The following is a 144179-nucleotide window of genomic DNA, read 5'->3' as shown; positions in this document are numbered from 1 at the left end:
ATGTGAGATAACCCACAGCGTCTCCTCATTCACTGTTTGGCAGAGCCTTTCCTGGGCTGTGTTGCCTGTGCTTGCCCTGCTCTGCCTCCATGAATGATATACTGCAATGCATGTAGCAGTGAGGAATTACATCAGTTTATGACTGATTGGAAAGATCACAGCACATGAGCCGAAGATATGATATAAATTTGTGTAAGGTTTTCTAATGATTTATGTTCTATGTGCACCAAAACCTGCAGCAGTATAGTTTACACAGAATTCCCATTGACATGCATAATTTTATAGTCCTGTAAAATGTATGTGTATGGCTTTTCACTCACTGTACAATACACTGTGTTTTGGTGGAACCTTGTTTCTCAGCACAAACCCGACCTTTGACCTCCTTTGCCAAGACCGACATCCAGTTTGCAAATTATCCGGATCTCATGTTGGCATTAGTACCAGTTTTCAGTTAATCCCTGGATATCCTCCCATTGTTATGTAATTGTTTATTGCTCTGGCTGCCCCACATATGCACGGCTAGAAGAAGAGCTCAACATCTGTCTCAAAGCTGCCCGTGATGCAGGGTCAGCTTCTGCTCTCGGGTCAAGTCAGAAAGAAGTTGCACTATCGGGGAAGATGTGTGACGTCTCGAGTGTAGATATCACACTGTCCTCGTGGATTCGCTTATCGTGAGGATCCTTTGAGTATCAGCAACAGAGCAGCCCTTTAATAATCAGTAGGCAACAGGACTAGCCCATGTCTGCATGACTTGGGCATGACCCTGAAAAACATTTATTATCCATTTTGCGTCAGCTGACATAGAGAAATGTAGGTTTGTCAAGTGCCTCACATCTGTTCACGCCTCGCTGCATCCAGCAGCACTCATTTATCTCAGAGTATTGGGCAATACCGTAGGTTTTGACATGTCCATACCAGACACAGTGTGTCATGATGACTTTCAACAATCACTGTACTGTACATTAGCAGTTATAAGGTTCAGGCCAGGAAGTTTGACCACAGAGTGAATGTACATTTTTATTTCAATAGGCTCTATGAAGCTCACGGGGAAAAAAACAAGTAGGCTGAGTCCATAGTGAACCAGAAAAAGCATGCAGGCTGCACTTCCTTGGATTAGCAGTCCTTGTCTGTTTTTCTGTTTGTTGTGCATGCTTTGGAGTTATGTCATCACACCGCTCTGTGGATGTGTTTTTGCCTCGTATTTCCTGCTCTTTTTCTGTAGCGGCGGTTGCTTTTATATTATGGTTCCGTCTGGACAAACTATAGACAATGCAGATTGGGGGAGTGGTGAAGAAGATTGAGTTCATGGCGACTAAAAAACATTCACGGAGGAAAAACAAGCCTGATTGCCTCGAACGGTTTCAGACATCTCCCTCTTTCAGGCCCCTGCTATTCATTAGAGAACAACTCCCTGAGAATGTGCACAAAGTGATTTGAATGCAGTCCTGAGCAGAATTTTAAGGAGGTTATGACTTCCAGGAGCCAGGCTCATCCCAGATTGTAAGAACGTTTATTTTCCTCCAACATCGTCTGACACAACTGAGACATTAAGACACCTGCGCTGCAGAGGATGAAAGTAGTCAGAGACTTTGCCTTGTCTAGAAATAAGAGCCCTTATTCGATGAGAGACAGCACGGCTACTATCAGCAACACTATTAATCTGTGAAGGTCATGTTTACAGTATATTGAGATCCTATGTTTTCAAGAGCATAACGATATGAGAGAGCGCCCTGAAAATTGAGAGCATTAGTTTTCGGTCAGGTTGAGGGTTTAGAATAATGTTCGGACCACAAATAAGACTAAATACGTGCCGGAATGATATGGAGAGGTTTTACGATAGAGAATGATTGTGGGATTTTGTATGTGTATCGTTATGCGCCCTTGAAAAAGCGTATGCATGTCTGTATCAGCCATGTAACGACCTCTATTAAACACCCAGTGACGTGATTGAATCCTTCCATGTTTTTTACTCACAAATGAAATATGGAGCATGGCCCAGCAAGCTGTCTGTGGTCTTGCATTGTCCTTAGTTGTTGTGTTTATGGGTGTGGTAATAATCAGAGCCCAGTATCAGCCCAATATATCGGTCGTACTGTACTGTGGATGCAGCCCTGCAGGCTCCACACAGTCCTCCTTTCTTCTCTTCAGCGACTCCCTAACGAGAGCATGGGTTGGAACAATGCCTCAGCTGAGCCAGCAACCCAATGGGGAGTTTTCCACTTGTCTGCCTCAGTGATCTGTCAAGGTGGGGGCTCTCGCTCCCCTCGTTTACACAAGGCTGCCCCCCTCCAGCCCCCACCCTCTAACAACAAGCTGGGATTTCTAGAAGAAAAAAAAAAAAACCCAAAAAACTCCTCATTGTTCTGAAAAAAGAGGAGCCTGTGAGAATTCTATAGCTCAGTTTGTAGGAAGCTGCGAAGGTAGCTGATGGCTCAGACGATGGGGTGAGATAGCTGGAGGTTAACTCCTCACAGTTCAACAACATCAGTTTGCTTCGCTCTTATCATGTTTCCTCAGCTGGAGCATCAGTTGCAGAGACCCTCACCGCCGCTACCACCCATTGCTTTGTGCAGCTCGATCAAAGTCCAGACTCCTGTTTGCTTGATTTCCATTTTCCCCACTCGGCCGCTTCCGCTCTACCTGTTGCTTCCTCGTCTCTTTTGGTTATTTCCCTTCTCCTCCTCTTCATGTCACGCTTCAATACAGGGAGATTGTTTTTCGAACTCATTACCACCAGTGATCACACACGGGCTATGTGGCACTGGTGGGGAGTGCTGTACAAACATGTCTGATTAGTCAATAATCACTGAGTCTATGAAATGTCAGAAAATGGTGAAAAAAGCCCATCCTGAGTACTTAGAGCCCAAATTAACCAACAGTCCAAAATCAAAAAGAATATTCAAATTGCAGATAAAAGCACTTGTGCATGTTTAATAATTCCAATAGATTATGGAATTGGGGTTCTCTCTGAAAATATCTGTAACTGTTCAAAACCGATAATCCGGCATTCACACCCAGCTGACTGGCCTGGTGTTTGGAGGGCAGAACGGAGCCGTGGGTTTCAGTTTTCTGTCACTTGAGCAGCCAAATGCAACACTATCAATGTCCTCCAACTGAGACTGTCTAACAATGCATCTTGCAACCTCCATATTCAAATGATATTACATCTCCTATGGCTGGCTTTCCACTCCACCTTCGGCTGTGACCGAACAATTATGCACATTTGGTCTCTTACAGGGTTGAACAACATGTCGTACAAACTAGTTCTGTTTGAGCATAACCAGAACTTTAAATGTTGTGTTTTCTTTGGGTTCTATTTGTCCTCCATTTGTCTGTTTTTCCCTTCATGTGTTGATGAAGAGACAAGAACAGATGGAACAGAAAGCTTTGTTCACGGGGTACATTAGGTGGGTGCCTGGACCTGCATTTTTGTCCAACATTTATTCTACTAAGTTCCACTAAATGATACATAACAATATCTTACTTTCGTTGAGCAGAGAGGAAATCGAAAAGAAAGTGATTCTGTATTTTTGCAACAAAAGATATCAAGTCCATTGATCCACTGATTGTAAGCAAAAGCAACCTAACTTAGGCTGTGGGAGCGATGAAGAGGATTTGAATATTGATTGTAAAAAAAAAATTACTGGCAAATTAATTTCCCAGCATGCTTGTCAGTATTTTCTCATGAAGTGTAGACAAGCCATCTCATCTGCGCTTCACAAACAGGAAACCAAACAAGCACAGTTGCCCTATAGATGGATTTCCCTCAGGTTGCTTGACAACACACAACCGAGGTGTTGCTGGGCCTTGGCTGCCTTGCAGGTGCAATATAAGAGCTGTCGTCCAACAACACACTACATGTGATCGTTCTCACTTGCAGGATAGATGCTTGGCAGTGGCTACCTGCAGGAAACTGCGAGCTGGGGAAGGTGAAGGGTCAACAGGAAATGGGGGGGGGGTATTATAACACAATGGGCTTGCTGAGCTTGCTAGCACAGCTGATAGTTAGTATTACAGTGTTCTCTCACTGTCTCTCCCTTTGTTTCTCAGTGGGGTGATTGTCCCATCTCATGGCAGGGATTACTTTTTGCTGAGTCAGGAGTTTGGCGGTCTCGCTCAGGCCTCTACTGTAATAGCCTCAGCTGACTGATAAGCAGAGGAAGAGGAAGGTGTATCACCACAGGGATGTTTTAAGAAAACACGAATATGTTGCGCTTCCGTTTTGGGATTTAGAGAAAACAAAGAGAGCTCATCCATGTAGAAATTACTTGTATCTTCCCTCTACCAAAATGATTTCAATGGTAATTTCAGTCTAAAGCCGCTATGTTTGAGTTTTTATCAAAGAATCAAATATTCTCTAATGCAGTTGCTCCTCTTTTATACTCATGATTCAACGAGGATAACTTTATGCTTCGTGCTATTCTTGGAAGTGCTCCAGTCACCTAACATGAAAATTAACTCGACTTGTACTTCAAGAACCCTGCACACCTGAATAAGCCCTCCCACCTTCCCAACTGTCAGGTTGTCAGGAACAGATCTTCTCCAGAGAACGAAAAGGTCACAACAGCCTCAACCTTGAAGCACTCAGGGGTTTGAGTTTAGAGAGTACTGAAAGTTTAAAAAATGCCTTAGGTCTGGACTGGCCAATGAAGATTGAACACAGGCTTGTCAAAGTTGCCATTGATGTCAAATTGAGGATGAGGCTATGGGGCAAGTCCACCTACAGGGTGACACAGTTGTTAGTTCTCTCTTCCTCCAGGTTGTCTAATGACTCAGTTCCGTCCTAGTTTCCATGTTTGTGCTGTTACACTTGCCAAAGGTATTTCTTTCTATTCAGAACAAGAAAATGTAAAACATTTCTCCAATACAGAAACTTGATTTCAAAGTATATTAGTCTCACAAGCTGATTCACCACCCAGTTCTGTCCTCAACCAGTACCAAATCCCATGGGCCTACTTCCTTCTTTCACAAAGGCAACATTTAATAGAACTGAACACTGTGTCCAGACAGAGCAACAGCCTTTCAAAGCAAATGCTTTTGGCCCCAAGCCTGATGAAGATGCAAATACCAGTGGCGAGAGAAAGGATTGTAAATTGTAATCAAGGAACTTAAAGGTTCAGTCTTGTAGAGAGCAACATGATACCAGCTTTTTTTTTTTTTTTCTCTTCTTTTCTTTGGACATTTTTAACCTCAGTGGGCTTTATCAGTGGGATAAACTGCATTGTCTTTTCAAATATTTAACCAAGGTGGCAGCAAAAGTAACTATCAAAAATGGTGGAAGACTCAAAGCCTGCAAAATGCAGATCTGGATCTGGATGGTAGTGGTGCAGCGACATTTCAGCCAGTTGTAAACTTGATATTCAGCAGTTGGTAACTGAAGCAGTGCCCCAGTTTGGTATGTTACCCACCATTTGCTATAGACAAAGGAGTGATGCTGGCATAACGCTGAGCTTGGGTTTGTGCTAATTGAGTGACAACCACACATGAAACCAGTGCAAATTCCAGAGAACCCTCTTTGCTTGGTTCCTGGTAACTGTTGAATTGACGAAAACCTGACAATTCAGATGAATAACACAATTACTTTACTCTCTTTCTCTTCCCTCTCTGTCTCTTATCATCTGCCTTTCTTTTTTTTTTTTTTTTTCAATTTCCAACCCCTTGTCTCTCTTCATCTGTGCTTCCTCTCTTGTTTCAGATGTAAGTTTTTTAGTCTGACGGAGACACCAGAGAACTACACCGTCGTCCTTGACGAGGAAGGATTCAAAGGTAAAACATCCTTGTGCACAAATACCTTTCATCACTTACCAGGCAGGGGTTTGTCCCACCACACTCTGATCACTCTACCCCCAACTGTACACTATATAATGAAACCATTAAGCATGTTCTAATCTTTCTAGTATATTGTTTGGCAGCTAGAATACGGGAAATGAATGTACCTTGACTTTTCTACAGAACTGAAAATGATGCAAGGCATGCACTAGTGGACGTCAACCAAAAGAAGATTTATTGAAGCTACTGCCAATGTCCAATTTAGAAACATAAAGGGGAAACACACTAATTTTACACTTCAAGATCAGCTTACTAGTCACAGGCAGTACTATTCAGCCTGTGAAAACAGTTGTATAATCTCTTTTGTGGCTCTGGAGGAGCTTTGTCAAGTCTACAATAGGCCCCCGGTGATGTCATCAGGGTTATCTTGGCCTGGGTGTTACAAAAGGGGGGTATGGATTTTGACAAACACATTTACTACGCAAGGAAGGCCTAGAAAAGATGCTGGATGGATTTGCATTGTGGGAACTTAAGCGGCTATTTTGGAGCTTGACCTATAATGGTGACTAAAAATGAGGAAATCTTGACTTCCTCCAACTTTATTGAAATTGTGGGGGTGCTCATTTAATAAAGAGAAAGCAAAATAATAAAGCTTCTGTACTTTATTGTTTGTTTTCATGGCGATGTCAACTATTTCGTTCAATATTTATGAGTTGTGAGTATCCTCTTCAGAGTCCAGTTTCCAAAAATCAGGCAAATTGTGTCACTTTCTGCATGAACATACCACTAAGTTTAAAACATGCTAAGGTAGTAGCTCGTGTGTTGTCTTGAACTGGGCCACAGCACTTTGTTGTTTTACCAGTCTAATGTTACTTCCTTCCTTCCTTGTTCCCTTCACAGACTTCACAAGGTCGGATGGGCGTATATGTGACCATATGATCTCGAAAATAAACTGTGCAACTCAGTTTTTATGCAAAAATAAGTCCCTTCAGTTTAAATAAAGCAGACTTCAATTTTTTTTTTTTTTAACTCCCTTTAACAATAGACTGCAGATTTGCCTAAGTTAACTTCTGGAATGAGAAAAAGTGAGTCTGAAAATCTGCACAGCACTGTTAGACCTGTTGCCTCTCTCATCCCTTATGTGGAAAGCATCACAGACGGAGGGTTGATTGACATAAGAGTGCTGTCTGCATGCAGTTTAGCCTTTTAGTCTGGTCCTTTTACACAGATGTAGTTCGAAGACATATATCGCCTGCGGGTGCTCTGTTTCTCTCCCTGTCTCTTTCGCTCTCCTTCTATCTGAGTGCCTATTTTAAGAGGTGAAAGCTGGTGTACCGAAGCCACATGGGGCCGTCTGTGACACATTATGCCAACCAGAACAGTGGCTCTTTGAAGGGGAGTAAAGAAAAAAGGAGTATTCACAGCAGGAGGTAGACACCATTTGGTAGTGTTTTTAGTTAGCTGAATAGTAATGAAACCACAGCTAAAAGGTTCCATGCCTCCTCTGAAGATTTGAAACTTTAAATGAAGATCTGAAAACTGCAAAAAAAAAAGAAAATGAATAAAGTTTTCTCTCCTACTTAGCATTCAGGAGTTCTTTGCTCCGTCGTACTAGTGGAGCAGTCTATGAATAGCTAGGAAGCTATTAATGTATTCATGATTTAGACCTGTTATTAATGTGACACTCATAAACAGTTGGGGTGCGCACCTCCCTAAGTTTTCAAGCCAGTATCTCTGTCTTTCAGCTTCTTGTTTACTTCCTGTTTCGACACCTGTTTCCCAGATGGCTGCCAGCTCCCGCTTGAGGCTTTTTTTGTGAGACATGGAGTGAAATATCCTGCTTTTATATTTTAGCTTTGGCCGTCACAGCCTCGTCTGAGGGATCACCCTGGACGAACCCCTCGTACCACCTTCGATGAGCCTCGCGTCTGAGCGCATAAATGCATTTGTATCAGGTCACACTCTGTGGCCAAGTATGCCGTGCTGGTGTAGGTGCTGCTGGCCTCTCCTCGGCCTAGGTTTTACTTGTGTCAGTGTGCAGTATAAATAGCAGGGATGTTTTAGGTCTGCTTGCTGCAGGAAGAGACAGAAGGTGGGGTAGAGGAAGTGTGTGTGTGTGTGTGTGTGTGTGTGTGCGTTAAACTGTGCAGCAAACGAGAGGAAATTGTTACTTAAAGCTGTCTCATAGTTTTCACCTTCATGAACATCAAGATGCATCACTGGTAACATAAAATTGTGATGAGGTGTGGCTATTGGACACTTCATTGAAAAGGGGCTTTTACTTTGAAGTTATGAAAGCACTATTGTAGTTGCTTTAGAAATGTTGCTAGCATGTCAGTCTCCTATAGACTGTATACAGTGCATCTGTCACAGCCCTTGTGGTTTGTTTTAGCAAGTGACTGTTCTTCCTCTTCCCTGTTGCATTTTTGCTGTGTCTGGGGTATTCTGACTTTTTTTTTTTTTTTTTTTCAAGACTGTCATGTTTTTGGGGTTGTATGGCCATCCAGTTCTTGTGAACTCGATATATGAGGAGGAAATTTCTTATAATAATGGCCATAATTTCAGAATTCATATGCTATTTATGACACAATTTCACACAAATGTTTAATGAAATAATTAAATTAGTCCAAACAAGTCCCACCGTTTGTCCTTCCTTCTGTCTGTGTGTTACCTTCTTCAAATTTGACATAAATGTCCATTTGGACTCAAGGATGAACTGATTAGATTTTGATAGTCAAAGGCCATGGTGTCACAACACCATTTTCGGCAGTGACTGGAATTCATAGACATTTGTGTGAAATGTTGTCATAATTAGTGTAATAGAATAAAATGATGGAATGAGGACATTTTCTATATAAAGGTCAGCTTCACAGTGACGTCATAATGTTTTGCAAGGACACTTTTCTGGCCGTTATTCTACCCCAAAACTCGGGAACAGAAAGAGTGACTGTGACCATATTTCACATTTGGATGGATACTGAGTTGGTGACACTAATCTTGGGTCTGGACAGACTTGGATGTAAACTGCAACCTGTGATTTGAAGGTCAGTCGACAGTTAAAGGGGTACTTAAGTATCGCAGTATTGCACTCCCATAAAGATTTGGGAATTGCAAGAGACAAAAAACTAATTCTCAAAATTGGTGGCGCAAAGGCTGAGATAATCTGTTTTTAGTCCTTACTATGGGTCAAGTTCCAAAAACACTGCATCCTACATTTCCCATAATTCAACCCAGTAGCACTATGATACATCATCATAAAGTCATGCATACTATACGTATGCCCACTGACTCACAGACCAACTTTTCTCTTCTTGACCCCGCTCAGAGCTCCAGGCCTCAGAGCATCTCAAGGTAGAAAGCTCCATCTGGCTGCCACTCAACGTGGTCTCCAATGGCAACGCCTCCAGCAGCTCGCAGGCAGTTGGCGTGACCAAGATCGCCAAGTCGGTCATCGCCCCTCTGGCCCAGCAGCATGTCTCTGTCTTCATGCTCTCCACTTATCAGACCGACTTTATCCTGGTTTGTCCCATCTACTTAATTCGTTTTACTTTTCTAGCTTTCGCTCCACTTAATTACACTCCAGTCTAATCAGCACTCACAAGTATCTTGTTAATATGAAAGATCACTGCTGTATAATTTAGAGACATCTAGAGCAATTTTCTCGATGTATGGGAAAAAAAAAAAAAAAAAATCCGGACCTCTAATCTTGCAGTAAAGCCTTTCACCTACTAAGCTCGGCCAAACAAAAGAAGCCACAGTGTCTGCATTTTGTCCACTCACCAACTTTGCAGTTAAGAAATTAATTCCCAACAGAGCTGAGGGCACTAAAAAGTTAGTTGATGTATTACATGTGAAAGTGTTAAGTGGGCAAAAATAGATAACACCTTGACAGACGTTTGTGTCAGCAAGTATATTAATGTTCGACACGCTCTTTGAGCTCGAGCGTTCCCTTAAAGTGAGCCAGTGTTATGCCCTGAACCGACATGACATATACTGACCTTGTATGGCAAATGAACTCGTTGTAGACTATCTGCACATAGATAGAATGTTGATCGAGACGTTTATACATATTTCACAGTGCTTCAAAATGTCTCACAATCGATTTTTATCTTCCACATTTGTGTTGTGTAGGTGAGAGAGAAAGACTTGGCTGTAGTCATCAGCACACTGGAGGAGGAGTTCAATATCTACAAGGAGGTGGGAGGAGAGTCTGTCCCTATGCATTGCCAGGATGTTTCCAATGGCCTCCAGAAGAATGGCAAAGAAGGTAAAGTTCACAGTGCTGTTTAGTATGCACTCATTTACCTCACAGACATTGATCGTCTCAGAGGATGGCGTTAAGACCCACTAGCGCCACCCTCAGGTTCTTTGTATTAAGTGGAGATAGTTTCATTACATAGGAAGTGATCTCAGTCACAGGTCACATATCAGATAGATCAGTTAAAACCGCTGTTTAGAAGACTAGTCTAAAAAAACCGCTGCATGAGAAACAGAGGTCACTCTGGCATTCTGCTTACTAAGATAGAATAACCTTTCTGTAACTTTACATAAGGCAGTCACATTTAACAGATACAGCAGACATACAGCACATGCAAGCGTATGGTTTAAACATGAATCTTCTATTATTGTACCACTACTTTATATATTTATATACAGTAAAAAAAAAAAAAAAAAAGGCACAACTGTCGCCTTTTCACATTTCACATTTGTTGCAGAAAATAAATGCTGTTGAATGATCACTTCAGAAACCAAAAATGTAGCACAAGCTAATTTTAAGTTATAAGCCATCAGGTAACCAGGTGTTTCCCCTCTAAAACTGTGTAAAACAGGCATCAGGATTATGTTGCTCGTGCTCTGTAATCAAACTGTGGACAAAAGCAATGATTCAACTACAACAAAACAAGTGTTGAAGTGCATCAATGCACCCAGTGTGAGTTCTGAGAGCATTTTTGTTCCTCCATGATATTATTTTGCAATCAGTGGTGCTGCCACAGTGCTCGGAAGAGAAGGAAAAAATTATTAATGCATAAGAAAATGCATCCTAAGCATGGAATATTAAGTTACAGAAGCAGGAGTTCTTGCCTGTAGTTAATTCATGCCAATGCTGGCATTTTGTGCGTCATTTTGAAGAATGAAATTAAATATATATTTATACTCCAGCAAGAGGAACCTGAAGTTCCAGGACATCTAATGTGCTTTACAAAGCCACGCTTGACTTAAACAAACAATACAGTATATGACATAATATAATGAAACAATGCAAACAGGGCAGGTCCACACTCGGTTTCAAACGTAAAGGAACATTTGAACTGCACCGAATTACTGTGTCCTTTTCATTAAGTTATTTTTACATCACCATGAAGTACAGGACGTGCTGTACAACAAGGGCAGGACAGGCTGAAAACTTGTCTCCTCTTTCACAATCTTTCTTATGTTTGCATCTGAAAGATGTCAGCTTCCTGTCAGCATCTAAGAAAAACCTTATGTTGTTGTTTAACCTAATATACACTACTCACAAAAAGTTAGGGATGAACCTAAAATGCATTCTAACCTTTCCAGGTGAACTTAATGTGACCTTCTCTAAACCTTTGAATGCACATGTCCAACTGTTCAGTGTTTCAGTACTTTTTGCACAAGTTGCTGTTCTCTAACAAGAAGCTTAACAGCAAAATTCACAACAGGTTTGATCCATGAATCGACCAATACATTTCCTGCTTCAGTTAGAATTGGTATTTAAACAGTCCTCCTCATCATGCTGTTCACATTCTGACATCATGAGACCAAGACGACACCTAACAATTGATCAGCAGCACCTCGCCATTGCGAGGCTTCAAACAGGAAGTCCTCAGACGGAGGTGTTCACTGAGCTTAGAGGGTCACAGAGTGTCATCAGGAGGTTGTAACAGTGATACAGAGACTGGAAGAGTCACAGAAAGGAGAGGAGTGGACGTCCTTTGGCCACATCCCAATTTATTGAGACACTGAACATTTTTTGTTGTGGTATACCTACCACTGTTGTTAGCTTTTCTTTCAATAAATTGTTTAAAATGAAGAAATGACCATTCCATGTTTCTACTTAAATGCCCTACTTCCATGATATAATATCACTGTCGCATGAACTTTTTCCATTTTCCATAAATTTCACCTGAAAGTCGAATATCCCTAACTTTTTGTGAGTAGTGTATATGTAAGACTGGTTTGGAAACCTTTCACCCATTTGCTGTGCGTTTGTGTTGTGCAAAATTCAACCTGCACTGACTTGACAAACTGTAGCCACAGTAGTGACGACTTTCACGACTTTCATCTGAATGAGAAGATAAAATGCAGTTGTGAAAACTTGACAGGACAGAGAGTTTCAAAGTCAGTGTGTCACACTTTGAAACCACTGATCAAGGAGAAAAACTCCTTTTCTAAGCTGTGTTTGGGCTTATAGCCAAATTCAACCACACAATGTTGTAAAACAGTTGAATGAGTTGAAATGCCACAAGATGGAGATCCACTGATTTACTCTAAAACTCAAAAAAAACAACCCCTCTGTCATTGTTTGGAGTAACCCTACTTTATTTTGAATTGAAATGGTATAGATAGACAGTGTATGCCAAGGAAATGTCTCCAAACATTATTTATTCAATAGAAAAATATAAGAAACATAACACTGAAAACTATGAACAGTACCTCTGTTGTTTAAGCTTTCATTTTGCAAACCGCCGGCTCAGCTGTTCTTACAAACTAACACTGTTCTTGCTCTTCCAGCCATCAAGCCTACAGTTCACCCGGTGCTGATCCCTCAGAACCATTTCTGTGTCATGTCTCTGGACCCGGACACACTGCCATCCATTGCCACCATACTCATCGACGTCCTCTTTTATTCCAGCAGGTGAGAGCGCTGCTTGCTCCCGTTGCTGCAGTAACTCTCTAAACCACAAGGTGGCAGCACGTGATCCAAAGTGGACAGATCACTGGCTTGTAATGTTTGCAGGTTTTATATTAAACATGGCAGATAGGCCACACGGGTAATTATTTCACATGGGTTTACAGTGCACAGATGTTATTTCTGAAAACTTGAGTGTGAGATGCGCGTAAGCCCAGATACTGAAAGCATAAGGGATTATTGTGAAGGCAAAATTCCATACAAGATTGTTTTTGTTTGTTTTTTCTTGCTTTCTTTTTTCAGTTTTCAAATTTTAACGTGTTTTTGATTAATTTTCTTTTTAATCCAAAAACTTGAATTTACAAGCCATGTGAGGGAGAAACACTTCATATAACTGGAATGTTTTTATTCCTTTTGAATAACTGTTCTCTCCTTGACTTTTTTTTTCCCCATTCTTGACAACTAAGTGTGACCTGATGTGTTTATTATTATTTATTTAAGTCAATGTCTCTAATGTCTGACTCAATGTGTCATTTCCACTACAGTCCTAAAGAGGATGCACAGTCATCTCCCAGCCAGGGCCTGGACTGCATCAAGTTCTTCTCTTTCTCCCTCATTGATGGCTACATCTCACTCGTGATGGACACTGAGGCGCAGAGACAGTAAGGATTCTTGATTGCTTACACTGACTCAGTCCACCTTTAATAATGTGCGCTTGTGCTCCATTCAAACGCTGCAATGGCACAAACTGCACTGAACAGGACAAATAAATAAACGGCATTCAGCAGTTTTAATTTAATGACTTGCAGTAAGAGCTGGTTTGGGTTAGTAAAGGAAGTCAAAGGCTAGTTTTGTGTCTTGATGCTTCTTCTCATGTACAGGTTACCCTAGTCCTGATGTTGTTTGACAACTGTGTTTGAGCCGTAACACCTCTATGATGATACTCTGTTCTGTTTAACATTTTTAATGCATTTGCTTCATTTTTGCCCTTTTTTTGTTGGGTCATTGCTTTGCAGGTGTTCTGGTGTGTGTCTGTCTTTGCAAGCAGTTATAAGAGGGTATTCTCCTGTCTGTGTCTGAAATGGTCTTGTGCATGTTTGCACTTTGTTGCTTGGTAGAAATCAGTGCTTGATCTTTGTGCTCTAGGTTTCCTGCGGATCTACTTTTCACCAGCTCGTCTGGGGAGCTGTGGAGAATGGTCCGCATCGGGGGACAACCGCTAGGGTTTGGTAAGGACACTCCCTTCTAAATAGCTCAAAACATAATAATTCAGTGTCATTCAGTATATGTAAACATCTAAATAGCATCATACAGAGCAAGTAAAGGATGTTAATCACGTGGTTTCACAATGCCTGTAAAAACTTGTCAATGATTTGCACTGGCAGCATCTTCTTGTGACACAGAGCAGACGCTATAGACTGCAGTCTATAGTACCAGCATCTTTAAATAAAACCTTATGTCTGCTGTTAATAAGAGATTGAAAATAGCACTCAGGTGATTTGAAGTCGGCGTTAAATGTGTGTTTTTTCTGTGATTTATTTATTTTGTAATACATTATTAATTATTTTATCAGCTGGGGTGGAAGCTATGTAAGGGATTTTGTTATTTTTGCATAAAACCTGTGAATGGGACCACCAGGGGTGTTAGTTCTGTTATCTTGTGTCTTTCCATTAGATTTCTTGTACTCGTAGTCAGTAGTAAGTTTAATTCACATGCATGTTCACTTTTACTATGCAATTAAAATATGTTACATTTGGCAGAATTACATCTTTTAATGACTGCGGTACTAATTTCAGTGTATCCCCCCCCTCCCTGTGTTTTTAGATGAGTGTGGTATAGTTGCCCAGATATCTCAGCCTCTGGCTGACAGCGACATCTCTGCCTATTACATAAGCACCTTCAGCTTCGACCATGCTCTAGTAAGTCCAACATCTTCACGTCATTAGTTAGCCCACCACCATCATTGTCATGGAAGTGAAAACTTGAAACTCAATACATTTGTGACTCAAATAAACTCTTAGCCCACATATGTAAAGATTTCAGGTTTGGCAAGCATTTTTAACATCTCACCTCATTTTGAGTCTTTGCATTAAAGCATGTCTGTTTGTGGTAACCAAATGAATCGAAAGAAAGGTATAAAGTTGTCCTTAATGTCCAAGTTAATTTAGAAACAGATAATGATTTGTGTCAGATACACTTAGTTGTGAACAATATCAGTACATTATTAACTTGTCAGTGCAGTTTTTATGAGGAATGTATAGAGAGGATTTATGGAACTGTTTAAATAATACTAAAGATCTGTCAAATTAAGTGTTCTCCCAGCCATCGTGATGTAACAGGTTAATGCATCGCCTAATGTTAAAATCTTTTTCAGCGAGAAGTAATTGAACTAAATCTCAGTATATCTGTAATAAACTGTGGTTTTTTTTTGCCATATGCAAATTTCTATCGTATGATTATATGTATGTGATGCTGAAACTGATCACAGTTACTACGTGGCTTCTCGATGCTAGTTTTGATTTTGTTTTCCCATTTACCAAACAATGGTTGATTTGAGTGTCTGTCAGTCAACTTAGTCAGCAACTTCTGCCATCTGTGTTATCTACCAAGAAGAGTTTATCTGGTTCATTTGCTAGTTTCTACCCAGAAACTTATCGCAGAATGCTACTTACCAAGTAGAAGCCAAATTTCCCTCCTACATCATTATGATGGATTCATTATTTATAAGCATCCTTCCGCTGTCAAGAGATGAGAAAACTGTTGTCTCTTCAAATGTCCAATCATATCTGGGTTATGTAGACTTTTTAGTGGTTTCACCTTGAGTCTGTAACTGCTGACTGATCTTAGAGCCTTAAGTAGAAGGCTCTGTCTCTTTCTCGTCACTATGCCCTAGCCATTAACATTTCTGGGTTAGGGTGAAAGGGGTTTCTCAAACCAAATTAGGTTAAATAGAATGAAATCTAAAACCTTTTTCTGTAGGGAGTGTGCACTGGTGATGAATTACTTTTGTGGAAATGAACGTGTAACTTACTTTTCATAGCTGTATCATGCAGTCTAGCAAGTCATTGAGCTTCTCTTCGTTTCTGTGGAGTTCTATGATTACCAGTACTGGGTGGGACTAGACGGGCACGATAATAGCAAACACCATTAATAAACTGGCCTCACAGTAGATTCCACTTCTTCCAAGATGCCTGGTAAATAAATGCAATCGTTAGTATAGTGAAATAGTTATGTTTAATGTCATTAGAAACTGTAGAGAAAACTGTGTTGTATAATTAGTTTTTGGTATGATTACATCTGTAATCCAAAAAGGAAAAATTTAACAGTCAAAGACTGCAAACATTTTTACTAGTTTAAGTACTACTTTCAGATTTGCAAATCTGGATTTATCAGATCCACTGCTCTATAGTTGATGATGGATGGATATTATCAGCCTGTTTTACAGCCTATCAAGTTGTTAATCCGTAGGTTTATGGGCAGCCTTCTTTTCATTAATCCATAATTTTGTTGGAAAAATCAGTGGAGCAAAATTATTGTAAAGAGGACGAATGAAAAGGATGGAGGTCATTTAGAAAGCTCTTGACAGAAGTAGTTGAGGCCATTTCCTTGCACGGAATGAAACAAAGCTACGTCACTAGAACATGTGAAACATGATGGGAGGTCACTGTCTGGCTCATGTTTCAGTGAATTAGTCAGAATCATTTTATCTTTCATAAAGTCGAGGGGAATTTCCAGTTAATGGCATGGAAAGAAAAATAGCAAAACACTAATCTGTTTTTCCAACTTTGGTTATATATTTAGTTCTGTTATGTTTTGCCACTTGACTCATTTCGGCAAAGCTAATTGGTATGTTTTGTGGCATTCAAAGAGTGAAATCCACAATTTTTCATTCTGGCTCCACTCTCACAGCTCTTATTAACCTTGTTCCAGAGAAAGCTCTAATAAACCTACTGTATACACGATGTGCCCGGTTGGCAACTACTTGGTGAACATAGTTTAGCAGCTAAAGAATCTGTTATTTTTCTCAGGAGTTGGGGTAGACCAAAAACATAGCTAAAAGGCTAAAAGGACAGTGAATATTGGACTTATTCATCTCCAAATGAATGCAAATGGTGTTCAATGTCTGCTAGATGTGTAAATAGGCAACTGCTTGCTAGCATCTTCACCATATCAACTTTATAAGGTGATGTTGTGTTTGCTGCTTGTTCTGTCAAAAAAATCTATTAATACTGCTTCAACTTTCCTCTTCCAAGGTCCCAGAGGAGGACATAGTGAGCGTGACAGACATGCTCCAGCATCAGAGGAAAGAACCAGCCTCTAGTTGATTTCTGAAGTCCTGCCTGAGCTGGATGATCCTGGCTCAATGTGCCACCCCTCACTCCAACTCCAGAGGCCAGAGGTGGCAGGCCAGCAGGAAAGGAGGCTAACCCTGTGCCTAGACTAGCACTGCATTGCCAGCAGTATTAACTTCTACAAACTTGCCATGACCACCAGAAGCACTTCTCTATGGTGTGCGCACACAGTTTGTCTGACGCCTCTGTCTTACCTGTCTAAGGGCAGGAAGCACTGAGTCAGAGGGACCCACAAGCTCACGTCAAAATGCACAGTCACTCCTAAACACACACACACACACACACACACACATTCAAATTCAGAAGCAGAAGCACAAAGTCAGACATATGAACATGTATGATGGACTCTTTCTCTCTGCTACAGGACTTGAGATCTTGTGGTTCAGTTGCTCATAATATTATTTTGCTATTTACAGCAGAAAACACTCACATAATTTCACCAGTGCTATAAACACACAACTTAGTCTTCCAGTAATGTTTATATCATAATGCCATGTGTCAAAACAACTTTGGTTTTCTGTTGGTCAAAGGCCATTCGCAGTTTTCCTTTTTATGAAACCTGAAGCTTGAAGTTTGAAATGCAAAGGCAGTTGTGAGAACGTTGATCTTATGATAATTTTCATGCAAAGGAAGATTGAGAATTTCTATTTTTTGACAACAGGTCTCACAACTTTTGGTTTGAGAAGAACATGCGGCTAGTTCTTAAACATTAAAACGACTACAAATGCTGTCAAGCAGGACAGTAGGCTTGGTCTTTTTTTTTTTTTACTTCTTTTTTTAAGAGGTCAGCATTTCTTAACTATAGTATTACCCAAGGTCAATAACACTATGTCTTATTTTTTGTTTTTTGCACAATGAACCTTTTAATTTAGCAAATATCACTTAGACATTTTCTTTGGTACAACTACATTTTGTACAATTTGAAGTAAAAGTACTCTGTAAACATTTGTAATTTTTGTGCTGCTTCATTCAATAAAGAATATTGAAAATATGCACTCTTTGTTGACTTCTTAGCATGAGCCAGTTACACTCTTGACGCATAACTGCACAGCTGTTCCAGTAAATATTGACTTCCTCATCACAGGCTCGGAGAAGGATTTAAAAAAAATAAAATTCAACAGACGCAGGAGTGACAGAAGTGTAACAGATGACCTCCTTGACCTGACCTGAAATGGTCAACAAAATGAAAAGTCCTAATTAAGATGAATTAAGTGATCAAATGTTAATGAATTTCTTTTTTAACAATAATTCAAGACTTTCCAACTTCTTTTTACGTGTGTCCACTTAAAACAAAGCAATGTCTACTGGTGGTTTAAAGCAGTATGAAACTGTGAGTCCCTTGCTGTAAACATCTCAGGACCCCTCAATTTCATCCTTCAACCCCTTTGTGGGACCCTCTTGTGTTTTATTCTACAATGCCATGAAATATACAGAGTAGACAATGAAATGGCGTATCATTTAGTGTACTGATATTTGCACTTTGTATGTGACATTTGTTGCACTATGAAACTGCATTTTATGTGTTATCACCTTTTTTCCTATTTAGGAGTGTTTGTTAAGCCTGTCGACGATGCATTATCTGGGAGGAGAACAGGAAGCTTTGAAATCACACCTCCAGAAGTCTGTGACAAGCAGGAGACTCTGTCTTAAAAAATGTCATCATGGAACTTCGTCATACCTTCTATTGCGTGAGATTGTGTATGTGTGTGTCACCGTGGGTGGGTGGGCGTAGCTGACTGAGCACTCCAGAGACAGTATATATAGTCCAGTTTATCAATGAAAAGTATCTTGTAAAGTTTTAAGCTAATCATTCAATTCTGCCACTATGGGTCATAAACTCAATGGACTTTTAAGGCGCTATGGTAAATATCTTTATAATATTTTTTCGTTGTGCATTCAAAGCTTTTCACAGCAACATTGTTATTTTTGATGTGTTTAATAATGCACTTAAGTATTCAGCAGCTTACGTTAAATGTCCTAGATGTAGTAGCTTACATAATGACAAGACACATTTAATTTTATGAATTGTGTTTCAAGCAAGGTTTTGTACAGTGCTGGGGTTTGCACTTAAAAGGACTTACAACCTTTTTTTGGTGCCGACATGTTGATGTTAAAGGATTTTTACACGGAATACAGTAGAGAAAGAGAAAGCAAACAAGCAATTGTCATCACAGCTATTAGAGGCAATGTTGAATAAATCAATATTTGCTGAATCTTGTTGAATTGTTCAAGTAATGTGGCTCTTTCCTGTTCTGTGTTTTATTGGCCTGTGACCCCTTAAAATGAGCTCAACTCTTAAGCCTAAATTCAAAAAGAAATCCACCCTAGAAGCAGAAGTAGATTTCATTTTACCTCGTACTCTGTGTTACATTCTGACTCACTTCTATCCCATGATGATCTTTTATTAGTATTTATCTCGATGCTCCTGGAAGTCCTGTGGAGGCCAGTGTTTCCTGCTCCAATTGACACCAGCTGTGATCAGGACTTAAGCAGCGCTAAGTCTCTCACAGAGCTATTGAGACACCAAGCAAAGGAGCTGCTGGATGAATATGTAAGTACCACCCAGTTTTTTGTCATTTATACCAGGTATGATATATTCCTTATGCCACTTGTTGCATTGTTTACTGTAACCATGCACAACACTCAAATCTTTGAGAACATTTTTTCACCAAGTGCAATTTGATGCAAAAATCATTTAACGTAGCCACTGGTCCATAACCACCTGGATCAAAACTCCTATTAGAGCTCACCGTCCTTGCACAGCTGTTCGTACAAGAGTTGTGACATATCTTAGTTATCTAGAACACTATTTTTGTTAGAATTCATCCTCTACGTCTGCCTTTTATAGTGTCAATGTGACCTCATGGGTGTTTGTGATACCATAGCTGATATATTTGACACGAAACATCACCAACCAATCCCACTCACTCGTGGTGCTTTGAGGATTTGGTTGCCGTGCAAAAATAGATGTACACTAAAGCCCCTACTGAGTCAGCAAAATACTGTAGAGATAAAGACGTTTCATCACATCCATCCACACAGAGAGTTTAAAGCTGCACTAAACGTTAAAGTTGTAATCCTTAAGGTTTTGTTACTGATTGTTTTGGTGATACTTGTAGTATCTGTACTTGTAGTACTGCAGGAAATATTGTTTGGGTAGCTGTTTTGTCATAAATACAACAAAAGAGCAGCTGCTGTGTCTGTTTACAGTGCAGCCAAACAAACTCACTTTGCTTTAATAAAGAATAAAGAAGTCAATCAATACTATTTTCAGTGGCAACCTGATTTCATATCACCTGTAACTGCAAATTTTGAGATATAATTGAGTACATTTTCAAATGTTTCACTCACCCTTATTACTTGTGCTGATCTGTACAAAAAAAACTAAAGAATGTTGGTGGTTGGTGGTTCATATTACCACTGACACTGTGTCTTCAGTCAGAATTAAAAAAAAATATTTTACGATGAAAACCTTCACTCCACCTTATATTTAAGGTTAATTCATTTCTTCCTTACAGACAAATGTTCATGGATCCTTCAGTACAGTTCCAGATGATGTCCCTGATTCCACAATATCTGGTGTTAACGTGTCTGAGAAGCTGCAGAATATCTACATCAAAAATGTACTTTTTTATTTGCACATTTTAAAGGTGGAAGAATATCAGAAGGACCTTCTCATCAAACCAGAATCTGTTGATCTGTCACGCGTCAAGGGTGGACTTGACCACCATTTAGCTAAAATACAGACAATTCTCAAAGACATTGACTCAGAAATGCCTTTGCCAGCAACGCCAGCCCCACCACAGTTATCCCACGATCATAGCTATGCAAAAAAAGAATATGGATGGGGAGTCATAGTCTCACTGAAGGACTGGCTGGCACAAGTGCTGCAGGTACTTGCAAAGGAAGTGTGTGACAAATAGACAGCAGGGATTCAACGCTTTTAAAAAGGAGAAGCCTGAGGAAAAGACCCTGATGATGTTACCTGGTATTCTTGTCCCCATTGTGTTTAAAAAATGTTTAAGTCCCGGTATGATCAGAGTGTAGAGCCACATAATTCAGAGATGCTGAAAATGTACTTTTTCCTTCATTCTTCACCAGAGTAACATTTTCATATAACAGCTGCCCATCAGCACCAGAATCCCACTGGATATGTGCTGTGGATATCAGCATGTTTTGGGTCAAATCTTTTCAAATGTTGTAGTTGCTGCAAAACCAGGTGGAAAATCAGTGTACTGTGCGCCATTGTGGCTCATGCAGATTAGAGCCCAACCCCTCTACCCATTGGAAGTAACTATAACCTTTAAATAAAAGACCTGCCGGGCATCTTTTAATTAATCTAATTCATATACATAAAAGTTGACATTTATGGATATCTATTTGATTCAAATGTGAATTAAATTCCAGTAGACTGTGATGTAGCATATTTAGTAGTTTAGTACTAGTATACATAGTATATTTATTTAATTATTTATTGATTGTTAGTGACAATTGTTGTTGTTGTTATTATTATTATTATTATTATTATTATTATAGTGATTGACAACAGCACTTTATTTCATATCAATAGATATTTATTATTATTTATTATTACATGTAAAAGCAGGTACAGTTAAATATGTGAAGAACAGATACATTAGGAGCTTGTGAAGAGGCCTTGCTTCCCATCATTAACAGCTTTTTTGTACATGCTTTTCCATTCATTTCAGTTCAGTGTTTGAGTTAATCTGTTACTTATTTATGAATTTAGTTTTTTGTATTTTCCTGTGACACTGGTATAGATTATCTAGTGAAAACAGGGTCTGGATATGTGCACCCATTTGGTACTTTTTGATGTCACTAAGAAATAATAAATGAATGCTTTATTTGTTATTCTGTATGATTTGATGTCATACATCTGAGAAGGCTATTCACTGGTGAGTAGTGGGGAAAGAGTATTTGGCAGCTTGCTGCGAGGCTACAAGTTTGTTGTTCCTCATCTCGTTTCTGCAGCTTAAATTGTTTTTTTTTCAATTTCTATTTATTTATTTCTGAATTCCACAGCATTAATTTGTGCCTCTGTGTCATTCATATTTTTGTTATTAAACACCACTTTATGCACTGACTCCTGACTGCTGATCTGATTATTCAACACCTCTAATGGTCATATACCATTAGTCATATACAAATGTGAAAGGCAAGGTACATTACACACAAAATAAACTCTTTCTAACATACATCTAGGTCCAAACAGCAATATTGACTATTTACACCCAGGTGCAAATACTATTGATGGGTACTGACACCCGGGTGCAAATAGCATACAATATGTGTGTGTCTGTGTATACAGTACATAACCTCAGCCTCTGTTGTAAAGTCCGTATTTTTTATGACTGTAATTAGTATTTCTGATCATTAAAATTAACAAAGCAGTTCACCAGATTACATAATATTTTGTATTGGTTTACTTTGCTTTGCTTTTTTATTTATTTAGCTAAAAAGTTTTTCATCACAACAAAAGTGGAACTTTTGGACCACTTATTATCAGTCCTACGTCACGAAGACTTTGAAGATATAGTTGGACTGAAACAGACTGACATGAAAGTATATTGTTGAGTTGAGGTTGGAGTCACACCTACGCACAGGAAGTATTGTGTCAGTGGGATCAAAGCAGGAATGAATCAATCATAACGTTCTTATATCATTACAAAAGAATTCGATAAACATTTGACGTACATTAAAAAAAGTTGTTTGTCAGAGTGAGTGTTTAACATTAGATTGACGTAAAGATAAGTTGGTTCCAGAGTAAAAATAATTGCTTATGCAAAATACAAATTATCTTATGCAAGGTATATAACAGCCAGTGATTTAAAAAAAGCAATGTCCTCTACCAGCAATCCAAAATCCCAAACCAAAGTTCTGCATTTTAGGAGCAACCAACTGGTTAGTTAGTTATTTGCACTTGAAATAAGCAAAATCTCACGACAGCTGTCAAAAAAATCTTTAATCTCAATCTTCAGCTTCATTGATTTGCATCATTTCCTTGAGTGGAAGTGACAAAGAGCTACGCGCAAGGTGTTGACCTGTCAAAGGAACCCAATCTTGAGAAGTTTGCCACTTTTTCATCAAAGGATATGGCTAAGTGAGAGATAAGGGAAGCTTATCTTCAGCACTTCTTTCACACGCGTCTTTTGAGAGTTGTGCAAATATAAAAATGATCTTGAGTGATCAGTCCTTGTCATATATGAAACTAGAGAATGAGTTTCAGAATGAAATGCAGAGCAGGTAGAGTATACCGTGTAACTTACTTTCTTCATTCATTAGAGAGCATGATTCTCTCAAATTTTCAAATTCATGGGATTAAGAAAGTTGTCATTGCGCACTTTTAGGTTTTCTGAAAGTGATGTGCATCTGGATGGTGATTCAGATGCAGAGCTTGGATGCAAGACATGGGCCAAAGAAACATGCTGCTGGTGTTTCATGCAGGCTGAAAGAGCTAACAGTCCTCACCAAAAGTCTGGTTGAAGCAAGCTTGACAAGTTTTGTAAGTAACATAATACTACGAGTTAGTGTGTGTTTGTCAAGTGTGGAATTTTTACCTCAAGGCTGGACATTTTCAGTTCTGCAGAGGGATGAGCACAGTCATCTTTTTCAAGCCGTGGCCGTTGATGCAGCTCCCAATCACTGTGCAGACATGCAGGCAGTGGTAGGAGGTTGTATTTAGATCTCAAAATAGCAATGTCGCAATGTAAAACCGAGTCCATCACAAGTATAGATTCTGCAACATTGTTCAACGTTGCATTTAAGTACAGAAATAGTAGCAGTAAAATGCATGTAAGAATCAAAAGTACAAGTTTGCGTTATGCAGAATGACCCATTTGAGTGTTAAAATAGCATTTACTGGATATGATATGATAGTGAGATACTTAAACTGACGCAGTACTTTAATGCGTTAATGTTAACAAATTCTGACAACTTTATGCGTTGTAGACTTTTGATGTCTGAGAATTGCATAACTCTGTGATGACATCAACATTTTTTCAGGAAACTGACTATATCAGTAGAGATAAATATAGTAGTATTTCTCCAATTCTCAATGTGGTGGAATGTGTAAATGCGAAAAAACATCAGAAATTCTAAAAACTGTTTTCTTGAAACTTATCACAGAGTACACGAGTACTGAGTATATGTACTTATTAACTCTCCTTGATTTTTATATTCATTTATGTTATTTTATATTATTTATAATATAGCTCTGGTCGGTGTCTGAAAGACCTATTTTACTTAACTCCATAACTCCTTGCATCAACTTCATATGACATATTAATGTCTGTGTGTTGGATGACTCAGTGTGTTTTTATTCAGTATTCTTGTCTGTGTATTTAAATCCAAAATGTGTCTTGTCTTTCTTGGTGACATTGCAAGGTGCTCTGCAGAGACAAAGTTTCAGAGATTAATAGCATATTTGTGATACAGTGAGATTACAGATTACTCGATATTCTATGTGATGAGCAAAGCAAAATCTCCCAATTAAATTCACTATTGGTCTTCTCTTCCAGGACGAAGCCAATGGGAAGCACCTTGGCACCTGGCCCTCAGGCTTCCCTGAGCTCCAGGTCCAGCAGAACTCTCCTCTCCATGGGCCAAAATGTCAGTGCAGCCTCCTCTTCATGGCCCAAGGCCTGGAGAAAGTCCTGGAGGACCAGAGGAGCAACCTGAATCCCGAAGACCTTTCACTTCACAGGACGCTCAAGGAAACCATTTCCAGGGTCAACATGCTCGCAGCATGTGTGAAGCAAATCCTCGGAGGGGAATGCCCCCAGAAGCCGTCCCCGCCCAAAATGCCCAGGCATGTGTTTGAGAGGAAGCAGTGGAGTCACACTCTGCTGAAGACAGCTAGGGACTACCTGGACTGGATGAAGCATAAGGCCACGGTCCAATTCCAGGTCAAAAGGAAAAATGAGATAAAACATACTGATGCAACACCTCTGAGGTATTTGGAGGGGAGTAGATACGTCTTGTAGTTGCTAAGTTTGTGATACAGACATGCTTACATTTTATGGCAGCTTTTCTTCAATAGTAAAGATTTGATTTCAAGGTTTGTTAATGCTTATTTGCAATGTGTACACCACGTTGACATGCATTTGGCACATTTAAAACTTTTCACTTTTCACACTCTGTAGGAATGAAAAATTAGTTTAAAGCAATTTTCAGCAAGATGTATTGAGTAGATAAAAACGCTGATTAAATCAGAATTTCAACTGTTTATTAGACTGGTATAAGTTAGATAAGAAGGTTTACACCTTATAGGCATATCAAACTTCTCATGAAACTCTTGACAAGATAACAAGTGTACTTCCCCAAATATCTTTAAGCTATATCAGAAATTACTTTGTTCAAATAAACTTGATACTTTTCAGCAACTGACATCTTTCCCATGTGACAGTCATTAATCAACTTGCCAAAGAGGCAAATGAAAAGGGGCTCTAATATATTTCTTAATTACGACAGTTTGTTTCCTCAGCCTTCACGATGATTAATTGTTTTGCTCTGGCCAAATATCCCTTGTGAGTGCGGCTGTGTTGCCTGAGGTAGAAAGAGAAGCTGATAAGAATCGCCTTCAGAGAGCCACCAGCGTGGACTCCAATCACTGTGTTCCACTGTGAAATGTGCGGACAGATGGACAGTGCACGGTAAGGCAGATAAGTCTGTCAAATTCCCATCAAAGCAATGCAAGAGAACAACAACACTGTAAGAAAGATTAATGTGGGCCTCGTCCTCTTCAAATTAAGCGCTCAATTAATATTCAATAGAGGTGGGTATTTTGTGGGCGCTTCTGATGCGTCTCCGTGATTCTGAAAGTCAGCAAAGTTCCCGAAATTTTACATAGTTTGGACAACATGAGCGTTTCTAATCATCTAATAACTGTGTACTTTCCTACACATTGAAGAATATCATGGAGATGCTAATGTTTTTTTATTTGTGAAACACATTTTTGAATGCTCTGACTCTACCTTCTGTTTGTACAATATTTCCATTAATATAATGCACTTGGGCTGAGCTTAAATTTCTAGAGATTTTCACTTGGCACAGCTTGATCATGCAGTACAGTTTCAAAAACCATAAGTTAACTTTAACAAGCTTAAAAACACACTATTTTCTTTGGGCCTTTGCTAGCTTCTAACTATTTAGCATGCCCCATCACACCCCTTGTTTCAAACTACACACTCTGGTGCTGAAGTGCCCTTAACATCTGTAACATTAAAGAAATTCTGAATGCCAACATTTTTATAAAAAGCATGAACTATAAGCCATTTCATTTCACAGTCACTTTTATTAAATAGCACTTTCATACGCATGCAATATACACAGAAGTAAGGACACATTCTTTGCTGTTTTTAAAAATATTCAACAAAACATGAAACAGCTGTTCCTTCCTGTAAAATGAAGCCTATTGGATGACGTGAAGTGAGTTGAAGAGGATTCTGATGGATGAGCTGCCTGCTATTTAGACCTGATGATCATCACGGATGAATGTATGAAGCGTTCTATGCACTTATGAAGTGTAAATAATCAAATCACATACAGCATTTGTCCATTTTGAGGTTCGTCTTGGATATCTCCATCTCTTTGCCCCTCTGCTGCAAAATTATCCAAGACGGCAGTTCATTTGCAGAGGGTCTCTTCTCCGTGCACCCTTGGGTGTCAAAACGGCCCTCTGCTGTTCCTGTACTTCCTAAACCGGAGACCGAAGTCAAACACTCATACAGGAAGGAGCTCTGGAGGACTCTCTCCGTAGCAGTACTTAGCTTGAGGGTTTCGGTAGGTGTTCTCATGCTGAACACTCTGCGTGAGAAAAGAACAAACAAGTAAATACATGTTTTTGTATAACGCAAATGTGATTTTTCATATTCAACACATTTACAAAGAAAATAAGTGAGAGGCTTCTCTAATCTAAAACAATACTGCATTTGAATCTTCATGGGTGGTTCATTTTTGACAGGTAAACCAAGATGACCACAATGTGATTCAGCTCCAGGAACCACGAAACACTTATTGAAAGCAACTGACGATATGCTCAAAGTTCAAGTTCCAAGTTTTACAAGCAGTAAAGATTTTGGAGGTCAAAGCCAGGACAGAATGAATGTTAACACTGTCTGTCTCTACAATAATATTCATAAAAAGACTAGCCACAACTAGCTGTTGCCAGTTTGCAGCAGTGACTCATTGTAATACATAACAGAAATTTGTGCACATCTTCTATCTAGTGATAACAGACACACAGATGAATGTTAAATGTGAGTGAAATACTAACTTTAATTATTAAGAGATGGGAGATGGGAGATGGTTGCGTGGTTACGCGGGACAGCCATTTTTTATTAAATTTTATTTCAAAAATCACTGCACTAACGGAACGGCTACATTTGAGACTGATTTAGAAAGTTAGGATTGTGGTCTATCAGAGTTGATTGTTTTAATTTTTGATCCATCATACTTGTGAAGAAGTCCTGCACTTGGCCAGGCACAGCTCAAAATGATCCTCCACAGCGGTGAAGAGATTCTGGAAGCCTTCGGCAGCGCGATTCAGAAAGCGCTCAAGGAGAGGTTGCTGAAGAAGAGTACACAGAGAAGAGGGTGAGTATGCGTGAACACATACAAGTGCGAGATTTCAATCTGTTCAACCTGTTTTTTTATTCTGTCCTTCATGGTCACTGCTATGTATAAAATGCAAAATCACAACCAATCAATCAAAATACTTTATTAATCCCCGAGGGGAAAACAAACTAGTATCTGAATTGTTGCATTTCAGGATCCACTGATAAAATGTATGCATGCAGCAGTTCAGCAAGAGGAGCATTTTCTGATAGCAGTTATAACCCAAGCCCCTGAACATCCTTGATGTGACAGATTACCTTATCAGGCTGGAGGCAGCAAGACACGCAATACTCATAGATGCTACAGCAGCCGTTGGCCAGGCAGCTTTTACAGATGTACTGCCTGGAGCTGGGAGCATTGACGTTACAGCAGCCGTTAACCAGCAAGTCTTTCCTTTCGCAGACATAACCTGTAAAACATTAACACAGATAAGCACAGATGCTGATTAAAGGCAACCAAACAGTTTGATGGAGCTGTCGTGTTATCATCACTGTATGGTGGTGAGTAACGGCTGCATTACTCACCAAGTTCGTCAGTGAGAAGTGTCTTGCCCTGGATGGAGTTTCTGCACTGAGTGATCTGCCGGCTGCTGTTGCCCAGGTTGAAACGGACTTTCCAGGGGATGCGATGGTCCGAGTCTTTAACCTCTAAGAGTGTGCGATCCCGTATGGTCCGTTCCTCCTGCAAAATTCAAACAGGACGAGGTCATGAAATGCCATTGAAGAACAACTTCACAAAGTTCAGACCAGGGTCAGGCAATATGATGATATAGAAAGTGAGGAAATAAAGTAGGACTGGAAATTGACAGATTTTTTTTCCCCAATAATATTGCTGATGCAACACCTGAATGTTGGTAGTAACACTAAAATTTATTGTTTATTTCTTAACTTCATAACTACTTTTTTGAACTCCTCTTTGAACAACAGACAAAGTTCTCACATGTTAAATGTTGTCTTACCAAAGCAGCTGTACAAGACCTTTGCCTAAATGAGTACTGATCAGCTTAAAATGTCTGACTTTAATCAAATAGAGCTGAGCTCATTTGAGGAAATCAGAAAAAAAAAAAAAGGTCAGCGATGATTCTGATAATATGGGCCACTGTGGCTCAGAGGTAGAGCGGGTCGTCCACCAATCAGGCTACTGGAGGCTCGATTCCCGTGTCAGTTTAAGGTTTGGTTCACATGTCACAGTGTCTCACAGTGTTCACAGTGTCTTTGGCCACAGAACCCCAAATTGTTCCTGAAACACAGCTTCAATGTGTGAGTGCATGTGAATGATTAGCTCTCTCCTGATGACAGCCATAGTGCGTGAATGGGTGAACGTAAATGGACAGTACAGGCCATTTACATGGGGTAACAATTTACAATGAGTAAATGACAGGCACTATATCAATACAGCCACTTACCATTTTGTTACTTGTAACTAACAATTATTGTTAATATTGTTCCTTCATTACTGGATTTCTTGTTTTGACTATAAAATGTAAAAAACTTTCCAACCACTGCTTCCCACAGCCCAATAATGAAATGAACATTAACTGCAATCTTGAAATCATGATCTGATTTTAAAAAATAACTAAACGAGACAAGAAGTCTGGCCCTACGATAGAGCTTTTTACTGTACCATTTCTGTACAACCATTGAGGATAGTATTGGTGCAGGGCTGCTTTAGAGTAATACTGGGTTTACAGGATTTGTGCATCAGTGTGAAGGAGCACCTTGATGAGACAGGTGATTTCTTGGATGATTTTATAACACAAAATCAGATCAGTGATCCTTTCCAGCTAACCTACTCCCTGGTGCTAAAGATGCCACCATTTACAAACATCTACCTTAGTGCAGTGTGAGTTTCTGTACCTGCTTGAGCGTGCTGGTGAGAAAGTAGATGAGAGACAGTCCGAAGACTACTCCCAGCACCCAGCGCTTTCTCAGTAACCTCCGTAGCACCATCATAGCATGGCTTTCTTGGGGAGATGCCAGTGACAGTGACAGTCCAAAACATCAAACCTCCGCGGGTGTGAATTCCTTGACTGGCGTATTTGTCCGGAAATATATAATGGTGTCTGACTGACTCAAAAAAAACGGTAAAACCGAGCAAAACTGGCTTAATAAACTGAGGTTAGCTAGCTTTACCAGACACCAAATGTGATGAACGAATGTTAAGTACCAGCAAGTTCAGGCGTTATATTTTTTATGTCAAGACTAACCCATGATGCAGATTTTAAGTTACTCACAATGGCTGCAAATATGAATTGTGTCCGTAAACAGCTCAAAACAGTTAGGTTGAAGGCACGCAAGCTAGCGGTGTTTCATCATAAAAGCCTGCTTTGTTAGCCCCCTAGCTAGCTGTCGTTAGCATTAGCTTTCTGTCTTCAGATAAGCTAGACACCAGTGATTAAAAAAAAAAAAAAATCTAAATATACTATGACCCAGTTTCGTCTCCTTTTAAGACAACGGCTCAGTAATGTCCAGCATTACGTCTAACAAGCTACAAGTGTGTGACATTTATCCCACGAAGCACCATAACAAATTTCCAACGCGGATGTGGTGTGGTGGGAAGGAGGACGCTGATTGGTAGATAGGCGCCCTGTCCGTGACGTCATACCGGAAGTGTTTTTGTGGAGCCGGACCGTCTTTGAGCATCTCTGACAGCAACATCAACCCTGCAAACCTGACACCAAATATGACGGGAGCCGTGGGGCGATTCGCTGAAATGATTCAGGTAAACTCGTCTACATTTGTATGCAGCTTTACGTGTTTGTCTAACGCCTGAAACACACACAAAGTGAAATTGCTGATGATATAAACTGTAAGCGGGCCTCTGTGTTGATGCTGATTTGCATTTGCAGGGTTTGACCATGTGGTGATGAGCGGTGTGCCATGCAGAGGAGACACAGCAGCAACACGGATGGCATGCCCTCTGAAAGGTGGGAAGAATGGCACTCGGGAGCCCTTTGTTTGTGCATTGTTTTTCTACATTATGTAGCCAAACGTGCCTGCACCTCCCTGTCCACATATATTCCTGGTTTTGGCAAAGCCTCTCGGTTTCAGGAAAGCAAATCATAACTCTACAGGTCACAGTCACATTTCACCTAATAATAGCGAGCTTCCATCTTTGTGGCGAGCCCCGTTGCTGAGCCCACCACTCTTTAACTCTGTGGGAAAAATCCAAACCTTGTTATGTAGGATAAAATAAGATAAGATAGTGCTTTATTCAATCCAAGGGAAATTATTGTGCAGCACATACAGTTAGTAGTAGGGAAGTGCAATATATCGAGTGCAATATCAACAAAATATAGGAATAAAGAATAAGGTGGAAACCGTGAATCAGTGAACAGTAATGGCGCTGATCCAAATGTAAATATCTATATATATTATGTTCAAACATAATCTGCTACACTACAGCAGGTTGTATCTTAAATTGTGATCCCAGAGATTTCCAATACCTGCAGCCAGGTTCCACACACTTCTCAGAAGAGTGCAGCCTTCCCAGCACAGGAGGCTGTTTTAGCAGCAGCGTGATGCCCACGGTTTTGAAATGAGATGTCCAACAATCATTTATGGGTTTAATGTTTGGGTGTCTACATACTTTTGGCCATGTAGTGTATGTTGTTGACACATTGTAAGCCAGTGCTGTCATTTAAATTGTGTAGAAGTAAAAGGAAAAAGTCACATAATCCTGTAAAATGTACAGATCCCTGTCAACAAAATATTACTCATGAAAGGGATATACTATATAGGATATGACCAATAAAGCACAGCCGTCTTCCAGGTTAAAGTTTTTCCTTTGAATCGCCCCTTTTTTGCCCACTCAGGAGCCGAAGCCAAACTCTTGGATCAGAGAGCAGCCTTGATGAGGGTGGTGTGTTTGACTGCCTGAAGCCCGACTCTCCCGCTTCACCCCAGCAGATCTTCTCCGGCCTGGTGGGTGTCCCCTCGGGCTCTGTCTCCTCTGCTCAATTCCAGGCAGCCGGCTTAGTCCTGGGCTCTCCTCCTGAAGTTTTTATCCAGATGACTGCATCGTCCAGAGAAGAAGGGGGCCCCCACCGCACTGAAGGTGGACCTTTTCTCCCTCGGCCGCCCCAACACCACCATCACCACCACCACCACTTCCACCACCAGCCCCTGCAGCACAGGACCTCCTCTCTTCTCCAGCAGGCCACCACGGCAGCCACCTCTGAGAGGCACAGCTCCCGGGAGGAGGCCCAGGAAGACCCGTCTACCCCGGCTCCAGCTCTGTCTGAGCTGAAGGCAGTGGTCACATGGCTGCAGAGGGGCTTCCCCTTCATCCTCATTCTTCTGGCTAAAGTCTGCTTCCAGCATAAACTAGGTACACCAGCTTGTGGAGAAATAGTGGTAATAGTACTCTACTTACAACAAAGAAGCATTAACAGCATATGGTCTGTTTTAGTGATGATGTTGCACTTCTGTCCTGCAGGTATTGCTGTGTGTGTGGGCATGGCCAGCACATTTGCCTATGCCAATTCCACGTTTAGGCACCAAGTGTCGTTACGGGTAAAGTACTGCATGTATAATAGCTGCTGTTTTGATACAGGATTTTAAGAACATTGACAACATCTGATATTTTGCACTGTAAGCTTAAACCAATGCTGATACTGATACACACTCAGTCTTAGATTCAAGTCAGGCTAAGCTTTTCACACATGCTCATATTAAAGGTTAAGGCTGGTGTTGTTTTAAGTTTTTCTTATTATCAGTAAATACCATGAAAATATCAAATCTAACACTGTGTTTGTCCATCTGTCAGTATTTTCCAACCTCCCTATCCTAAGGGTCTTTTCCTAAAACAGCTGGCACTGTCATTTTTACCAAATGTTACTCAAGCAGGAGTGAATATGGATTAACATGTTTGGTGCACTAGTGAGTATTAGCAGCGGCGGAATGGTGGATGCTGGACTGACTCAAAATAAACTACAGTTTCCATGTTTATGGGATTTAAGGGCATGTTACAGAGGAATAGAATATATCAGGCTTTGGATGCAAAGACAATACTTGTTGGTAGGATGAATTCATCACTTGTTCCAATTCCAATTCTACAATCACCATTAATAGACTGTTAGTTCACTGTTTTATGTGTTAGAGTGACAATATTCACCCATGACACAGAAAGTCTCTCTTCATGGGTTAGTCATTCTCTTGCAAAAGCAACTAATGTATACCGTAAATGTGTGTATGTCTTGCTTTTCTTCCCCTTATTTGGTGCCTCACACGTGTGTCGCTCATCCTCTGGAGCTGCCTGTATTAAAAGAGAACTTGTTGTGTGTGAGTGGGCAGAAAGCAAGCAGTCAATCAGCAAAGAAAGTGCAAGAAAAATCTGACGTTCTGTGTTAGTGAAAATATGAAATGTCCTTGAGCATGTACACAGTATACAGTACAGTCAGACACTGCAAATAATTCCAATTTTAGACTTAAATAAATATATTGTATTGCTGCTAAAACATCTGTGTGTCTCTTTTGCGTTACCAGGAGGAACGTTCTTTATTTGTTGCCCTCTGGATCATCATGTTCCTTGCAGGGAATATCGTGTATATCTACTACACATTTAGCCACGAGGAGCTGCACAACAGGTAGTGTACAGGCAGGTATTTGTAGTTGCTGTGTTCCTTTGCCTGCTATCTTATGTTTTGGTTTTACTTTATATATATTTTTTTCCATTCATTTTGTGCTGTGTAAGCCATTTTATTTTTACTTCCATTTCCTTTAGGGAATGTTCCTGTTCTTGTCTGGTCTTGTCCTGTGAGTATCTTGTGTTTGTGTCATTGTTTTGTTTCCAGAGTTTCTCACATTATGTTAAACATTTGCCTTGCTGTTGCTTGCCATTCTACCGGCCGAGTGTAAATGCCACACCATCCTAAAATGAGTCATCCAGTCCAGTTCTTTTCTTCTTTTCTTCTAGCCTCATATTTGCCAAGCCCAACCTCAACAGCTTTGACTTCTTTGATCTGATCTGGGCGGTGGGCATCACTGACTTTGTCCTCAAGTACTTCACCATCGGCCTGAAATGCTTTGTCCTCTTTTTGCCCAAGATCCTCCTGGCCTTCAAATCCAGGGTAAGAGATCATTCCTCTGACCTATGACTTATAACCGTCAATGATCTCACCATACAGATATAATGGCATTGTACTCATCAAGCAAAAATGAAAAACAAATAGCTGATTTCAGTTCCTCTAATGTAAGGATTAGTAGCTTTCCTCTATTTTGTATCATGATAAACAGAATGTCAGAGTTTAGGACTGTTGTAACAGGTTGTAGGTTGTAGCAGGTGGTAATCATTATTCAACTGAAATAATTACTATTGTATTAAGCTATTTGCCCACAAAGTTTATGTCAAACTTTTGTACTTTTGATCAGCTGACAAAAAAAAGCCTAAATTAAGAACTTTTGAACATTGTTCAACCTTATTTAAGTTCACTCTTTTTTTTTAATATCTTTTAAAATATATTTTTTCATACATGCAACTTAATTGCTTCCAAATTTACACTCATGATAATTAGAAATAGCGTATATAGGGATTTGTTATGACAATTATTATGACAAATAAAACAGACAAACAAAACAAGACAAAGAAGATAGAACAAACAGCAACAGGTTGGATACTGCCTGCACCCACCCACACACACACACACACACACACACACACACACACATTGCTGAACGTATGGAAAAGTATTGTATGACACACTTACACTAAAAGGCATCTAAGTTTAGTTTTAGTTTTTGGTAAACTGCCATATTGATGCTTCCATGTCCATGACATGTTGCAGGCAATGATTAAGTTCACTGTCAAAGTTGTGAAACTTGGCAGATAATTAAAAAAAAACTATGATGAAATACTCCAGTGAGTGGTGAAAGTGCTAAAGGGTCACAGTGTGAACCTGTTTTGTATTCATAAGGTTTTAAATGGTACTCCTTAGGTGAGCTTGTGTGTGTGTGTGGTTAGTTTGGCCTGAAGCAACAGAATATGACTGCAAACACACACACACATACACACACACACATATATATAGACTTCTGCCTGATTTCCATACAGGTGCAGCTCATCCCAGCATGTGTTTGTGTGTTGGATGTGGGGAGGAGGAGGGGGGTACAAAGTATTAGGATTAAATTTTCCACTGATAAACAGACCTACAGGCCTATCAGAACCACGGCTGCCAGCAACTGAGCTCATTTGCCCTCGAGGGGGTTGTGCAGGTGAGGTCATCCCTCCCTGGAGCTGGACTATTACCTGTACCCTGCACTCACACACACACACACACACACACACACACACACACACACACACACACACACACACACACACATACACATACAATGCACGTGCACACACACACACACACACACACACACATTATTCAGACATAAAGAAGATTTGATGGGACACAAGCTGCGTTTTAGGGAATCCCAGATTATATCATCACTGCTAATTCATAGAGGCCAAACACAAAGACAGGTCAGAGTTCTGTCTACTCTGAACTCCATGAAGTCACATCATCAGCCTGTCTGCTTCATTACTGCATCCAACCACAATACACTAATGATCCTACATAATCAACATCTATCTCTCTCTCTCTCTCTGCACGAGATAGCAGGCACGCACACAGAAGTTCCATGACGGCTTTATTTTAGGCTTTGAGGGCTCAGATTGACTTCTTGTGTGTGAATCCTATTTATAACGTAATATAATTTTCTGTTGGCCAAGTGTGTGCGCGTTTTCATTGTTGGCCGCTCAGGTGTCTCTGTGTGTTTTGGCACACACGTGAGTGATATCGATCTGTGGTTTATTTTTTGCTCTGTTGGTGTTGCTCTACACGTCTGTTATGTTGGCCTCGAGCGAGATGTTGAAGACTTTCAGCAGCTGAGGGAAATGGTTCAGCAGGAGCAGGAGCCACATACTTGGCCACAAGTAATGATTATTATTATAACTGAATTTTTTGATTAATTGAATTATCGTTCATAACACTTTGTAAAGTAGTGAAAAAATGACCATCAGAAGCTCTGGAAGTCCTACGTGACATCTTAAGTGCTATTTGTTTGACCCACAGTCTAACACCCAAATATATTACATTTACAACAATATAAAGCAGGAAAAAGGAACAATTTGTGGAACGTGAATGTGTGGCATTTGCTTTTAAAGACCTATTGAATTGATTAATTGTGTCATTAAAGTAATGCTAAATTCTCACATGATCAAAGTTGAATAATCAAAAGAGAAGAACTTGCTGCAGGATGGATAATAGTGCAAAGACAGGATCAGTACCAGCTGAAACTACCACTTTACTAGATTCATAGAAAAAGATGGGACAGGTCTGGCAGCACAGTTTGCTTGATTAATCATGTCTGGGTAATGCAGCAGAAAAAATGTATCAATAACAAATTAAAACCAAATATCTCCCCCGCCTACTTAAACCCCCAACGTGAATAAATAGAAAATGTAATAACAGTCTTGCTGATTAAAATGTAAAGCGGAGTGGATAAAGAGATCACACAAAGTAGTAAAACCAAGCAGGAAACTACTCAAACAAGGCCTGCAGTGGGGCTTACTCAAACTCCTTGGCTTCCGTCCAAACTTAAGATTTGACAGTTTTTGCGTGGGCGTGATGGGCACTGTGGGATACGTGGCTGAGGGGACAATAAGGAAGATGAATTAGCCACTGGCAGAGGTCTTCCTCCTCTACCAACCTGGCTGCTTGTGGCTCTTTACCCAAAGTCATCAATCTTTGTCAGCTAACATCCAGGAAGTCATTATGCAAGCTGGGATGCCACGGGGGCCATCGGGGAATCGAGTCTGCCTTCAATTTTGGTCGCCTCTGTTTTTAACCGTCCCCAATTCGCTTAATGCACTTTGTGGCAGTGGGGACATAGTCAGAAGTTCATTTCTGTTCTGATTACTTAGGGGAGGGGAGGTCCTTTTTAAAGGCAGCAAGCAAGCTCCCGTAGGGCTGGGTTTAATGCGGGCACTGGGTAGCAGGTGGAAAGAGCCGCTGCCAGTTTCCCTTGCAGTGTGAGGAAATTGCCTGTACTGCTGTGAAACTGCGGAGCTCTGGACGGCAGCCATGTTTGGGCTGGAGGCATGCTGTTTTAAGCTTTTAATACTGCACTGCTCTTGACTAGATAGAAGAGTGCCCCGAGGCTGTTGAGCTCTTTCTGCTTTTTGGACAGTTAGTGAGTGGATCAAAGAAAGAATACATATTGTCTCAATTTAGTTTTTCCATTTAGTTAAAACTGGGGTTAAGACTGCTGAAGGCCCTTCTGTTATGTGGTTTCGTCTTCAAAAACACTGCCTTTCCAAATGGCAGTATATCAAGTGGGCACAGTCACTGCCACCTGCATATGGACACAAACACCTAAAGAGGCCTCCTCTACTTTTGTAGTTTCTAAAACTTAGGTTTGCGTGTTTCTCCAGGGTAAGTTCTACCTGCTGATCGAGGAGCTGAGCCAGCTGTTTCGCGCCCTGGTGCCCATCCAGCTGTGGTATAAGTACATCATGGGGGAGGACCCCTCCAATAGTTACTTCCTGGGAGCCACGCTCATCATCATCTACAGCCTTTGCAAGGTAATCTGGGTTCAGTAGCAAAATATTTAGCTGAATAAGATCAATGTTGATTTTGGATGCCACCTAGTCTTTTTGTTAATAGTGACTATCAGTGCGAGTAAAGAGACAGAATTTAGATTCTTACATCAGAAACATTGCAGGCAGGCGTCAGTAAGACAACAGATGGAGGAAACATTCCAATGAAGAAAAGAGTTCAGCGAAGGAAAAAGAGCAAGTTAGAGCAAGAGCAAGTCGCTCGTCTAAAATCCCACAAGCATTCTTTGGTTTTAGAATAAGAATGGATGTGGACATGAGAAAACACCTCAGCTCTGGGGCCTGTGGAAGAGGAAGAGTGAAAGAAACTGGAAACCCCCAGTTGTAGGTCACAGCAAGGTCCATTACTGAGCAGTTACACAAAGAAACTTAAAAAGATTTCTGAGCTTTGAGTCAGTTTTGTGTCACGGTATTGAATTGGAAGCTGAAATAGTGAAACCCTGAACAAGTGATTAATTACGTACTCGATAAGGTTTTCAGGAATATAGTCATATGTTCTGGAGTGTGTGTTGTCAATTATAGTCGAGGCTTCTTTTTATACACCAGTGATTCACCAGATGTAGCTGTTGATGGGTTGGTTCAGCTGAATTAGGCGGACAGTTTCCCGGGTGTGTGTGCTGAGGTGCAGCACTCTGGTGTTTTCCAAGATCAGGCCACATCAGTGGTGTGTCAGTGTTGGAATACACTGATATGCATGATGTGCATCAGTGATTGATTCACTGTTGTCAGGCCGTTGTGTCACACGGGGCAACAGCTGCATAAAGTCAAGTTCAGTTTCAATTGGTTTGAATCCACACAACTGCAGGTTCCTGTTCCAGCTTTAAAATACATGGATACCAGAAAATAAGAAAGCATACCAGAAAAAGCTTTGATGACATTGCGATAAAGTCATTGAAAATTAGAGCTATTTCGTTGTTGAGTTGACAACAATCTAAAAATGTTGCTTAGCCTAAGTTTTAGCAATGGTGGTGACATGATTCTGAGGATGTCGGTATCAGTCAGGTGGTCTGTCTTTTGGTTGTTTGGAGTGATCTACCACTTCTGTCTAGTCTGAAATATCTTAGCAACTATTGGGTGGATTCATGGCCCCCATCCATACTGACCTTGGTGATGTCCTGGCTTTTCATGTAGCGCCACCATCAGGTTATTTGTGGTTATGAGCAAAACCTTCCTATTCTGCTACATTTAGTGCAGTTGTTCTTTATATTACATCAGGATGGCTTTAGTGATCACTTAACTTTTCATCCAGCTCCGTCATCAGCTGTTAAGTGTCCAATGCCCACCTGCACTTACCTTTGTTGTTTTGCAGTCCTTTGACATCTGCGGGCGTGTGTCCGCCATACGCAAGGCCTTCGTCATGCTCTGCAGCTCCCAGGTCAGATTCAGACTAATATCGTTGTTTTCACATATCAGTAAACACAAACACACAGATGTGCTCAACTTTGTGTTTTTGCGTTGAGAGTTCAGAGTAAATCTAGATGAGCAGATGAGTTTAATCCTCGAAATGTAACTTCTTCTTTTTTTTGTCTCATCCAGAGTTATGGAGTGAGGGCAGGCAGTCAGCAGTGCAGCGAGGCGGGGGATGTGTGCGCTATTTGTCAGGCTGAATTCAGAGACCCCATCGCTCTTCTCTGTCAGGTAAGGACGCAGGGAATTAGTTAGTGGAAGGTTAAAAAATGTAAATTAATTATGTATACAAAGTTATGGAGAAACTAGGCTGAAAAGCAGTCCCTTCTGCTTGAGAGTTTGAAGCCTCTGACCTCAGCCAGCATTACTGATGGGTGTAGTTAGCAGAGTGCTGTGATGCACCTGTAGCCACACCTAGCAGTGATGTCACTGTAACAAGGTGAGAAGTTATTCCACTGGAAGTTGGTAAAAACATGTTTTTCCATAAATGGGAAAGGAAACAACCATTTAATCCGCAGTTTACTCGTGTTTTCCTTCTTCATGCAACTACTGTTATTACGTGATACTGACCTTTGACCTCCCTTAAAGCGAACTAAACAGTGCTCATAGACACGAGCAGCTCCAGCAGGGTGGATCCGTAAGTGCCTGTGATGTTTAGACTCAATCTGTAATCAATATCTGTAAATATCAGTCAGAGCTGTAAAGAAAATGTAAACTTTGAGTTCCAAATACAGGAATTGTTCCCCACGGATTTTATGGCGACGTGAATTGAGCATTGTTGACACATGTACGTGTACGTTATGTTCCTCTGCAGCACGTGTTCTGCGAGGAGTGCCTGTGCTTGTGGTTCGACCGGGAGAGAACGTGCCCGCTGTGTCGCTCCACTGTCATTGAGACCCTGCGATGCTGGAAGGACGGCACCACCTCGGCTCATTTCCAGATCTACTGAGCTCTGGCAGCATGTTAGTACGCAGCCGGAAAGATGCGACCGTGCTGAAACACGAGTCAGACAATCGCGTGTCTTCTTTCTCCGTTTATTTTAGCACTGTAACAATTTAAATCGGGTGTAGGCGTACTTGCGGTGACACATACTATGTAGGGAACTCTAATTGTAGAGGCATTTGAACAAAGCAGTTTAAAATATGTGTGAATCAGTGCGGACAAGTTGAGCAATTATCAGCATGGTGTCACTTAAAAGAATAGAAACATGACTAGTTGGACTACTGTCAGTTTAACAATTGGAGTTACACATTTTTGTGTACATGAGAGCATTGTGTTTTACACTAAACACAATAAAAGAACATTGCTTTAGTCTAGTGTGGTGATAATGTAAATAGTCGCAGCAGTCACTCCATTTGTGGTAAATTTGGCACACTTTTTTATTCTCCATGGGTTTGTCATGTCGGTACACTGTCTATGTTAAGCAGCATTTCAAATTCTACTATTGGTATTTAACTTTATTTGGTATGTAGTTTTAAGTTTTGCAGTATTTATTTGAAAATGTTGTTCTCACCCTTCAAAAGAACAACGTCAGTAAGCAGAAAAGCAGTTCAAACGTAGTCTGTAGTCTGAAGGTAAAATAAGCTCTTGGTCAGTAAATGGTAAGGTGATGTAGATATTGAGTGTACGACTCAATTAGACAGGCTGTAAACTCTACATAGTGTAATTGTCTGTGATGCCAGTCAGGCATCACGCTCTTGATATTTTGTACATTTGTATCAAGTGTGGTGCAGATATTGAAATCAGTCGGATTTGACTTTCCATAAATTTCCACTTGCGTTTTCATTGACAGCGGGAGCTCATGTTAATCATCCATCCACCAAATGTGATTTTATTGTTAGTCCCCATGAATGTTAATATGAATAATTTCCTTTAGAATAAATCATTTTTGGGATTGCGTAATGGACAGTATGACTACAATGCAGAATACGCTGTGGTGCAGATGTTTTCAGTTTCAAATTAAAGCACTTTAGCTCACTTCATCCAGCCTGTTTCTTTTCTAATCACAATGACACCTGCAGATTTTTTTTTTCAGAAACATTTTATTATTTTAACTACTAAAAATCCATATGAAATATTTAATTAGTATAAATAGCACACACTTTTATAAAAGACAGATTCAGCAAGTTCTGCTCACATTACACTTAATATATCAGGGAAAGCTTATTTCCAGAAATCACAGAAAGCATTAACAGCATAGCTTCCTATGCACAGGTCCTGTATCTTGTCTATGATAAACAAAGCCACTTAACACTGCGCCCAACAGATAAGGCTAAAGCACAGGAGAATGTGTAAACATCATCTAAACACTGTAGAAAATATCTATAAAAAACATCCGTCCTCTCATTATTGACATGTACACTTACAGTATAGCTTATGATGAAAAAAAAAAAAGGTACAGTGCATTACAAGGCTGATAAACAGGCGTGTTTCAGTGCATTCTTCAGGATTGCTGCACTAACTGCAGCCTTGGATGCATTTGAAGGTCGGATCTCTTTAACCTCTTTTAGTCACTGATGCACTCGCGTCGTGGGAGGTGAAGATTCAAAGGAGCCCTATTAGTAAGCTTTCCCTTCCACTGCACCAGGGGAGGATTACATCACCGTTTTGTAACTGGTATGACAGAATGGGAGAGTCACGCAGGGGGCAGGACGTGCGACTGACTGACTGACTGACTGACTGACTGCAGGGCCGCTGGGGCTCAGCTCAAACTGTGCGCTGCATCCACATCAGGCCTGAGTAAAGTCTGCGTGACGTTTGGAGTTCAGTCAGACACAAAGGCCCGACCCTGAAACACACATTTAACCCCGCTTCTTCTTCCTCCTCCTCCTCCTCTTCCATCCGACTCTCGTGCTGCCCCTGCTTTTAGTGCAAATGATGAGAGCCCGTTCCTCATGCGCGGTCCTAAAGGCACCATCTACAGCACAGAAAACAGTACATACAATCCATTTACTTTAAGCATCCATAATGTAAATAGACTAACCTGCTTAAAATGACGACGGTGCAAAGTGTAATTCTAATTTCCATGAAGTGAATACTGTGCATTTTGCATCTAGCTCACTCATTCTCCAACAATCTACTCAGACGTAGATACGATATACAGTATATTTCGGATATTTTACGATATACAGCAAGATAAAAAACAAATGGATGGCTGATGAGACCCTCAGTCATGCGATTTTAAGCGTTCACTACTCCTCATCAAACATTCCTTAAATTAAATCCATCCAAAACTTAGTTTGCCTGCGATTTGTGCGTATAATTAGGATTATGTTTTTATTTATTTATTTATTTATTTTAACCTTCCACATTTTACAATAAAAATGACCATGTATTTGCCAAACCTGTTACCGTTTTTGTGTTTTGTGTGTGAGAATAAATCCGAATGTTGAAATGAAGGAGGCTGCATAATTACTGAATGCTGGAAGATCTTAAAATTAGAGCAATTACGATTGTCATGTTAAATTAAAGTGTTTGCCTGATTCTCCTGATCATCGCGAAGCTTAATGTTGCTGGGGTGTGGAAACATTTCCAAGCTTTTAAGAGGATATATTTTTTTTACACTTTATTAATAAAAAAAACAAATAATTTTCTAATAATAATAATAATAATCTTCTAATAAAGAAGTACAAGTTTTCTCAACCTACAGACTGAAATGAAAACTTCTGACACATGAATCTGCAACTAACTTTTCTGTTAAATCATCTTCTTGCAGCAGGTGTTCAAGATTATTTTACTTTTTTAAGGAATAACATTTGATCCATTTTTCTCCTCATAACAGAGCTCATACTTGACTACGCAGGTGACGTGACGCTCTTTACGCACCTGTTGCTGCTGTTGCCGCCTCGCGCCCTACAGGTGTCGCCTCGCGGCCGCCAGCACGAGCACGCTGAGGCGCACGGCCGCGCGCAGGAAGCTCTCCAGGTGGCCTCGGCCGCTCACCGCCGCGGCCCCTTTGCCCCTGCAGCCCGGGCCGCCGCCCGCGTCCCCGGCCGTCCAGCCTTTCTCTAGCTGGTCCCCGATCCTTCGCAGGCGCGACGCGAGCAGCTGAGCCACCGAGCACGGCGAGGGGCGGCGGGCGCTGCAGGTGGAGTCACCGGGCAGCAGCAAAGGCTGGTCTATCGGCAGCCAGCACATCTTCTCTGACACAACAACCGGCCGTCTCTCTTTAAGTCTTCAGGATATATGACCCTCCTTCTCTGCTCTCATCAAACCTCAACTGTGTTTGCGTTCCCCCTTTCTCTCTCTCTCTCTCTGTCTCTCTCTCTCTGTGTCTCTCTGTCTCTCTCTCTCTGCTGTATTATTCATTACATTGTCACATGGTGTGGGGTTTACATCATCTTTTCCCAACAGAGAGATGCGATGGTTAACTCTTGAATCTCTCCTGTCTGGTTTGATCTGGGGAGTCTTTTGTTGCAGGGTGCTATGGCACATTGTGTTCTCTTCTCTTGTTTTTCTAACTGTAAAAGATCAATGTTGCACTTTTATTAATCATGAACATGTATTGAATAGAACATATATGCATTTATATTCATGATATTTGCCAATGGATGCCACAAAAAAACAACAACAAACAAACAAAAACAAAAACCCGTGAATTGTCTATAATAAAAGTGAGGAATTAAAAACTCGCGGAACTTTGGTGCAGCAGCGCGTTGTCCCTCCTCGGACTGTTTACAGAGAAGGACGCGCTTGAGTTTGCGCCCGTGCCGAGCCATGTTTTCACTTGACTGGACTGTTAAACCAACAAATTTAGACGCCACCGCTTCCTGACACCGAAAAATTACATTTTTGTCAACGATGGTTGAGAAATATGGCCGAGGACGAACTTGCTGTGTTCAGGAAGCGTTGGAAAGAAGAATTAACGAGCCAAAAAGAGGATCAGCGAATTGTTTGTGCACCCTCTCCTTCCTGTGGTGTTCCTGGTCAGTCAGGCCAGAGAGACGTGAAAAATAGGTATTTTGAAGAGGATGTTCGGACTGAGGATGAGGGATGTGGTGGTGGTGGTGGTGGTGGTGGGGGAAGAGAAAAAGCTGCACCTCAGGCAGAGGATCAGCCTGAGTATGTGTCCATTGCGCATAGTTTGCTGGATGGGAGGACCAGTCCCCTGCTGGACAGGATTCAGGAGGAGAGAACCAAGAGAAAGAGGCAGTATCATAACATGACCAATGTTTGCAGCACATCCCTGCAGCAGCAGCAGCAGAGAGAAGTCAAGAAAGAGGAGGCGCTGCTGGATCAACTCATTGAGGACCTGGTATGAGGATGATGATGATGGTGGTGGTGGTGGTGATGATGGAAATGATGTCCAGAATCAGCTCAGTAATCCTATATAATCCTTTATCTTGCAGAATGAAGTCAATGACATTCCCTTCTTTGATGTTGAGCTGCCGTACGAGTTAGCCTCAAAGATATTCCAGTATCTCAATTGTACTGAGCTTGGCCGCTGTGCTCAGGTAAGCTGTAGAGGGGAAAGCATTATTCTGGATAAGAGCTTTGCATTGTAAAATGAATGAAAGGAGTGACTTCTGCAGAAAGGAGGGACCCGCACAACAAATGAACGGCTGTATAATCATCTTAATTTTGTATATATGTGATGAAAGGGGTGAACAAAAACGCCAAACTGCAGACGTACAGAGTCCGTGCTACTGCAGTTTTAAAACGGCTGCTTTAGACCAGATCCCACGGACATACAGACGTGGTAAATAAATCTGAGGGCTCTCAATGCGATAAAGATGATCGATGAAAACAAAACAAAAAAAAAAACATTTATGCTACTACACTAAATGAGGTTCAAATTTCTGCTATTTTGAAATACTGGACAGTTTTAGCTCTTCAGTCCCCTAACAATTATTCATATAAAAGCTGAGAAGGCAAAATCACACTTTAATTAAACAGCTTACAACTCCTAGACCTTTTGGTTAGGGTGTGGGTGATGATCTGTAAAGGAGCCAAGTCTGCAGCTTGGAGGCCTGGAGGAGATTTTTCAGTCAGACACTGAGATGAAATCATCCTCAGATGATTGCAGATGAAATGACAAGATAAAAGTCCTTAAAGGCAGAAAACTTGCACTCTCTGAATTTCTTGTCTCTCTTCTCCCCATGATATCCTCTCCAGCAAAGTGATCACACTGTGCACAGCTTACTGATCTCAGTTTTATTTACTGTCAGTCCTTAGATTACAGTTACATCGGACTTCCTTCAGCATGCAGAAATGCTCAAAATTGATTTCACACCTTACGGGACTTCAATAGAATATATTAGTAAATAACATTTTGCATGGCCGACCTACAGCTCGTGGTGCACGGAGTCCGTTTGGCAGTCAGCCGGGCTTGTTAAGCACGAATGAATCAAGTGACGCCAGCTCATAATGTATGCTGACTCAATCCGCAGTTACAATGTCCAGTCTCCTCCCAGGTGAGCAGGGCATGGAGAGTCCTTGCCGAGGACGGCGTTCTGTGGTTCAGGATGTGCACAAGTGAGGGTTATCACCGGGATGCCAGCGTGTCTGACTCCCCCTGCTGGAAGAGCACGCTGCGAGACTGCAGGAACTCTGCCAAAACTGTGCGCACCAACTGGAAGGTGGGTTCACAGTGTGGTAAATCAGAATCAACTTTGTTCACCAAAATTCAACACCTACATTAGAGTTTGTCTGATGAAATTGGTGCACAGATGAAGTCTGTGTAGAATATGCAGTAGACCGTGGACTGTATGTCTCTCAGCTGCAGTTTTAACTGTAATTTATGTTAAAAATACAATACAATACAACAAACACTATTCAAAATAGTATTTGAACATAATGGCAGACAATGATGGGAAAGTTCAGCTCTCATTTTAATTTTGAAGGAAAAAAATAACACTTTAATACTTCTAAGACTTCATGCAGCCAAGTGATGTACAGTTAAATTAACACTCTGCCCGCCAGTTTTAACATACATTATGATATTTTTCTGTCTAGAATCGCGTGGGATCCATCAGCCAGCTGCAGTTCGAGCTGGGGAAGGTGCTGTGTGACGTCAGCTCCTGCGATAACTTTGTCCTGGCTGGGTGAGTTTCAAGGACTCCCGACAGGCGCTCGACGTGTTTTAACGTTAGCTGTGACTTCGACTGCTCGCGTACTCTCAGTTCATCTGCCTTGTTGTCTCTGTCACTCTCTCATAAATCATAGCACAAAATAAATCTTGGTGATAAATCTTCTGATTTATGACTGCCTGTTTAATTAAAGATATACCACGTTTAGACAGTAGATGGTATGCATAGCTGACTAATACAATACAATAGTGGCACATTAGGTAGCTTATTCTTGGGAATGTTGCATTTGACGTTTATAGCAGCTGCAAAAGGTGCTCAAACGTGAGCAGCATTAGCGAAGGTGGTTAGTAAGGAAATAACGCCACCCACAGAAAGCCGGACAATATCACCACATAACAAACAGAAAAGTGAAATGTTGAGCACGTAAGATGTTTGATTGCTATTTACTTACTGAAACATGCATGTTCCTTTTCAAAACTCTCTGCAACTGGTCTTCTGCTGTTGGTCACAGAGCAGTCAGGAGTTCAGAGCTTTGCTTGATGACAAGGGGTGTAATGAAACAGTGAGATCGTGGCTCACTATGACGCCCCTCAGCGTTCAGTGTTCAACACAATCACAAAAAAATAGAAAAAAACTGTACAAAATTCCTCAGACATTTATTCACCCTGAGACATAAAATACGCGAAACGTCTTTGCTTCATCATCATTCGTCTTAAACAATCTCTTAAATGGAAAACTAATGCAGCACTGACACATCCTCACATGAGCTGATTACACATTTGTTGGCAGCAGTTGAGACACCCAACAGCATTAGCAAAAATCAATATTGAGGTTGTCGCATTTCTGCATATTGTTACATTCACTGCTACTGCTGTGCATTCCTCATTGCAGTGGTTGGTGAGGGAGGAGTGTATGAAACTGGGCAAACTGGGCTGGGACAGTGACAGATTGTGTGGAGCCACTGGAGCCTGATAGACTGCCCACATGGAGAGGTGCAGCATCTCCGGGGAGCGATGTGATTAGATTCCCCTTAGCCCTGCCGTGTCTCACTGGAGAAATCATTACCAAAACAGTGTAGACATCAAATCAGGTGCTTTGCAAAATCTTAAAAACATGCACTTAAATCCTTTTTATGCCATTCCTATTAACGAATTCACAACATCAATACGTTTCCCACCATTGGTACTTAAGGGGTGAAAGTACTTAAATTTGTTGAACTTGCAGCAGCAGTGAAGAGTAATTAGATTCAATTGCGTCCACAAAATCTTGTAAGAAAAGCAGCTGAATGAGATTTCGCACTTAAAAGGCAACAGCAGACATTGTATTGTCTCATTAACCCAGCAACTCACTCACAGTGAAGTAAAAAGGCCAAATCTGTGGAACGCCAATAGTCTCTGCACAAAGTTTGCCGCACATAAAAAGTTTTGACGAATTACTTGGATGATATTCAGCATCATCATCCTGTCGATTGAGGTGACGTACCAATTAAGTGAAAGTGTGTGTTCCTATTGTTTACTTCCTGCCAAACCCTGCGATGCCAGTCACACACACACACACACACACACACACACACACACACACACGCACACACGCACACACACATACGGGCGCACACATGTACACCCTCTGTCACACTTGCAGTCACTGTGTCACACGCTCTGGCTGCGAGGTGGATACTTGCTCAGACATGATGGTATCTGTGGAGGTGGTAATGCTGGCAGTTTGTCGTCTCCCACAGTGAGAGCTCGTTGACTGGGGCGAAGGGAACGAAGGAACAGAACAGAAGCTTGTTCGGTGCCACGGGGTGACTGTGTTGTTACTTGGGGGTTTTATATGCCGGCCTGTTGATGAAATGCTGCTGGATATATGGATTTAATTTCCTCGGTGCTATGTGAAGTATTTTTAAGATCCGTAAATCATTAGCGCAGCAAGGTTGCTGAGACATTTGCATAACTGATGCAAAAGTAACAACCACGGAGGAGATTGGCAACCTCTGTTGACCTCTTCACTGCATACTGTGAGGTACTGGCTGGATTTCATCTGTTGGTTTGCCTTCGGGCGCAGAAAGGGCCTGGTCTGTGGCGCAGTTAGGTAGACGGTGCTGCTCATACAAATGATAATGGAGTGAGAGCTTTCAGTTTCTTAAAGAGGAAAAGTAAAAGGTCAGGGGAAGAATTACAGTTGGATTCAACTTTATTTAAAAGAGAGAGAAATAACCTTTATCAGAAGTATAGGGCTGCTGACTAATTAGTTGATTATTTTTTAGTATTCATTGATTAATTGTTAGGCCCTTTGCAGTTTTCCAGAGCCTCATATGACCTCTTCATATGTCTTGTTTTCAGATTTTTTTTAGTATGTGTGCTAGAAGCTCCCAGTTGTCTCAAGCATTGCTGAAACATTGTTGATTAATCTGATTGCTGTTATAATTACTAATAATTTGATCACTATTTTTTATCACGCAAAATGGTTGGTGGCAGTTTTTCTTGTTATATTTACTTGAACAGTGCAAAACTTTCTATTACATTTTCTAATGCAAATTTAAAACACCAAATGATCAAACAATTACAAAAAAAATAATGCCAAAGAAAAGACGCTTTAAGATATTTTTACCTTAAAAGCTCTTTGTATAGTCATACAATCAAAGTTTTATAACTGCACAGGTTTCTCAAAACGTAGAGACTTATGCTGTGGATCATTCTGACAAGAGACCAGCAGTGCGGGCTGAAATGTTCAGCGTTCTTCCGCCCAAACAACACCCCTGTAATCCTCGAAAGATCATGTAACAAAGATTTTAGAAAACAAAATAACAACAAGTCAGAGTGAGTAAAGGAGGGAAGTGTGAGAGGGGAAATGATTCAGTGGTGAGAGGGTGACGTCAGGTATTCGCGAAGGGACAAACTTCTCAGCTTGTGATGGGAAATGGGCAATCATTCTGCTGCTGCATTCATCAGCCTTTTTTTTTTTGTACAAACCTAAATATTTAAATAATGACGTGATGTGCTCGCTTTCATCTCAGGTACACGTCTGGGGATGTGAGGCTGTGGGATACGCTGCACTGGGACTCGACGGCCTCTTACCTGAAGACGAACAGCCTCTCAGCTGACTCCGACCCTCGACCTCATGTTAGTCATGTCCAAGTCAACAGCACGGTGGCTGCTGCTGCTTATGAAGACGGTGAGTGTGTATGTCTGCTTATGCAGTGGGATCCTGTCCTGACATCACATGCAATAAATGTATTCTCAGGAAATTCTTTGACATGATCAAACTGGAGAAGGACTTTGTGTCTCCGAAATGAGCTTTTGCCTTATTGCACAAGGGCTACTGAGCTGGTTAGATACGAAGTTTAGCATTCTGTGTAACCCTCACTCTCTCGGCTATAGGCTGCGTGGACCTGTGGAGCACAGTGACAGGTGGAGAGCCCATCCACCACTACCAGAGCCCAGCGGGGATCCAGGCTCTGGCCCTGAGCCGTGACAGTCCTGTCCTGGCCTCTGCCGCTGGGCCCGATGTTCGGCTGGACCGTGCCGACGATCGCGGCTACTGGAGGACACTCTGCCGGACTCAGCTACCCAAGGCTGTAAGTTTGGCATTTGAATTCCTCATATTTATGAAGTGCTCCACGCCGACGTGTTATCGTGTTAATTAATAGTTTGTGCTTCACACATTTTCCTCGTGTGAGTTTCATCTAAAAATGTAAAATTGTTTGATGTGAAGTAATGATGGAAGCATTTCACACACTGGAATTATTCCACATTGACAGTTTCAGGGAAGAAATTGTGCCAGCGCTGAAATGACTGAAATGACCAGTCGATTAATCATTTTGTTTCCATCAGCTATCAAACAAAAATGTTTGCTCCAGCTTCTAACATATGAAATTTTTTCTGCTTATCTCAGATTTATATGATTGTTTGTTGAATATCTTTGGATTTTGGACTGGTGTTCGCACTAAACAATTTAAAACCATATAATGGGCATTTTACACATATATTTTCGAAATCATCCGTTTTATCGATAAATGAAAATAATCTTCAGTCGCAAACATAAATTGGCTTCATGGAAACTGAACACATGTTTGTGGATAATCCTTATTTCACTTTTTGTTTTTGACATTATTTCCTTTTCCGTGCAACTTTTGGACTTAATATAGTCATTTTGGCCTTCAGGCTACATCACAAATGCAGTGAAATTGAGTTAAATCTTTGAAGAGAGCTTTGTACATATTACTGCTCTGTAAGTTAAGTAAATTGTGCTTCTGTCTCACCCGTCTGGCAGGCAGACAGGCTGGTTTTGGTGCCAGATAGGGGGCAGCAGTGCCCGCTGGCGGCCCTGGCAGCAGGAGAGACCGTGTACCTGCTGGACCCCCGGGAGGAGGAACCACAGACGCTGCACTCAGTCTACGGTCATCCTGTTACCTGCTTAGATGCCTCTGACTCCCTTGTTGCACTTGGTGTAAAGCGCACTGGCTGGGCCATGCATGATGGAGGAAACAAGGTGGGTTTAGTGTCTCTGCACCATTCGGTTTTTAAATGAGAACCTCATTGATCCTAATCGGTGTTCAAAAAACTGTATTGCTTATAAAAGATGTCTCATCTTGCACAAGGAGGAACAACATTTTGTTTGAACAACACATCTGCTCCCCATGTTGCTGCATTTGCTAATTCTCTCCTTATTCTTTTTTGAGTGCGCCACTTAATAAGAGCATACATCTCAAAGAACTACTGCAGAAGGAAAATATAATGATGCACAGTGTAGCCATACTTGCAGTGTTAATGTTGAACAGTACCGCACTCAGAAAAAGTCTATTTCTCTAGAGGCCCTGTTTTTTTGAATGCTAATTGAAGTAAATACGCTGCCACCAATTCACATATTGCAATGATAATTGTCTAGTCCATCGTGAACAGCACTCTGTTATGTGTTTGGAATAATGACCTAGTGTTTGTATGTTAATAGCATTGATGGAAGTGTATCAAGGCCTCTTTTGTGCATTAGACAAATAGACAAATAAACCGAACCAAAACCTTGAATGTTGCTGAAGTAGATGGCGAAGCATAAAAAATAAAATGATAAAAAAATAAATAAATCAAACCCTACCCTGACCTTACTAACTGAAATGAAAGTTTTCCAATAGACTCAACAAGGTGACTTGTGCTCTCAGTAGATGCGTAATGGAAAAAATGGGAAATTGTACAAGGTAAATAATTTGGTTGGCTCAAATGGAAAGACGCACGTTTTCTTTTAGTAACATGATTCATCGGGAGGAGAGCAGTGAGGACAGAGGTTTTGGCAGTGGGCCATTATCAGTTTAATGACTGGCTGAAACGGCCATCTCCCCTGCTCTCTCAAAAGACTTTTGGGAGAATTGGTGCCTCTGGCCTTTTAAATGTGGACCACACTTTTTATTTTGTTACATTTAATCTGGTCCATGCTTGAAGCTGATTTGAAATTTAGATGCGTCGCAAAAACAAAGTCTGTTCTCAAAATGCATCTGAGCTGTGTAAATGTAAGCTGGGTCTCTTGACAGTGTGATCACTATAACTGTGCGTCCCCGTAGACTCTCAGGGTCCTCTTAGAAATGAACGTGATGTACCTGTAGGGGATTTATATATAGTAAACATAGCTATGTTAAATAACGACAAGCTCTCCTTGGGCTCTGCTCCCAATTACTAAAGCCTTTAAAGGGTAGTTTGATAAACTGTTTTCCCAAAGCTGCATCTGTTTGCTTCTGATAATATTGTGTTTCTAAGGATCCCATGCACCTACAGTAATTTACTCTAAGCCCTTTACTTAGAAAGTACAAAGAGCCATGAGACGGTCAAGAGGCAGCAGTGCAGCAAGTCATTATACTTTCAGGTTCACTTCATCAAGATCTATTTTTTGTCAATATTAATGGAGAAAACAAATGATAGACAAAGCTGCTGGATGCAAAGGTAGATTTTTCGCTCATAAATCAGATGCCAGTTGCCCTAGAGACCGAGCTTTAAAACAGCAAGTACCACCCAAGCACACTGTGTTTGCGTGTGCGGCAATCTGTTTGTGACTGACGTGCTTTTGGCAGAGTCTCTGCGCTGACATCATCCCCTGTTAGAAAAGCACAGCTGATGCGCTGTAGCACTGATTCAGCGGCAGCGCTAAAGCACCACATAGTGGAGCGAGGAGAGAGCAGCAGTGAGGGATTCACCGGCCTCAGCTCGGCATAAAACCAAGCTGCGCTGGGCGATACATTGGAGGCAAAAGCCCACGTACTGTTGAACATTTTTAGTCGTCCATTTAATCAACCGTGTACGTAGGAAGAAACAAGTGATGAGGATGAAAGAGGTTTTGATGTTGAAGTACACAGTAAGAAGAGAAAATTATATTTTTAATGTGGAAAATATCTGCTGTGTGTTTTTTCTTAATGGATTCATTTAATTGGATCTAAAGTAAACTTGAAACTATTCTATCGGACTACCTATTTTAGGTAGTCCGATAGAATAATCTGAATTAAGTAATTAATCAATCAGTCCATTGGAGAAAAAAAATCAAGAGGTAACTCTTTTGATAATCAGTTAACAGGCAGTGAAAATGTTAATCATTCCCTCATGCTAGCTGAAAATTGGCTGCTTTTTCTGAATTTTAAATAATTTTAAACTGAATATCTGAAACTGGATTTGAAGACCTTTTTTCACTCTATTGACATTTTATAGACAATATAATCAATCAGTTATTAGACAAAAAACATGTTTTCTCTACCGTTTTTTAAAGAGGTGAGGATAAAAAGCAGTTCTCTTTATTTGCAGAAAAGAAGCTTTTCAAACTGTTTTGTTTCCATAAAGAGCTTAGCACAAACCCCCATCGATATTATGTCAATTCATGATCCACATATCTCTCCTGCCAATTAAAACATTTCACAAATTTAATTAACCTGTCTGTCACTCTTGTCACGCTTCTAACAGCAATTTTCATACGACAAAGACAAAACATGGAACCGTTAGTGATGCCAGTTATTTTATGCGGTCCTCAGTGAGGAGACATATGCTTCATTAAAATCTGTCAGAACGCATCGAGGTGGAATCCAAGAAAGTCATCTCACACTTTTTTGCCTCACGAAAGAGTTTTCGTTTTTGCGGCATTTTGACCCAGATGAACTCAACCACATCATCGTGTTTTTGTTTGGATTCAGAGTCGGCCGTGCTCGTCGAGTTTGCTGCATTTTTTTTCTTAACAAAACCTTGCAGCTTGAAGTACAAAAGCTGCCTTGTGTCGATAATATAGATGATTCCTTTTCAAATTTGGGCACGCATTATCATTTGGCATGTGGCTTTGTCTTCAAGCCTTCCCCATCTTTGTTGGTGTTAGTGGGTGTGTATATATGTGTGTGTGTGTGTATGTGTGGTCAGAGCCAGTCTCCAGATCCTCATTACCACTGGCCAGCCTCTTGCCAGTGGACTGGGGGCACCCAGGCGTACGCCCAGCTCGTGGCTGGGCACGCAACACAAGCTGGCATCTCCACTGGCAAACTACCCACCCACTGCAGTGAATCTACCACAGAGCACAAGTGCAGTCAGAAAACCTGTCATCCTCTCACTGCCTCGGGTTCAGAGGCTTGGCTGGATGCACGGATGGCTGAATGAATGGCTTGATGTGCAGTGTGTATGCACATGGGTTTTTTAAATGTATGGCTGAACAAATATTGTCACGGATCAGGGTCATGACATTAATACACCAGGACCATGTACTCAGTCCATGGGGTCATCTATTGAGGTAAAGAAAAAATGTCTCTTTTTTTAAAACCTCTAGTTTTCAGGCTTTTCTTCTTCATCCCTAACAGCCAGTTCACATCGCACACAACATTATTTGATTATAAAACGTACAGATGACCTTGTCACTCGCCGCAGTCATACAAAAAGATTGTAAAGTGATGGTAAAAGTTACCTGCTGTCAGGGACTGGAGAACACGAGGGAAAATACTTTATAGCGAGGACCTTCAATATAAGGGTGGGGAACCAATCACTGTGACTGCTGACCTGAACTGAGCTGGTTGAATATCACTTCAATGAAGCTGTGTAACTGCATAGCATGCATACTTAGCTGCCCAGGAGACTGCCCCCTACCCAGCATGCAGCACTCTTGCACTTATTACAGCACCTTGAACACGTGAACGGTGCCGTTTAGAAAGTAAAAATTCCAGTATGTGTTTTCAGAGTTGACTCAGTGGATGGCTCTGGGGTCGCTACTTTATTTATTCATCCTGAATTTGTTTAATTAGATTGGGCAATAGCCAACAGCATCTAACCACAAAACCCCAAGTGAGCCAAGAAGCTCAACTTAACTTCCTCTTTGTGTTTTGGCTTTTAGCTTTCTTGTTCCTTTGTTATAAGCTTCTTGTTTGTCCAGGGAGAAAACAAATTCAAGTGCACACAGGCTCCTCTGCAACTGCGGAAAATACACTAAACAATGCAACGACAGTATACCTGAGAATATCAAGTGCGGGTTTCCAAAACTGGCATCTGAGCTCAGGAAGCATTTGCAAAGAGGCGTCTCCTGCGTGAGTTACTTTAAGCAGGTTTGAGACCCCGCTCTCAAATGACAACCAAACACAAACCTGCCAGTATTGTCCGTCTGGTCCAGTGTGCTAATCTCTGTTTGTCCACATGATGTCTAAACCAAATGCAGCTCTGAATCCATATTTGTTTCAGATGTGGGTGTTTGTGTATGACAGGGATGGGAAATCATGAGCCACGGAAAGCCAACACTCGATGGATTTCATTCAAAGCTTTTTGTAACTGGTGATTTCACTTGTTCTTCTCTCTGCTTGATGGAACATTAATCAGTGAAATTGACTGGCGGAGTCTTTGATTGGAGTAAAAACATGTTTTGTCATTCCTGGTCTATGATATTTCACTTAAGATTAATGAAGAACCTAACCAAATTCTACTCTTTGGCCAAATGTTTTTTTTTTTTCATCTCTTTAAAAGCAAAGTGAATAATTATATTAACATCCCAGTACAAGCTACCATTAGAGTTTCTTTTGTCTGCAAGCCTCACTGGGGCTCCAGCAAGTGCATTAACCTAACAACTCACCTATAGTCATTCTCATGATTATTCTTCACCAACACATACTGCTACAGTCTCCAAGCAGCCCCCAATATAATCACAGAACAGCTCCTATGCCTCCCTCAGCGACATTTCTTCATTATAGTGGGCGAATTGGCCAGATATTTAATAAAAAAATATCTTCCCGAAGCTGTAATGACGCACTGAAAACAGCAGGCTGAACCTTAATTTCTGCGCCCCCCCTTCCTCCTTCCTCTTTCTCAACTCATCCCCCTCTCCTCCGCTGTCCAAATCCTATCAAGCTGTCATTTCAAAGTCCGGTGTGATTTGCCCCGGGGCGGTGCACGATTAAAGCTCTGCTTGGCCCAAATAAAGGACACACAGAAACTGCTGGCACCTCCTTGAGGCTTACATCATGCCTCTTTTTTTCGCCCCTTCCTTCAAACTTCTTTATCTTTGCTGCTGTCCCTCCATCTCTCTCTCTCTCTCTCTCTCTCTCTCTCTCTCTTTCTCTCTCTCTTTCCCGCTGCCTGTCTTTCCTTTTCTCCCCTACCTTCTGGCTCTCTCTCCTTCTGTCCTTCCCTCATCGGTTTAATTTCTTTATTGTTTTAATTATTCAAAGTCAATTTTGCCTGGCGGTTATCCTGTTTGTTCTGTCTCATTTGGATGAGAAAACACCAGCCGCTAATTGACCAATTAGGCCAGCTCCAGATGACATCATTGTAACTTGCATGAAGAAAGTTAGCTCCAGCCATCGAGCCAGAGGCAATGGTGTGCATCTGATCTGTCTGTAATTGAAGTACGCCCCTAGGCTGATTTGTTTTTTCTTTCTTTTTTTTTTTCAGATTGAACACTTAAATACTGCTTTTCTTTTAATTAATTGGCAAAGCATCACTTCAGCTCGCTGTATTTGCCCTTTGTTCATATGATATCCAATATCAATGTGGTTTGATGTATCTTTGAACTTTCGCCCAACATGTACACAGCAATTTATAGACTTTCAGCTTAATAGGATACAATTAAAGGTAAAAAGGGGGATTTGAAAGAGTTAGGAAATATAACACAATTAATTTAATGTACATGAATCTCTGCACGTCAGATCTAAGTCAGAATATCAGAACAATTATTCATGTTCGCCATCAAGGCCTTCTACTCGTTGTAATTGGATTTTAATCAAATCATGATTACGAGGTAAAAGAAGCAAGCCCATTGCAATCACCTCCTACAACCCATAGACATCAACAGACACGTGGTAATGCCCTGTCAGGCAACTTCACTTCTTTCTGCAACTTTAGTGATGACTGTGCATTTGCAGGAAGACTGAATTTTATACCTCAAAAGACTGATGCTCACGCTTGTTTTTGCCCTTCAGATCCACATCTACAGCCTAGAGACGGGCAAACCTGTGATGTGCGTCGGCAACTCGCCGGGAGATTTCACTTGCATCAACCTGGGAGACGGTCCGCCTCACCTGCTGGTGTGTGGAAACAAAGACAGGCGGTAGGACACTTTGGCAAAATCACACACTTTCACACCGGAGAACTCTCGGAGATCACTGAATACTAACACTCTGGGATTCATTTAAACGTCACAAACGGTTGAAGGTGAGCTGAGAACTTAAGCTGAAATGTTGAATAGGTTTCCCACAGTGACACCTGATGAATGGGCCGGGGAAGCTTAGGCTATAGCACTTGCAGAGAGGAACAGGTGTTTAAGAAGTGCGTGAGAAGACAAGGCTCTATTCAATTTGTGCGTTATTCACACTTAATCGTCTCTCTGCTGCCTTGAAAAGACAAAGTGTCTAAAGGCTTGGTTTCAAAAAATAAAAAATAAATACAGGACAGTGGCATTGAATTACTTTGTCGTGCGACGTTTTGTTCTTTATGTTGAATAGAGATGTCTGTCTCTATTACCTGGGACACTACACGAGAACAAAGTCTTGTCGTCTTGATTCCAGCCAGCGACAACACACGCATGCATGCATGTGCACACACTTGCCACACTGCTAACCTGGCTCTCCAGATGAGGAAAAGACACATAAAAGAGCCATTCTCATCTATTCTGCACTCGTTAGCGGGTGCTGCGGTGCGTGAGCTGGCAGGAAAACAAAAATCCCTGGCGCGCCTTCGTCCAAAGCTGCCCCCGCTGTTTCTATTCAGCACCAAATCCATCTGGCTGTTAAGTAGCTGGCTTAAAGCGAAAGACAGACCATATCATATTGTTTAGGTTGTGTTTTTTTTTTTTTTTTTCATCTCCTTACCAGTTGTGACTCCAAGCAACTGTACAAACAGAAAATGCTTCGTTAAAGATGTTCAGTCAAGTGCCAAATGAAAATGCTCAGCATTGTTTTGACTGAGGAATTGAAATGGTCGCTTTCTTGCCAGAGCAGTGGTAGAGTGTTAATCCAATTCCTTTCTGCTTTACTTTTGGTTTGTGCTTTCTGGGAGATGTGTAGTTTTGTTCAGAGAGATTCACACACTAGCTTGGCTCCCCTACTTTGGCCCCAGCTGATGCAGCGCACAGTTGAAGACAAATGGAAATGGTGGAGACCGAGGGCCAGTCGGTGATCTTGGCCCTCTGACAGGGTGGCTGGAGGCCAAAGCTTAATGCATCCCTTCTTTTTGTCCAAATGATTTTTGTCCCTCTGTTTTTTTCGCGAGATCCAAGGGAGCAAATGAGGGGTCCTGATGAAGGCCATTTGGAAGAAAGCCACGTCTGTGCGAACAAGAAAAGATGCGAGTAAAGAGCAAAATTGGATACTGAATAAGACGGGGAAGAAATAGCGACTGTCATACCTGTGGCTGTTACTCACTTATCGCAATGCAGGACTGCGCTTCTTGAGTCCAGCCTCGAGGCTTGGATTTGACTGGATTTAGTCCTGCCAATTTAAAAATGTAAAATGTCTTCACTGTGGTTTTTAGTCACAGCAGCAACACGGCTCTAGGAATGGTAATGCTGGTTTGTTGATCAGGATCCACCACTTTGATCCAGAATGAAATCTCTCATAAAATGATGAACCGCAATGACATTTTGTACGGACTTTCATGGTCCTCCGAGGATGATTCTCACTGACTTTTGGTGATCTCCTGACGTTTCCTCTTGCATCATCTGCAGGTGAAAAATTGTAACATTGAACAGACGATTTGGCACAAACTTTCGGGTCGATTTTTTTTCCAGACAATGAATCCTACGTACTTGGATGATCCTCAAGACTTTTCCTCAACTTGTCACCGTGAGGCTTCCATTTGCAAAATGTCTCCATGATTCATGTTGCCCTGAGGATGAATTGTACAAACTTAAGTGCTCCCCCCTACCTTTCATCTAGTGCCATCATCTGACCAAAGTTTGTGTAGTCGTTTGTTTTATGACCGAATTTCTATCAAACATCTACCCTCATATCATCGTATCATATCAAATCTAGCCTCATTCTTGACTTGATCTTGTCCCGGTCTTGGCACAGAGAAGGACCGAGGTGGTCTTAACTCACAGGTTGAAACTGCAATGTCTGCATAGCATGCAGGCAAAATATGTTATAATCTTGTCACACGTTTGCGTTAAACATGATCCTCAGTGTATGATGATTAATGGCTCGTCTAGCTGTAGGAAACTACCAGAAGTTATCCGAGCCTCTCCCCGACTCCTCTTATTAGAGCTCCTCCTGATTAATGAAGAGGAGTCTGGCCACTGACAGCTCACTAAAGACAGAGCCGCCTCCAACATTAGATTTATGGTTCCCTGCGGTCTGCCAGTAATGTTCAGTCCTCATTGTTTAAACGTGTGCTTCCATCACGTAATGCCACTAAACAGGCAAAGCAAACTCAGACAACAAGTCCGCGGTGCCCATTTAGCCATTTAACTCTGATTCTTTTAAGAATGTTTGGAAGAGGAAATGAAATCTGTCTGAGTCCCCAAAGTGAATTTAATTATGGTAATGAAGTCTTGGAAGAAGATGGAGCCTGGATAGAGTCGTGTCCTGGATGCTCTCAGCTGCAATAAAGCCACAGTGCCAACAGATGGAGCTGGAGGTCCCCTGGGCTTGTTTTGCTCATGAAACCCAGCAAGTTAAAATCCTGCTCCTACGGCCCTTTATCCTTAATAAATACTAATTCGGTAATAGTGGTTCTGTTATACTGTACTGTAATAACTTACTAATAATTATTACCTTAGTAATAATTATGTCATAAAAAGTGTATTTCACTCTTCTCAAAGCTGAATCAATGAAGTGCTTTGGAGAAAAGACTAAAAAGCAAATATCTAAATGAGATTATTTATGAAAATAAATACACCGGGAATAAAAATGAATCCAAAATCATACAAAATGAAGACAAAAACTAAATAATTCATCAATTCAGTGAATTAAGTTGTAATAGATGCATGTGCTACCACACACCATAAACACTCAGCACGTCTCATATATAATGTGATTTTATATTTCTTCTTCTTTTTGATATAATTCATATTTTAACAGCTGTAGACTGTATTTATACCTGCTGTTATTTGCAAACCATATATTCATGTTTTTTTCTTTTTATTCACTATTCTCTGGTGTTTAGATGTTCAGCAGCTTTGTGTCTAACTTGATCTACTTTTGTCTACATTCTTGTCTACTGTTGCAATACTCAATTTTTATCATAATGGATTTTTCGAAATTGTCGGAACATAAGTTATCATGTTTAGTTGGTCTGTTTGTTTAGTTTCTGTCCGTATACCACACCTGCTTTATATCTTCTCCATAGTATTGTACATTTATTTTTTTACTGGCCCATATCCAGTGAATGTGCTCAATGTATCCTGGTAAATGATTACAGGAGATGATACTGTTAAGATTGAAGGATAACACTATTTTTTTTTAATAGTACCTGGATCTATTTTTGCATATTTTGGGTTCAAAATGACTGTAAGATACAAAAACTTTTGGAATTGGTCCAGCAGCACTGAATGGGCGGCAAATGGCTGCAACGTAATCCTTTAGGGCAATTATGTCCGATCAAAGTACGTCCATTTAATGTGTTTGTGCTTTGCCACTGACAGACTGCTCAGATTGCTGTTCATAATGACAACATTACGGAAAGGATCAGTGCAGAGGCAGACCTGTAAGATCCTTTTTGTTTTTAACCAGAAACAGCTATTGTATCATGCTATTCAAGCCCACCAGGGTCCACTGACAAAACCTACATTTTTACCTCGCAGAACACAGGAGTGTCTGGTCTACCGCTGCCTTGATCACTTCGTTTGTTTGTGTTATTTGTGTATTACACAAATATTGTGTGGATCCAAACTAATCCTTGAAAACACCAGGGTCACACAATAACACAAACAATCGAGACATCAGTAGACCAGCAATTCCCATATAAAATGACTTTGAATCTAGCGATATAACATCTCTTTCATCAACCAAAAAGGATTTTCTCCGTAGGGACCTTTTCCTTAATGTTGTCAGACCTTTTGAATAACAATCAGTGGCACGAACAAGCCCTTTTGGTGGATATACTGGTGGATCTTGTGCAATTGCTCCAAAGAAGAACCATTGAAGCTGGTTCTCGGCTGCTGGCAGGGGCAATCCGCTGGACCAGTTCCAAATGTTTTTGTACTTACTAGTCATTCTGAACCTTAAATATGTAACAAAGGGACCCACATTTAAAAATACCAGAGTTGTCCTTTAAGCAAATGAGGATGAAAGTAAAGCCTGCAATGGCACATGTGCTTCAGTTTGTATTTGCCTTTGATCTCTTGGCTGGATGTTTCTTCAAAATCGAGAATAGTGTCCTTTTGTCTGTAAATGAATGCACTCTTTGACAAACTGCACTCGCTCTTGTGCGGTCTTGGAGCCCCCGCCTCCGTTAGCAGGAAATGAAATCCAAAATAACCAGGCTTCACTGGAAGTGACTGTGATACTATTGTACTCTCTTCAGTTACTATCCTGTTATTAGACTCACAGCTCGAGTGTTCCTAAAAAGGTCACCAACAACAACCCACAGACTATAAACACACTAATGCATCATGTTTCTCATTGACCTAGTTGGAGTGATACAGTTGAAATACAATTAAATTAATAGCATTTGTTCCTCACTGCTGTGATTCAGGGTGAGGGTGTTTGACCTACGGGCCGGCTCTTCTGCGGCATCCCTGTACGCCCACCACCTGGGGGTCACCTCGGTGCAAGCGGACGACTGGAAGATCGTGAGCGGCGGAGGCGAAGGATTGGTGTGTGTGTGGGAGACGAGGATGGGAGCGAAGCTGTGGGAGATGCACAACAGGTGAGATTTTCTCTCCTCGGAGTCACTGAGCAGAGATGCACGCATCTCACATCTGTTTTTGTAACTGAGCGTCTCCGTTTGTTTCTAACATGTCACGGTGTGTGTCTGTGACATTAGAGTTAATTAGAACATTTACAAAACCCATCAACCCAGTGAGTGTAGGTGCTTAGTTTTCTTCTCATTTAGCTTCACAGCTTTTTGCTCATCACTGATTAGAAAACGTGCGTTCTTTTGTCACATACAAGTGAAAAAATTAGAATTAAGACACTTTTAGACTTTTTAACTCATTCAACCAATCCTTATTTATATACATATCGCCAATTCATAACAAATATTATCCCAAGACACCTTTCATATAGAGCAGGTCAAGACCAAACTCTTTAATAAAGAGAGACTCAACGATTTAATAATATAGAATTAAGGATTCTAGTATCCACACACGAGTAAGATATCTTTACATTTGCCATTTTAGAGATGTACATATTTTATACTGAGTGTGTTGTTTCCAATCTTGGCTACAGGCATCCTGTAAGGCATGTACGCTTTAACACCAGCACCCTGGTAACAGCCAACATCCCTGATGACAAGTCGCCACGGGGGGCCTGCATCACAGACGACGACCTTACAGCTCACCGCAGGTCACTGATCCCACACTCTTCTTCTTCTTCCTTTTTTTAACCAGATATGTCGAGATCACTACATCTACCTCCCATTTCCCACAAGCCGACAGAGTCTATGAGTCAGAAACACTCAGGGAACTGACCGCCTCTCTGCGCCTCAGGTTTCATAATAGCAAATTCACCTCGTCACTTTCTTAAAGGAATAGCTTGATATTTTGGCCAATGTGCTTATTTGCTTTCTTGCCAAGACAATATCGATAACATTCTCATGTTTGTACAGTAAAGCTGGAGCTACAGCTAGCAGCCATTTGGCTTAGCATCACATAAAGACTGGAAACAGAGGGGAAACTGAATCAAGTGTGATAAAATCCACCTACCTTGCTCTTTGCAAGATGACCAAAAAGTGTATTTCCCAGAATGTTGAACTATTCCTTTAAATGGGTTTATATTGTTGCTATTGTCAAAGTGATTACAGTGCAATATTATTACAAATGGTTTAGTGGTTAAGATGGCTGGTAGCTTGTCTCGTGCTAGTTGCTCCATTAACTTTACTGTTTCTCAACATCTCCCAGACAACCTGCTGCTCATCTCTGTGACCACACTTACATGCTGCTTTGTGGGTGTAAATAAAAAAAAAAAAAAGAAGATCCAAAAACTAACTGAAATGATTTTTAAATCATCCCTCCCCTTATGTCAGACAAAGCTCTTCAACAGACATGTCTCTGGTGTGAAATAAGTAATGTTTTGTTAATGTTGTTGTTTGTGTTTTCATGGTTCAGACACCGGGGAGTCATCTGCCATTACGACTTCTCTGAGGACGCGTCGTCACACGATCACATCTTGCCCATCTGCAGGTCAGACTACACCGAGTCACACGGCTACAACTACAACATCGGCCTGGCGGTGCCTTACGACAGGCTGTCTGGCTCCCATCCATCCCACTGACTTGCTGCAACCGGCCTCAGTGTGTGACTCAGTGGACAATAGGAACTTTCACCCCTGATCAGTTTGATTCTTCAGACTGTATCCTTTTATGTAGTTGTCTTTTTTTAATCATAGTCAAATCAAGCTTTTGGCTTTTTGTTGTGTAGGTATTTGTAATTTTTAAGTTGATTTCAGCTCCTCACATGTTGGACAGAAGAACAACTTTGTAAATCATTATTGTAAAATTAATGAATTTTTAATTGAGGTTTGGCTTCCTGGATTTGAGTCGGTGTCGCTGTGCAACTTCACAGCAATTAAAAGTCATATTTCTACCTCATTTACTAAATAAGATTATTCTTTGTTCATTTGTCACTAGTTTCTACAAAAAAAACCTCTAACACAGGCATTTATTTTATCTTTATGTCTGAAATTTATTTCATTCATTAATCGAATTCAGAATGCTTAGACTGTAATAATTCATATTAGGAAAAGTTTAGTGTTTCATTTAATTGCCAGCGATCAAATAGTAGATTTTCAGGGTAGAACAGTTTGGTTACACGTCCTCACAGGAACAGATCATTTAAATGTGTGACTATTCTGGAGCTGCAGGGGAATGGTATGTGCCTGCAGTGCTACACTTTGGATGTTAGCCATAACCCATGACCCATGGATGCCAGAGCAGCCACTGAAGCATGACTGACTTCATCTAGCATGTGAATCTTTCAACAAAAATACAAAGACTCCTTCACGTTCTGGGTACATAAAGATTTGTAGGACAGCGGGAGGATTCAGAGAGGTAGTGTGTTAGTTTGAAACCTGAACCTTAAGTGTGACAAAGAATGGGAAGTAAATCTCTTTGAAATACGTGACATTTGCTACTTATAAGATCACAATGCTTTGAAACTGCACAAAACAACTTTCTGAAGGTGAATTCTTTAGGATTAAAAGCGAAATATAGAAGTAAACATCGTTTGACTCCTTCCGCTAACTACCCAAACTTTATACTGCATGAGCAGTAGACAGTCTTTAGAATTTGTATAAAAATGCACTTGCAGTACAGTATTAGGTCTGTGATTATTTTCTTCCATCCAAAAATATATTAGTGCATATCAAAAGTGTTTGTCTTCATTCCATTTAAGGACTGGAGAGGTTCTGCTAAAAACAGCAGCAACATCAACATTTCTTTCTAAGAACAACTCCTTCAAGAGGTTGATTTCCCACAACGCATTGTCGTGGTGTTGACATCCAAAAAGCGAATGTGCATTCTGGACTCCATTTCAAGTCCCTTTAAAATCTGTGGGCAGAAAAACAAAATGCTGTCATAAGTTAGTCACTAAAAAAAAAAAGTCTCATACTTGTTGCTCAGGTGGAAAAGTGCAAACCTGTTCAAAATGCTCAAACGTGATTCCTTCATAGAAGTCATCCGGGGCCTGAAATGATGAAGAGATAAAGAGTTTCTTTGTTGCAGATTTGCCACTGAGAATTTATTTTATCTGCTTATTTCTGGAAAGTTCAATTACCATGTGGGGCACATTTGTGCTTGCCACTTCCAACATGGCAGCATCTGCTATCGCCTTGGCAGCTTCCTGCCCGATGGCTCCACTTTTTGACAGAAGCTCCTCAACTACCTTGGATGAGAGCAGCGTTGTTAGTCTTTAAACCCTCATTGGGGTTTAAACAACCCCAGTCCTCAAGCCACATGAGGTTATTAGTTCCAACTGACGACTTAAATCATCATCTTCAGTGAACTACTGCATGTACAGCATGCAAATGTTTAGCCACTAAACTGGTTTTGATGACTTCATTTCCAAAAAGGCACCAAACCGGAGAGACTGGCTTTAATTTTTTCATTAGCATCAAAGTGATTGCATAACTCTTCACATAGAAGCTAATCAGTAAAATCTAATTCTTGATCTACCCTAATCATCTCTCCTTCACCTCTGCAACGAAAAAAAGCAAACAAAAATGCTTTTAGTAACATCAATTCTGAATCATCCCTGTGTACACTGTACTCTATTGCAACATTCTGTCTGTCTGCCTTTTACCACCCAACTAAACTCCAACTTCATTGACATTTTGAAAGCCAAAAACAATATCACATGTTAGACTTATTAATGTACCTCACACTGATATTTCCCTAGTTAAATTGTGGAAGTGAAATTACAGACTCTCCTTGAGCTTCTAATTTGAGTCCAACTCAGTGCATTTATACATTTAGTTAACATGGAGTAACAAAACATGGAGCCTGTCAGCTTATTACATGTGTGTTGCTAACTACCTGCTGGTTTAACTACAGCTGCACCTCCATGATCCACCCTCACTTATCTCATCTGATTACAGCTCTCCTCAGACTACGTGGGTGTATACAGACCGCTTGATCCACTTTTGTGTTTGCTAGCTTTGTTGCAGCTGTCAGCGTGGGACAGCTTGGACCTGATCATTTTGAAAAAAACATGGAGTTTTGTGACACTGTGCAATTGCAACAACAGCTCCACCTTACATCGACCTCAGCAGTCAGAAGGACTGTAAACACGTGGGTGAACGGGGGCCTTTAAACGCATTGCTTTAAATGCACTTTATGGATCCAAAATATCCTGCTCTTGTTCATAATAAGGTCCAGTTTAGTTCAGCTAGAAAAAAATCATCTAGTCTGATGCAGTTAAAAATGGTATTTGGAAAAGATCAATCAGCTCATCAAATTTGAGGTGAACCCAATTTGCTTGATTCAATTAAAAAAATCCTGACTCAAAGTCACTTACCATCTTTTTTCAGAGCTTCAACTACTGAGGAAAACCCTTAGGTGTGATTGAAAGCTCAGGAAAAATGGACCTTGAGATTTTGTTTTGCCTAATTACTTTTTTTTTTTTTTTTTAAAAGGTCACACACACACATTAGCTTTAATTCGTTTACATTTAGATTTTCTGATTTCCTGTGGGTGTAGAACTGTTCCAGACAGACACGGGACAAGGGTGGGTACTAAAGAACAATCTGGATTACTAATCAGATTACAAAAAATGTATTACGATAATTAAGCAAGATTATATTTAGAAAAAAAAGCTCCATGTGGCCTTTGATTAAGAAACAGCAGCAACAAAAACGTACACAACAGCATGTCAGATATTACAGCATACACACAGCACACCTGTAGTTTATGCCTGTACTGTTTTCTTTTTTAAGTAATCTGATTTGCCGACTGTAAATGCTGAATGTGCAAAAATTGAAAATGATTTAAGATGTTTACAAAGAAAAAAAGAATATTTGTGAAACTCAAAGCTTTGTGGCTGCACCCATTTATTATAAGATGCAATGTTTTCAATGTTCTGAAGTACAGTTTTGAAGTAATCCAGAGGTATTCAGATTCTATTGCAATTTTTTGTAATCCAATGATTATGTTGCTGATTAGAAAAATATAATTTGTATTAAGTAATTGACCACATTTCAGAGTAATCTGACCCAACCCTCTCATTATTTGAGCAAAAAAGCTGAATATACATATGGACTCTAAATTGAATGCAGGGGATGGGACGCTCTTCACTATATCAACTTTATACTACAGACTAATGAATAATGTACATTCACATACATCTTTTTTATCTTGTCCCGTTTCAAATGAATACATTGGCCGTGCTCAATTACAAAGTTTAACTAATAATTAATTCATTAATTTTGAATAATGTCATTTTAGAGACAACTTTATGTCACAGCATAAAAAGCACATAACCATGTCAGCCTTTGTCTTAGGTGTACGTGATTAAAGTCGTCTTACTTTCCTGTACTCCATCAGAGTGATGGTGCCATCGTTGTCCGTGTCGTGCATGTTGAACAAGACTGCGAAGACAGAACGGAAGAACTTAGTGGCTGCTCTGATGTCTAAGGAATTTTCCATCATCAAATCAAAAGGAAACAGGATCTTACTAACAGACCAGAGGAAGCTGTGATTAGGGCTTAGTGCTGAATGTAAGGAATCACAGTGGTCATTCTGACAGAGGCAACGAAAAAAACCTTTACAACACCAACACCCCTACTTTCATTTACTGTGACATTTACAAGATTCAGCCCCATGACAATAATTCCTGTCCAACGGTCCCGTGGCCCTAACAAAGACAAACGCCACTTTACAGCATTTTGACTGTGCTGCTGCTGAGCAGTCGATAGAATATGAGTTTAAATACCAAACTGGTTTATCTTTTTTCCCCCCCATAAAGTTCCTGAGGTTACAAATTTATCATTGCGACAGCAGGGAGAGCTGTGCTGATTTATGGTCACCCAAAATTAAAAATAAAAATCTAATCAAATGTAAGAGGGGAAAAAAAACAAAGTATTCAATTCAGATAAATGGTTTACGCCAAGCTGAGCTGGACTGGCCATGGATTTTTATTTCCCCCAGAAAATGTGTTTCAGTGCTGACAGCGAGTTCACCCTGCTTCACACGAGGGGAAATAATTTAAACTTTTATGATTATGATTTAATTACAAAAAAAAATTAAAAGTAACCCAACTAATTTTCTAATACCCTGGAGAGCACACTGCTTTTTTATTTTATTATCTAAATTATTTTTCCTTCTCCAAGGAAGCTGTCAAAAAGTAACAAGTAGAACAGTTTGGGCAATACTTTAAGCCCAAATCCCCTGGCAGTAATTGTCGAGAATACAGAACATAAGAAAGGACCAGAGTAAACCCATTTCTAGCAGTAATGGAGGAAGTATTCAGATCCTTCACTTATGTAAAAGTATCAATACAACAATGTAAAGATACTCCATTACAGGTAGAAGTCCTGCATTGAAGATTTTTACGCAAGTATTAAAGAAAAGTACAGAGGCTTTAGCAGCAATAAATTGTTCCCCATCACTGGTATTATACTATATTATATCATAGTATAGTATAGTATAGTATATTATATAATATAATATACTATACTATACTGAGGCATCAGTGCATACGCTGCATTTTACTGTTGTAGCTAATCTAATCTAAAACCCTTTTAGAAATTCAGAGAGTAAACATCTCTGGTGGAAGTGCTGATAACTCAGAGACTAAAACAACCAGCAACATAGACTGAAACGTGACAAGACTAAAGGTCACTGATGGGTCACAAGCCAAAACGGTTGGTGATCACTGGTTTACTGGTTTCAATGAAAAGTAACTAGTAAGTATACCTGGCAAATAAATATATTGAGGTAAAACATACAATATTTCTCTCTGAATTGTACAGTTTTGGAGTAGAAGTATAGGGAAATAAGTAAATGAGTCAAATACAGTACAAGTCCTAAAGTTGTGACACTACATGTGTCTGCACAACAAATATCCCTTTGATCAAATGCTAACAGGACTGAAAAACATGCTCAAGAGGTTTGTATCTCTTGGTATTTTTCCTCTGTATTTATGGGAAATGGCAGTTTTTGGTGACAGCACATTAGAGCCAAACAGTGAGGCTTCTTTCAAAACTGGTGCGGTTTACAGATATAACATCTAAAAATAACGTGGAAAAAAAGATCAACAAAGATTTGCCCCCTCAAAAGACTAAAATCCAATGTTGCCAAAGATATTCGTCACTTTGAAAAAGGGCTACACTTAGTCAGCTAACTAGCCATTGTGCATGGCCGGATTAACTTGATTGGAGGCCCCAGAGCAAAAATTGGCACGAGCCTCCCCCAGTCTTCCCCTCCTGCCACCTGCATTTAAACCCATTCTGCACATTTTAAATGCAGCTTGTGTCCTTCACGTATCCACCCAGTACAGTAAAGCACTCCTATCAAACTGGATGGGTCAGGTGAAGTCGGCCCTTGAAACAGTGAGTGCATCTTGTTTGAGCAGCATCTAAAGCCTTTTTTAGGGCAAGAGTCAGCTGAGGACATAATACAACAGAAACACTGTCTCCATGTTCTGTCAGTACATTTGCTGTAGTTTCAGTGAAACACAAATTCGTTCAGGAATGTTACAATATCAGTTCAGTATCTACTGAGCCTAAAGGGTGCCCATTGGCTAGATTTCTACACAGAGCCTTCTACACAACGAGGCGTCCTAACAAGAAAATGATGCATCTCATTTCAATTATTGATCAATTTCTGATTATATTGTGTATATTCACAAATGTAATTTTGTATAGGTGCCACAAACCACCAGGATAAACATACACCTTCTGGGGCCCTTTAGGGTACCAGACCCTGCAACAGTTGCTGATTTGCCCAGTTGTTAATCCAGCCTTTCTAACAGATTCACATCTCCCCATTAATTTCCCAGAAGTCTGTCAAAGTTACCAATCACATAAGGCAGGTTGAGGGAGAAAATTTGCACCAAAAACATAAATTATGATATTTGAAATACCTCCTGGAGCAGATTCAATTTAGACATCTGAGGCCAAATCTGTGTCCAGAATCTGTGGCTACAAATGATCCCCTCCACTTGTGACTGTTAGGGTTGTGAAGCTACCGTTCTTGCCACTTTCCCCAACCGTCATGAATGCATACAAGCCTCTCCACAGTGATGGCTGACATGCAGTGAGGAATCCAGTGCTCACACAGGCAGCTATGCACCACCAGGCTCTTTGTGGCACGCTGGTGGTGGTTGCTGGTATTTTTAAAGTGAGAAACCCTCAAAGGGAGACACACGAGGGAAAGCTTTTAGTCCTAGACTAACAGCTGGTGCTCCAAACATCTTAATTAATAAGCATATCTGGGTCTATTGTATGTAACACTGCTATTAAGAATGTTAAAAGTGTCTTACAGCGAAGCTTTTCTTTTCTCATTGCTTCCCTCTCCTCATCCGTCGTCTTCAAATTTGGAGGGCGGAAGTGGGACATGACCATGAGGAACTGCTCGAAGCCAATCTCCTCGAGGGAGCCCACCTCATCCTGATGCTGGTTCCTGGGACACAGACAGAGGAATTCAAAATTTAAGATTTATGAATTAAAAATTAACGAATGTGGCTTTTTGAAGGTCCACGCCAACCAGAGTTTGATCAAGCTCCCAATTTGAAAACAAGTGTATTCTATGCAGAGTGCAAGTATTCTGTTTGTCAAAAAAAAAAATCCTGCACATATGAAATTTCAGATTGTACGAGTGAAATCATTCTCACAGGTTCCATTTTCCAGACCTAATCCAAACCCAAAGAAAAGGTTTAATTATGTATTTCTGCTTAGGCTTCCTTTAGCTTCCCATTGTGCACATGAACTGTGTGCTTGTGATCGAACATCACGAGTCAGATCGCTTGTTTATTGGACAGTCCATTTTGTGGTTTGCTATGTTGAGCTAGGCTTTCCAAAGCATGCGGATCAGCTGGTTTTAAAATGTCAGCATCCATCTCTCGATAGCCATACAACCCTATACCAGATGTTATTTCTGTTCATGAATGGATGGATTACATATTTTGTTTTCACAAACTGCATAGCATTTTTCTTGGATGAAGACTGAAAACACACTTCATCAGCCATCTCAATGCTATAGAGGTATTTTCTATTCCCCATCTACGGATGACATTGTTTTTATTTGAATAAACAAACAAGTGAAGTACTAAACACTCAAGACTTTGATTAAACCAGCATATTAGAGCAACTTTGAGTCATGAAACCACCTAACATGCATGTGTTTGGACTGCGGGAGGAAACTGGAACACTGAACTCACACAGAGAGAACATGCCAACTCCACACAGAACTAACAACTGCACCACTGATACTACTGCAAATATAGTGAAGGTGAGCACTACACTTGCTTTTACACAAAAAGTGTCAAAGCAACAAGTTGTGATTAACTAGCAAGCAGCTTCCCCTTCCTATCTGTCTTTGTGCTAAGCTAAACTAGCCTGCTGCTGGTGATAGCTTCCTATTTAATGCACAGACCTGCCAGTGAACTCACTGCATTGACAGCAAGTTCATTTTCCAAAATGTCAAACTATTCCCTTAATTTAGATTTCATTTATAGTAGCCCGTAGGAATCATATTTCAACACATAAAAAGGCATAAAAAGAATTTCAATGCTGCGTTTACAGCTTGTGTTCCTGCAGCCATCATCAGGAAGAAACCACCATCAGATCAGCAGCAAATAAAGGCCACTGTCTTATATTTAATATGAATATCTACCATACAACTAGGTAAAGAAATATCATTGCTTAGACAAACTGACCTTTGGTAATAATGAATGTTAGACTTTAACATTTGACATATCATAATATGGGCTTGGTTTTGAAAATGATTTGATTAATATCATGACAGTGCTAATAATACCAGTCGAAATGACTATTAGTCATAGGATGGAAGGACAGAGTGTGGTGGAACTGGGCTGCACCCACCTTTTATCGAAGAATGCTTCAATAATTTGCTTTCTGATTGGATTGTTGGCGAGCGCCGGTATGTTGTCCAAGTTTTCTCTACTGCAGTGCGACAAGAGAAAGTCCATCATCATAAAACAGATACCACAGTACTATCATGATTTAATAACTTATTTATGGGAAGTAACAAGAACAGTAACTCTGTGTGAATGTAAACTGTCAGGAGAAATACCTGCTGTGTACAATGTTTGTTCCCCATTTCTTTTTAAAGGGAAGGACACTGTGATCCATCACTACCAGCATGCCGCTATGGCAGTTTCATGTATGTGTTTATACATGACTGAGTGTGTGTGTGTGCAGTATGTGACAGCCCTGTGTGCCTGATGCATCGACATATTGCATTTACCCAATTTGTCTGCGTCTGCATTACTACTGCCTGCGTGTGTCACCATATGTTGTTTGTGCCTGTGCCAGAGATACCAGAAATACCCACAATTCATCACTCTAGCCACCAAGCAGGTAGTATTTCATCTTTAGTGCCATCTTGCTAAGGCCAAACGGTTTCCAATAAAAAAATAGCAGGGCTTTGACACACGTGCACGTTAAACATTTTACCTTATCGTCTCTTCATTGCCGCTCAGCTGCTGGAATCTTTTGTGAAGGTTTTTAATCTGCTCCTCTGAAACTGAAAAAAAAGCAAACACCAACAACATGAGTGCATGTCAGTACACCCTTAATTACTCCACAGCAGGCTTCTTGCACTTGTTTTTTTTTTTTTTTTTTGAACATTTAACCTGCAATTAACTAATAATAAGCAAAAGATGATTGTTATTGATTAAGATATTATTCAAGATATTCTATTAAGATATAATCAACCCTTTTCTTGTTTTTCTTTTAATTGTAAAAAGCTGGATTATGATAATAGTAAGACTTATTTTTATTAATCTGATCAGGTGCAGCTCTACTATCAGTTTAATAGCAAAGCAAACACCCTGTGCATTGGTGAGATTGTCTTTTTATCCCTTTTCAAAGCATTCCTTGAATCATTAACTCACTGTGTGGACTAGTGACCACACACACTGAAAGGTATAAACGTCATAACCGGGCTCTGCCTGGTCCCATATCAAGATGGGTTTGGCATTTTCAATTGTTTCGGTAAACACTTGTGTTTATTTTGACCCTTTTTCCCTTTCCCAAAAAGCTGCTGAGAGGATGTTTGCAGTAGCAATGGTAGCTGCTGAGTGTGGGCTGAGGATTGTGGCTTCACACAGAAACAGGTTTGTTGGTCTGAGTTTGACTATTACAATACATACGCAGGATCAGCAACATGCACCAACTTGCCAAATACAAAAGAAAACAACAACAGAATCCGTGGTCTATGTTCTATCTGTGAGTACAGTCCTGTTAGTACAATGAAATATTTCTATCACTGTGTCTGGAACATATAAGTCCATAAAAATCCCCCACTGAGCCCAGAGAGAAACGGGGCCAAAGCCCCACCTTGGAGAAAAAAAAAAGGGCAAACAGTTCAAAGTCTCACCCATAAACCATTAATAAAGTTGGGCTCAGTCTTGGGTGCAAAATGTATCCCTGTTGCTCAGACTCTGCATGCACAGATTCCACATCCTGATAACACTACACACTTCTGCTCTTTGTGTCTGCTTTTTTGTTTCATTTCTTTACTGGACTTTTCCTTCCGCACAAGGGAGGAAGAGAGAAGCACATAAAGTGTGTTACAATAATGTTTATAGCAGTTGGACCAACCAGAACACCTGTGACTTCTGCTTTTACTGTCTGCAAAGGGAGGCAGGATCAACATAAATTAACATAGATACAGAAATAGTTAACTCATGGAACAGATGGGTTGTGTAGTTTATTATTAAGATGGTGTATTTAGCATTTATTAATAAAACTACGGAGTTTTGCGCTGAATCACAAATGCTTACACTTGAAACGAATTCTGCATGCGTCTGTTCATCGGGTGGCGTCTAACATACTTCAGCATTTAACTCAACTAAATGTTCAGAAAACTTTGCGTCACAGACTGGTGCGATGATCAGGTTTCCATTTGTCCAGTCACCTGTGTCATCTTTTACTTCCTCGAAGACCCAAAGTCACCGCCACGAGATTTGCGCACCTTGAAACTGAACGTTTTAACACCAACAGCGCCGTGCACCGACTCAGCAGTTAAGTAGTGTCTACTATAATAGTTCCTGGTGAGTTTTCCTTACTTACATCCAGTTTTATCCACCAGATCCTGGTACTTGTTCTCGGAGCGCGTGTGCGAGGCTCCCATCGCTGCTGTTCCACCGGTGCGTCAGGACGCACGATCTGGACCGACTGGCTCAACTTTTCTGTGCCACTGCTGCTTTATCGCGCTGCTGCCGGCAGCTCGACGCAACTGTAGCCTGCTGCTGGCGTCTCGGAAACTTGTGGCATCCTCAAGGTCCTAAATCCATACAGCCTGTGGATAAATGAGCTGCCATCTTCCGCTTTCTAGTCAGTTTTCTAAATCAGCGCTGTGTATTAACACTAAATATGCACATTTAGTTTAGTAAAACAACTCAGAAGCTAGAAAAAAAAAACTTGAATGGCTTTTATTTTTTTCCTCTCAATTCCTCAAAGCTCAGTCACTTCTGTTTCAAGTCAGCAATGTCCTTATTGGTTCTCCTTTTGTTTTTCCGTGAACAGCTCAACATCTGTGGAGAGCAATGACATCCTACATGTTTCACTTGTGAATATACGGAGAGAAAAAAACAAAACAAGATCATCTAGAAATGTGAAAGTTAAACTTCCATAAGTGCATGAACCTTGATTCAAAGATGGGGAATTAAAAGTAAAAGTCAATTTACAAAGTATTTTCGTCATAGTCTTTAGTGTGGCACTGTAACTGGGGGGGGTTGGACTATATGCAGGGGGGCTTGTTCGACTGGTGCTAGCTGCAGGGAGGTATGATCAAGGGGTTGGGGAGCTCTGGGTAAAGGAGTATTCCTCTGTTTTAGGTAAAGGGAGATTTACAGCACCTGGTCACCCATCCTGAACTTACTCATCCACTTAGCTGTTTACTTCAAGCCTATATTCTTTTTTTTTTTTCCTTCAAGGCATCAACTTCTGCATTATTTGGGGTTTCCATACTTTTCTCAAGTTTGTCTTAAAGACCCAGCATCCTGAATAATGACCTTGAACCAGGCTATATCACTCCATAGGTTGAGCTTTGTTTTCACAACAAATACACTGTGGTACTTTAATGTGTGTACCGGTACAGTAACAATCTTTGCTGCATGTTTCAAGACTTTTTGGTCTTTTCATACATTTTTCCTGAAAATGGAAATGTTAAAATAAATCTTTTCAAACCTACACAGGTTACACCAAATAATTTACTGTTAATACTATATACTGGCTGATATGTAAAAAAAACAAACAAAAACCTCTCAGTTGCACATGACCTGGTCCTAAGCGCGTGCGACAAAGAAACAGCTAAGTGGATTGTGGATCGAGAGTGGGTGACCAGTAATTGGTCAGCTGGGGTCAGCAGGGTGTAGGACACATCTACTTTGCTACATGGGCATGGCTTCGTGGTTGTTTTGGTCTGTGGCAGGAGCCTGGTCCTGGCTCCCAGAACCAGGTGTCAGTCTGTGGTAAAGCTCCTGCACCGTGCCCAAAGTTTCATCCATGTCCTCCGGGTATCGTGTCTGCAGTTCTTCGTTGGCAGCGTAGTGGGTGTCGGCAAACTCGGAGAAGTAGCGTCCCACCTCGGGATGGCCTATCTCCAGGGGGGCAGAGTGGGGCTCCAGGTTCTCTGAGGAACAACATGAGGTAACCCAAATAAACTAATTTGAGGTGAAGAAACAGGAAATTTATAACAAACAGTCCCTGACATTACTCACACGTTGTACAAGTCCAGCTCACACAGAAAACCCACATATCAGAATTCATTTATCAGGAAAATGTCAAATACAATCTATTTTGTCATCACAGCTTCATGTCTTATCGGTTCCGGCAAAGCAGACTGAGCAGCAGATGAGATCATAGGGATTAATCAATACGAATTCCCTTCAGGGTTTGTAGAGAAAAGAGCCTGCAGGTGAACATCAAGTTGGTGCAGAGAGCAAAGATAATGCATACAAATAATGAAAGCGGTGTAGTAGTAGTAGCAGCAGCAGCTGACTGAGCAGCAGAGTGAGCAGGTAATCACAAGGGAATAAATTACTCATCTTATTAGGGAGGAGCTCTCTTAAGTGGGGAACATTTTTAAGTCACAAAAAAGGGTGATGCAGGGCCGCTGAAGTGTTGGCCTGGAAACAGCTTGCAGGCTTTGGTTCATCTATATCAATGACGGCCATCAGTCTTAATAGAAAGCACTCCTGGATCAACGTGTACAGCAGGATCTTCACATGACACTACTAAAATCACATTATTAAGGGTTGTGGAGTTGCCATTAGGTTTAAGAGCAAGATGCTGCAAAATCTAATAAAGTTCATCTTTGAAGAGGCCTGCAAGTCAAGCATGAAGTTTCTATCATCCATCATGTCCAACGAGGCAGCCATTTGTCCCACCTCCACTTAGAAGAGATTAGCTTAATCTGTGCATGAAACGGTTTCACTTGTTAGTTTAATTGTGTCTCTATGGTTGTATGACAACCTTGACATTTTGTTCTGATGACTTCCTTTCCTGACCTTTTATACAATTAAAGCAAATGAAATTATATCGACACTGATTATTTATTATGAAACTGAGCTGCTACATTTACAGACCACATAACCACCATAAGGATATTTTTCGTCACCATGCTGGTGTGTATGATCCATACCTTGAGCTGCGTAGCGACATGTGCCGTCCTGTACGAGGACGTTGTAGAAGGGCTGGTTGGCCCCATTGGAAAGCTGGTGGACCCTCATGGTGGTGATCCACTCCTGGCTCATGGTGCACTTTGGGTCCCAGCCGTAAATCACGCAGTTATAACCCGACCTGGTGGAGGAGATAGAACAGGACGGATACACTTGAGTATTCTAAGGTCCGGTACAGGAGGATTACAAACAGGTGTGTTAACAGAAGAGGACTGCACAACAACATGTTAGTGTGACCCACCTCTTGTGTTTCATGATGAGGCCAACTGAATACTGGACCTCCAGGTGTTCTGGAGTGCTACGCTTCTTCACCTCAGGCGTAACAGGATGTTTCTTGTGTTGGATGTGCTCCAGCGTGTGCTGCACCAGGTAACCCACTGCCCCGTGCTGGGAGGGATCCAATGCCTGAATGTGTTGGAGGATGTCTAGCACCTGGAACAAATATCAGCATGGTCAGGTAAAATACTGACAGCTGAATAGTAAGTGCTTTGTCCTGAATAATAGTTAATGCTTTATGAATGCAATTTTAATAGAGCATTAGAAAAACTGCTCCATTAGAAAAAAAATCAGGTTGTGTGCACTGACCTTTTCTGGCCAGATGCCCAGGTGGAAGTAGAGGCGTGCCTGCAGCAGCAGGTACTGCACATTATCTGGGTTGATAGTGAGGTAGAGGTCTAGAGAGTCTCTTAGCAGCTGGTAGGATTTCTCATTACCCTCCCTGAAGGAAACCACGCAGTAATGTAACGCTAGCAACCATCAAATCCATTCAAATTATTTAATCTGTTTTTAGACAACAGTGCATCCCATGCCTGGACCATTTATCCATCTCTCCAGCAGAAGAGATTTTCTAATGACAGTCGGGGTTGTTCAGTTCCTCTTACCCTCTTTTGCCGATGTTAAGCAGGTTTCCCACCATCCTGAGCAGCACCTCTGTAGTGCTGATGGCGCTGTAGTAATCTGCCGTCACCTGGTGGCCGATGAGATACTCGCACTCCTTGGCTGTCAGCTGTTTGCCTTTACCAAAGGCATCGATGTAGATAAAGTCATAGATGTCCTCACTCCTGCAGGTACACGGTTTAATAAACCTACTATACAAATGCATTGAACAGACATCCATCACAAATTGTTATGACAATTATGATAATGAAAATAATAACTACTTGTAGCTTTTTGTTGTAAACCAGCTATTAAAATACTATGAATCAAGGTGAAAAGTTTGGCTGCTTAAGATTAAAAGAGGAAAAAAAAAATTTCACTAGCAACATATTTTACTATTTATGACAAAATCTACTAAAAATGGATTATGCTTGAAACATTATAATTTCAAAAATTTGAACTAGGGTCTGATAAAGGGTGGAAGTTAGGCTACGGCATTGGATTGTAAAAAACCTTAATGAAACTGTCTGGGGAAGGATTTCTCAATGTTGTTGCCTTTCCTACAGATTGCTAGTGAGGCACAATGTAATATGTAATGAGTGATTGAGCACCAAGTCATTATCTCGAAGGCTGTGTGGGAGACTACTTCTGTGCATAGTAACTTTTTATACAACTGCTTAACTGTATCATGGCTATCAATGTTGTGATTGGAGGAAAACAATGCTAGATGGTTGACTGACAGCTCTACTTTTTGACAACATTTAGAGGAAATTGAGAGCAAGTAATTTCAAACCGTACCCTCTTGGTTTTTGGCACCAGCGCAGCAGGAAGTGATTGGGAAAGTTGACAGGTTCCACCTGAACACCCAGCTTCCGCGCTAACGTCATATAGAGGACAGAGAGACTTATGGGAATGCCTGTATGGCGTAGTAGCACCTAAATGGAAAAACAGGAAGGCCTCGTCAGGTCTACAGTTGTTAAGTTGTTAAAATATGCATAATCTTATAGAAGAGCTACCTGGTGGATGTAAGAGTTAAGAGGGTTGTAGTAGTCGAACTCGTTGCCTTTGTATTGAAGCTGCTCATACAGGACAGTGTTCAGGGCACACACCACCTGCCTCTGGAGCTCAAAGTCCTCTATGACAAAACAGTCCCCTACATCATACACAAGAAATGAAAATTTCTTTAGCTTAAGGGGAAAATATGGATCTTGTGCAGTTGACACATGTCTAAATATAGCGGTATCGATTTTTCTTTAAGATGTGCTGGGAATGGAAGCCCATGCCTTCAGGCTTTCAGCATTCTAGTGCTGATGCACTTTGGGAATAAAAAAGAACCTGAGGCAAGGACACATGGAAAAAAACAAAAACTTTCCATCCCCCAAAAAGACAACTTTTCATTTGGACTTGTGCCACTTTTGAAGCCCCACCTTGTGCGACACGCAGACTGGGGTGAGAGGGGTTCTTGATTCTCAGCATCTTCTTCACCTTTTCTCCAATCTCATCCAGCTGAGCTGATATGCTGTTCAGTGTTACATCAGCCAGCGGGTTACAATACTGATCCACCAGTACAGCACCTAGAGGGGCAGACAGGGCCAGGAGAGGAAACACATAATGGTATACTGCTTGTATCAAAAACACAGGAGAAACACAAATTAAGTGGCAAATCACATGAAGCATGAAGTTATATTGCTTCTATTATCATACATTTTTTTATTTAGTTTTAGTTAAATATCGTTAGCTAAATCTACAGTAGATTTATATTTGACATCAACTGTGAAATTCATCCATATCTGTCCTTCGTTTTCTCATAAACAAAAATGTCCATAGTACATCGTAGTTTTTGTAATCATACTTTTTTTTTTTTCTATTTGGTTATGGTTTCATTTTTGTCAGTGACAAAATGTTGTTGAAGAATATTATGACCAAAATTATTAGTCAATCAACACCTATACTTTATGAAACATTAAAGAACACAAAAGACACATTCTCTTTGTATAGAGATGTTTAGGTCTAATGTCTGTTGTCACGCCTCACCCTCTAAAGCTGACTGCTGCTCTGCAGGCTGCTCCAGGAAGGTCTTCAAACTCTTCAGGATGTTCTGCTGTCTCAGGAAGTAAAGGATTTTCTTTGCATAGTACTTCAAGGTCAAGCTTTTCCTAATGATGGGCGTAGAACAGAAGAGAGAGACATTGTGCAACACAAAAACAGCTTTCATAATCATGGAGGTCTCAGAGAGGATTAGCAAGAGGATCAACGCACGACCCCGTTAATGATTGCAAAATGCAGTGGGTGGCAAGTATTGATGTTTTAATGTGGGCACAGTGTTGCTCGCACCTCTTGTCAGAGTTGAGTATGAAGAGGAGCTCATCTTCACAGAAGTGCTCCGGCATCCCAAGCGACTCAATCTCTGCAAAGCTGTCTCCCAGCACCTGGCCAACGCAAGGCTGAGTTACAGATCTCTGGGTTAGTTTGGGATATAGAAAGCTCACGTTCTCATACACCCACACACACACACACACGGCAAGTCACAGAGAAATAATCATTTCTTTTTATAAAATAGTGCATTTGTGAAGGAAAAATTAAAGTTTACTGATCAAACTAGTGCAACTGAATGCTTTTGCCATTCTATCACCTCTATTTAATGCATCTAACCAAGACCAATGTAACAAAAAACTAATAATGATAATGTATTCTTGATACCAAATGAATTACTCACGACTTCTGTGAAGAATCTCTTTGAGATTGATTCCACAGTCCTACGTATCTGTATGCCAACTCTATGTCTTGTTTTGTATTCTCTGAGCCAGTCACAGCACTCATTCTGACGGTAAAACCTCTGCAGTCTTGGCCATCTGTAGAGGAAAGCAGTAAAACTGTTATCTCAGTGACACTTTTGGGCATGCTCAGAATTACTTTTGTGGCTTATTGCATGCAGCAGTAATTGACATGAAACAGTTTATCATCGTGCTGCAGACGAGGTTCTCTCTTGCCCCCCTAAAAAATAAAAGCATTCAGGTGAGGAACAGCCAAGTCAGTCAGGAGGAGGGCTTAGTCTCTGGCAAGAGCTGCACTCTCCTGTAGATCACAGACTACAGGCAACATTCAAGGTCATGCACACATTCATTTTTGGCTGTTTTGGGGAAAATGAAGTATACGCTGCAACTTGTGAAAGATTTAAAAGGTTTACAAGCTCCAGAGTGATCTGCAGAGCAAAAGCTAGCCACTGGCCTGGCGTGGTGGTGTATTTGGTGCATCAGCAAGATGTCAGCGGCTGACAGCTCGCTTCAAGTTCGCAGCGTACGAACCTTAAGTGAATTGAGTACATTTAGGGCTCTGAGCAAGACAAATGAAAAACGGACAAGAAGGCTCGTTTCGGCAGGTAGTGATGAAAAACCACCAGAGGCTAAAACTCGAAAGAAATACCACAAATAAATCGTTGCACCTGAGTTTGTACTGGTGTCCCCAGACCTTCCCCCTTCCATGGCAAACGTCGTGTAGCCGCTTGCAGCAGCAGGATACGTTACAAATGTCGACATGTTTGAGGACAGGGAAGCACAGGATGTGTTCGAGCAACTCGGTCGGCAGGTCGGTCAGTTTCTTAGTTTGGGGGTCGGAAATAATCCCATTTAGACTTGGTTGCCCCTCTACGGATACAGACGTCGCCATCTTTACTGTTTACCCCGATTACCTCATTGCTCAGACCCCGCCCCTTTATGGCGCAGGGGGCAGGGCTAGAGGAGGGGCATAGGAGGTGTACTGCGCTGTGATTGGCTGTTCGGTCAAGACGAACAGGGAAGCTATGCTGCATTCAGGTTTATCGGATACTCCACGTTTTACACTGTAGTTAATTTGTGCTTTTTCAAAGAGCAGTAAACTTATAATACGTGCGAGTTATAAAAATAATTAGGTTTGCATAAAAGTATTATTTTCAGTATTAATTCATTCATCATTTATTTTTTGAATTGGTCGTTTGATCAATGTCAGGAAAAATGGTTAAAAACAAGTATATTCACATTGTGATCATGAAAGAAAAAAGAAAAGCAGAAAATTCTCACAAATGTCTGCCATCTTTGCTCTAAATTACTAAAACCATGTGATAATACATGGATGTGTCTGTTTGTAACGATGTTACTACAACATTCTGGACGACACTTGAACGCAACATTGCTTTTTTGGATGGCTAACGAATGGTTAGCAGCAGTTAGCCAGCGCTCCTTTTCTAGCATTGGCTATGTTCAACAACCTACGCCTTTTGAACACTTCAGAGGGATATAGTGGACTCATATTTTGTCTGACGAGGAGATTTTAACGACAACGGATTCAACGATATACAAATTATAACTTTAGCTCAACTTATGGGCTCATACCGGATATTTGATGTTAGTTAGCTAACTTAGTTTGTCTATTATACTTAGCTAGCGTTAGCAGGAAGCTCAGGACAGTAAGGGTAACGTTACACTACGTTTACCAGCTCATGCTAAATGTATTTGTAAACTTTTTCTGTGGTCGCTAGCGTGAAATTTCCGAAGAAAAGCCACCTTAAAACACGTATTGTGTATGAGACATTCAAGAACCAAGAAAATGTCAGTCTTTTGTAAACTTTGATGGGACTTGCTTGGAAGCATCTATCCACGCTGGACTGTCACATATGCACAGCTGTGCTCGTCTTGTGATAAACAAACTAAGCCAACTCTGCTGCCTTCGCCACAGGGTATCGTAGACATAATGCCATGACAGTGCATTCAGTTTGCAGAAATTAATTAATGACTTTGAATAATTGGATAGTTGGTTGATTAACAATTCACCATGGCAAGCGCCTTAGCAGTGAAAATGGGATTTAAGTCACTGATGAGAAAACAAGCCAGGAACTTCAACGTCAGGATCTGCACGATGGAGTCAGACATGGAGTTCAGCTGCGAGGTGTGTATGCGATGTTTGAGAAACATCATTTTCATTCAGTGATTTTCATTTGCATTCACATGCAGTGGTCCTGACCACGACACCAAGTACATCTAAGCTCTCCTGCTGGCCGTGTTACCAGCTGCCATGCGCTGCAGTGCAACCACAACCTCATTCAATCTGTAATGACAACTGAATTATCGTGTGGTTACAGAGTTTATCTTGGCGTCAATAGTGATGATGGTTGCTCATGAGATATATGAGTTTTACTCTCCGACACTAGATGGCAGCAAGCAACCATGATCACACGCAATTGGTGTAGTAGGTCTGTCCTACAGAGGACTAAATCAGTGATAATTCATCTCTGTCTTATGCAGCAGTGGAATCATGGACATTTTAATCGATGACAAAGCTTGACGCATTACAGGAGTTGCTGAAGTGCTGCGTGCATTATTCTGCCGTCTGACTCAAAAAGCACACTGATTTATGTTTTGTTTCAGTATGTGTTTTATATTTTTGGCTTTGCAGTTCTTTTTGATTTAGCACATGACTTGGTTGGAGAGAGAAGAACTAAAAGGCACCAAAATTACTTACAGACACCACCTCTGTATTTAAAGGGGAGGAACCCCACCAAAGTTTGCCGCTGGTAATTACACAGGGCAGCATTTTGTTAGTTGCAGGTTTCTATTTTCTGTGCTGGGATGATAATTGTATCAATTATGGGTTTTGTAAATAGTATTTATCGGCCATTGGTCACACTGTCAAAATGCTTATTTTGCCATGCATTGGACTTTTTGATTGGCCGTAGTTGGCATTTCTGATGCATGATTGAGCTAATATCCTTTTTTTTTGTTGCCGTTTTTAACCTGTTTTTCACGCCAACCATGAATGCGCCCCGAGTTAGTGCAGAGGCTGAAGATGAAAGGTATCTAAATTGGATATATGTGCCTGATATGCCTTCCTCACAGCCCTCAGCTGGATGAGGAGAACATGCATGGCTCCTTGCTTTGAACCACAAACTGAGGTTATAATAAAAATGCTAGTATGCCCGGATTCAGTAGACACAGCATTTTATGAATGGTTTTCAGTCAGTGAATTATGTGAATTTTACCGCCAATATTTAACTCAGACTGACTAAATTTTCCTTTTTAGTATGCTGTCAGTATCAATTCAACACATCGTGGACATTCAGCATTTTCTGTTAAAACATTTGTGTTTCAGGTCAAGTGGAAAGGAAAAGATCTTTTTGACTTGGTGTGCCAAACTCTGGGACTGAGGGAGACGTGGTTTTTTGGGCTCCGCTATAACGTCAAGGACACAGTTGCTTGGCTGAAAATGGAAAAAAGGGTAAGTGATACTCGTGTCATTCTGGCCTTGTTACAGCCACGAGCCATTTAGGCAAAGATATAGCGAGCGTGAATGCATTGCCCCACCTTGCAAATGTTGTTTTCTTTGGTTCATTGTCGTAGGTCCTGGATCAGGAGGTACCAAAGGAGGAACCCATCACCCTTCACTTTCTGGCCAAGTTTTACCCTGAAAATGCAGAGGACGAGCTAGTGCAAGATATCACACAGCATCTGTTCTTCCTACAGGTAACTACACGTCATACAAACCTGCCGTTTTATCGTTGTGTTTACATTTGGAGCTTTGCTTTTAACCATTTCAAGGCTAATCAAGCCTATTCAGTTTGAGTATCGAAATATTTGATTTTTAACTGCAGATTGCTCTTTTGGCTCTGCGTTGTGTCTTGAGATACTTCTCGTTCTTTGTATCTATTTCATTCGTGCCAATCATGCCAAAAAGGCCTCATGAGAAAGTTCTTTGTACACTTGCGCTGACTGACACATTCTCCTCTGCTCCTTCTCTACTGCTTTCTAAGTTGAAATTGCCACAGGCTAACAGATAAACCTGAAATAAAACATGCCTCTCAGAAGAAGCTGTGGATTACTACCTGGCTAGTAGGCAGACACTTTTATTAAAAGCCGACTTTCCTTGATCACGATCCTCCCAGAGGGGTGCTGTGTTTAAGACTTTAAAAGAAAATAAAATCTTAGAAATAGATTTCATCTCTTCTGAGAAGCTAAATGAGTTTAAATGAATGCTTTCAACATGGGCGTGTGAGAATGTGATAATTGATATTTAACACTTGAAAACACTTCAAATCCATTTCCAATCCATCCATTTCACCCTCGCACATCAGGCATTTGGCTGATGCGCTGTATCTGCACCATTCTGATCCAGTGCCAACAGGGGGCACGCGTCCACAGAGTTTATGACAAGTTGTTGAGCGGAGCACCCTCTAATACACTTTTTCCATTTTCCCGGACTTATTGTGTGCAGCCATGTGGAATCGATGCGCAACATATTACCGCTGCCCTTTCTCTCCACTTAATACTCTCCGGGGAATTCCTGCGGAGCTTGCCACACCATTCTCCTCGCAAGAGATGAGATTTGTAACTGTGCTCCCATCGTCCTATGCTACCAGCCACATTTATCAATCACCAATTAGGCTTTAAGGGCTTAGTTATTGGCCCAGTTAATGACATGTTCTCTATGGGATGCTAGTCCCCCATAGCATATCCAGCTCATTGTGCTGGTTCAGTTATATGGCTTGAGACAGCACTTGTGTTCCTTAGCATTTGAATAGAAGCACTTATCTACTTAAGACATATAAAAAGTCTCTCTGTGTCCTTAATCCGTTCTGAGGTAGTTGAAGCAATTTATTTATTTCAGAGGGAAGCCTTGCTAAAAAAAAAAAAAAAAAAAAAAAAAAAAGGAACTTCAGACGACAAATTACTCAACAGTTAAAGCAGTATACAGCTACAAGGGGAGAAGAATACAAATGCGTAGTTCCTCGCGTCGCCTGTCTGCTTATTACTTTGCTCTCATTAATTCCCATAATGTCGGGAGCAGGCCTCTGTTCAGATAGTGTCACAGGCATGACAGCTGGATTAGTGCTTATCAGAAATGATCACCGACCCGGATACAAACGCGCACACACACACACACACACACACACACACTCTAGACCACTTACACAAACAGACACATGCACATCTTCGTCACCTCGGCCTGCAATCTTAGCAACAGCGCAGTCTCATTTGTAAACCAGATTGCAGCCTCAGCCTCTTAGCACTTGCCACGATTAGGGGCTGTCACCTCTGGCTCCACACCTTTGTTAGTTCAAAAACAAGAGAAGACAGCATGACTGGCCCTGTGAATGATAAGGTTTGAAGCATTAAATTGCACACTTATACAACTACAGCTGACGCATGTTTTCGCAGTCTGACCTTACAGTCTGGCTTTGTGCTCAATGTGTAGTTATGCAAGTTTGTGATTCAATTAATGTGACAGGTGATGCAGCTGACACCTGGCGAGACGTACCACTTTAATCCGGAGGGGGCTTGTTAAAGGGGATTGCCACCCATTTTTTAGCATTCATGTTATTACTGTGATCCATGACAGTTATCTGAAGTCAGCACTTGTAAGCACGAACCACTATAAACTGGAAACATAAAGCGTGGATTTGTACTTGCTGACAGAGGTTCACACACATAGAATCAGCTATCCTTGGGGCACAGAAAAGACATGAATCATAAAAATGGGTGGAGCTCTCCTTTAACTATGATTTGGAGCTTTTCTAAGACTCACACATTCCTGTTATGTTATTATGCTCTGCTGACTAGCAAGCCGATATTCTTGGAGCAGCTTAATGATCATATGAAATAACATTGGCTTGGATACATAGTTCCTGGCTCTGTGTCTAATAGGTCCCAATGTGACTATGATACTTAAGTCTTACAATATTTATTTGGCACAGTTTGTCCTGTTTTCAGACCTCTCTAAAATGTTCTCTTGTACTGTAGCAGTGGTGGCTGAAACTTCCAGCCACCATTAACCCAGTTTGCAGCACATAATAACTTGATTTTTGTTGCTACTGAAAACTGGGACCTGAGTGCTGCTGTGCTTTAGCTGTAAGTGGTTCCAGCATTTGTCAAAGCGGAATTAAAGAAATAAAATTCGGGCTATCAAAAGCACAGTAGTCAGAAAGCAGTTTTTCACTCTGCGCTGACACTCATCTCTCTGACGTATCAAGTCTTTTCATTGTGTTTGAGTCAAATAAGATCACCTGTCAGTCTGATTCAGGTCCTTCATCTCACAAGAATCCTTCCTTTCAGGGAGATCAATACAAAGAAAATGTAACGCACACTGAAAGCTAAGAACAGATACTCTGATTTATATTATAGATTATAGTTTTCTCACAAAGCCCAGCCTCACTCGCAATGTCTTCAGCACTGTTACACAATTTAACAGTGAAAAGCATCACCATCAGTGTAACAAGCAACTAAATGACACAGAATTTACATCAGCTCCATGGTTAATTCTGAAATGCTTTTTGTGTTAGAAAGGCTCGGTGGAATGAAGAGGGCAAAATATAGTGGCACCTCAAAGCTGATTATGTTTGGTGACTCCTCAGGTGAAGAACAAGATCCTCGAGGAGGAGATTCACTGTCCACCTGAGGCCTCTGTGCTACTGGCCTCCTACGCCGTCCACGCCAAGGTTAGTGCTCTTTTTGGGACCTGAGATTTTATTCTCAGTTATTTTCAAGCAAGATGAGCACATTCATCCATCTGTCCATCCATCTGTGTATTCTCTGGTTTATTAATCCTTACTTTAAAATCTGCATGACCAAATGGCAACTTCTCTCCTCCTCAAGCATGTTTTTTTTTTTAAAATTACTGGTCTGATGAGGTGCTAACAGCTATGAATAATTTACTACAACAGGCTACTTTCTGTATCTGCACTAAAGGCTGCAGTGATTTTAAAGGAAAGCAGTGTAGACCCAGCAATTTTAGATGTTGTTCCAGAACTCTGTCCTGATAAAGTCCTGATAAAGACCAGAGGAGCACACATTACATTACAGTACAAGTTCCTTCAACAGCTAGTTTTGGCATCGATTTTTAAAATTCCTTTAGTATTTTATGGAGTGTTACAGGGCCTTGCATAAAATGCATTTAATGTATAAAGGAGGTAGCATGGTGCTCTGGAAATAGCTTTTAAAGTAACTGTTTTAAAATTCAGAAAGAATACTTACTAAAATAAGTAAAAATAAAATAAAAATACTTACAGTACACACAGGGGCTATTTGTTCCTGAGGACATAAAGATGAGCACCTCCAAGCTGGACAATGTAGTACTCTGCTGGAAAATTGTAGACTTCTTTTATGTTCAGAGCAGGTGGCTGCCACAGGAAGGAGGTTGGATGTGTTCAGGTCTTTTTCAAAAGTAAGAGATCAAATGGCAGATTGTTGTAACGTCTACTGTTGTGCATTCATTGTACCAAACTGCCAATTTATGGTACGTTCCACTCCTCACCTCTAGTCGTGAACTCTGGGTAGTGACTGAATACATATTAAACAATTTAAATAATAAAGACAATCGTGGATGAAATTAGCTCTCTTTGCAGGGTGGCTGGGCTCATCCCTTTACTCAGGGTGAGGAACTAAGACACCTGAAAAAGACGCTTGGAGTAAAAAATGGCCACAATGGACCCCAGGCTGAGTGATGATACAGATGTTTCAGATTGAGTCTGGAGGCATGCATGTGAGGAAAGTAGAGGCTGAGGATTATAAGTAGAGATCTATGCAGATCACCACAGCTTCCCTTGGTAAAGTAAAGGTGGCAGTTTATTTTGACAAAGAATTTATGTCATCCAGCCCAGCTCAAAACTGACCCTTTTAGACTGGCTTATGCCAAGAGTGTCTTTGTAATTATCATATGTACTCTAATGGTATTCCTTTTTCAGGTTATTTTTACATCACTTATATATATCTAAATTATCGTGTGTTTGTGTATTTATATTGTTTCCTGTTTGTGTTTTCATTATTTAGCATTGCATTAAGGCAAACTTTGTGAGCACTTTAAACCGCGTTATCCTGTGTGGGAGGTGCTGCATAAAATTTTCATTTTTTTCTTCCTTGAGGATCAAACAACAAAGTTACCTGAAGTTCATGGAAATCACTCCACAGGAAAAGGCTTCCTTAATAAACCTCCAGCGATCGCAGTCGTCTTGGTTGAAGGATCCCATCTTTCTGAAATCCCCATGAAAAAGATAGGGAGAGTAGGTGCAGCTTTCTGACAGGCGGACAGGGTCTAGTGAGGCTGGAGCTCTACCTCAAAGATTTGGCCAGAAGCCCTGAGAGACTCGCCTTTCCCATGCCAATTTGACAGGTCTAGGTTAAAAGAGAGTGTGCGGATTAAGAAAAAAATCAGCAAATGAGCTTGAGACCTGTGCTGTCTGCTTTTAAACCTGGATATGGGAACAGCAAAAAATATTGGCTCACAATCTGTTTTCATTTAATCAGCTGTCCACCTTGATTAGAGACAATATGAGTAAATTGGTGTTGTAAAGGGGAGACAGGTACTTGTTTAGCAGTGCAGCTGCTGTGAGGGTTCTGGCAGACTTTGCTTCTCTCCTATTCTTGTTTTTGTGCAGAACCACTGCAGCCAGTGAAGCTGAGTATTATCACACAGTGTGATGTACTCTGGTACCTTTGCTCATTTTTATCGTGATTATTCCAGCCTGAAGATGGTAATAAGTAGAAAGTAAAGGCGTATTCCAAGATAGAAACACAAATGTTCAAAAGAGGGGTTTTTTTCCCCCAGTAATGTTAATCGTAGCTTTGTTCAGGTATGGACAGTCCCACACAGAATCTGCACATGTAATTTACCTGTAGTCTGAGCACAAAGTGGCGTATAATTCATAACAAACGCAGTAGGAAACCATAAAAGCTACAATTAGCTTGTATGACTTACTGAGATTGCATGAATTAGAGGGGCTAATAGAGGATAGGAAGAGTCAACGAATTTGTGTGTGCTCTGGCAAAGTTTCACCTTTGGCATGGGCAACATAGAGTGCATGTATGAACGTGGCTGATATATACAAAAAACAAAAATGTAAGTTCATCTAAATTCATCATTTTAACGGAATGCAACGTTTTGTATGTGTAACGTATGGGGGACACTGGTCTCTACAGATTTTTCATCAACTTCCTCTAAGCAAATATACAAAAATTCCCTTTAGGTGATTAAAATGATTTGGTAATATTTGAATCATCAGACTGAAGAACCATACTAACTTTTCTGTGGGCACTCTGCGAGCCAACATTTAAGCCTCTGTGGGTCTGCAGAGGTTTCAGTGCCCCCTGTTTTGTATTCTGCCTGGGTGCAGTGCTACAAGGAGGTGTCAACAGGGAATATCAAGAAACAGCTGCTCTGGAAAAATGCAGAGGGAGTCACTCTGGCGTAGAGGTTGAGTAGTGGCTGAGGTTAGCTATTTTAGCCACAACACCACTGGGGGAGTGGAGATTCGTGAGTAGGGAGGGGTATGAGAAAGTAATAGGCATGAATGACACTGGTGGGGATCACTGTGTTTTACAGGTGGCTTCAAAAAGACTTGTTTCCCAAACTAATTCTTTTGAAAATTGAGCATGGCAGCCTCTAGGCGACAGGATGTCTATTTCTTTGTATCTGTTGATTTCCAATCTGTATAAACAGCAAAGAGCCAAACAGAGTCACACTTTTCAGCCTCAGTCTGGACCAAACAATATGTTATTTAATACTCCTTGGAATGTGGCACCTTTGCCTTGAGATTATGTAACTCCTACGTGACTCACCTGACTCTGATGTAATAATACTGATGCCCACCGTATAATATTAACCATGTTCACCATCTTATTGTTTTACTTGCTGACATTTGGTAATTAGCACTAAACATAAAATACAGCTATGGCCAATGAGAATGTCCTTAGCCTGCAAAGTGTTCAGGCACAAACCAAAGTATTGGACAAATGGAAATCTTAATCTAATGATGGCGGTAGATGAAAATCAAGGGGAAATTAACAATCAGAACAATTCATCCCAAAATGCATCAGGTTGTTTCCCTCAAAACCACAAATGTGAGCCCCATGATGGTGTGAGATTACCAGCATGACTGAACACGGCAGTTTTCATAGCTTTATTTTTGGTTTATAGTCATCCATGGAAGTAGCCTAACCAACGTCAAAAAGCAGAAGTCCCCTTTTGCCTGTTCCACAACAATATTGCCTTGCATTGATTCGAGTGTATTTCATGGCTGATATGAACAACCTGAAAAATCTGCATTTTCTCACTATGGTACTGTAAATGGATTTTCTTTGATGTGACTGGGCTGTGTGAGAAATACATTTCCTAGATTAAGAAAGGGGGCTCTTTTGAACGCTATGCTCCCATTCGTCAAGGGTCACTGTTGTGCTTGTGGTGATAATTGTTAAATAAAAATATTGACACATAGCTGTCCTTTAAGAATCGATCATTGCTGTTTGGGTTTGCTTGAAATAATTGGAAGAAAGGTGTGTAATCAGAAAGCATCTGCGTGCACTATCACTGTCAAAACGCCACCTGCCTCTCCCAGAGCTGAAGAGCAGTTTTGCCATCATACCTATATAAGTCTATACTGTATGGTATGTCATCAATTATGTAGCACTTACAAACAAACAGTTGAGGAACCGAGGGAGTAGAAGCTGCAAAAAACGAGAAAGAACGATCTAATTAAATGGCTTCTCCACTCTGTTAGCCACTGCATTGGTGTTCCAGGCTCTCCAGCCTGTGTTGAGCTTATTAAATTCAGGTCTGTTAAGTACTGTTTTCAGATTTGTGTGCACAAAAATAAAATCCAATTAAAGCCCATAGTGAAAGTAACACTAGACACACAACACACGGCATGTAGAATTAGTTACTTGATTAGAGCCACACGAGTGGTGAAAAGCTTCAAATGTATTGTGTGCAAAGCAGCAAAAATCCTTCATTCCAAGAAACAACAATCTATGTACTCTAAATTGCATTTGTTATGTGTTGTTATTGTTCAAGGACTTAATGATGTTTTTTCTTCCAAACACAATACCATGTCACATCAAACTTCGTGGTTTTGGTTTCAGTTTGTTTCCTTGCATTTGTGTGACAATTTCTTTGTTGTGTATTTTTCGACCAAGAGAGAGACACAGCAATGAAACGCTGAGCAATTACAATGATGGTTGTTTTTTTAGCTATTTGAAACCTCAGTCTCAGGTTTTCAAGGCTACCTATTTTCCACCAAGGCACAGCAAAAAAAATCAGTAGTCTTAGAGAACATCAATGATATCAGTGAGAGGACGATAAGATAACACTTTTTGGTTATTCTCCTTTTTAAACCTACTTTTTTGAACCAAAGTTCAACAGTCCCTTTGGTGCTTTCACTCTTGAGTTTAAAAACAGTTTGAATCAAACATACAGCATGAGCTGATTAGGGTTGGTAATATGCAGCTAGGCCTAAAATGTTTGATTTTCACGATACTACATTCGCCTCATAAATTTGACACATTTTCTTCTTGAATAACTTGGTGCTCTAATAGTGCTGTGGAAAACTGCAAAAGGATTCAAATATAATCTGCCTACCTCTATGACCTCTTCCACCAGTACTTTATCAGCAAATTCACAAATAATCACAGTGCTGAGGAAAGATACAACTGGAGTAGTATATAGCACAGGTATAGGCAAGCATTCATGTTAACCTACTTACATAAATCTACAGCCATAGCCATGTAGCTACATGTATAATTCATATCCTTCCACCAGTTTTACAGCAGCCCAAAGGAAACTCCCCACTGCCACTCAGTCCTAATCCATCCATATCTCGCTTCAGACATGCATGATATGATTCGTATCTGGGATCTGTGATGATAAGTGATCAGTCTCAGTTTGCTCAGAGATATCTCCTAATAGCATCATCTACATCGTCTCCCAACAACTGGGCCACTGGGTGTGCGGTGCACGTTAATGACCCGATGGCAGACCAGCCTCCATTCATCCTCCAAGAGACCCGTGTCTTACAGGCGCTGTAGTTTCATCTTATGAACGGCTCCCCGGAGAGGGATAGTCTGGTCTGTTATTGGAGACTGCGGCCATTAGTTTGGAGTGATTTTAATCCTTCTGGCACTTATGCTCTATTTTACAGTACGGAGACTACGACCCCAACATTCACAAACCTGGCTTCTTAGCTGAAGAGGACCTGCTGCCAAAGCGAGTGAGTGACAGCTGGGTTTACTTATTGCCATTCATGAGTGAAGATGTTGACATATTTTCCTTGTTATCCGGGCCTATACCTGCATTATAACATATCTTGCATTCCATTGTGAACTGTGTTTTACTGCATGCATTCATGGATATTTATTCCTGCCTCCCTCCATTTTAGGTGATTAACTTGTACCAGATGACTGCAGAAATGTGGGAGGAGAGGATCACAGCGTGTTATGCAGAGCACAGGGGCAGGACGAGGTAAAAACTGCTGCACTGAACTGTACCACTGTGAAGTTTCATAGTCATCAGCAAAATTGAATTTTAAGTTCACATAGGATGTGCTCAAAAGTTAGTTCCACATGAAATGTTTTATGCAGCACTGAGGTCCATTTTGGCAGCGAGACCTAAAAAAAAAAAGTCACATAAAAGTTATTTTTGTAAGGAGGTTTTTTAAAGGCGCATTAATGGATCCACAGTATGAACGTTTTTAACATCTGATTAAGTAAAATGCACTAACACCAAATTTCACAGCTCATCACAGCCTGTAACTCACCGACAAAGAGTATTTATGTGTTTTTTTCACACTTCACGTTGCTATCTTTTATAGGAGAAACATTTGGAGAGGAGCAAATACACCATAGTGAAAAGGAGCATTAAAATGATACTGCTGTAATTACTTTCATAAATCCAAAATGACACAAGAATGGAAATCAGTTGTTATGTTTTGCACTTTGTTCCACCACTAAGCTGAACTAAGTTGAAAATGGACAGGGAGTAATTGTGAGGGCTGTGGAGTGTCTTAAAGCTCCCGTGGGTGGGGAGTTCTGGGCTGAAAAGTGAGTTCTAAAAGCCAGCAAACGTCAGCACTTGGAAAAGTAATAATTGAGTCACTGGTGCTGATCAATAACCCTTTCAACCCCAGCAGAGAGAAAAGGGAGTCAGCGGTCCACACACCTTATACCATCTTAATTGTTTAGTCAGTGATGCAGTGTAGTCGGGGGGGGGTTATTAAAATTGGTAAAAATTAAGACAGACATTTGGTGCTGGGTTTCGGTAAATTCACAATACTCTGCACTATGGACCCATTTCTTTAGCAAATGGTCTTAAGACATAACATCCAGCCCCATACAGTTTTATTTCGTCTTTATTTTGGCTCACAGTCTTTTCAAACTTGATACGAAATTGATTTTAAAAACTGATGTCAGCGCAACATCCAAGTACTTGAGTTACTGCCCATTTGCATCTGTATGTTCTTTTTCTTAGAGTGCAACTCTAATGCTTTACACTTCCACAGCAGTAATCAAGCATTGCCTTCTAAAGTTCCTCTGACTCTCTCTAAAGTCAGAATGTGCTCAGCGTCCAACCTAGTTAAGATTTGTTTACTTGCCATAATGCTCTCTTGCCTGTTAAAACTTTGATAAAGCTTAAATCATCAATTTCTCAACCACCCTTATCAAACAGCAAGTTATTAAAAGTTTAGGCACAAGCGTGCCCTGATTTTCCCTCAACCATCAAAGTATGCTAATGTGCTGGTTTTTTTTTTTTGCTGACTTGACCCTGAAATCACAACAGATCTGCCAGACGAGCTGCAGAAAGAGAGGAAAACAGTTTGTTGGATTTGTTTTCTTATTCACAGAATTTAGAGTCTTGGAGCCATCAGAATAAGTCTTCTTCTCCATCAAGCATGACCTCTAAAGCCCGTTAGCGAATTATAGTTGTGTATTTGTGTCAGTACTGTGCTTATGTTTTCACCCTCGCAAGAGTAATGTGGCAGAGTTTTTATAGATCACACAACATGACAGATGCTACACACAAAAGCAGAGGAAACAAGGTCTGATCTTCTTTTCCCCCTCCACTTCTGCACCTCCTCTCCTCCCACCCTTCCCTCCCTGTCTTCCTCCCTGTTCATTCTCTTGGATCCCTCTCAATCTCTTTCTGTCTTTGAACCAGGGATGAAGCTGAGATGGAGTATTTAAAAATAGCTCAGGACCTGGACATGTATGGCGTCAATTACTTTTTAATCAGGGTGAGCCAAAGCTGCTTCTCTACATCTTTACAAAGTAAGCCAACATGAGAGCTTAGGAGGCTTGTCAATTTCACCGTGGTGTTATGAAATGAAGTAAGGGAAAAACAATCTGACTCTCCTGTTCTAAACTGTCCCTTAGTTCAATTTTTTATTTGAACGTTGAGAATTTCTAAACAAATGTTATTTTTTCGGGTAAAGGAACAGCTGCTATTTGTAAGTGGACCTTTTCCCAAGTCATTCTTAAACGAAAACAAACCTGTAACAACTCTCAACAAACAGAAATTCACTTGAGGTGGCTCTGGCCTTGATTAATGCATTCTCTAAAAGGCCGAGACATTTTGAAATACCACCAACGAGTCAACCTCAGTTTAAGTAATTCACTGTAGCATTACTTTTCAAGTAAACAAGCCCAGACTGCATACACACCCAGCAACTGGCATTGTTCAGCTCAGCTCTAACAAATAGTTTCAGCTGCTGTTTCTTTCTAATGTTGTGGTTTAGAATAAAAAGGGAACAGATCTCCTTCTGGGAGTGGACGCCCTGGGTCTGCACATCTACGAGCCGGACAACAGGCTGACACCCAAGTGCTCCTTCCCTTGGAATGAAATCCGCAACATCTCCTACAACGATAAGGAGGTGGGACAATCTGCTGTTGTAGTTTATGATAAACATCGGTGGGACAGTATTTGGACTGTAGTAAGACAGTTAAAACTTGAATATAGACCGACATATTTAGGTGATAATTTAGTATAATAGTTTGCATTGATCTTGAAGGGAATCATAGCATGTGTTAGGCTATTGTTCTACAAGTTTCAGATACCTGAGTTAATGATTAAGAGCAAATTACAATTAAAATTACGATTAAAAAGTAACTATTGTTTAAGGTATACATCCGGATTATTTGCTGATCGATATTTTATTTCAAAGATATTGCCCAGCCTGACAGAGGTGTCCTTTCAAGTTTTTTGTTTGATCACAAATCTGGTATTCTTGTCTCCTCCTATGTTCAGTTTACCATCAAACCTCTGGACAAGAAAACCAATGTTTTCAAGTTCAACTCTTCACGGCTAAGAGTCAACAAGTTGGTGAGTTCAGCTGAGGTGGTAAATGTTGTTGTGGGTGTGGCTAGTAAATAATGCTTTTTCTCCAGCCACTTTAACAATCTGGAAACTGCTATTTTGTGGTAAATTGTAAATTAGACGTTTGGGATATATCAACAATTTTGCTCTGTCATTGTAAATAGCACACATTCTTTGTCCTTGCAGATCCTCCAGCTGTGTATAGGGAACCACGACCTGTTTATGCGCCGGCGGCGGGTGGATTCGCTGGAAGTACAGCAGATGAAGGCTCAGGCCAGAGAGGAGAGGGCTCGAAAACAGGTACCGATGATGGCTTAACAGAAAAGAGGGGATGGAGTTGATCTTGTCAGCACCAAAATTTCCATCCAAATGTTGTGAAAATTTTAACCACATTTAAATTAATTGTAGCCTTAATAGTCTTTGATGTGTTGACTGTATTTTTCCACATAATTGCCAAGGGAGGAAATTCGCTTGAGAACCATTAGTTCGTAGAAGTTACTTTTTAAACTTTATCTATCGATCCAAGTGTTGTCCATTGTATTTTTATTCTCTCTTTTTTTGTCCGTATGTCAACTCATTTTTCCCACAATATCCTTTTGTCTTTGTCCACACTCCACCTGTTTGTGCCATTCAGGTAGAAAGGCAGCGTCTGCAAAGGGAGAAGCAGCTGCGGGAGGAGGCAGAGAGAGCCAGGGACGAGCTGGAAAGGAGGCTGATTCAGCTGCAGGATGAGGCTCACATGGCCAACGAGGCCCTGGTAAGCCTCAGTTGGTTAGCAGAACCCAAAATCTACCATTATTTTGGTAGATTTGGTAGGTTGATGTGTCATATGAATACATATATACTTACATACATACATTTTATTATTTCGCACACACACACACACGTACGTACATACGTGTGTGTGTGTGTGTGTGTGTGTTCACATCACCTCTTCTCAGTGTTTCCTTACTTTTGTCTTTTACTTATTCCTTCCCTTTAAATGTCTTTCACTGTCACCACTTCTCCCATCAATCTTCCTTGCTCCTTTCATGTACATCTGTCACTCTCTTCCTCTTTCTCTCCTCTCTTTCTCTGCACATATGTTTCATCTCTCACTCCCATCTCTCTTTCTTTGCTCCATTTCCCCATCTCCTCCCCTCATTGTCAACTTTTCTCTTCCCTTTTCCCCCTTCTTGGGTTTGCCTTTGGTCCTCCTCTACCCGCTGCTCCCTAGCTGCGTTCGGAGCAGACGGCGGACCTGCTGGCTGAAAAGGCCCAGATCGCGGAGGAGGAGGCCAAGCTGCTGGCCCAGAAAGCTGCTGAGGCTGAGACGGAGATGCAGCGCATCAAAGTGACTGCCATCCGTGGCCAGGAGGAGCGGCGGCTCATGGAGCAGAAGATGCTGGAGGCAGATATGCTGGCCCTCAAGATGGCCGAGGAATCTGAAAGGAGGTGGGGAGAGGAGGAAGGAGGACCACATTGATGAATGTAGCGTGCACAGCCACCCATGCTGCAGTGAATATGATTCTGATCCAGCTCTGACTGCTATGTAGCTTTATCTCTGTCAACACTGTCTCTGCCATACCCCAGAGCTCTCTTTGTATCGGTCTCATACACACAGACACACACACTTGACGCACATTATTTTTTTGATCCCTAAATAACTCATCCCCAAATCTTGCTTACTTTCCAAGAGTGTAATAAAAATACATTGAACTGAGGAAGCTGTGTTACAGGAGCATCAAAAGGCAGTTCCTAAATAACTTCCTCAGCTCATGAGCCTGAGTTACTATACTGTTTAATGTCAAGGTGCACAAACACGCCACTGCACTTCAGTTTGCTCAGCAGCACAGAAGTCAGTCGGTATGCCCTGAGCACAGAGCTAGGTAACACAGCTGTATTTAAATTGCTTGATCAAAGAATAAGAACTTCTAACTTGTTTAAAATCATTTAATTTTAAAGGCTTTGTTCTTACACCCCAGCTGAAGAGCAGGTAATCACGCAGTTACAGCCACACTGGTCCACAAAGAAGAAAAGAGAGAAAGCTTTTGTTCAGCAGCCCTCCCCCTAGGTCTGAGCTGCAGTTAATTTGTTCTTGTTCATTCTTAGCAGTAGCATTGATTGATGGCGGGAGTCCTTATCAAACAGTCTCTTTTAGTACACATTGACAGTGGTGAACTGATTTGTTGATCTGTGTTTTAAGAGTGATTAAAATGCAATTTTTTTACACATCCAAGAGTAGTTCAAATCAAGTGCTTATAATCTGCTTATTTGCTGCTGACTTTTTCTATTTATTTGGAGGTCAGATGAATATGGAGATGGGAGGCTGATGAGTGATCCTTGATCAGCACTCTGCAAAGCTTGATAGACACCAATCCATTGTAGGGATGAAGTTAAGTCGTTTTCATAACAAAACTGTATACATAGATACAAAGAATATCACTTCGAAGCCTCTACTTCACAATTTATTAGGCAGTCATTTCAAATGTGCACCATTAACCACTTGCCAGTAACTGCAATTTCTGGATGAGCACTACTTTCTGCACCAGAGGATTTAAACCTGCTGCACTCAACATGTAAATGACTATGTCCACTCAAACTCTTGAGGCACGTAGCTCCCCCACATCAACGCAGAACTGCTGAGAGCTCAGTAACACAATCAAAAGAAACGTAATCACCCGCATATAACATTCTTACATATCTGTGTGCAAACCCGATGGTGGAATAATGGAGTCAGAAATGATTGTCTGCTGGGGTGATGCATTGATCACCTGGGTAATAACAAAGTGACATTCCTGATTCGGCGAGTGCCGACGTACCGATTATGTAAGATAATTTTGGATTCAATTTAGATAATTCCTTCGAAGGACTGGGAGGTGAATTAAAGTATTAACTGCATCTGTCCGTCTGTTTTTCCCTCAGGGTCAAGGAGGCTGAGCAGCTGAAACAGGACCTGCAGGAAGCCAGGGAGTCGGAGCGCAGGGCAAAACAAAAGCTGCTGGAGATTACCAGCAGGGCTGTCAATGTGGTAACGAACCAGGATTACACTCACAATCTTATCACATACAACAATACATGTTTGTACACATATACTTAAAACATGCAGGAAGACATGTACTGTTGCATATAGCACACAACCCAAGTGGGCTTAAACTATTAATCCACTGGTCTATAGCAGGAAATAAGTCAATGTAAATTCTAATAATCGATTATTCGTTTAAATAATTAATCAAGAAAGTAACCAAATATTTGCTCCTCAACTAAATCGAGTAGATTATTTATTAGTTTACTAAGTAGGGACAGCATATTAGTATGGCTTTGACTAAATTATTTGTATTGTCAATCAATCGTTTGGTCTGTAAAAAAAATTATTTAAAAAAACAATGAAAAACACTGATTGCAATATCCCAAAGCTCACAACAATGCTATAGGCAATTTTCACATTCATACTATTCATAGAATAATTTATTTAATTATAATTTAATACCAAGTAAATCAGCAAAGTCTGATGTTTGAAAACCTGGCACCATGAAATGTTTGTCATTGTTGCTTGACAAATAACTTCAATATTTTATGGATTATCTGAGTACTTGCCACTTAATTTTCTTTGGATCAACTAATTACTTTAATTGTTGCAGCTCTACACATTAATAAACATTACCTTAAATGTAATGTAATTAACATTTTTCATCCATAGTCTCTAGATACAGGTTTTAATATCCCAATTGAAACGAAATGACCAAGACTATAAAGTGTTTTGTTTTTTTTAATTTAATTTGTCAGACAGCATGCAGCAATATAATGCTGTCACTTTGGGCTCTGGTAAATTATTATGGGCCCTCCTTACTTCTTTCACATTATCAAGACAAAGACAAATGGATGAATTGAAAGTAAATCAATAATGTAAACGGCTGAAAATTACAGCCTTAATACAACCTCACATAAAACAGATTCGCACAACGCACATATGATGCAATACATGGATGCACTGCCATTGTACACCCCACAGAAAAACACTGTGCCCTTCCCCACTGGGAGCATCAGCTGCAACTTTCTGTATGGAAATGACCGTGACTACATTGCTTTAGCACACTGAACAGAAAATACTTGCATAAGAACATTCTGCACACAAGGCAGCCTACGCAATAGCTTCCAACATGCTAAAAACCCACACGTTACACATTCATCTGCTTACACACATGTACACACACACACACCCACCCACACAGACACAGATAAATATTGAGATGCTGGCCAATGATAGAGAACTACTCGCTTGTAAGCTTATGAATGAATAGCCTAAAAACATACAGACTAGTGCTCATACATACAAAAGACATGCTGCTTCTGGAACTCCAATATACATTTATGAGCTAATGAGTGAATAGTCTACACATACACACCCATTCCCATCAGCCTTGATCAAATTGTCCTTTATCCTCTTCTAGACCATATATATGCTGAATGTATCCACCCTGTAGTCTGGATTCACATGCTAACCAATAGATTTACATTTATATTGTGCATTAGGTTCACTTCTTATCCAGCCAACTCCTGAGGTGGCATGTGGCCAATGCATTTCACACAGTTGATCAAGATCTAAAACCACATGTTTGTGTGTTCATGGTCTGTCACCATTAAAGTGGTCTTCTTTTTTCCCCCTTCCTCCTTTGTTCTCTGTCTACATTTTGTCCTACTTGAACACATCTTTTCCATGCATTCCTCCTCTCCCCCTATTTATACTGTCACCTTCAACTTTATTCGATCTCCCCCACCTTGTGTCTGTGTCTGTGTCTCTCTGTGTCTCTCTCTGTGTCTCTCTCTCTCTCTCTATATATATAAAAAATAATAATACATTTTATTTATAGGCGCCTTTCAAGGCACTCAAGGACACCGTACAACACACAGTTAAAAACAAACAGTGAAAAAGCAAGTTAAAAAGTCAAAAAAGGTAGAAAGGTAGAGCTGGGTGTCGTCTGTATAGCAATGAAAGTGAATGTTATATTTACGGAAACTGTGGCCAATGGGGAGGAGATAGATGATGAAAAGTATAGGTCCAAGGACAGAACCCTGGGGAACACCGGAAGAGATGGGAGACGGCTGGGATGAAAATGTTTTTAACTGAATGAATTGGGAACGGCTAGACAGATATGATATGAACCAGTGAAGTGGGGTGCCAGATAAGCCAATGGAAGCCAGTCTATGGAGAAGGATGGAATGGGAGATGGTATCAAAAGCTGCAGTCAGGTCAAGGAGGATGAGGATGGATAAGAGTCCGGAATCTGCTGTCATTAAAAGGTCGTTGGTGATTTTGAGAAGGGCTGTTTCTGTGCTGTGATGGGGATGGAAGCCTGACTGGAACTGTTCATAGAGGTTGTTATTGGAAAGGTGAGAGTGGACTTGAGATGCAACTGTTTTTTCCAGGATTTTGGAGAGGAATGGCAGATTGGAGATAGGACGAAGGTTGTTGAAATTGTTGGGGTCTGAACCAGGTTTCTTCGGTGTTACTGCAGCAGATTTGAGAGGTAGTGGGACTGAAACAGAGGTGAGGGAGGAGTGGATGATGGTGGTGATTAGAGGTGACAGGGAGGGGAGACTGGCTTTGACTGCCTTTTCTTCCTCTATCACCCTCACTTCTTTATTCTTCCCCATTCTCTGCATTTTTATGTCCTGTCAATTTGTCCACATTGCTTCCTTCCCTCTAATCTCTCCTTTCATCTCTCCTCCTAGTCCCCTGGCCTCCCTCCTGACAGCATGCCACCAGACCTGAGCTTCAGCAGGGAGAACCTCAGCTTTGACTTTAAAGATACCGACATGAAACGCCTCTCCATGGAGATCGAGAAGGAGAAGTGAGTGGCCGGCCCCACTCTGCTGATGCTGCCTAATATTTTGGGTCCTCCCTTGCATTTTACACTTTCTGGTTATGTGGTTGAGCCTGATTGCAGTAGTTTGGTGATTTAATTGTTAACAAACCAAAGATATTGATTAGCTGACGAAAATCATTTTCAATTGTAAATGCTCACAGAATGAATTTGAGAAACACCTAACTTGATAACACCGTCATTTTTTAATATGCACATTTTAAATCAGGAGTTCTTGTGAGCAATTGACCCTCAACATTGGCTGTCACTGATGTCACTGCCAGCATTCAAGCTCTTTTTTTTCCTCTAGCTCTTGGTGTCAGTTATTACAGACAGGAAAGACTACATTTAGACAAGTATGACCCCGGCTGCGGAGCTGAATAAATTACTTGGGTCTTTGTTGATATGTAATCAGGTAATTAGGTTTTTAAAATAAAAGCAAGTGTGCAGAGATCCACAGGCCCAGGATTAGCGGGTAACTTCATAATACTTGAAGAAAGACTGCGATGGAATTGATAACATAAATAAAAGATAGAATAAACTGTGGCACTGCGATGAAGTTGACCAGTTAGATTTATCCGTTAAGTGTCATCTTCTTCCAACATTTTGTAAGATCTTCTCTATCTTTTGAAATCGAGTAAGATTAGTGAATTTCACAATACAAATAATACAACATTTTCCGAAAGTTTATATATATATATATATATATATATATATATATATATATATTTTAATTTTGGCAAATTCTTGATCAATTGGATTAGAGTGTTATGTAATAGCACAAGCTTCTGGGTTATCAATAGTGTTTATATCTCTTACACCTGTGCCCCTATTAGAAGGTATAAAATAATGATGCCTTTTGTTGCCATATTTATATATATATTGGCTCATTGATCACGTCCAGGGTCGAATACATGGAGAAGAGCAAGCACCTGCAGGAGCAGCTGAACGAGCTAAAGACGGAGATCGAAAGTCTGAAGCTGAAAGAGAGGGAGACTCCTCTGGACATCATCCACAACCAGAACACTGAGCAGGGGACCAGCAAGCAGAGCAACTTCAAAAAGGTAAATAGCCAAAATATGACTCACGTGTTCCTCCAAAATATGCAGCACATGCTCCCCATTCATGCCTCATCTATTCACACTTGTGCACATTCAGTCAAACATTAGTAGTTATTTTAGCGTCTCAGTCAATAGGTCTTTGGTAGCAAAACAGAAATCTGATTACATGTACCCCTTAAGGTGATTTGACAAATCGGCGTGTAAAGATTAACTCATACATATCGGAAAACTGTTACAAGAGCCAGAGATTTGACTTCCTTGAAACACAACCACAGATCTGATCCAAATTCTTCTAAAATCCGGGAAAAAAATTCTGCAGCTGTCAAAAAGAAACCGAAAGTAACTCTTTGTCTGCCTCTCTCTGTTAGCTTGCTACATTCCCCGTACACACACATCCACAGCATCACCAGAATGAAAGAGATGTCAGAACTACTGTGTACAATGCTACCTGAAATCTTTACATTGCATTTGCAGTCTTCAAAACATGCAACAATGTCATAAGATATGCCCGGTGGCTTCGACAAACTTCAAACTAGTCACTTCAAGTGATGTTTGCACTGAGCGTACAGTTATGAGGAGGAGCAACATGAGGCAAGTAAGACAGCTACAATAACACCACTTTCAACATGCCTCATCTCCTGCTGACTGAAGGCAAACTGTCACTGAAGCCAAGTGCTCTTCCATTTGCAGGGTCAAGTGCTCATGCCTCTTTATTACCACACCAAATAGATACCAAATCCTGAAGAATGATACTAACCCAAGAAGAGAGGTTAAGAAAAAAAAAACAGCCAGTAGCATTTTAAGGTGTCTTGTGGGGTTTTCTTGTCAATAAACAAAAGTTTGACTTATATTCATTGTGGCTCACTGAAAGACGATTTGTGTCATTGAGCTTTAAGAAATACTTTGAATTGGCTTTCTTGCCAAATGAAACATTTTTGCGATGCCGGATTTGAAAGTGTTTGTTTTAAATCCAGATTTACTTCCTTTACAGCGCATCTTGGCATGTTACTGTCTCCTGTCGTTCAGTTTCTTGTGCACATGAATGACACAATCAAAGAAAAACAGCTCTGTACTAAAGGTCTAAAACTAAACATAGAACATTTAAATTCCTCCTTCTGTTTGACTGGCTAAAAGTTATCTTAAAACTACCAATGTTCTCTAGTGTTGGCCTGACAGAAAACATACATTTCTGGGGTATATCTGAGATAAAAGTTGAAAAAAATAATGTATCTATTGTGGTCACACTTTAATTTTTTTAGAGGAAAAATAGAGGAAAATACACGACTCACTCAGTATCAGACTTCAGCACTGGAACTAAAAAAAATACAACATATTTTTTTAATGTACAAGCTTTCAGTCAGAGACCTTCTTCATGAGCAGGAAGCCAAGTGCGTGCAGCAGCACAAAGGGCTGAGAGAACATCACTTAATTAGCCTTAATGCAAAACACTTGTGTCAATCAGTTGAACTTTTGTGGCAAAACATCAAGGGAGTTTAGACCTGGATACAGTGTACTACAAGTCAAAAACACAGTGTCCATAGAGAGAGCCAAGACACACCAAGCACATCAGATTTACAGAGTGTACAATATACACAACAATAGAGATAAATGCCATGTCAACATCAGACATTTAAAAGAAGTAAAAGGGACGAATCCTAATAGCAACTGAATGTTATAATCTTTTTTTCTATCCTATCGTGGCCCGTCTATTAGAGGTATATATACACATCTGTCTCTTGTGTGTTTTGGTCACATTTACAAATTGCTTTTTTAGCAGTTTAACAGCTGTCCAATCAGCCGGGGACACACGAGGTGGTGATGTCTAAGTGTGGTCTTAATACTGATCTTGCATCATTCCAGGGATCAAAAATGTGATCGTCCTCTCTCGTTCAACACTCATTGATTCTCAGAGCATCACTTAATACTCTTGGACTGGGGTTCATTTTTTTCAGCTTTGAGTTTCTTCTTTGATGGAGCCCGCTGGGGGAGCGGGATTGATCGTTCATTTTCTGCTATGACCCCTAAAAAGTGCGCAGCGATTATCGGCCCTATGTGTGTTTAAAATGAAAGAAAAAGTCTCACAGATCAACTGAGAGGGAAATCTGTGTTATTGTATGCATTTTATGTGGACTCCATCAGTAATAATAGGTAGTTCAATTTAGCTGAGTGCCTGACTTGGTGGTGATAAGAAATGGAACAAAAAAGCGACAGACTCCTTCAGCTTGGGGGATATTCCCAAATTGATTGGTCAGAGGCAACGGAATTATTATAAAAAGTAGATTGTAATTCTGATGAACTGGCAGATTAGAGTCATTCCTTTTTATCTTCCCACTCCAGTATCTCTCTATAATTTCAATAAAAGTATCAAATGAAAACTTGAGCTTGGTTCTCAGAGCATTGTATAATGCTCCCTTCTCATCTCGCAGTGTAAAATACACTTGTTAAAGGAGAGGTAATTGATTTTTGCTTGGTGATTAGTCATTTGGATGGATGGGGACACCTCTGACATGCAGGGGGGTTGTTAAAAGTGTTAAAAGTGTTAGTTTAATCGAACCAGAGGTGGTCGGCATTCATCTTGTTAGCGGGGGAAGGGGTAGGAGCACAAGGCATTTCTGCGAGAAGGAAAGAGGAGTCAAGACTCTACTACAACTATGTCAGTGTTGACAAAAGAGGTGAGAAGCTTAGGGGAGGTTGAGTGTGACCAAACATGTTCAAAGTATGAGTGTGAGGGAGGCAAAGTGCTGAGAGTGTACTATGACATAGAGAGGGACAGGTTGAGGGGGTAGATGGTGGGAGAAGAAGAGCAGAGGGAATATAGAACAGTGCACAGATCTTTGGGCCAGAAGCATCAGGACTGGCTGCACCCCCATGCAAATTTGACCCCATGCAGACTGCCCCTCCGCTCTGGATGATTAATGAATGGCCCCTTAACACGGCCCAGCGCCTTTGCACTTCTACCAGGTCACAGGCTCTGCTCTGTTAGCACCAGGCCTGCAGGAGACCTCATTCTCGACAACTGAATCCCTGCACAAGAGCTGCAGTGATTCAGTGCGTAGTTTCACTGGGAGGAAATGCTTATTTTTACATATGGCAGTCCATCCAGACTATGTGAAGTGGCACACAAAAGAGTTCAATCACCAAGGTTACTCTGATTGTGCTCTCCTGCATATCAAAACAACACAGGGAAGGATTTCTCCCCTGGAAACATCTTGATGTTGTACCTTGGACATTGAATTAAGAGTTTTTGGTGATCCAGCATGGAGACAGTGTGGATTACAATGCTGCAGAGTTAGACATCGACACACACACACACACACTCAGGCTTTCACACTAACATGTAGTTCAGGCTGCCTGTCTGCAGGGACAATAGAAGGTGATCTGCAAACATTATGCTGCAGATCCATCCCCCTCCCACACATTATTTGTTTGGATTTACTTAAGTCCCTCCATCTACTCATTCTCCAGAAATAACCTGGATTTCCCCAACTGTCCTCCTTTGTCCCCGGTCAAATATTTGCTTTGGCAGCTGCTTTAATTCCCTTTACTTTACAGTGGCTGAAGAGAGGAAAAAGTTTGTCAAGCCAATTTGAAGTAGAGTTCAGTAATGTTGTATTAGATGAGCTAATGGTTAGTTGTGCTGAAGTCTTTAAAAAGTGTCGTCAGTGGCACTAACAATGACAGCAACAACTGGGCTAGCTGACCAAAAGACCAATTTAGCATCTTCTACCAGAGGGTGAGTTAGCCTCAATGAAGGGAAGCAATCTTTATCGCTGTAAAAATACAGGTGGCACGTGTGCTTTAGTGTAGAGGTGTAGGAGTTCTTGTGTAGTGACGCAACAGGAACATGACTCATGACTCATAATGTCACTCTGCTGTCAGTGATTCATGGAGTAGGGTTGTTTATTGTTAATTCTAAAAGAGCAAGGAAAAAAACAACATGGCAGGGTTAGACCTCTGACGTTATTCAGATTTTCTCATCACTATGACGTTTATTTACATTACATTTCATTTCATTACTACCATGATGTAGCTCCGTTCTCCGTGGAAGAGGGAAAGGAGCCGACAGAAGCAGAGGAAGAGGCACAGGTTCGAGTTTAGCCTCCAGGAGCCTGGTGACCTGCATGTTCACACGCTACAAACTTAATTTTTGGTTTACTGACCCTTTTCTCTTTGGCCATGCCTCGGCTGCCCTACGCTTACCAGGGTTGTGTTTTCAGCGCACACACAGAATGGACAGTTGGCGGACTATGAGGAGATATTTGCTAAATTTGACACAAAGAGTATTGGTTTAGGATCGCTGACTGACTTGTAAAGCACAGCCAGTGGCCCGGATTAATCCATCACCAGCACATTTAAACCTGCAGAGAAAAACAATTAACAGTGCTTTTCTCCGACTGGCATTGATCTTCTACCCATCCTGCTCTGCCTGTCTGTTTGATCATCCCTGCAGTAGTAGAGTGTTTGGAAAAACCTACAGCTTTCTTTGTCCATCAGGGCCTGTAATCTCTGATCGAGCCTGAATTCTGTTTCAGTATAAGATTTTTCAATAACACTACATGCCTTCACATAACATCAGAGATTCTTCACAAGCAGAATAACCTTGGGGGATATATTTTCAGTAAACACGCAAAAGTATATAGACTCTCCAATTATCCTCTCCTTATGATCACTTACTCTTGTGATTAGTCAGGGGAAACAAGTCCAATCACATGTTGCTGGAGTGCTTCGTGGTTTTTAGTGCCTTTTTAAATCTAGTCTGGCGTTCAGAGGCATAACTGGATTAAACATGCATGTGCGTACGCCTTTATTAGAATTGCAGCCAACCCAACCTTCGTCCAATCATAGATTTTCTAAAATTGCGTTGGTATTATTTTATACAGGTTAACAAGCTAGCAGGTACAATTTAGGTGAGACTAATTGGAAAGTAAATAGAAAATAACTCATGTGACTTCATTTCTAAATAGCTTTAGAGCTTACAAATGCCACCAATCAGCCTGGCCAATGAATGTAAAATTCTCCAAGAAGCACTGAGAATATGTAATAGTAAGTGATAATATCACATGAAACAATGACATACAGAAATGGGTATATTAGATATTATTTCCAACTGGCCCTGCCCACTTGTAATCAGTTAGAAAAGGACAGATTGGGGAACATAGATAAGGAAGTCTCTAATTCGACTCAACCAAAACTGTTCTAACTCATCACTCATTGTAAGAAGCTGATCGAGGAAATATGTTTTCAGGGCCCATGAATCCAGTTCAGACATTTTTCTTGTATGTATTATTAGTTTGCACTATGTAGCATATAGCTGTATGCCGTATATACAAAATGAATGAAACACACAGCATGCAGCACAAGACTGGACATGATTTTAGGAAGCTCCCTAGAATTACAGAGACCCCCTCAGGGAATTGCTGAATTCTAAAAGTCAGGGTTGGGCAATCTGCTTTCACCCCGCGAGCTGTGGCTACAATCTGTCGGTGTCTCAGTCAGATATTAAGTTTCTTGTGCAGAATTGGTGGTCATGGTGCTACAGAAGGGTTGGATCTGGCAGAAAGGCTGAGGGTCAGGGCAGGTCATGATTTCACTGACATTAGTCTCCAGTAAGGATTTCCATTTAGTTACTTGCTTTGCTTGCTGCAGTCTTTTCTGAACTTGTTTACTTCCATCACAGATAGAAACACCTTATCAGGTCTGTCGTTATCTCCTCCACAGCTGACACTACAGAGCACCAAGTCCAGGGTGGCCTTCTTTGAGGAACTCTAAACTACATACCTGTAAAGGTAGGGATGCACAGCTGTCAAGGACCTCACGATCTTACATTCCCAGCCGATTTAAATGATTGGCCACACTACAAGGCCTTCTGGGCCACTTCCTGGGACCATCATGAAAGACTGCGAAGAAAAAAAAAAAGACCACTGCCTTGATCTGCACCAACGCCCGCGGCCTCATGCGTACGCACAAACATGAATGCATGCATAATGCACTAAATCTGGGATACATAAAAAAAATGGAGTGTGTGTTTACAAATAAGAGTGTGTGAAATACAGCGCATTCTCCTTGAATATTTTGAAGTGAATGTGGGTGATGTTAATGTCGAAGAACAAAGGTTTGAATTTCCAAAAAGCAACTAAATGATCTTGGACTGCTCCAGTTACACTTGAGTGTAGAGGGGTTAGTATAACCCATCGAAATGGGGTGACCTACATAATTTGACTGCATAACTGTTTTGAAATTCAAATAAAACCAATAAGGGAAAAAGCTGAACAGGAAAATGAAGTGATTATATTGCTGATATATTGGCCTTACTCTGACCCAAATATTTGATATTTAGCAGTTTCAGGAAGCAAAATATTGTATAGACCAAGACTGTCCACTGCTTATACACCGACAATTAATTAATCGATTGTGTTGTGTAAGCAGTGTTTTGTTTTTAAACCTCCGACTTTGTGTCCATGCTTGTACCTTTTATGTACCTTTTTATGGTGAATGAAGACAAAGTGTTGAGGACGAGGCTTTAGGACCCGCGTTTATACATCTTGTATGCACAGAGAAGTCGTGTTACATATCTCTGGCTGCCTCAAGCAGTTGAACACCTGATTAGGGTGTCATCCCCCAAGGCAGGGAGCACACTATGTTCTGCTCTCAAAAGTGAAGAGACGATCATTTATACTACGCGGTTCTTAGAATTGGAACTGGATAAAGGAACTGTGATTCTTAGATATGATCTTGTGTCACATCTGTCATCTGTCTCTCTTTTTTTTTTCTGTTTGTGAGGACAACCACTTTTCTTTTCTTTTTTCAAAACATGAATTTGCATCTATTTTGAATTAATGTGTCTTTTTGAATTAATGTGCTCTTTCCCTCTGAAAGGAATTTATTTTTGGGATTTATAATGTGAAGAAAATATATATATATTTTTTTTCTTCTCTGCATTTAACAAGGATAGTAAGCAGTATTTAAAATGAAACTTTGGGTGACGTTACAGTACTTGTATGTCTAGATATAAATTTTCAAAGAAACATTGTTACAGATTTTATGTTATTCATGTAAGATAAATAAATATCAGGTTTGAGTATTTGGATGTCTCAGTTTTTTTCCTTCCAGAAATAACTTTGTGTTAGTTATTTTGGCAGACTTTGATGAATGTCAGCTTTGATATTGCCAGTGCCAAGAGCCTCTTCCACCCAACCCAAACAGACATCCAATTACACCTTTGAAAAGAATCAAGTGTTACGTAAGCTCCCTCCATCTTGTGTCAGATCACATACCCTGTTTTCCTGACTGACAAGTTCTTTGTGTCTCTGCTAACGGAGGTGTGGGCGAGGGGGGTGTGCTGCATGCCCCACGCACTCATTTTTGTGCTGGCTTGTGTTGTGTGTTGCCACATTAACCCTTTAATGCGTTTCGCTTCCCGTGGGGTTGGGTCCCTGAGACTGACAGCTCTCTGACAGAGTGAGTGGCGCTGAGGTCTGGGGGCTCCTCCACAGCTCTGTCACCTCTGGGCTCAGTTGGAGAATGGCCACCCTCGGCTTGTCAGTGTTGTGACAGAGAGGCATCTTCCGGAACCAGCTCTCCCTGGGGGCCTGGGACTCCAAGGGACAGGGGTGGAGGGTCTGTGGGGGCGCGAGGCAAGCAGACATATACACACCCACGGGTTCTCCTTCGCTGCTGCTTCCCTGTCAGCACTGTCCTCTGAAACAGGACAGAGAAGAGGGGCTGAGATGGGAAGAATCATTCCCACTCTCGAGGGATCACAGTTGATGCTATATCTGCACACACACACACGCACACATTGGGGACAGACACACAGAACACAAACACACTCGTCTCGCAGCAGATTGGAAAAGGTTCTCGGTTTACTGCAGGGTGAGGGGAGTTGATGGGAACTGCACAATACCTGCCAGGGGCTTGAATATAGAACAAGCACACACAAAGAGGAAGTAAGAAACCCTGTGTCCTAATTCACGGAGCACCTCCATTCAACCAATTCATGCGTCGAGAGAATGATGCAGTAAGAGTTTTACTGGTGTAGTACAGTAGCCAATAAAAATCCTCTTCTTACATTTGACAGCACAGATGGAGGGATGTGGTACCTTTAAATCTTGGAAGAAATGCACTGTGGCTTGCTATGTCCATGCAGAAGCCAGCCAATCGGATCACTAACAGGCCAGCAGCAGTAAATGAGAGGCTGGTTACTAACATCCTTGGCAGAACTCATACATAGTTTAGTAACCTGCTGGACCGGTCACTGACTTGGCCTGTCAGTGGCATTTCTGGACTAACTTGCTTTGGTTGGCAACACACAATAATATACTATGTGAAGAATCTTCACATAGTATATATCTGAAGAAGCACTATACTCCCCTGAGTGTGCTGATATTAAAGTGAAAACTCTGTTGTGTCCTCTGTTCACTGGGTTTTAGGCAAGTATGACATTGCTTTGACAGTTTAATTCAGATACCAGGGTTCAATATAAGTTATCTAGGTCAAATAATCACCAGAATATGTGAAGCCTTACTTGCTTTAATGCAGGCTATACGCGGTAGCATTACAACGACGCACGCCTAAAATTAGCTTTAGGTGCAACTCCTCTCGTTCAGCCTTAGCCCTCTTCACTATGCTAATGTATTACCACGGTTACCAACACTGATTATGACTGACACGAAGGTGATGTAGTCTGAGTCACATAAATACCGTTCCACCTTAGAGTTCTCTACTCGTCAGCATTTACCAAGCATTACTAAAAGTGTGTTCTATACACTTACAATAGAAGTGCAGCAATGCTGGCTTAAAAAAACCTGCACAGCGGTAAAATCACACAAAGATTAGTCGCAGCTATTGTCATATACAAATTATTTAATTGTTGAGTAAACAATGCATTTTTAAGAGCTGAGAACAGTGCATGTAATGTACAAGTCTAAGCTGACATTTTCATTTTAGATTTTAATTTTAACCTACTGCTATACTGCAGTGGCAACTGTAGTGCTCCAAACAAACAATGCTAAGGCCTGTTGTGCTTCATCCACTCGTTGGCGTCAATTGTTGGCACTACTAATTTTAAGCTCTTTATATGAGTAGCGCTATACGTCATGTAAGGTCAAGAGCAATTTCTACTTATCTCAAACACACACACTTTCACGTGCCTCATCTGCCGCGTCCTCCCATGAGCTCTAAAGACTAAACCGTCCATTGTGTGTTTTATCTGCGCCAGCTATGGTGGAGCTTGCTGTTTCCTGTGGGCTTATCAACTGCTTCCTAGAATCTACTCCCATGTGCTAATCTCTTCCCACCCATACCTGTCTTAAAATATACCAGCTCAGAAATCCTTGAGTCGTTTTCTTTTTTAACACTCTGGACAATTGCAACAATATGTTCACATCAGATGACAAATGATTGTATAACCATTTGCTCTCAATTTCTGCTGCTAGATAATTTGTTACCTCACTTGGACAAACTGTGTTGAACTGAACATGGGAAAGGAAGACTGACGTTTTGGTGGGATGATTTAAATAGGAGATTTAAATATATATATATATATATATACATCACAAATTTTACCTGGTTTGCTGCTTACCACAAACATCCAGCCGCCAGCTCAATTTCTTTCCCATTTATCATTTACAGTTTATTGATTGTTTTGCCATGGGAACAACTGTAACACCTTGCTGCTTCTCCCTGCCGATGTATTTCCTCCATGATCAGCCTGCTCTTCCCTGAGGCGAGTTGCTTCGTAAAGGTTTCCCTTTGTGTGACCTCGTTCTTTCCATCTTTCTTGTTGCACCTGCCCTACAATGTTCCTTTACCAACACTACGTTTTGAACTACTTTGATTTGGTCAAAGAAAGCCGTCCACTTCTGTTTTTATTCAGATACTTTGACCCTTACATGTAGCCTTTTAAATACCTGATAAAATACCTAAAAAATGATCATACAGTCATTGAGAAGCTGTTAAATATTTAACTGATACAAATAAAAAAACTCATTTTGGCCAGTTTTAACTCATCTTATGACCTGCAATCGCCAAAACCATGCCTACTGTAAGTGTGTTGTTCATTTTACGTCCTGGTGAATAATAAATGTAGCCCTTTCTGCTGCTGTCTCTTCCGATCACCCACCTTGATGTTTCAATGATCACCTCCAAGGTCATCCCAAAAGGCAGAGGTAAGATTACAGTCCCATGATCTAGTAAACTCTGCTTTTGTGAGTCATTTCTAAACACCAACAAAATACTGACTGCACAGAACCCTGCAAATCAAAACCCGACCACAATAGTTGAAATGGTATGCAGCCAAAGGCATTAGTAAGGTCTAAAAATACCATACGGAGATATCAGTTATTCAGCTTTGCTGACTGAATTTGGTGCCAAGTCATGCTTGTATGCTCCAAGCATCTGAAAACGCCTGATATTTGCTCTGGTGTTTCAATTTACTCTCTCAAAGCAACTGGACCGTCTCCAACACAGTAAGGAACATCTTAGCTTATATTACAAGCAAACAAATAAATATTATTTGAGTAACCTGTACAGATTTTCATTTGTGGAATATTCTACAGCCCTCAACTCTCATGTAAACGGACCACATTTAAATTTTGAAATTGCATTTCTGCCAGTGTTGTCTCTCATTCACCCATTCACACACACCGATGGTGGCAGCGCTGCCATGCGAGGTGCTGACCTGCCCATTGGGAGCAACTTGGGGTCCATTGTCTCGCCCACAGGAATTCAAGGGACAGCAGGAGCAGGGGATCGAACCACCAGATCCACCTCAAGTTGGAGTAATCTTTTCAGAACGAGTCTTTTTGCCTTCACAAGGATCTCAGTAAGGTCTCAAAAAGGTGCGTTTTAGTAGCCATGTAAGCACATTAGAGTTTTGGCTCATGAACTGAAAGACAGTTATTTGAAACACCATCAATGTACATGTGTACACTGTACCTGCATGCTGTGGTCAATAAGCACATTTATCAGTATGTTGTGCAGAATTATCCTGCCAGCAGGATCCAAAGACTCTTTTATTATGAAACACTTCCTCAAAGAGGTGAAAGCCCCCACTTGCCTGTGTGTGTGGGGGTGAGGTGCGGCAGCCTGCCTGCTCCTGTGGGAATGTGTTGTATTCACTAGATATTCAGTATGAAACCTACTGACATGACTCCTTTCTGCTTCTCTTCATGCTGGTATTCATTTCATAGTGCGTCACCTCACCTTACACATATGTTTAGTGTGATTAAATTTTTCCACTCCCCGGGTACTCTGTGCGGTGGCAGGATTTGAAAACTTGGACGCTTCGCCTTGCTGCATCAGGTTGCTGGCGTATGTGTATTTCTATCAAATTCATGCACCCACACTTGAATCACACACACAGAATCACAAAATCCTTCTCAGTCCTTCCAGCCAAATTAGTATATTTTTTCATTCCAGGATGCGGATGTCTCTGAGTGAAATACCTGTGGAAAATTGCCATGATTGGGTTCATTATGTTCCCTGCAGTTAGCAAGGATGGAAATGAGTTTGGTATTTTAGGATAAAAAAATATATAAAATCTCCCTTTTCCAAATATCAGCTTGTTAGACTGTAGAAAGTGCTGCTGCCTGCCTGCCTGTTTTGGTTCGTCTCTGCTCCGCTTGATGAGGGGCTATGAATACATTTTCTCATGACCCTGAGATAAAGATGAGCTCCGTTTTAATTGTCTCAGTCCATTATAAATTACAATATGAATATCTGATTTTCTCTCTCATAGTGATACGAATCAATCTTCAGTGATATCCGAGCGTTCTTTGCTCTTATGTCCTCTTTTATCTGCTTTTACTTACTGCTCTCTCTGTCTTCGGGGGCCAGTGCTGCTGTGGGAGTCATTCCTCATCATGATCATGTGTTATCCCATTCTTCACTTTACTCTGCACCATGGGATATAGGAAAAGCGTGTCTGCTGAAGAGCACTGTACAGACTGTTGATGCAGCGAGACTATATTTGAGACTTTGACATTGGCAAACATGACGAGAAGTCACCTGTGAATTCATAATGAGCGGACAAACTATTTGCAAATATTTAAGGCGGACTAGACCATGAATGAAATGTTATTTTTTCCCTCCTCGATTGCAAAAGCTCATTATGCATGCACATAGCCCGAGGGGCTGTTCAGTGCACCTTTACCTCGCAATTTCTCTTGTTATTTCCAGATTAGTTTCTCTTTACATAGCCTCCGTTCTAAAATCCTCATCTGGTGTTGTGACAGATGGGGCTCAGCCTTTTCTCTCTCGTTCAGACTAATGGTGTGACCACTGGGCCGCTGGTGGCTTATTTAGCGCTGTCAGTCCGGTTTTAAACCCAACTACCAGCAGAAAGGGGAAAAATAGATAAAAATAACAGGAAACGTCTTGGAGGAATTCATTAAATTGTAAGAAATATGTTCTTACCTCATTTATCCATTTTGACCCGTTTTACTGACCCACTTCTACCTATCTGTCTGCTACGGTGTTGTAGATCTTGCATCAGAGGTGCTCAGGGAGAAGAGATTTGCATTTTTTGTTTTCCTGCTGGAGGCCTTTCACTGTCTTCAACAGCAGTTCATTTCCATTAGAGATCTGTTTTGGGAAAAAAAAAAACTGCGCACACTGAGTGTCCCTTGTTTGCACATTATCTCCAGCACAGAGGAATAAGAGGTCAATAAGTCACAAAAACCGCGAGACCAAGACGTTTCAAAGACGACATGGACACCCTGCGGACTGTTTGTACCTAGATAACCCTAAACTTTAGCCTTTTGTTTTACACTACACTTTATATGAACTGAACAACGGCGGAGAAGTAGCTCTTGTAGTGGTTCTGTAATTGGCTGCTCTATGGTTGATTATGATTTCTAGTGCAGCAGCAGCAGCAGCAGCAGTCACATAGAAGTGTCGAGGGGATGATGGTACAACGTGTACATCTCTCTCCTCTGCGCATACCTCGGTATTGATTAAATCTCTTGAGACAAGACTGTACTTGTAGTTATGGCACACCAAGATTTTGAAGGCAGGCTTCAAGAAACTCCTTTTCCTTTTCCTTAGATGTCCAATGTCTTGCTATCTTTGGGTTGCTTGTGTGCTCACGAATCATGGATTTTACAGAATGGTCTGAAGGTCTGAAGACTGAAACATTGTAAGAGTGCAAGTGATCAATAAGTGTGCAGGAGTATTTGATAAAACGCTCCCATCATTAATACTTGATGGTGTGCAAGAACCATGTCATAATTCTCACCTATGCTTTTATTAGTCTTTCCCAATCTTTATTTATATAGTGCCAATTCCACATGAGCAAGCTTCAGGTGACATTGGTGAGGAAAAGCTCGTCTTTAATGGGGAGAAATCTCGGACAGAACCCGACTCAGAGGTGGGCGTCTTTTTGTTGAGCTCCAAACTAAAATCACATGCAGTGGCTATATTCAAAACTTTTATGATAACATTGGTTCACATGACTCTATGTGTAATGTTAAAGTGATGAACATTGGATTTTCCAGCCCACAACTTTACCGTTTTGATTCACACGGCGCAAAATTTGGTGTCTCTTGGACACCTCTCTTGGTGGAGTTTTCTTTAAAACCAGAATGCATTGATACTAAACTAAATTTTGAGGGTCAAAATTGTAAGTAAGTAAGTTTGCCATATTAACTTTATGAGGTGGCACTATTGTATGTCATTGTGTCATTGTTCACAGTCTTTGTCTGTGGCCAAAGTGACCAAAACATAACATAAACATAAAAACACTTATCTCGTGTTTAAAGGATAAGCCATATTCTATTGATATTCCATTGTTATTCATGTCAACAAATCCCATGAAAGGGCTTCAGTCCCTTGATGCTACTAACAACTATTGCCTCTATAGCCAAAGCCTCTTAGCTTATTCCTCTGTATATCGGATGATATGTATCTTCAATGACTTAAGAATGGGCCCTTTTTTTTTTTAAAGTTCGTTCTAACTTTACTGGTGTAAAACAAACACAACACCGAAAATTCTCCAATGAATGCACTAGTTATACATTCCTTGCCAAAAACTAAAATGCCCAGCTGTTAAAGTAATTATTAGCCCTTTTTGAAAAAATGGTTTGGTCACTTTGACCAAAATTTGACAGACTAAAGGAATGAATGAGATTAGGGCTTAGAGCTACAGTATATGGACACGGAAGTCAAGAAGTATTGACAAATAAATTGAGAAATGGAATAACTGCTGTTTGTTTTTCATGGGATTTGTTGACAATAAGAAAAATCTAAAATATTACCATCTGTATCCTTTCATATTGACTGCTATTTCTGTGTAAAATCAATGTGGAAAAAATAAAGAATTGTTACTGAATCCAAGTATGCCAGCTGGGTGTATTTGTACTCTGGGGAATTTGGATGTAAGATAGAGTTATGTAACAGGCAGAGATTGGGGCAGAATGTAGCACAGAAGGCTGTCTTGCTGTGGAGTGATGTCAGTTGCATTGTTCATTCATGGGCCTCTCATTCCCTCCAAGCTGCGATCCTTCTAACATCCTGGTGGCAGATATCCCAATGCATCCTTGGTCGAGCGTAAGGGATTCACACACCCCCTTGGCAGAGGCCTCTACTCTCTCGCTGTCCTTCTTTCTCTGTTTTTTTAAAGGTGCAATATGTAAGATTTGGCCACCTGCTCCAAACAAATAGGGGGCAGCAATTCACCTAACTGCTGACTAACTGCAGCAATGACACATTCCTAGATTCAGGTGAAATTTCAGGATGAACCTAAAATGCATTCTAACCTTTCCAGGTGAACTTAATGTGACCTTCTCTAAACTTTTGAATGCACATGTCCAACTGTTCAGTGTTTCAGTACTTTTTGCACAAGTTGCTGTTCTTCAACAAGAAGCTTAACAGCAAAATTCACAACAGGTTTGATCCATGAATCGACCAATACATTTCCTGCTTCAGTTAGAATTGGTATTTAAACAGTCCTCCTCATCATGCTGTTCACACTCTGAAACAGGAAGTCCTCAGACGGAGGTGTTCACTGAGCTTAGAGGGTCACAGAGTGTCATCAGGAGGTTGTAACAGTGATACAGAGAGACTGGAAGAGTCACAGAAAGGAGAGGAGTGGACGTCCTTTGGCCACATCCCAATTTATTGAGACACTGAAAATGTTTTGTTGTGGTATACCCACCACTGTTGTTAGATTTTCTTTCAATAAATAGTTTAAGATGAATAAAATTACCATTGCATGCTTCTACTTAAATGTCCTACTTTCATGATATAATATCACTGTAGCATTCACTTTTTACATTTTCCATATATTTCACCTGAAAGTCGAATATCCCTAACTTTTTGTGAGTAGTGTATATAGCGTTATTTTTTTAGTTGATCTACTAATGTTGGTGGATCCACGCAATCTAATTTTGCAGTCATAAATTATGTAAAATAGCTACTGCTAAGTCATGACATCACTGCTATTGTAATCTCTTAGTGTGTCACCAGCCTACATTTTACGTTATAGCTTGCTTGCTTGTATGTTAGCATAATTATGATGATCTGTCTCTGATTAGGGATGTTTCACGTGCCTGTAACATTTCCACTTTTGTCTTCTTAAAAGCTCAGTTTTTTAGTTCAGCAGCTTATAAAAACTTAGCTCTTGGTTTTTTACCCTGTTGATAGTGCATTTTTTGTTGTTTACTAGCAAATGAAAGAGACAAGGTGGCACCTTCACTCAATGCAGAGTCAATACAAGCAATGAATTGTTTTCCCCTCTATATGCGGCCTGTCTTTATTAACAGATAGGATTGGCAGCGGGGTAGCTGTGTAGCATGTTAACTTCATTACATACCTCTGCAGCACAATACATAGATGTCTTTAACATCACATCAGTACTGTTAGTTCTTCACATTCTGTTGATATTATTATTTTTTTAGTTTTAAACTAACATTCTGGCCAAATCTTAAATAACCTGAAACAGCCAAAGAAACAAATTGCGATACACTGTCAGGTCTGGAAGTGCTCCCGCCTAGTCCCTATTTTTAGGCTGGCAGTGAAAAGGAACATTTCAGCTCTGCTTTATGCATTTTTCCCTCCTGTCTAAAATCTATACTCTGCTAGGAATCTTTTTTTCTTCTTCCTCACTCTTGTCATCTCTGCCTTTTTGTGATTTTCCCCCTCCCTGCTGCTCTACTTCTCGTTCTCTCTGCCTCATTCTCAGCAGCCGCCGAAACAGAAAATTAAGCAAAACCTAAAAGGAAAAACAGAAGAACTGTCATATGACTCATTTAGCCACAACACAAATACAGTGTTAACTTGCTATAATGTGAAGTGTCTCGAATCTTTCTGGAGCAGCATAATTAGAATCTCCTCGTAGACCAGTGCTCGGCTCAGCAGTGTCAGTCTGTCCTATATATTTTTCTCTTTGTCTGCCTCGTGAATCACATCATCCTACTTCCTTCTCCTCCTTGTTGTAGGTTGTGGTTTGGTGACCTATTTGTTGGCATTCTGGGACAGTAACATTTTCTGTCTCGTCACCTCTTCGCTTTTTACAGACGTCATTGATTTGCATAACCGTCTATATGCTCCAACCACTGACTCAATACAAAGGACACCTTATTAATCTGTCTTTACTGTTGGTCTACACTGTTGCAGTGTATAATCATCATCTCTATATTTATATATATTTCATCTGTTACAGATAATATATATACTGATGCCATACTGATACACTTTTAAGAAACGAAACATGGATGTCGTTTGCATTTTATAATCATTTTATGGCGAAACAATATAATAATTGCATTTTTGAGAGTGTCATTACATTATATAAATATGAAACTCTAATCATAATGATTTTATAAATCATTCATTTATTGATTGATGTATTTCTCATCACATTTATGCTAGTTAGGGGTGTGCCACTACACACATACTTCTGTAATACTTGTATATAATTTTAACATACTTTAAACAGGTTGTTCAAACAGTTTTCACTTTTTACATTATAACAGGATTTTAGAATGAGGGCTAAATGTAACTCTGCTGTGCCACGGGTGAAATTGGCTAGTGTTCTGTGTAGACTTCCTCAAAGCCAATTAAGAGCAGGACAGAGCTGCTGATGTTAACCTAAACTCTGATTGTGGGACCCAAGTCCGTGCTTCATGCTACTACTGGATGTGGTAGTTGTTAGCTTTTAGTGCTTGTATCTTTTGTTTTGAAAAGGCTTAAAAAAGAAAAAAAGAAATCCAAAGCCTAACAAACCTGCCCTACCCAGTTAAACTAAATTATAATTGGACAATTACTGTTTTGGGGACGGGTTTGGAAAAAAGGTCAATTTATGCTATTTTATATCATCGTGCCTGTGGATCCAATAATTGTTGGCAATATTTTGGTGCAAGTTCCAGTAAAATGCCAGAAGTGCTACTTTATAATAATGGTGATGATGAGTGTTAATAATCGCAATATGAATGCAATCTAGAAAGTAATATGTTCAGGCTTGTATTTACATTCTTTCAAAGAAGAGCGTAATTTCAGTTCCTAAGTGCTGGATCAGCACAGTTGTTTTATTAATATGGAGGTTGTTCATTATACTGTATATGGAAGTGTCCTCTGGCTATTAATACTGGATTGACATAAAAGACCAGAGAAATTAGATAAGCTACCGATATTTGAAAGGCAATATGTAGCATTAAGTAAGAGATTGACCGAATTTCTCTCAGTGAGGCCTGAGGGAATTAACTGATGCTTACAAGAAGTAATTTAGGATAGAATCAGTTTTCACATAGATTAAAGTACAAGCAGCTGTTAGCACTATGGTCAATGACTTTTAATACTACTGACTTGTAAAGAGTCTTATTTGTTAAGAATGCTGAGTCTGTTAGAAAAAGTTCCTAAAACCTTTTAAAACTTCAGTGACCCACCTGTGGGCCAGTCAGTCCAAACTTAAGCTGTGCAGCCAAACATTGTTTGAACTCAAAGACCATTGTTCTTAATTCTAGCAGAGATCCAAAGGATGGATGGATGCCAAACATGTGAGACTAGATTCTGTGGTATAAAGGGTATGAAAATATACTCAAAGAATATTCCCGTTAAAAGAATCATAGGTTTGATTTTAATCTAGATGGCAAAACCTCTCTGACTTGCCAATTACCAAAACTACACTTACTGGGAAATGTTTAATGAAGTCGTAAGACATCACAGTCTGAAACCCTGGAATAAAAACACTGCTTCATCGTGTTTTGGCTTTAAAATGAGGCTTGTTAGCTTTCGTAGTTGATTTGTGCTCTGACACCTGCTGCTGACTCGAACTCCTGTCCTCTATCGCTTAGTGGCTGAAAGTGCGAGCAGGTGGAAGAGACACGGAGTGTGTTGAAATGCCAGTAGATGGGGAATATTTGTTCCAAAACAGAGTAGAGGCCAGAAAATGAGTTCTGAAAGCTCGACGCCTCAGCACCTGGTGAAGTAAGTGTTGAGTCATTTGTATCCATCAACAAACCTATTTAAGCCTCAAAGGTATGGCTAATTAACACTCAGGGACAATTCTTACTTTCTCGCATTTGAGTGTACTAAATGTGTGTTGTAAAACTGTAGTCTGCAGAAGAATACAGAACAAACATCAAAATGGAACTCATTCATGGTTACGAGATCGTGGAGACACTTCAGACAACATTTTAAAAAAAAACCACCACATCGATGCGTGATGATACCCTGCGTCACCACTGCTCTATTCAATTTCATGCTCACCGAGCACTGAAGCAGGTGCTCGCAAGTCCACTCGTGTATTTGATGCCACGGGCAACTCTCCAGGATTCTGTTTACCTCTTGGCCTGTCTGTGACAGTCTAGCAGCCCTGTTGGAGACCTCAGTCACCCCCAGCAGACACACACACACACACACACACACCCCAGGGCGAAGAGCTGTCTGCTGACATACAATCAGCTCCATCTCTTTTTAAAGTTATTTCCTTTTTTTGTCTGTTACATTTACCTGGATGGATTTCTGGCATCTAAAAGTGTGTGTATATGTTTCCAGCAGTCGTGCTGTCAGTCTGTTACTTTTAGAAAGATTTATCTTCAATTTTTGCCACTGGTGGCTTCCTCTACCCAAAAGAGATCACAGATTGGTTACATAATAAATAAATTGTAAATGTTTGCTTTTGTTAATGTAATTGGCAGCCTTTCATTAGATCCTTACAATATAGCAATATATGTGGGTACACAATAACTCTAAGACATTCAATAGCTCCAGAAAAACACTTTAATTAGTCCTTATACTCACAATTGTGGCTGAGACAGTTCCCCTTTGATATGTGTTTTAGCTATGTGTCTTCTTCAGTGCTGTTAAACTGCTGCCGTGATTTATGATTTTACAAACAAATTTGACCAATTTCTCCACAGTACTTCAGGAGCCCACATCAGAAAGGACGGCTAATTGCAACAAGCTATGTTTGGTAACACACAACATTTGTGCCTGCAAAATGAAATATGCTTTGTTTTCTTTTGTCATCATAAGACGCTGAAGAAAAACTGACATAATTTGACAAAAACATATTTAAAACACACAAAAAGAGGGGCAATATTCTATGCAGCAGAAAACAGTGCATGTAAAAGACCATCAGTCCATCATTTCACAGCAAAATGACTGCAAACATTAAGTACATTACGAACTGCACTTATAAAAAGGGCAAATTTAGTACAATTGTTGCTACTTTAAGTGCATCATTAATGCACATTACAAATTTGGTTCAAGGCGCTCTTTGTTTTTGTCCCCTGGAAATCAATTCTCATGGTCATGCTTACTGTTTGCCACAGATGCCAAGAAGCCAATTATTTCATCAGGCCTTTCATTAAAACTAAAAGAAAAAAAGACAAAAAAAGAAGAAAAAGTGAATTGGATGAAATTGCTATTTGCCTCCCTTTGGCCTATGTGGTGCTGCCAAAAGGAATGGCATTAGTTCACATTTTTGTTTTTTTTAACACGAGTGAGTTGAATTGAGAGGCAGTTTCATCTTGGGGCTATCAATACCGAGGCCTGGTCGGTTTGGGAGCCAATGCGCTGGTTTGTTCTGGAGGGGTAATTTCATTGGGATCGTCTACAATTGGCTGTCCTGCCTGTTTCCATTACCCTCAGAACTGGAAAAATAAACAAGGTGAGATAAACATGGTGGAAAAAGAAAAAGCCGAAGGGGTGTTACAAGGAGTTCCTGCTGTCCGGCTTTTACACTTGGGTGAACAGGGTCTTAACAGAAAATGCGTGAAGTTATCTCTTTTGAAGGGAGCAAAGTCAGGACTGGTGTCAGAGATGTTGCTCTCTGTTGATGTTGTGCATGAACTTGTGGGCTCAAAGAAATAATTACATGATTATGCAGGTGTCCTCTAGATCAGTGATTCTCAACTGGTGGGTCGCGGGCCAAAAGTGGGCCTTTGTCTGGGAAAAAAATGTTAAGAGAAAAAATCCTGTGCTTTTATTCTGAAAGGGATTCTTTATGCAGCGGAGTGCCGTCTATTCACACTCCTTAACAGTAGGTGGCGATAATGTCGTGTGATGCTAATTGACACCCGCCATTTCACAGTATGGAAGAAGACCCGCAAAGTTTGTTTTCACGCTAATTGAACGTGGCGAAACGCAAATACGACACCGACTATGTGAGATATGGATTTTCTTACGTCGAGGACAAAGGAGGACAAAAGCCCCAGTTTTGTGCAGCGAGCTGTTCCACCTGAGGTTGAAGTGAGTGCGGCTCAATTTTCTTCAAAGCACAATGTTTTTCAGTATCTACTGATAAGGCAATCAGAGGAAAAGTTAATTTTGTATATTTGAATGTTTTTGAATTGCACTTTTTGTTGTTTGTGGATAAAAACTGCTTCTGAAGAAACTTTTTTTTTTTTTTGATTTTTTCCCACAGTGCAGTGTTGGTTGTCATAGATTCAGTGAATGAGGATTCTCAGCTAAAGCTACATAATTAGAGTCTTTTTCAAAATACTTCTCAGCAGTTGCACTTTTTTATTTCCTGTTTGTGCATGAAAGCACTGTTGAGTCTGTTTAAAAAAAAAAAAGGCTGAAGTTACTGAAGTGTTCTGTAGCCTCTGGATCGCTGGCTTATGAAGTGCTACTGATTGAATATTATTAATCCAGGGCTGTTCAGCGTGGATCCACTGATGCAGGGTGATCACAGCTACAGTCACATTAACATTCTTGAAACCTTGTGTCCCTAAGATGCACCTTTTGGTTTAAATTAAAATGCAGCTAATTGAGTGTCTCTCTAGCATCGCCACCTGCTGGTCGTTTTGGTTTATCATTAAACTTAATGATAAACTTAAGCTGTGACATCCTGGACTATCTCAGGTTCAAGCTGCTCCATCTTTTCATTAAATACATTTGAGAAGTTGAAAATTTTCCTCGATTTGGGTCGCGACTTGTCATTAAGGAGCGATGGTGGGTCCCGAAGCCAGACCAGTTGGAAACCACTGCTCTAGATAACCTTGTGAAGAGACTGAGACATCTAAAGACATTAAGAATATACATAATATAAACACCAGTGTCAGTGATATACTGTATGTTCTCCTCATTGTGACAATAAAGCCTTAAAAGCCTTTGTCCACTTTGCTTCCAGAATGCTTCCTCTGTGGCATCGATCAAATGCAGTCAGTGCCATCTGGGAGACTTACATAAGTTCTGTAAAACCCGCCTCTTTCTGCAGCTTCCACTGAACACGCAGCCTCTTCCTAACGAAGATCCCTCACTTCAAAGACTTTTCTGGAAAGGACTTCAGGCCCAAAGTGTCCTTGCGTGTCCTTCCACACTTCTCTCTCAAAAACAAGCAACTGTTGCACGTGAAATGCCACATGTCTAGTTTCTAAAACCAGAGATGCTATATGTGAGGTTTTTTGGGGGGTAAACAAAGGCGTGGATACGCAGCACGCAGAAGAAAAAAAAAAAAAAAAAAGATGAAATCAAATGGGAATTAAGATGTGTTCGTGTCTATTTCACACTCCAGCTGCTGGCCCATGTTGAGGAGGCAAAGCTGATTAATTCAACACAATCATAATGAAGTTTTATTATCGTAGTTTTTATGCAACACCATCACTCGTGGCTACTGCTGCTGTGAAATGCAGAATATCATTCTTATTAATGTTTATTTTCCTCATACCGTATATGGTGTATTTATTGGGGTACAGATTTAAAGCATCACTGACAATATTTGGCTAAATGTGGAAATGTTTGTCTGATTGTCAAAACCTAATTAGCAGATATGGGTAATTCAGAATCGCTAATTAGTCTCTTAGAAACCATGCAATTTTGAGACTCTCCCTAAACTAACAAAACATTTAAAAACCTCTCAGCAGTTGTCTCTGTTACCATCTGTTGGAAATAATATTTCCCACAATGTGAGTGGCTTTCTCAAGACTTTAAATAAGTAGGGTGCAGACTGCTGAATTCAGATTATTAAAAAAACATGTCAAGAACATTTTTGCACCTGAAGATGTGTGCAGGAAGCACAATGATGCCATCAGGAGACGTGGAAGGTCAGGTACCACAGACAGGTGTGGCCTTGACGCGTCTTTCGCTTCTCATCGACTGAGGAGCGAAAATGAGTGCGCGAGGGCTCATTCTTGTTTGTTTTGGCAGTGTATGTGTCCAGTTTAAACAACTCACATCTGGTGAAGGACTCGCTCCCTTACTGAGAAAGTCATTTGTTCTCTGTGGCGTACACATGGATAATTAATTGTTTGCGTAATTGGTTTTTTGTTGAGTGTCACCCAGTATACAATGTTTGTCCTTGAAAGGATGGTTATCTGTACTAAAGCTTTAGCTCCTGATTACCTGTTCAGTGACACAGGCATCACTGCTCAGGACTTTGTGCTAAAGAGCTGCAATGTTTCACATGTAGCAGAGTGAGATTGGCCTCACCACAATAAAAAGATTTCCTTTAACACTTTAAGCAACATTAACGCTTTCTTTGTACCATGGCCACATAGTTTCCCTAACCCAGTAGTAATAGTTACCTAGTTACTTAACACCAGCCTATTTTGCCATCTAGGTTGGACGATTAGTGGTCACAGAAGCCAAGAATTTTTATATCTTTTACTGTTTTTTTTCCCTCCTCAATGTATTTTCATTATGGCACCCCATTAACTGCTTCCTGTTTATTTATCCAAACTACTAGACCGTATTTATATCCCTGTGGAAATCTCCTGGCATTGGCCTCATGGGCCCAGCAATGGCGCCTCAGCATACAGTGACAAAATTATCCTAAACGATTACCCACTAGTACCAATTATGGGCACCCTAGAGTGCTCGATCTGCCTTTTTAATGTCATAAGTATTTCTCCTCATAAAAAAAACTCCAGGCAACAAGGGGATAGGCCGCACTTGAAAAATGCATATCAAAGAAATGTGTCCCTGAGAATGATGAGGCACTGCTACCCTGGGAGGTAATATATCCTCTGATCATGAATTTCCTTCTCACACAAGTCTGTGTGAGACGTGTGTGAGTAGTTGTCGTCTAAAAGGCAAAGCTGAGATTTGACTTTTTCATAAGCACCCGGCGTCATGAAAGACGGGGGAATGACACTTGTGTGATCAGGTGATGAATTTAAAATGAATCCAGGTCGCGTTAAGTTTGCAGCAAAAAATGCTTTAACATTCAACTCACTAATGCATGAAAGTGATTGACATTCAGATGATCGCCTCATATGTTTCTGGATTTGATCAAGAGCAGTATCAGCTATCAATAAATGAGTGTTGAATGTTGTATTAGCACAGTGCTGTGATGGATATTTCTCTGTGGGATGCAGATTGGCTCATTAGAAGTGTCTTGCAGCAGGAGGGAGGAGTGTGTGTGATTGATGGTGATTGAAACAAACTAAATAAGGAGCAATAAGAGTTGTCGCTGAGGAGTACACACCCATCATTGTTTATTTTGTCTATGAATGCTCAGCAACAGTGCCAAATGTAATACTTTCACCCTAAATTACACGAGAGCTTGTTGACCACAGCTACGAAAAAAATCTATAAAACCTGCAATTAGGTTTTCCACCGTCCGCACATATTCAGTTCATTCTTTTGTGATGTTTTTAAGGGACTTATATCATCAATTCTGCTCTGCCTCTTGGCGCATCTTCAGTCGTATGAATTGTAGCACGGAGCACAGAGGCCCAGCTTGGGTTTACGTCACCATCAGACTGTTTACTGTGCTCTATGAACCCATTTACACTCAGTCATGTCATGCTTCTTGGGGCGAATTGGGTAGATACCCCCTGCGTGAATGCATGCAAGAAGCTGGATTGAAATCTGAGCTCACATTTCAGCCAGATTTTGCATCTGACAGTGTCTTTTGCCTTACCTGCCCTGTATATACATCCACCTACACTATTAAGTTATTGATATGAATTTAAGGTGGTATCGTACAGTTCAGTGAACTCTGACACTTAGAAAAAAAGCTTTTTGTCTATCACCTGTCACTTGCAGGTGATATCATGTGCTGTTGTTAGCTTGTTGGTTGAACATTTAAAAGGTCACTGGCAAACAGAGCCGGTAGAACTGCAACAAGGGTCATCTTTACAGCCTTTCCTGATTCTGCATTTATCATGTGTACAGGGCCTGGGAAACATGTAGATGTTGGTAATAGTCCTATACTCCCATAGTCTTCACACTTATTCAAGTTGAATAATTTCAACTACTGTGATAAGTGAATTTTGCGACATTTGTGTGGCGTCACTTGCGTCTCTTGGTCGCCTGGCGCAACTTCGCATTCACTCCCGACTTTGAATGATAATGATAATCGCACATTGCAAAAAAAATGCAACTATTTTGGTGTGAACAAACAGTAAAACTAATAGACTGTGTTTTTTGGGATAAAAATAGAAAGGGGACAGCTACTGAAATACACTGGCAGACACTTGGATACTGAATATGAAACAAAAGGGGACAAAGCGATAAACGCCCTGCATCTTCATGTATTCTTTAACATGTATTTCTTGACTCCTCCTGACTGTCATACCAGGAGTTATTTTTTGAGGGGGGGGGGTGGTGGGGGGTTGGTAATGCACTTCCCTCCAGGTGGAGACTTGTTGTAAGTCGACTGCCGCAGTACCATTGCAGCTCAAATGACAGAGTCTGGAAGTGTGTTGCAGACAGAAAAAAAGAAAGAAAGAAAGGCGGCATAGGTGTTGCATGGTAGCCTTGGTGTAGAGGGGAGACAAAAAGATGACTGGGGAGTGTATGTGTGTGCCTGAATGTGTGTGTCTCATATGAGGGAGAGGAGAGAGCCGCAAGGTGGAGAGTAGAGAGAGAGAGAGAGAGAGAGAGAATGTAAAGCAAGAGAATACCCCCTCCACCCTCGAGTGAAACCTCAACTGGCGCGTTGTGCAGAATCTTAATGGACTCTACTGTCAGATATGGGGATTTTCCATCCAAAGCCCCAGACTTAAAGGACATGCGCACATACACACACGCACGTGCACACACATCCACGCACACAAACACATCCACACACACACACACACACACACACACACACACACACATTAATGAGTTTGTCAGGGGGGGAAAGCAGCCTGTAGCAGATAAAGCAGATACAGCGTTCCACAAACTGCATATTTATGTGAGAATAAGAGAGAAAATGTGATGAAAGCCATTTTATCAATCAATATGTTATTATCTACCACTGATAGTCCATTATGTTTGCTGTGTGGCCAGCACAGATAGGGTTTTATCGCACTCATCAGTTGGCAGTTCTACTTCGCGTTGTTTACATACACAAACACGCATGCACTTTTGTGAGTGAGTCAGTGTGGGAACTGTAAGTGTGTACAGTCTGAGATTCAACTCAAATAGTTGCTTTCTGAGGCACTTTTCCAATATTTGCTGGAGCCAAAAGGTGGTACAGTGGGGAAATACACTGTTGGACACAACCGTACTGCGTCCAGTCTGCATCACAGCTTGTGCTGGTGTCTTCAGTTTGGTAAAATCACTGCTATGTTTGGTTTACAGTGTTGTTGTTTTTGTATTTGTGACTTTATTCAGGCGAAGTACTTCAGATAACTCATTTCCACTAAGGCAAGTGTTGTCATTTGGAGTGACTGCTGCATAGTCAGGCTCACGTGTCAGTCTGCTAATCTGAAGCAGGTACTTGATATAAAAGAACCTTTCATCCTCGATGAATTATGTAGAAGTCAAGACAGACTCCTGGACCATTCAAGGTAGCGATTACTAAAAGTAAGAGAGAGGGGTTGACCGGGGCTTTTAACCTCCAAACTGACTGCAAGGGCTGCAATAGTTCTTGTTTGGCAGAAACAGAGCAGAATTATCCTCAGCCTGGACACACACAGATACAGCAGAAGAAGTGGAAGATGTCATTACATTATTTATATGCCAGTGTATTTCAAATATGAATAGCCTGGTTACATAAATTGAACATTGTAGATGGTGCACCTCTGGTATATGAACAAGAATAGTTGGTACGCCTGTATTGACCTTCTACACAGTTGCAATTGCAGACTTAAAATGGAGGCCTGTATCAAAAATAACTCTGTGCAGACAACCAAAGATGGCTCTGAATAACAAGCAAAACAAATTATGGGATTGAAGTGATTGACAATATAGGGTGCAGACGTGGAATGAACCGTGGGAGGCTACATACATAATTCATAGAGTTGCCCAAACACATGCCTCTCTCCTAAATGCTGAATTGAACACAAATGGACACTTCTATTGCCATATGATAAACATTTTTTTTTTCTTCTTTTTTTTTTTTGGACTTTTGTTTCTCTAAAGGCCCTCTTCATTTACAGTATTTGCAATGTTTATGAATAATTTCTCAGCCTAGGGGAAGTTGCAATATCTGTCATCAATATCTGTCATCAATCCTAGAAATAGTAATAAGCTTCTTTCAAGTACGGAGCATTTTGTCAGCATTGGCAGCAGATTGTCTCACTAAAATACAGAATTTAACAAACTGCAGTTTGGTGTGGAGGGCTGAACAATCAATAAATAAGTTTTGAAAGGATTTTCTATGTCAATAGTTGTAAAACTGCCCTACCATGATCCCATTAAAACTACAGCCAGAGAGGGAATTAGTTTCCTGTAAATAAGACAGAACTGTGACAGTAGTAAAGTAAGCACCGCTTCCCTCCCTCTGAAGTCGAATGCTGCTTCTGCATGTTGATGAATTTCCTGGCATTTCCTTCTTGACTGCTGGAATTCAGGAGCCCCTGACTCTGTTGCAAGGCAAAGGCATTCATAAGTGCACATTTGCATAATGACATATTATGTTGTTTACATCGCAAACGGAAGTGGCAATTAGTAACGGGCTGCAGAGTCAGTGAATAGAGGGACACCTGTTGAGATGATATTAGAAATGAAAAGACAAGTTGCTCAGGTGCGTCTCTGCACACAAGTTAGAATTGAAAAGATCCATCTCAGAATGTTACACATATATTCAGTATTTGGTACTTTGGCTTCCTCAAATGGCTTAGGATGAAAACAAATATAAATACACCAATTTTGTTTCAAATTTACCAGTGTTTGCAATTTTGCTTTAATGAAGAAGTGCCACTTTGCTCACAATAAGCCTCATGCTAACAAGGCACATGATCAGATTCTTTCTAATAGCAAAGTAAGAGAATTTTGCATTAAATAAATGTCTTTAATTTTAGTTTACTCTCGCTTTCTGAACATATACTAGAAACAACCGTATGACAAAGTTAAAACCAAGCTGCAGCACATTCGAGTAGGTCTGTGATTCCATTTGAATTGTGTGCAGCAGCAACAGCAATTCAACAGGCAAGTCTTGTATTTTCCATTGCTTTTAGTGGTGCCTCTCATAATACATTGTTTTGATGAATTAACACAACTGCCCAGCAAGCGCTGATTAGGTAGTAATTGAGAATGAACACAAATATGAATGAAATTGCTTCTGGGCTTACTATCTACCTCAGTGGTAGGTGCAATCATTACCATTATTACCATGTATTGTTTTTCGCAGTGTTTTATTTCACCTGTCTGTTCTCTCTCAAATTAATGTTGTACAGACACAGGAAGCATTGGACAGGATTGCTGTTAATATAAATAAATCCATCGTGAAGGTAGTGATTGTGTTGAAGGCTGATGAAATCAAACAGTACAGCAATGCCCTATGTTTCTTGTGCAAAACCTAGCTTGCAGTCCACTGATTGCAAAGCTCCATTGAAAATGAATTGACTTCTAGTGACTTGTTGATATTGCTGCATTTAGAAATACTTCTGAATTCTGCTGCATATGCTCTGTGTATACAGATTCTGCACAAATATACAAACTGTTGAACAGCAAATGTCCACACACAAACAAATTGAGTGTGCAAACTTGAGCTCATTAACACACAAACACTGCATCACGACTCCAAACCATGCCAGACTAGGAGTAAGAGTGCCTGCCCTGACATCCAATCCTCTTGCTTTGTGTCGACTGGGCTGTAAATTAACACAAAACTGGAGCTTGACATCTGCGCACACACTTGCTCACATGTGTGTCCACTGAGGGCCGGTCACGCCACCTGGGCATTGCCCATAAGGCAGCGTTGTGGTTGGCTTAGACAACTGAAATGGTGAGCATCTGCCCGAAAGAAACTTCCTCTGCCTCTCTCTCCCTCTTTTTTCTCATCCCTCTCCAGCCCGCTAGACACACACACACACACACACACACACACACACACACACACTCTCTCTCTCTCTCTCTCACACAACCACACAAATAAATACACCCCTAATGAGATTTACTTGTCAAGGAATGGTAGTTGATTCACGACATGCCATAGCAACATGATAGAATAAACATGAGGCTTCTAACTCTCAGTAAAATATGACATGCATGATTTGGTGGATAGGTGGTCATGTGCATTAATTTCAGCCCAGGTGGGCCCAGGGAAACAAAATCTAACTACGGTGTACTTTTCAGGGCCACAAAATGTTGTCAGTTTATATTTTCTGGAAGAATGTTTTTTTCCCACTGTGACTGCCAACTCGCTACACCCAGTTCAAGCAGTCAAATTGAGATATGTTAAGAATGTGGAGTGGCAGGGCCAGAGTGTCCGCGACAGTGTTACGAGACACAGCAGTGGCTGTCAGCGGCTGTCTAGGAAGTTGATTTTGGAAAGTCCCCAACGGAACAGCTGTCCAGTCATAATGAGTTTGGAAGTGGTGTCTTCCTCGTTTGCCTGACTCAAAGTGGACATGATCCAGCTGGCAAATCCAATGAAAGGAGAGAGTTGTGTTAATGTAATGGAGGGTTGCATCCCAGATTGCTGCTGGATGTGGTTGGTGAAAATACTACAACCTGATCACGCAATGTTGAGAAAAGATTTGAAATATTTTGAAAGGCAAGGCAGAATCCTTTGGTTATTGTGACAAAATGTGTTCATATGAGATGATTTCTGACAGAAGGGACATTTATTTCCCAAAGGATTGTATCTCATTGACAGATGTTGGTTTGGTAGGTCAAGTCTTGCCTTGTCTATCCATCAGACGTGATATCTAACCTAATAACCATCGCACATCCAGAAAAGGTCAACACTGCCTTTATTTCATCTTGTTTAGACTTCTACTTCTCTCACATACATATAAGTAGAGTAGGAATTTCTGGCACAACCTCAGCTATTTCCAGGGTGCAATGAGAAGGGAAAACGTCTGAGGAGGTCAAAACTAATGTTATTCTTTATAGTGTTGCTGGTTTTTTGAACTCTCGCCTACATAAATAGCAGTGTTGCAGCTCCACCTCCTTCTGAAGCAGTTAGGATCTCGACTCGAAGATGAAGCAGGCATTGCCAATTTCAGAATTTCTCGCAAGCTGTAGTTAAATTTAATCTGATTTTACAGATCACATCACAGAGTTATATCCGTATTTTAGCATTTGCACGTAAATGTCCTGATTTGTACAACTTCTTCATCTCCTAACGTTGTTTTAGTTTTGACTTGTGTGCTATGGTTGAAAATATGTAATCAGAGCTGTTAGGGTGCACTCCTGTTTACTGTGGCGTTGTTTTCTGTGCTATTTAGACTTATAGCCTAAAGATACTCCATGATAACACTGAAGGCCTTGTCACAATTTCTGAGCAAGTTTGTGACAAGGACTCCATACAAAGGATTTACTTAACATATGTGCACAGTGTATACATGCAAGTAATATCAGCTTAATTTACTACAGTGCTTGTCAAATTCATTATCAAAACATTATCGCCATTATTTTTGATATGGCCCAGTGTTCTGGGATTCTTCAATCAATAATGGAGCGAAAACGGGTTCCAATCCAGTATTTTGTTTTTTGGTGGATTGCATTAACAGCGACTGTGCCTTTTAAAAACAACCAATAAAGGACTTGCATGCTTTCTTTCAGTTAATTTCCTCAGTTGATTTATAATTTGTTTGAGTCTCCTTGTACAGGGCTCTAAACTCTTAGGTGCTTATGAATTAGCATGAACTGAACTCGATGACTGAACTTGCATGAACTTTACTTTTATCTTAACAGGAATATTCCCATTGAGATTCAAAGTCTCTTTTACAAATTAGTCCTGGCAAAGTCAGCAGCATAATAAGTTTCACATAAAAGAACAAACAACCAATTTAAAACAGAAATTAAATCGCAAAATGAATTAACAGTGTTCAGTAATGGGCATTCAGTGGTCACATATTGCTTAATCCTGTTTTTATAATCTTCCATGTTTATTGTATAAACTATTTCAAAGTGACTCTGTAGCTTACACCAATATACCACATAACATGTTCAAGAAGGATGTACATAATTTGAACAAATGTTGCAACTACTGAAACTTTTCAGAAGGGAACATAAATGAGAAGGCTCTTCTTAATATACAGCCTTATACAGAAAAGATGTACTGATGTTTCATCCTACAATTGTCTTAGGAAGACAAACCAGCTTCCTCATACAAACTGCAATGATATGTGCAGAAATGCAAACCACAGAAAAAATCTCAATGCTGCATGGTACACTGAATCTGACATTTTTAGAGAAGATGAATTTGCATATAAAATATAACCATAATTAATTACTGATAAAAGTGTTGCTTGAATTATTTTTCTCTTGCACCAAAAGAAATCTATGAATTGAAATCCAGCTTCATATGAAGTTTTTTTTTGTAAAGAACTGATGTTTAAAAGACAGATTGTCTTCTAGGAAAAACAGGTAAGTTGAGACTTTCACTTTATCATTTATAGACACAATCAGATATCCATCATCACTTGTTCTCTTTGACATTGAGAGGAAAATCATTTTGGTTTAGACAGAATTTTCAACAAGTCTCAATTTACTAAGATTCCTCCATACAACTTTAAAAGCAGATTGCACCTCCTTAATTGCACTCGCTACAGATGGGGCAGAACTATACATAATGGTCCACATAAAAATGAAGTTTTTTATCATTAACATTGCAATTCAAGTTATAGATACAAATAAATAAAGCATGGCCCAGTATGGTCTCCTGTGGGACACCATTTTGTATACGGTAAAAAGCCAGAAAATGAACCATTAACTTGGACACTTTGAAAACTACTTGAGTGAAGTCAGACCCTAGTTTTTCAACCTCTATAACAGAGCAGAATGGTCAAGTGTTTTGAAAGCCTTAGATAAGTCTAGGAATAGTGCAGCACAGTATGGACAGACATGATTATGCAACTTGTTCTGACACCCGCATGGTTTGTATGAGATGATGCATTTACGTGATTTAAGTGAAACATTTAGAAGCAGCTACATGTTACAGATTCATAGTCACAATTTACCTTGGATGGATACTAAGACTTATGACCATGCATAACCATAACAAACTCAAACAATTAGCTTTTAATAACTTCACTGGCACTGTGTCACTCATGTCAATGGTAAGATATTACAATAAACAAGCACAGAAATATTATTTGTACTGTACATTTCACATTATATGTACTTTATACAGTATACTGTGTGTCAGTCTCTCTCCACAAAGATAGATCTTTTATCATTGTTGATAGTAAATTTGCCATTAATCTATGAAATTAAAGTCATTGTCAAAATAACTTTAGCACTTCTACGATCTTATTCAATCTGTATGATGCATGTTAGGGCATTTTGTTTGTGTATCCTCTTAATAATTTCCTCTTAGTATCCAAAGTTGGCTCTCCCTCTAACTTTTCTGCACCAACAGAAGCTTCCTCCAGTATCCAGAAGTGTTTCTGCTTCCTCGAACATGTCAACATCATCACTGTCAACTCTAGACTAAAGATATCACGTCAAAGACGTTCCCCTCTGTCTCATTCACTTCCTTACAAGGGCTTCATTTACCCCGATAGCAGCCAGTGATGTTATATTGATTTGCAGCATCAAACTTAGTGAAGGCCTTGTCTCAGGTTGTGATTGACAGTGCTGCCTCATGCAGGCACTGATGCTGGAACTGAAACACTGACTGTAGGCTAGAACCTAAATCAATCAAGATCACTTAGGCATGACCAGTTTAGCCCATCTTTCCATAACCATAGCTGTCAGGTGACTTGTCAGATGCAGAATTGACTTGACTGCATGATGAAGGCCCTATGCTAATATTGTTGGTCAATTGACATGACTTAAGCTGCTACTGTTGACATAAATAGTAAGTATATGTGAGCATAGACGTGGAAACAGTATTATCAAAAAGTTTGGTTCAGGGAAAAAATGTGTTTTGTTGTCTGGAAATTCACTTAATGAAAGACAAGTAGATTGTTGTATAGTAGCACACCAGTTGACTTGTAGAATTGATTGTTGCTTGTGGTTTGAGATAAGAAGATTATGTGAGCTCCATTCATTAGGAAGCAACTCCGGCAATTTTTTGTAATCCAATGAAAAGTTAACATGAAAGTTTCTGCCAAGACAATGTCATTGTACACTGACGAACAACAAAATACACCATTTGTTCACATGTAAAGAGACGGAAATAGTATAGGAATATATAAAAAAAAAAGGGCTCAAGACGTTCAAACCCTGCTTAGTTTCTCATATCTGCACACCTGGCTAATCGCTGCATGAAGCGGGCATGCTTGTCTGAGTGTCATATATAAAAAGTTACAGAAATTGTGGGACGCAATCCCCAAAATTCCTAGGTTGGAAAAAATGTGCAGGGATGGGGTTTCAGACTTAAAAAGCACTTTGGTTGAAGAATAGCAATGTCCAAGTCTTGCACAACTGGGGCATAATTCTCAGTCTGTTCACCACAGCAAGTGACCCCTGTTGGGATGCATACAGTAATTTGATTTTGAAAAACTGCTTAATTGTTATTATTGCTCAACAATTCTCCATTTGATTATGATGCTGTCGTGCATAAACAGCAACCTTTTCTAATGTGACATTTTAAAGGTTCAATGGATTCTGTCCACTGTCCACTGTTGGTTCTTTGATGCTGTTTCTTAAGTGTCCTGTTGTGCTATCACGTAGCCAACCACCTCCATCTGTGTCTCGACTCTGAGGAATCATGTCCCTTTCCCTATCTTCATTTGCCTAAGCTTAATGAAAAGGCCTCACATGAATAGGGTCTAATCCCCAGTCTTTTTCTGTCGCTTACTACAATAAATATTCTTACACTTCCGAGTAATCTCGCCTAATTGAGGTGCAAGTATCAACAGCGATACTGATATGAGGTAGTTCCCCATGTGTATAGGTATAGATAGGTCAGTCCCTTTCCAACTCATCTTCAGTGGGATTAGTTTTTTTAGGTATAAAGCTATATAAAACTTAATAGTCAGGCTTATCAGTTACCTGAATCCCCCAGCAGTGGAATTCTTAATCTCTACTCAGGATGGAGAGGACAACCGATGTCAGACGGTGAAGGGGGGGGGGGGGATTTACACTCTAATGAAGGCTCCTCACCCTCATGCAAGGCGCTTGGTTTGATGTTGCTGACAGGCAGAAATACATTTGCCTCTGACTGTCCATTTCCCATTTGACAGCATTACACAGTTAGGCAGAGGCAAAGGGGAACACAGGACTGTCTCAGAAACTCCCACTTTTCCTTTATCGGTAAAGCTGTGGCTGACTCCTTAAGTCACTGCTGTCAGTAATGCACCTAACGAATCACATGCTGACAAATAACAAACATTTGAATTACACAGATAACAAAATAATAGTTTACAAGTGACTATTTTTAGGTGTAAAGCAGCCAGTGATTTATCTGATCAGTAGTGGATATGGGATGATTTATGATTCATTTTATGCCCACCATTCAACAGCCACACACAACATATTGGTATGCAGACCAAGTAATGTTTTTGGTTCACTGGTTACAATCAACGCTGGATTATTATAGTGCTGCTGCTAAAGCAACAGATTACCAGCAAAGTGAGAGAGGACGTGTGCAAGAGTGTGTAAATACGTTAAGAGGGAACAACTACACTAAATTACAGATGTTGTCCACTACTATATGTAAGGTGCACTTAATTATTAAAAGTTAAATGTCAAATACTGTAAAAAAGCAAATAAAAATACACATAATAATACTAATGCTACTACACATACTACTACTACAACCAAAAAAAATAAATAAATAACTATAAAGAGCCTGCAAAAAGAAGCATGGCTGTTTTATCTGTGCAGTCACTGTAAAAACAAAGTTGTCTCTCCCAAAGCTACATTTGTTTTTCTCTGATTTCCAGCTGTCAGTCAAACCTTTTCTGACCTTGCTCACACTGGCACTGTTCCTCCTGTTATCTTTTCCGCTCATCAAAGCTTTAGATAAGGTTCTGCAGTCACAAGGACCTTTCATCCCCCCTACGGCCTCTTAATCCATCTCTCAAAAAGGCAGGCCTGAAGTACGTCTCATGTGGAAGAACACAATTCTCACTGATCCGCCGGAAGTCATTGAAATCCTTAAAATATGATACCAGTCTAATTTCAGTCACTGTCACCATTGTCACACTCTCACTTATCCCATGACCTGGATGTTGTACGGGTGTCCTGATGGAAACTAGGTCCATGTCTTGATGTTGTCTAGCCAGGATTTTCTCTGTCTGTCTCTTTGTCGTTTGCCTTCTACTATCCCCAGTTGGATGATCTCTGACAGAGAAGTGTGTCGTGAGATTTGTCTGTACCGAGTTTGATGTGCTTAACAGTCAAAAGTAGTGGTTCCTCTTCTCCAGCACGGGTTGTAATTAGCTCTCTTACTTATTCTGCTGTCCTGTGCTCCCCGTACGAGGTGTGGAGCATCCTTCTGTAGCACTTGTCCTCCAATGCCTGTATCCTGGGTTCAATATCTGCTGTGAGTGTCCCGCTCTTGCATTCATTAACACGAGTGGTGACTATCAGTGACTCACAGAGCTTGATCTTTACTAGGAAGCTGATAGTATTGTTTCTCCAGATGCTAGTATGTCTTGTCAAATTTAAATATTTCTCTTGTCATCTATTTCTAGTGTCAGTGTCTTTAATAGAAATCAAAAGTGTCTATTATAAACAGCTGAAAAGTCTGTCTTAGGCATCGAACTGCATTGTAGTTACAGATAGGTATGGACTTAATGTGAGCATCACTGATGATTGGGTTAAAAAAAGTTAATACCATTGCTTGAAGATAAAACAGACACATAAAGATGCTCTTGCTCTTCATCATACATCACAATATGAGCCCCGGCAATAATATATCTGTTCTGCAGGTTGGATTTTGTTTTTCAGACTGACACAGAAGGATAAATAATAGTAAGAAGCTGACTAAACAAAACATGGTAAAACATGACTTTGTAGATCCGTTAATGAATGTGCATGCTTTTGTTAAGAATTCTAATAGAGACGTATATTCTATTAACAAACAAGCCCAATTGGCATCAGCCAGTGCAAAAGAAACTGCAAGCTTGCGGCACAAGAAAGAACTGGCATTCATTTCTACTTGGCAAGAACTAAAAAGAGGTAAAACAAATATCAAATGAAAATAAAGCAAAAAAGTTGACCTGGAATTTTCAAAACATCAAAATGAGGTTGAGCTCCGGTGGGCCCTACTTTTTTTGTGTGAAGGTAGCTTTTGATCCCTTACACATTTCTCAGGAGAAATTAACTGGTCTTTTTCAATGAGTAGAAACAACATTGGATTCTTCACACTTTGGATCAGTTTAATGCACCAACTCAAGATCCTAAAACTGTTTCACAAAGAAAAATCATGATTTTAATGTGACTAACAAATTCAGCATCAAAAATTTTTCTCACATTACAGGCAATTGAAGTCATGGCGCTGATGTATTGAATGATTGCAGATTCTTCGGCGGTGCCAAATGTGTCACCGTTATACAAAATGTTACTACCCAGCACAGATTGAGTGGACTGCAAGGACTGGAAGAGGAAATAACACTGGGTCCTTCTGTGTCAATACTTGGTGATAGTGTCACAGGGAAATGGAGTCTTTCACAATGGGGGAGTATCGACCACAGGCTGTTACCCGTGAGAAATGCACTTCTTTTTTTTTATATATATATATATTATATATTATAACAAGACAACATACACTTAAACATTAAAACAATCCCTTTAACCCCCCACCCACCCACCTCACAGCGTCATACTCTCAGTGCAACAAAAATACATCCAACAGTTACAACTCTACACAGATAGGTCTGTTTTGAATTGCCAAAAGGATGTCCAGATGTACAGTCCTCAATCTTTCCTTTAGCCAGATAGGTCTGTTTTTTCAATGCCAGGTTATAGGACATTTCTTTGATCCATTCATTAGGAGTAGGTCCATATATGTCCTTCCATTGTAAAGAAATAACACATTTGGCCTGTAACAGGCAAACATTTTACAGTTTTCTTTTCCTTCCGGTTACTTGAAACTGCTCAGGGAAAATATGAAAAATACACAATTTGGCATCCACAGGAATAACACATTCTATTAATCTTGAAATTAACTTGAGAGTCTGAAAATCTGAAGTTTCTCACAGTCCCACATGCAATGAAACAAAGTACCTACTTCTCTGTTACACTTAATACAAACATCAGGAATGTTAGGATTAAATTTGTGTAGTTTTACAGGAGTAATATATGTTCTAAACAACCATTTGTACTGTAACAGTCTGAACCTGGTGTTAATAGTTCGGGTTTGGGCTAGAAGACAGGCCTCCTCCCAGTCCTCTACAGATACTTCTGTTTGGAGGTCACTTCTCCATGCAGACAGATAAGAAAGAGAGTCATCTTTAGAGCCTGCCAACAGCGCATCATAAAACTTTGGTAGAAGACCCTTGTTATGAAGATGGTTCATCGTGATATTAATTAATAGACTTAATTTGTGTATTTATAAAATGTCTTATTTGCAGGTATTTAAAAACATGTTTCCCAGGCAGATTATATTTATCGACTAATTGTTCAAAAGGCATCAAAGTGCCCTCACTGTACATTTTATTTTACCTCATCCCTTTTCTCTCCAACATCTAGAGAAATGCACTTCTGAGGGGTGGTTTGGGCAGGAAAGAGGCACAGACTGATAGACAAGGCTCATTGAGCGGCTCCATTGAACTACTGCTTTGTTAGAAGTCCATCTGGCAACAGTGTATCTGCACATGGGGCCTCTGAAGGGCTCCCTGAAAATCAAGAAGAAATTATGAATGCTTCGCCCATGCAGAAAATATAACCATCCCCAGATTAATACATGAAGCAAAGAGTGCCATATTTACATCATGTTTTCTACATTTTCTCCTGCCATTCTAAGTTCTGCTCTTTTAATTACATCATCTCATTGAAGCCTCTTCTTCAAGTATAATGGCACCTGCTCTTGAACTCTCTCTTTGAACTGACCAATGTTCAGGTAACAGTAGTGAATGGAAACAGGCAGAAATTCACATTTTTCTTGGCCGGTTTTCTGAAAAATAGGTAAAACTTTGCACTGCATTTAAATAAGGACCTGGCTTGTGCTTCCAGTTTTCCTACCAGCAGCACATCTACTCACAGCAAGAACACCGAGCTGCCCTTCATGGGTATGGGAAAAGCAGATAGGCACCAGCTGTTTTCCTCTTTCACTGCACTTCTGACAGGCCCGTGACTGCTGGAAACCTTTGAGTGTAAAGTGATTTCACCTTTGTACCTTTCAGTCATCTCGAGTTTGATTCAACAAAGGTAATTCAGGAGGCTAAAAACAGAAGCCTGAAGGAAAAGCGGACTCATGACAATTCGTCATGGAATACTACTCATACCTTTTTGAAAATGAAAGACATTAAATCAGGTATGTTTCTCATTAACATGTTAAAGCATACTCTTCATATTATATGCATGCAGTAGTGCTGGACTCGGGAGTAATCTAAGCAGACAACTGTTTAAATTGCTGAATTACAAAGCAGCATATCCATACCGCATGTCTAACAAAGAGTTAGACAAAGACCATGAAGTGAAGGATTTGTACCAATGTTCACGTAAATTAACTCCAACATTTACATTCCTGCAGCTACAACAATTATTAAGCAGGATGAAATTGACAAGTTAATTATTCAGATGTTTAAAATGAATTGAGTTCATCACTTTCATTATAAAGCAATCATTAAGCACGAATTGAGTGGATAAAGATATTTAACCAGAGAAAACACGTTTAAAAATGAATGATGCAATTAAGTTATGGCATGAGGTTTCTGCTGTTCCAGAAAAAGACGAATGTGAAGGTGAATCTGACAGGCGGACTGCATACATATACAGTGGGCTATAATATGAATCAAAACCATTGGCTGCAAGTCCTGCTCTTCTTTTCCATTTCTTTGGTCACGGTCTGCTGATTCTACCTTATAGAGCGAACATGTGCAAAGAAAGGCTGTTGAAGAAGAATGCGTGGCAGGTCACCATTCAGATCCGCTTTTCTTCAGATTTTATTTATTGGGTCACAAGGCAATGAGGTAATGTACCGTTAAGATACTGACACGGAGCTGAAGATGGAGCATCGCTTGTTTGGTATTCAGGAAGAAACCCAGTGTGGTGAGGTGGAGAGGAGCTGGTGACAGCACACAAACACTGGTGAAAATGTGTGGCTGTCAGGTCTTATTGACTGCTGTGATCAACCTCAGGCTTGCACTGTAAATAAACCCATAACGTGGTTCAGAATGAAAATTAAGCTGAGAGCCCAGCTGATTTAGAGAATAATATAGACAAGGACTTCCTTAATAATTGTGTGCTCTCAGCTAGCTGCAAAAGCCAAAACATTTTTAAAAAGAAGTACCATCCAATTTTTTCCACATGACACTAAGGATATCATACTAAACACTAGTCTTCCCCTGACTTTGACCATGAGTATTGACCTGAAAATGAGTGCATCGAGGGATTGTTCTGCTTTACCGTACCTGCCTGAATATGGCAGCTGTGTGATTAGGTATATATGCTGGTCAGTGACGATACATTAACAACACTTTGTTTAATGAATAAAATTGCCGAGATGAAGCTGCAGAATGTGCCCTTAAGGTAGACGTTATTAGCATCTCGCCAACAGTGAAAGCTAACGTAACCTCAGACTCATTTGCACAATCAACGCACAACTTACAACCTATCTCAATAGCCTAGAAGGAAAAATAATGTCAACCTTGTGTAGTCTGCATAGCCAAAACCCAACTCATGTCCTACCTCTCCCTGAAAGGTAGATATTTGTTAGCATGCTGCCTGGATGCTCAGGTAACCTCAGTCTCATTTGGAGTCAAAAGTTAAGTGGCAGCCTGTCATTCTCCATTTCATCAAACTTTTTTGTGTGTTTTGTTTTCACCGTTTGCTTTTATCTGAAGCAACAGGAGAGTTCATCAAGGCAGCATTCTCGTTTTTAGATGATTCTGTTAGATGTTGATCTGCGTGAAACTCAGGCACATTGCACAGAGAATCACAACAACAAAAGAAAGCAGAGTTTTTTTGTGAAACTAAACTAAAAAAAAAAAGTCAACATTTTCATTATTTTTCTTGAAAATGTTCTTATTTTACTGCAATATTTGCTTCATTCATCATCTTCTAAAGGTCCTGTGCTGTGTTTAAATAAGTAGTTACCCCAGCCTTTAGTTAGATGGTGTTTTGGCATAGACAGCTCATCAGAGTGGGTGACAAGCGTGGGGGTGGAAAATAGTGTCTCTAACCTATAGAGAGAGGGTCATGGCTAGCAAACGTGTCTGATTCATGCTGTAAAGTAACAGTATAGCTTTGAATGAGGGTGTTGGCATTGTAAAATTCACTTATTTATTCATATTAAGATGTTTTATTCCCCATATCACTATCAATTAATTTGCAAGCCATCAAGTAGGTGCAGCTAATTAACCTCAAATTTACCTCAAGGACATGTCTAATATATAATAATAGTAAATAAAGACAAGGACACATTTTCAATGTTTCAGTGTTATTTAATATGTCTTCCTTTTTTGCCTCTCCTTTGTAAATAGGGATGCACTCTTTTTTAACCATACCTTTGGATGTGTTCATCGTTTTCCATAGACACACCGAATAAATAAGGCTCCTGTTTAATCATTAGATTATTTCACATTTTGCAAACTATTTTCAGTTCTTAAAAAAGAGACAAAGAAATATGAAAAACAATATAATATGAAAAACATAAAACCAAAATGGTGACTTTGAAAATGCTAAACTTCTAAATGGTGGTCCACAAACCAATGGGTGACGTCCACTTCTCATGTACTGTACAGTCCATGGCGTACAGGTAGCTCTGTGTAGGAATACGCACGGCATACATCTTGCCTTGCTTGCCTTAACTTATTTTTAGAAATTCTAATTTTTGTATTTTAGAAAAAAGGATGGGGGCAATAGTCTGGAATTGCAAATACAGATTCACTATGCTGCATTCCATACTCCACCGCCCCCTTAGACCTAGAAAATACTAAAATCTCATTCCTTAATATTACTATGCAGCATAGAAAGGTAGTAGTTCCTGTTGCAAATAAAGCATGTAGAGAAAAAAGGGAAATGGAAACAAAGGAAATTAAAAAAGGCATGTAACAGACACGCACAACAACACACACGCACAACACTTCCAGTCACAAAAGGCTGCAGAGGAACAGAGCTGACCCTTTCCATATAAAACATTCACAACTTCTCAGCGGTGGGATAGCCAGTAAGACTCTACACTAAAGAGACACTGTAACCTTTTCCTATCTGCTCTTGCAGACCTGTCTGAGAGGCCCATTTTCTCAGCGGGGTTCAGTCATAGAGGACATGGTGGCGGCAGGAAGGGTTTTCCTGGACACAGTCCTCATTCTGAATGTTGCTCACATTACACTAAAGGGTTTAGCTTGAACCTTCCCCATACTCAAACGCACACACTTCAAATTATCTTAGGAAACTGCCAGGGCCTGCACATCCCTAGAGATGACTGTGAATAATTGATTTTAACCAGGGAGACGTTTACATTTTTCCCCCCATTTCCATATAGAGGAGAGTCTTGAGGAGGTGATTCAATAGTTGACTGATACATGCAACACTTTGGAAAAATTAGAGGAAGTATAATTTGTAGGTCTAGGATGTATCCCTAAGGATATTAAGAAATAAGTTATATTGAGAAATTAGAGCAAAATTGTAAGATTTTTTTTCTATGAGGTAACAGGTTAGATGTAAATGTTCAAAATAACCTGGAGTTACACTCCAGCAATAAGATAAACAGATGACACACAACCTTTAAGGAACTTGAGCATTTTTACATTAAAGGACTTTTCTGCACTGAAACATTGGTGCAAAATACAAAACAAGGAATATTTACGCCAGTGTCATGGTTATCTAATCAGATTTCACCTCGTTCTTACTGAGCTTGGAGTTTGCTTAACTTTTTTCAAAAGGCTTAATTCCCTCGTGGATTCTCTTTCCACTGCCTTCAGTGTTGTCTTTCATTTCTGGGTCATGAGAGGGAAAACAGACTCAGGCGTTTTTGATGTGTCGAAACGGTTCCTGTAGAAAAGGTGTGTAAACACTCGACAGCTCACTCAGGAGGTAAACATGACACAGCTTTCTTACCCTAGTTTCCACAACTTTGATGTTTGGGAGATGGCATTAACATTCTAGAGGGAGAGCGAGCTCGGTGCTTGTGTTCATCCGATATCCCTCAAACTAGAAGCTTGAGGCAGAAAAGTCAACCAAAAGAGAGCGGGTCAGATTATTGCGTTGCTGCTCAGAAGCCTCTGGCTGTTGGTAACATGGTCAGTCTGACATCATGGAGGTTTGTGGGAGAAGCTGGGGGCAAAAGTGTGATAGCTTTAAAAGATGTCGTCTCCTGCGTCTCTTCAATATCATTAAAACAGGAGTGGTCTTGGGACTGTGGCTCTCTAAGGACTACTGAGCATCCAAATCATTTAAAGTCTGATTGATGCACTCTTAATGGAACATTAAGTTTCATAAAATGGCTGGGGGACAACCCTGCAGTGGCCAGCAGTGCCGGCAGTGCAGGGTTTCTGGTTTTAATGAGCTGGGTGATATATGCACGGTGTTATCTTTGCATTTCAAACTGCTCACATACTGCTGTTGCAGTTAGCTTGGGCTCATTGGCCTTCAGCACAGCTCCCATGCTGAGGTGATCAATAATTGATAATTGATTTTTTTTTTTTTTTTTTTACACTCAATGAGACTTTAGTTAAACTGCAGAAACTTTCTCAGGGCTGTGAAATAGCCCTGGTGGTTATTGCATGTCTGTGGTGTTTCCCAACCCTACTGCCAAGAACAAAAACATCAATGTTGAATGATTCTGCTGAGCTGGATGATGTTCAATAGCAACAACTTTCTTACATCCAATGCCAACAGTTTGAAAATTCCAATTTTCTACAACA

General features: G+C 40.5%; 7 protein-coding genes across 7 annotated transcripts in view; 4 read left to right on the top strand and 3 right to left on the bottom strand.

The window, feature by feature from the left end:
* Positions 1–17944, top strand: part of castor1 (cytosolic arginine sensor for mTORC1 subunit 1) — an 18305-nt gene extending 361 nt beyond the window's left edge. Inside the window, exons 2-9 of the mRNA XM_070833701.1 lie at positions 5696–5766; positions 9095–9288; positions 9901–10036; positions 12523–12646; positions 13186–13302; positions 13787–13869; positions 14465–14559; positions 16894–17944. Coding sequence (XP_070689802.1) covers positions 5696–5766; positions 9095–9288; positions 9901–10036; positions 12523–12646; positions 13186–13302; positions 13787–13869; positions 14465–14559; positions 16894–16965 — 892 coding nt within the window. The 3' untranslated portion in view covers positions 16966–17944. The remainder of the gene's footprint in view (positions 1–5695; positions 5767–9094; positions 9289–9900; positions 10037–12522; positions 12647–13185; positions 13303–13786; positions 13870–14464; positions 14560–16893) is intronic.
* An 8789-nt stretch (positions 17945–26733) lies between these two features.
* Positions 26734–28929, bottom strand: spring1 (SREBF pathway regulator in golgi 1). The gene is made up of 5 exons (XM_070833430.1): positions 28855–28929; positions 28152–28308; positions 27885–28036; positions 27467–27580; positions 26734–26817 (listed from the first exon to the last, which is right to left on the bottom strand). The coding sequence occupies exons 1-5, from the start codon at positions 28927–28929 to the stop codon at positions 26734–26736; spliced, it is 582 nt and encodes a 193-aa protein (XP_070689531.1).
* A 557-nt stretch (positions 28930–29486) lies between these two features.
* On the top strand, positions 29487–39846 carry rnft2 (ring finger protein, transmembrane 2). The gene is made up of 10 exons (XM_070833658.1): positions 29487–29599; positions 30484–30553; positions 31442–31956; positions 32065–32141; positions 33114–33214; positions 33544–33697; positions 37051–37200; positions 38543–38608; positions 38770–38871; positions 39455–39846. The coding sequence occupies exons 1-10, from the start codon at positions 29512–29514 to the stop codon at positions 39587–39589; spliced, it is 1458 nt and encodes a 485-aa protein (XP_070689759.1). The 5' UTR covers positions 29487–29511; the 3' UTR covers positions 39590–39846.
* Positions 39847–43367: 3521 nt separating this feature from the next.
* On the top strand, positions 43368–63004 carry fbxw8 (F-box and WD repeat domain containing 8). Its single transcript, XM_070833017.1, has 11 exons — positions 43368–43894; positions 43989–44093; positions 45054–45218; positions 45595–45683; positions 48685–48842; positions 49049–49245; positions 49941–50159; positions 56074–56201; positions 60785–60958; positions 61480–61596; positions 62358–63004. Exons 1-11 carry the CDS (start codon positions 43454–43456, stop codon positions 62521–62523), a joined length of 1959 nt encoding a protein of 652 aa, XP_070689118.1. The 5' UTR covers positions 43368–43453; the 3' UTR covers positions 62524–63004.
* Positions 63005–63016: 12 nt separating this feature from the next.
* Positions 63017–73173, bottom strand: tesca (tescalcin a). Its single transcript, XM_070833021.1, has 8 exons — positions 73000–73173; positions 71380–71449; positions 70786–70866; positions 69225–69364; positions 66269–66330; positions 64023–64130; positions 63885–63932; positions 63017–63796 (listed from the first exon to the last, which is right to left on the bottom strand). Exons 1-8 carry the CDS (start codon positions 73058–73060, stop codon positions 63704–63706), a joined length of 663 nt encoding a protein of 220 aa, XP_070689122.1. The 5' UTR covers positions 73061–73173; the 3' UTR covers positions 63017–63703.
* Positions 73174–73345: 172 nt separating this feature from the next.
* On the bottom strand, positions 73346–80153 carry fbxo21 (F-box protein 21). The gene is made up of 12 exons (XM_070833019.1): positions 79930–80153; positions 79204–79339; positions 78822–78931; positions 78522–78643; positions 77915–78061; positions 77504–77640; positions 77286–77422; positions 76493–76672; positions 76197–76329; positions 75853–76043; positions 75575–75732; positions 73346–74563 (listed from the first exon to the last, which is right to left on the bottom strand). The coding sequence occupies exons 1-12, from the start codon at positions 80151–80153 to the stop codon at positions 74322–74324; spliced, it is 1917 nt and encodes a 638-aa protein (XP_070689120.1). The 3' UTR covers positions 73346–74321.
* A 529-nt stretch (positions 80154–80682) lies between these two features.
* On the top strand, positions 80683–108544 carry nf2a (NF2, moesin-ezrin-radixin like (MERLIN) tumor suppressor a). The gene is made up of 16 exons (XM_070833599.1): positions 80683–81407; positions 82608–82733; positions 82856–82978; positions 85864–85947; positions 91417–91485; positions 91654–91736; positions 93429–93504; positions 94006–94140; positions 94515–94589; positions 94770–94883; positions 95218–95340; positions 95800–96017; positions 97488–97593; positions 100296–100414; positions 101331–101490; positions 107206–108544. Exons 1-16 carry the CDS (start codon positions 81294–81296, stop codon positions 107254–107256), a joined length of 1776 nt encoding a protein of 591 aa, XP_070689700.1. The 5' UTR covers positions 80683–81293; the 3' UTR covers positions 107257–108544.
* Positions 108545–144179: the final 35635 nt, after the last annotated feature.

This window comes from Pempheris klunzingeri, chromosome 7 (assembly GCF_042242105.1).
Source record: "Pempheris klunzingeri isolate RE-2024b chromosome 7, fPemKlu1.hap1, whole genome shotgun sequence".
NCBI classification, from domain to species: Eukaryota; Metazoa; Chordata; class Actinopteri; order Acropomatiformes; family Pempheridae; genus Pempheris; species Pempheris klunzingeri.
This window is presented reverse-complemented; position numbering and strand designations above follow the sequence as displayed.

Bases quoted from the DNA above. Each gene is read 5' to 3' on its own strand.
- fbxw8 (XM_070833017.1), top strand. From the start codon at position 43,454: ATGGCCGAGGACGAACTTGCTGTGTTCAGGAAGCGTTGGAAAGAAGAA. The intron at 45,219-45,594 runs GTGGGTTCACAG...TTTTCTGTCTAG, and splicing joins CTGTGCGCACCAACTGGAAG to AATCGCGTGGGATCCATCAG. The intron at 50,160-56,073 runs GTGGGTTTAGTG...TTTGCCCTTCAG, and splicing joins TGCATGATGGAGGAAACAAG to ATCCACATCTACAGCCTAGA.
- spring1 (XM_070833430.1), bottom strand. From the start codon at position 28,929: ATGGCTGTCATCAGGAGAGAGCTAATCATTCACATGCACTCACACATT. The intron at 28,037-28,151 runs GTGAGTAATGCA...AATGTTTTACAG, and splicing joins ACTTCTCACTGACGAACTTG to GTTATGTCTGCGAAAGGAAA. The intron at 27,581-27,884 runs GTAATCTGTCAC...ACTCTTCTTCAG, and splicing joins GCTGCCTCCAGCCTGATAAG to CAACCTCTCCTTGAGCGCTT.
- tesca (XM_070833021.1), bottom strand. From the start codon at position 73,060: ATGGGAGCCTCGCACACGCGCTCCGAGAACAAGTACCAGGATCTGGTG. The intron at 66,331-69,224 runs GTAAGACACTTT...CTGTCTTCGCAG, and splicing joins GAGAAAAGAAAAGCTTCGCT to TCTTGTTCAACATGCACGAC. The intron at 63,797-63,884 runs GTTTGCACTTTT...TTCTGCCCACAG, and splicing joins CGTTTGAGCATTTTGAACAG to ATTTTAAAGGGACTTGAAAT.
- fbxo21 (XM_070833019.1), bottom strand. From the start codon at position 80,153: ATGGCGACGTCTGTATCCGTAGAGGGGCAACCAAGTCTAAATGGGATT. The intron at 79,340-79,929 runs GTGCAACGATTT...TTTCCTCTACAG, and splicing joins GGACACCAGTACAAACTCAG to ATGGCCAAGACTGCAGAGGT. The intron at 78,062-78,521 runs GTGAGGCGTGAC...CTGCCCCTCTAG, and splicing joins GCAGCAGTCAGCTTTAGAGG to GTGCTGTACTGGTGGATCAG.
- nf2a (XM_070833599.1), top strand. From the start codon at position 81,294: ATGGCAAGCGCCTTAGCAGTGAAAATGGGATTTAAGTCACTGATGAGA. The intron at 93,505-94,005 runs GTGAGCCAAAGC...GTTGTGGTTTAG, and splicing joins TCAATTACTTTTTAATCAGG to AATAAAAAGGGAACAGATCT. The intron at 96,018-97,487 runs GTGGGGAGAGGA...TTTTTCCCTCAG, and splicing joins GCCGAGGAATCTGAAAGGAG to GGTCAAGGAGGCTGAGCAGC.
- rnft2 (XM_070833658.1), top strand. From the start codon at position 29,512: ATGAGAGACAGTCCGAAGACTACTCCCAGCACCCAGCGCTTTCTCAGT. The intron at 32,142-33,113 runs GTAAAGTACTGC...TTGCGTTACCAG, and splicing joins GGCACCAAGTGTCGTTACGG to GAGGAACGTTCTTTATTTGT. The intron at 38,872-39,454 runs GTAAGGACGCAG...GTTCCTCTGCAG, and splicing joins CCATCGCTCTTCTCTGTCAG to CACGTGTTCTGCGAGGAGTG.